At 47.1% G+C, this 144,179-nt stretch overlaps 1 protein-coding gene across 4 annotated transcripts in view; it reads left to right on the plus strand.

The window, feature by feature from the left end:
• The first annotated feature begins 135,148 nt into the window (after positions 1 to 135,148).
• The window catches only part of LOC123180146 (protein Rf1, mitochondrial), a 9,612-nt gene continuing 581 nt past the window's right edge, over positions 135,149 to 144,179 (plus strand). Inside the window, exons 1-7 of one of the 4 annotated variants that reach the window (XM_044592117.1) lie at positions 135,149 to 135,661; positions 136,078 to 136,177; positions 136,255 to 136,299; positions 136,799 to 136,915; positions 137,065 to 137,180; positions 137,259 to 137,489; positions 137,605 to 144,179. The exon at positions 137,605 to 144,179 is cut by the window's right edge and continues 581 nt beyond it. In XM_044592117.1, coding sequence (XP_044448052.1) covers positions 141,760 to 144,179 — 2,420 coding nt within the window. In that variant the 5' untranslated portion in view covers positions 135,149 to 135,661; positions 136,078 to 136,177; positions 136,255 to 136,299; ... (2 more) ...; positions 137,259 to 137,489; positions 137,605 to 141,759. Of the gene's footprint in view, positions 135,662 to 136,077; positions 136,178 to 136,254; positions 136,916 to 137,064; positions 137,181 to 137,258; positions 137,490 to 137,604 lie in introns of all 4 variants that reach the window. The other 3 variants (XM_044592118.1, XM_044592115.1, XM_044592116.1) reach the window with 3 other exon arrangements.

Genomic DNA, 144,179 nt, shown 5'->3' on the forward strand with positions numbered 1-144,179 from the left:
TCTCGCCGAGGCTTGTTATCTTCCCCTCTTCTGATTAAGAGTGTTGTTCTTGTCTTCACAAAGATCTGCATACCACTATGGAGGTGCCTCCCGAGTCCTGGCCTAACGTGGCTGATGGTGTTGGAAACCGTGGGCTCATGGGTGGCTCGCTCCACTGGTGTTGGACGTGCTGCCCCGGCAAGGGTCTTGCCGGGGGAGCCCGCTTTATCCCTCTGCTTCTCGTGGTACCGATCTTGGTGTCGTCTCGCTTGTCTTGTGCCTTGGTTCCACCTCGGTTCACCTCCCCTGCCTTGCCAAGTGCAGCCGCGTCGTGTGGCTCTGACTGCCCGTGCACAAGTAAAGGGGTCAAAAGGAGAGCCCCTACTTTTGTACACCGACAGGAGCCCCCGGGCCTGGGCCACACATAAGTGCAACACATTGTTGGGCCAGGCCCAAAATGGTGCGCGGGCAGGCGGGGTGGTTTTTACCGTGGTAACTTTCCGTCCGCTGCGCTTCCCCATGACCCGCGTTGAACGCGCGTCGCGGAGGAGCGTGCGTGACATGGGGGGCATGCGTGGGACGGTTCCCTCACGCATGCGTCGTATCGCAGTTAATGGGAAAGGAGGTGGCCCGCGCCTTCCCCGTAAAAAGGAATAACCGCGGGCGCGCTGCTCACTTTATCCCCCTCCCTGCGTCTTCTCCAATCTTGGAACCGCCGCCCCCCTCTCTTCCTCCTTCTCGTGTCCCCCCTCATCGTCCACCGTCGCTGCGCTTCCGCCATCTTCTTCCCTCTTGCTTCTCGCAGCCGCCATGGTGCCCAAATCCACCAGAGGCAAGGTAGTGGCCAAAGATGCCGGGGCGGCGGAGCAGCCGGAGAGCGAGCTGGTTGCGCGACGGGCGCAGTTCGCCTACTTACCTTCGACGGTCGGCGTGCCCGAGCTCCGGGAGTTCTTCAAAGCCCTGAGGGGGGTGAAGATGGGGGGAGAAACGACGGGGCATCCAGCCACGCGCGTTGTCCCTGCCAGCGCCGGGGCCGCCCCAAATCGGTACCCCTTCTTCGTCGACTACTTCTCCTGCGGGCTTTGTCCCCCCTTCTCTGATTTCTTCAAGGACATCATGGACACCTACGGCTTCCGCCTTCTGGATTTCACTCCGAATGCCGTGGCATGCATGGCTCTCTTCGTACACCTCTGCGAGGGCTTCGCCGGGGTGCACCCCAACATAGCGCTCTTTCGCCATTACTTCTCCCCTTGGATCCAAGAGGGGGGCGCCATCTCTAGTTGCGTCGCCTGGATTTCGAGGGCCAAGGGGGCGTACCCGGAGGGCGCCACGAAGGAGAGGTCGGAAGAGTGGCGGGGCCGGTGGTGTTGGATTGAGGAGGAGAACCCGCCAGCATTCTGCGAGGTTCGCCGGGAGCCGTCGGTCCGAGGAAACGACTGGGGCGACGTCGACGCCGACGACGCGAAGCTCACGATTGCCATCACCAGGATCCTTCGGCTCACCCAGGTCGGGCTCACCCTCGAAATGATTGGGGCGGACTTCATCCGCCGCCTAATCGCTCCTCTGCACAATAAGGGGAGGCCGGCCTGGCTTTTCACGAATGCCTCTGATATCATGAGGCTTCGCCCCGGCCTCGACCACAACCTGATGGTGCTGAGGCACGCCCATCTCTGCCAACGGATCTTCCAGCTCGAGGTCAATGACGACGGCGAGGTCGAACGGTCCGGCAAGGCTGTGAGGGACGCTGCGATGGCCGGCAAGGTTGCCAAAGAGCCCATTTTCAAGTTGCTAGCGGGAGTGGTCCCGCTGTGCAACAATTCTCGTCAGTCCGAGATCATTGCCATGATGCCGGACTTCAACGCGCACTGCCTTGACCCGAGCTGGGTCGAGCCGGACGAGCTCCAAGTGCAGTAATTCTTCGACACCTTGCACGAGGGGTACGTCACCGCCGAGCCGCGACTCATCCAGGACACCTCCCTGGCAGAGCTGGACTACATAGCCGCCAGGGTGGTCGAGGCGAAACTTTCCGAGGAGGAGGCGAAGCTCGCCGAGGAGGCCGCCAGCGCCGGCGGCGTGGAGGACAAGGCCGCGGCGGAAGTCGCTGGGGAGGTCAGCAGCGCCGGCACCGGGCCCCCCTTGTCGAGGACATGGTCGACGAATCGTCGGAGGAGGAGGACGATGGGGAGGAGACCGCGACCACCGACCCTCCAATCGCTGGAAGAGGGCGAGTCCTGCGGCGGGCCACCTCCGGTGAGCCAGTCCGTCCCGACCGCGCCGCGCAGCTGCGGCAGGCCCAGGAGACGTCTGCGAGCCAGACGAGGGCCGCGGCGACGAAGAAGGCGGCGAAGGTCGTGGCGGCGAAGAAAAGGGCATCCGCTTCTTCGTCGTCCAAGCGTGTCCAGACGCCATCGCCTCCCCCTTCGCCGGCAGACGTTGGCGCGGGGATTGCGTTTGACTTTGGACCCCTCAGCCCAGAGAGGAAGTGGAAAGCAGCCGAGGAGGAGGAGGAGGAAGAGTAAGCTCTGCTTTTCCCCTCCCTCTTTTTGAATGGTGCTGCTTATTCTGAATCATCTTCATCCCGCAGCGACGTGGAGACGCTGGCCCAAAGGGCGAAGAGGGCCAGGATTTCGACGAGCAGCCAGCCCCCGGCAGGCACCAGCATGACAACAGCCCCCGGTGGTGGTGTTGAGCAGCCCGGACAGCAGCCCCCGGCCCAGCCCCCAGCGTGAGTCCATCACTCGTCCTTTGTCGACGTGCGCTAGGGTTACGATACTTTGGTACTGACTATGCCGTGGGTGTAGGAGGGGAGCAGCAGCAAGGGGAGCCACAGCGGGCTTCTCCCAACGCGCCGCCCCCATCGACTACGCCGCCCCGAGGGGCGTCCACCGCGAGGGCACCAAGCACCGAGCCCATGCACACGGAGGAGGAGGAGGAGAACGCAGGTGCCGGTGGCTTCGCCTCGACGCGGAACCTTGGCGGAGAGTGGACTTCTGCTTCCTGGCTTGGCACGGGTAAGCCACCCGCCTTTCATTTCTGCTTGCGTTCTTTCTTTCTTCTCTTTTTCTTTACTGGCTTTTGATCTTGGCTCCGCCCTGTCCCCTTCTTGGCATTTAGACTTCTCCTCGGTGGACCCAAAGGACGTCGAAACCGTCATCAAGGACGTCGCCGAGGATGCCGCAGCGCAGGCCGAGAAGATCGCCACCGAGGAGAGCGCCAAGGGCGCTGCCGAGGACGCCGCCAAGGGGCCCACCGAGGAGCCCGGCAAGGGACCTGCCGGGGAGGCCGGCAAGGCCGCTGCCGAGGAGAGTGCCAAGGGCGCTACTGAGGACACCTCCAAGGGGCCCGCCGAGGAGCCCGGCAAGGGACCTGCCGGGGAGGCCGGGGAGGCCGCTGCCGACAAGGAGGTGGTTGATGACCAGGCCTCCTCCTCCGCTGCCTCCGGTTCCGGCAGGTATCTAAGGGTCGGCGACGACCTTTTCGTCCATCTCCCAGGCACGTCGGGCACCAGGGCTCCCTTTGAGGGGGAGGTGTTCGACGACGAGGTGCTTGCCGCTGCCGGGCTCGAGGTCGTCGACGAGCCGAGCGTTCGTGGCGATGGCTCCCAGGAGGAGCGGCTGCTCCAGGCCATGGGCGCCAACGTTCGGAAGCTCCAGCCGCTCCACCGCGCTCGTTTGGACAAGGCCAAGTCCAAGACGGCGGTGGTGGAGAAGGCGGAGGTGGACTTCGAGGGGCGCGTCGCCGAGGCGCAGGGCTGGTTCCGCCAGGCTCAAGACGTGTTGAAGGCCTCCCAGGGCGAGTTGGCCAAGCATGATGTGGAGCTCACCATGAAGCTGGCTGACGTCGAGAAGGCCCAAGAGGCGGCGAAGAACTTGGCCGCCGCCGCCGAAGCCGCCCGTACCCAGCACGAGGCCGCACTGAACTCCCAGGAGGAGGACCTTGCCGCGCGCAAGGAGAAGCTTGCCGCCACGCTCCACGGCAAGGATGAAGAGGTGCACAAGCTCGTCGTGCAGCGGACCCAAGAGATGGAGCAGAGGCACAGGGAGGCACTCAATGCCCAGGCTCTGGTTCACGTCGGCAAGGTGAAGGAGCTGGAGACGGAGCGGGACGAGCTGAAGGAACAAACCCTGAAGCTGTCCAAGGAGAAGGACACGCTCAATGGCGCTCTGGCGGAGGCGCATGGCACGGCCGTCAGCAAGGCCGGAGAACTCTTCGAAGCCAACAACTCCATCGGAGACCTCAAGCTGAGGCTGGAGGATCTCGAGAAGATTCTGTCGGATGCCAAAGCCCGGGAGGGGATCTTGACCAGGGACCTGGAGATCGAGAAGCAGCTGCGGAGGAACGAGGCCGCCAACCTTAACGACCACGTGGGGGGCAAGAAGCGTTGACTCGGACGCCTCGCCGACGTTGCGAATTCGGCTGCCGTGCAGCTGGCCACCATGGGGATGTCGGACGTGAGGTACGCCCTAGAGACGAGCCTGAGCCCCAACGCCAACCTGACCCTATTCTTTGGGAGGGTCGTCGGCGCCCTGGAGCGGCTTCACTCCAACTGGGCGGCCTCCCTGGCCAAGGAGTCCCGGATGCTCTGCCGGGGCGCCATGACCAAGGTGCTTGCCAAGATAGCGCACTGGCATCCTGACCTCGACTTCGAAGCTGCGCTGAAGAGCTTGCCGGAGGACGCTGACATCGCAGTGCTCAAGGAGCGTATCAAGCCCATCATCAGCCGCATCGACAAAATCAAGAGGTTGGAAGGCCAGCGCCGGGACTAGGCACCCCGTTTCTTATCGCCGCTGCAGGTTCATGACCAAGACAATTGCTATCTTTAGTTAGGACCGCGGCGGCAATTTCTGTAATATAACTCTGCAGTACTTCTCACATTATGCATGTTATTTTCCTGTTTAATTTCCCTTTGTATGTCCACCCTACGCTAACTGGGTAGGCTTGCCGGCGCGTAAACCCAGGGCGGCGCCTTGGGGACGGATCCCCAATGGCCTACCGGGTGCGCTTGCTGCCGGGCGAACCACCTTACCGCCCTTAACGCGGCCGCTCGAACTGTCGAGCTTGACTCGAGTCAGAGTCGAGAGCGTTGCTAGTTGCGGAAGGCTACCCCGCCGCTCTCGACGCGGCCGCTTGAGCTGTTGAGCGGACTCGAAACAGAACAAGGGCGTTGCCAATTGCGGGAGGGCCCCTCTGCGTACAGGTTTTCCATACATAAGCAGAATCTCTCAGGATGATAACCTTATATTAAGAAGAAGAGTTCAAAGTTTGGCATGACTTAGCTTTCTCATCGCTGCCCTGGCATCCTTCACGCTCACAGGTGGTGCCACTCTCTCGGCCGCCTTCTCCGCGGGAGCCGTGGCAATGAAGAACTGCTAGGCCAACTGCTAGACCAGATTCTCACAATTGCGCCCCCTACCTGGCGCGCCAAAGATGTCGGTGGGAAACGACACCTATGGGACCACGAGGATCCCTTCTACGGTTGCGGGGCGCTGGGTAGTGAGGACAGCAGGATCAGCAGTCAGTACAAGCACGTGGATCATTTACCCAGGTTCGGGCCGCAGAGATGCGTAATACCCTAGTCCTACTTGGATGTATATATCTGTGTTCTTGAGGAGCTCGAACTAGCTACAGGGGGCGTAACTTGTCCAAGATTCCGAATCCTTCTCCTGGATGCCCTGGGTCTCCTTTTATAGGCTAAGGGATCACCACAGTGGCACCAGGAGGTGGCATCGGGGTACTGTGGCTAAGCTTATCGCTAGCCATTACGGGACAAGACGCATTAAATGCGCCCCTGACGTGTCCCCTCCACTTTACCGCCGCTTTGCCTCGTCTTGACACGCGCCTGGGCCAGCGAGGCGGTGGCGCCATGTAGGCAGGCAAGCAGCTGAGGTGGCGCGGTGGTGGAGCCTTCACGAAGACCTGCATGCCACCACGTAGGCATGTGCTGAGTTGGCAGAGGAGCCTTGCGTCGACACGCAGGTGCCTGCCTAGCTGGTGGGCTGGCAGCTGCATGGGATTGGTCGCGGAATGCTTGGCGGGTGCGGGCCTAGCTGCGGCCTCGTGGACGCCCTCGGCAAGGGCCTTGCTGGGGCCCCGGCAAGGGTCTTGCCGTGGCGTTGCGGTCGTCCCCGCCAAGGATCTCGCCGGGGGTCATGTGGGCTTCCTCGGCAAGGATCTCGCCGAGGCTCGTTGTCTTCCACTCTTATGATTAAGACTGTTGTTCTTGTCTTCACAAAGATCTGCATACCACCATGGAGGTGCCTCCCGAGTCCTGGCCCAACGTGGCTGATAGTGTTGGAAACCGTGGGCTCAAGGGTGGCTCGCTCCACTGGTTTTGGACGTGCTGCCCCGGAAAGGGTCTTGCCGGGGGAGCCCGCTTTGTCCCTATGCTTGTCGTGGTCTCGATCTTGGTGTCGTCTCGCTTGTCTTGTGCCTTGGTTCCACCTCGGTTCACCTCCCCTGCCTTGCAATGTGCGGCCGCGGCGCGTGGCTTCGACTGCCCGTGCACAAGTAAAGGGGTCAAAAGGAGAGCCCCTACTTTTGTACACCGACACTTTGCGCCCACCATGGAACGATGTCTGTATGAAATTTTATTGCCACGCAAGGCTCGTCTCTTTTGCTCTACATGATCAGTTCCATTGTGTACAATAACTAGCATGCATAGGAATAAAACATAGTGAGATTATGTAAGGAGTGCATGCACAAATCCAGAGTGATGGTAGCAAACTGTGGATAGATCCAAAACCAATGATAGTAGGCAGATAATAGCTTTAGTTAAAAAATATAGATAATGGCTCCTTTAATGTTTGTTTGCACCCAACATGAAACTCATAGTAGACACCCGAGATTAACCCGATAGTAGACAGATAGTACTGATTGCTGCCCCAATATGTACCCCACAACCATTTAAAAACTCAAGTTTCAGCATTAGTTTGGACCTGACTCGGAGTGTAATAGGTGAACACGAGGATAATGTAGCATGTCATCATATTAAGCGACGCATAACGTAAGCAGACACGGAAGAGTGCGACCTCTCTTGCGGACCCGTGTAGTCCTCAAGGTCATCTGCTCAGTTGATGATGGTAATGCAGTTGTCGTGGCTGCCGGCGGCGGGGAAGAAGATCTGAGGCGGCGAAAGACAGTCTGCAGAGCGGATCCCTGCTGTGGTGAACCCTTCCGTCGTTGGAGCAGCTGAGCTGGGGTGGAACACAGCGCCGCAGGAGCAGGACAAACCACACAAGGTTTTCTTTGACACATATCTGTAATAGAAGTAATTGAGTAAGGGCTTGTTTGAATTTGAGGATTCTAACAATGCAGGGATAGGAAATAGACAGGAATAGGATAGGAATGCACGTGCAAAACAGAGAATTTAAAAATACAGGATTTCTGCCAATCTGGGTGTTTGATTCACAACAATTGGAAGATCACAGGATGCAAAAAAGCATGGTGAGATTAAGTCAAACCACAAGAAAATGTACGGTTATAATGCTATTATGCTACTATCTCTTAGTCTTGTGCTTGATGAATAGGAATATGAAAAGGAGGACAAGTGGAAATTAGAATTCCTACGGGTTTTCTTTCAAGGAGACACTAAAGGAACAAATCCTACAGTTTTCCTTTGCTCCATTCCTTTGCACCAAATTCATGAAAAGTAGTACCATAGGAAACTTTCCAATTCCTATGTTTTTCATTCACTTTTCCTTTCAAGCACTGGTGATGCTAGTAGGCAGGCCACTGCCATACTAGCTCAACTCCCAGGCCCATCGACAAATGCACAACTCAAACGCGTAGAGATAAATAATGATGGCGTTCAAGAGAGTCCATCACGAATAGCTAAGTTGCCTGGTACCTCACTGCTTGTCATATAGTAGGATAAAATAATCGTATTTCCCGTTACTACGAGTGCTCAGTTGACAATATATATAACATGTAGAGTAAAAAAGAGATGCAACAAGTGTACAACCTCTTTGGCAAAGCCATGTCGATCTCAGTGTGATTGGGTTGGCCGGTGAGGATGCTCCGGCTGACTTGGCTGTCGGAGGAGGGGAAGAAGATCGTAAGCGTCTGGAGATGGAGCCCGAGGTACTGCTCCACTGTGATGGAGGGTTTCGTCATTGGAGCAGCTCCGGTGAGTTGTACGACGCCGAGGCTGAAGCAGGACAAGAGAGACAATGTTAACCTGAGTGGAATTCTAATAGCATCTCCAATACATGACGTAAAATACATAACCACAAAGTGCTAGATGTAAAATACATCAGCCGCTCATCTCTGAACTTAACTGTCGAAACTGAATTTAACTGTCGAAACTGAACTTAACTGTCGAAACTGAACTTAACACTACTAGGAAAAGGGCTATAGATGGAATGGCCACTAATGGCGCACTGTACATGTGGTGCGCCATTACTAAATACTAATGGCGCACCATGTGTCGGTGCGCCATTAGTAATTTTTTTTTTAATTTTTTCAAAACTACTAGTGGCGCACCGTGGGATGGTGCGCCATTAGTAGTTCAACTAGTAATGGCGCACCACCCCACGGTGCGCCATTAGTAATTATGTTTCAAATTTTTTTCCATTTTTTTATTTTTATTTTTTAAACTACTAATGGCGCACCTGTGAGTGGTGCGCCATTAGTAGTTCAACTACTAATGGCGCACCACTCCCACGGTGCGCCATTACTAGTTGAAGTACTAATGGCGCACCACTCACAGGTGCGCCATTAGTAATTTTGTTACAAATTTTGTTTGTTTCAATTTTTTTTTTGAAAAACTACTAATGGTGCACGGTTGGGGAGGTGCGCCATTACTAGGTGAACTACTAATGGCACACCACCACCACGGTGCGCCATTAGTAACTTGGCCCATTCCACCGAATGCACCCCCCGGACCGCCTTTCCAGTTTAAAAAAATAAAAGAAAATGATGGAAATGTCAAAAAAATAAAATAAAATAAGTTTCCCATGTGATATGTGGTCTAGTTGTTGGGAAAATTAACAAATATGAATTTCGACTTTATTTGCAAAATCTCTCTGGAATTTCTTAAAATGGGCATAACTTTTGCATACGAACTCGGATGAAAAAGTTTTTTATATGAAAAATCATCTACTCGAAAAGTTACATCCAAATTTAACCGGGGGAACCCCGTTAAACATTTTAAAAATCCTCAAAAACCTAACAGAAAAAAAGATACGGGGCTTTTAAGATCTGGAGAGGCAAAAAAATTCAAAAAAAATCAAACTTACTAATGGCGCACCTGCCCATGGTGCGCCATTACTATCTTCCCGCCTTCAAAATTCAAAATAAATTAAAAAAATAAAAAAAAAGTTACTAATGGCGCACCTGCCCATGGTGCGCCATTAGTATCTTCCCGCCTTCAAAATTCAAAATAAATCAAAAAAATAAAAAAAAGTTACTAATGGCGCACCTGCCCATGGTGCGCCATTAGTATCTTCCCGCCTTCAAAATTCAAAATAAATCAAAAGAATAAAAAAAATAGTAATGGCGCACCTGCCCACGGTGCGCCATTACTATGCCGTATATATGGCTGGGCGTGTCCTCTCCTCCTTACCTCTTCATTCTTCTCCTCCACTCCACCTCTCCTCCACTTCATCTCCTTCTCCCTCCTCTCCGGTGAGCTCCTCCTCCCTCCTCTCCGGTGAGCTCCTCCTCCCTCCTCTCCGGTGAGCTCCTCCTCCCTCCTCTCCGGTGAGCTCCTCCTCCCTCCTCTCCGGTGAGCTCCTCCTCCCTCCTCTCCAGTGAGCTCCTACTCCCTCCTCTCCGGTGAGCTCCTCCTCCCTCCTCTTCGGTGAGCTCCTCCTCCCTCCTCTTCGGTGAGCTCCCCTCATGGTTCCTCCTTCCTCCTCTCCGATGCTCTGGTGAACTCCTCTCCGGCGACCTCCTCCTCCTCTCCGGCAATGTAGGCGAGCACCTCTCCGGCGACCTCCTCCACCTCCTCTCCGGCGAACTCCTCTCCGGCAAAATAACACGACAAAAGAACGTACAAGATCCAAAAACAGGAACAAAATTTGAAATAATATCGTGGAAAAAAATGAGCCAAAAAAACGAGCAAAAAATGGGCAAAAAAATCGCGATCCAGATCCAAATTCAAAAATAGCAAAGGATACTAATGGCGCATCACTAAACAGTGCGCCATTACTATGCCGAAGTTACTAATGGCGCATCCTGTTGTTGTGCGCCATTAGTATGCCAAAGCACCTGGGTATAGATGGCCCCCTGGGAGGCATACTAATGGCGCACTGTTGTATATACTAATGGCGCATCTGGGGTGCGCCATTAGTATACCAGATACTAATGGCGCACCAGTGGTGCGCCATTAGTAAAATATACTAATGGCGTGGCACTAATGGCGCACCACTAATGCGCCATTAATGGCCAAATTAGGTGCGCCATTAGTAGGCCTTTTCCTAGTAGTGTAACTGTCGAAACTGAATTTTGCTGTCGAAACTGAACGCACTAGCAAGGTGAGGCTACACGTCGGTCGACTGACTTTTTCATCTCTGCTCAGTCGATTTTGCAGCCGTTGGATACGAAATCAAGGGCCTGTGGTTCATCTTCAACCTCCACCCCCTGAGCCGCCAGCCACCACCGGCCAAACAGCAGCCCCCCGCCGCCCGCGGCCGGCGGTGCGCCGCCCCGCCCGCCCCGAAAACACTCCCCACCGCCGGTCCGCCGCCGCCCCGGCCATCCCTCTAGCCCCCCCCCCCCCCGCGCCGAGCTTTTTCTCCGGTGATCCCCACGCCACCGCCCCGCCAACACCCCGCCACCGCCGGCGACCATCGCCCCCACCCTGAACCCTAAGATAGATAGTGGGGTACCTCTCCGGCGAGCCCCCTCCCCGTTGTGGCTGGTTCTTCCTTCACCCCGGCGAGCCCCCCACCCCCTGAAAATCGACTGACCCAAAAGTCGATTCAGTCGACTGAAGTGTAGCTAAATCGGAGCAGCATCGCAAGCAAGAGCAAGAGCGAGAGCAGCAGCGCGAGCAAGAGCAATAGCAAGAGTAGACCAGGCAGGGGACCAAGAGCAAGAGCAGAGCAACAGCGTGAGTGAGAGCTAAAGCAGCAGTAGCTCCTACTGATGTGGACGTCGCCGCCGAGGGAGCGACGCCGTGGAGGAAGTAGCCGGCGACGCCGCCGTGGATGGAGCCGCGCTGTGTCGGCTCGGGACCGAGCGCCGGCAGCACCGTGAGATCGAATCAAGAAGAAAATGCGGCAATTAGTGTACAACCTCTTTGGTGGCGCCGATTAGGCCGCAGCTTCATCCGAGGAAATGATGATGATGATGATGCTCTTCCGGTGGTGCAGGTGAAGACGGCGGTGTGGGAATGGAGGTGGCGCGAAAGATGAGGGGAACATCGGGGCAGCTCCTTGGAGGTGGAGGACGGGGTGGCTGAACCGGCGGGATGACGAGATCGACGACGGATCCTCATCCGGTACAGTGGATGAGGGACGTCGAGGTGTTGCTGTGAACGACGTCGTCGGGGAAGAGGCTCCGGCTGGGTGGCGGACGGAGCAGGGTGTGGGGTTTCGTCGCGGGTTTTCGCGGCCTCGCTGTATGAATGGGTGGGCGGATGGGATGGCAGTGGGGAACCATGGCTTAGGGACGCACTTGTCCGAAATGTGGGGTAAGTTATGAAAGTACCCCCACCGATTTGAGGCGGTTCTTTCGGTTCAGGGGTACCACGGGCATTTCGCGTGTCGGGATTTCACAGGAGGTGGGGGTTTTCGCGCGCATTGTAATTTCGGAATAGCAAGGCGCGGGTTGAGATGGAGGGAGTTGTCGGAGCACAACGAGACAAAGATATATCTTAAATATTTCAGGCTAACAAGGCGTGGGTTGAAGAGGCGGGAGTTTCGCAGCACGATAGACAGAGTTGCTAGCTTGAATTTTCGGCATAACAAGGCACGTCTTGAAATTTAGGGAGAACAAGCTTAACGTGTACCCAAAAAAAGACAATTTGCACCTCAACATGCACAACACACACACAAACACCATTTAGACTACAGTAAGGTACACGTGCATTGCACGCATGAGATTTGGCAACCAAATTATAAATAAATACCACATTATAGCATGTAAGCTTTGAGTCATATATGCATGATGTAGATGTTCATTTAATTCTTATAGTTCATTTCATTCAAAATCATCTAGGTTTTATAAGAAAGCTAATCTATTATAAGATTCATGGAATTGTGCATTGTAAGACATAAAGTAAAAACAAATAATGGAAAATCATGTAGAAAAACATTTGGGCAATTCTGATACGGAAGATTCTAGAACAAAGAAGAAGTGCTTGTGTTTTGATGTTTGTGCATTATGCTTAAGTTCAACCATGGAGTCTTCTAGATTATACATGTGGCAAAATCTGGTGGAATCTAGATGATATCCAACGGCCAGTAGTGCTCAATTTTGCCATCTTTGGACCATCGGATTCGCCTCATCCAACGACCATCTTTCAAAGTTAAAGTTACCCGCACACAATATAAAAAATATATAAAATATAATATATATAGGGGTATAGATATAGATATGTGATGCGAAAGCCACCCATCATCTCCAATTAGAATAGTGTGTCCATGCACGGATGCGACGTGGCCAAATGATGTCTGCCATCGGTATCTCAAATTCAAATCAGTCTGACCTTGTTCAATGTGTATACATTGCAACATGCTCGTTTCCAAACCACACCGCGCAGATCTCCGTTATATTCATGCATGCATGGGTTTCAAACATCAGGATCTCTTATTCACATATTTGAATTCAAATTTACATTGATTATGACCTCACCTAGTCTCTTACACCCACACAGTCGTCTTCTCTTTATAATTGTACCACTAACTTTCTCTCATGCATGCATGCACACACACTACCAGTCGGCAATATCCATCGCACACATGCAATCTTTTTCTTCAGGTTGGTCTCCCATGAAGGCACACACCCACACACATCCCCCTCTCCATCATATCGGGCATTCTTTATCTCTCACGCGTGCATGCGCAACGATCGATGTTCCTCTATGTATGTGTGTATATAGCTAGGTCTTTCATAGTTTTCCACACAAACCGATCAATCGATATATCCAGTGAGGTCTCACCCTCTTTCCAACGTCCAAATCGATCAATCTACACCTCCAAATCGATCAATCTATACCTCTCTATATATGATTAACATATATAGCTAATACACCCACATTAATTATATATCCAATGTCCCCCTCTCATCATCCATGCCTTCAGCTTCATCTCTCAGATGCGCGCACAATGGCGAAGACAGGGGGCAGTAAGGGCCCTGCCCCCCTAACATCTATATATATCGAGGCTAATATGAATGTGATCATTACACAATTGCTGCTAAAACTGGTTTAAGTTCATGAATTGACCCTCCTCGTAAAGGATTAGCAATGCTTGGCCCCCTAGCTCATTTATTTTTCATGGCTCCGCCACTGCGCGCAACAACACACATTCCCGCCCCCTCTCTCTAAATATCGATCTCGCACTTGTGCATTCCTTCATAGTCTCCCTCCACTCGGCCCCTCGCACCATCTTCTAGCCCCCCACCGGATTTTGCCACATGTACAATCTACCAGACTCCATGGTTGAAATTAAGCATAATGCACAAACCTCAAAACAACAGTGGTTCTCTTTTGTTCTAGAATCTTCCGTATCATAACTGCCCAAACTTTTTTTCTAGTTGAATTGCCATTATTTGTTTATACTTCATGCTTTACAATGCACAATTCCATGAATCATAAAATAGATTAAGGGCTTCTTTGATTCAAAGGACTCTCAAAGGAATTTTGGAGGATTCTAATCCTTAGGAATTTTTCCTATCTTGGTTGTTTGATTCATAGGATTGTAAACCATAGGAATTTTTCCATATGATTCATTTGCACTAGATTTCATAGGAAACATCCCATCCAGTCAAACCTCTTTGAAAGAATTCTGCATTTTTTCTATGCACAATCAAACACTCGTACAATCCTATAGGATTCAAGACGACATTCCACTATAATCCCATGTTTTCCTATTCCCGCCTTTTGGAAATCCTACGAATCCAAGAAGCCCTAGCTTTTTTATAAAAACTAATTGATTTTGAATGAGATGAACTATAAGAATTAAACGAAGGTCTACATCAGGCATATATGACTCAGAGCTTACATGCTATAGTGTGGTATTTATTCATAATTTGGTTCAAAATCTGATGCGTGCAATGCACGTGTACCTTACTAGTACTTCGAGTATGTGCAAAACACGTAAATTAGAATTCCAATGGCACGCTACATTCATGAAGCCACATGGAACATGTGGAGGTGTTGTCGCGACCTCCTTGTGTGGATTGATCACAATGACGTGCTGCTGGTTCCAGAAGAATGTACTCGTCCTCCCTGAGCCATACTGTCGGTACATGCGCGAAGCGAAGATGTGCACGCACGCCACGCACGCACTCATTCCCTCGCACGCACACACGGGTACACGGGCGGACGCAATTTTGTACCAAGATCCACCCCATGTGATAATTTGATGCGTGTAAAGTCGTTCACTTCATTGATTGTCAATTAATACAGCGCATGCAAATTGAGTGGACGTGAGGGCGGAAGAAATACATTACTACTCCACTGCGCGCATGCGAGTAGTTAAATCATGGGTTTCCAGTAGTACTTCCATTGGTCTCCTTCGTATTTTGTGCCAATTTTTGACAGTAACATAATATTTACGCATTTGAGCAGTGTAGTCTACTTGAAATTTATGTTCCACTAAACTCATCGGGCGCCGTTTCGGGCCTCGAAACCAAAACCATCAATTAATCTTTACCTTGTTCCCATCCCATTCGAAAGCCTGCTCACACCTACTAGTACGTACCAAACCTGAACGTGTTCCCACTATGCACGTATTAGTACTAGTGCTAGTACTTAGGTTATAAAAAGGGGAACTACCTAACCGAAAATTACTCTACCTTTCCTCCTCATAAGTGCTTCTTCTTCGTCCGTCCTTGCCATGGCCGGTGAGCAGAGCTCTAGGTCGAGAACTACTCGTAACAAGGGAGCGGCAACCAAGGCTACGGAAAAAAATAGAGGGCTCGACGCCACGCAGAGACCTCGAAAGATCTCTCATGGGCAGGCAATGGCTCCCAGGAGCGCCCTAGCCGCGGAGGCGAACATGCCGAGCCGGCGGCGCTGGAGTCGTTATCCCTCGACGGCATGCCCGATCAGCTCAATAAGCACCTCAATAAGCAGAAGGAGTTCATCCAAGGCTTGGTGGAGCTGCTGAAGGAGAGCCTCGACGACATGCCCGCTGAGCTCAATAAGCAGGGGGAGTTGACCGCCGGCTTGGTGATGCTACTGAAGAAGAGCATTGCCTCGGAGAAGAAGGCGACCGGTGAAATCCTGCGACTTCGGGAGGACAAGGCGAAGCTCTGCCACGAGATCGACCTGTTGAAGGAGAAGAACACCGGCTGGAAGAAGCTGCATGAGAATAGTAGTTCCTCGATGAAGATGCTGCAGGCCCTCGTCATGGAACAGAAGGAGGAGTTGGCGAAGCTCCGCATCGAGCACCCGGCTGCTGTCAAGGTACGTAATGCGGCCGTGGAACAGATGATGAAGGCTCACGTCGAGAAATCCCGCGTCATGGACAGAGTGAAGAAGATGGCGGAGGAGACGCACAAGGAGATGGAGGTCGTGGAGGCGATGAAGAAGCAGTTACGACTCCACGGCGAATTAGATCATTTGGGGTGATAATCTTCCTTCTTCTTTTGCTCCTGTGTTTCATCTTTTGCTTCGGGTGTTTCGCCGCACGTGTCACGTTCTCTGTGAGGCATGAATAGAACAATGTTTTTTGAGGGAATGAATAGAAAAATGCTAACAATGAGATGACTAGCAAATTAGATCATTTTTTATCGCCATATGGCACTGGGCTGCCGTGTTTCGTGCTCCTCCGTCGAAGTACTACTCCAGTGGAAAACTTGAGTATACCGCACGGTTCTTTGTTCCTCCTCAGGTCGTCGCCGCATTTATACGAGCAGTCAAATCACAAGGCCCTGCCTTCCAGCAGTAATGAGCCGTCCAATCACAAAGGCCCTCGCCTCTCATGAAACCGACAATGCTAGACTGCCCCGCCCACTAGCCTTTTAGAAAAATGTATACTTTTGTACAGTAGTAGTATCGATGGATTGCGCCATGGAGCAAAACTTGAAATTAAAAAAAGGTGGTACATATAGAGAGTGTTCGTCGCCAAATTATGCATATAGTACTATTAAAAAGGCTAGTCACAATAATGGTGTCCATCACAACCCACCCCTCAAATAAAACTAAGCATCCTGGAATTCTTTGACAAAACTAAGCACCCTGAAATTATTTGACAACTAAACTGCTGGCTATATGATATTGGCCATATATATTGTATGTATATAATGTGAAGAAACGAGTGGTAGTACTATACCAACTAAAAGATGAAATGTAAGAAATACTAGTATGTACGTACTGAAGAGTTAAAGTAACGAGAAGAAACATAACATAGTTCCGCTGGGGGCTCAGCACAACACACCCCTCAAATTAAATTAAGCACACTTGAAATTAAACTTTGCAACTATTCCGGTAGACACTGCATTAGAACCACCATGAGCAATGACACTGCCACCTTACTCGGAGTCCTCGTCCACGTCCTCGACTTCGTCCTTGTCCCTGTTCCTCTTAGCCGATACTTCTTTGCTTGAACCGCACACTTGGTTCTTGCTCTTCATCGAACCCTTGTAGATATTGAAACAAAGGTAGCCATCCATTGCAGCGTAGTGGATGTGGTCTATATCTAGTACATTCCGCTGCCATCATAACGATGAAACGTGTATGGATGTTTCTCCAGTTTACCGTACGAAGGATGAACCATGGCTCCTGCCAGGGTCAGCATTGAAGGCCAACGAGAGGACACCAGCCAATTCTTCTGGAGGTTGAAGGGGTTGCCTACAACGAGGCCTATCCGATCCAGGACTTCTTTGTCGTTCCTAAAGTCTACAATAACGAATTTGACTAGGTTGCTCTCGAGGAAGTTCTTAAAATCCAGGCATTCAACGTCGGCATGGCATATGTGGTAGACCAAGCATAAGTCATGCACGCAAACCTGGATCACGGCGGGCTTCTTCCTCTCTTCGTCCTTTAGATCCTTCTCTCGTCCCAGGACTGTGGTGTACTCAATTGTGACGCCCGGATAAGTAGACTACAGTAATTACCTGCTAATGATGCCACGTCACCTCAGTTACTATTGCTAAGCTCGTGTTAGTTCAAAACCGATTCGAAATACAAATTCAAAAACAAGTCAAACAATTAAAGTTTTCAAAAGTCAAAACTAAAATGTTCTTATTGTGACAAATAATTCATAAGATATATTGGTGGAGAAAGCTAGTCTTTATAAAATGTTTAAATGCACTAAACTAATTAAATCAGTAGCTAAAATAATTATGTAAACGTCTCTTAAATGGTTAAATTATTGAAAACTACTTTTTATAACTACAAGAATACTTGTGGCAGTGGTATAAATACTATTACTAGTTTAGGTGCTAACTATATGTTTTACATAACTAAAACAATTTGAAAGATTAAACAAACAGAAAAGAAAAATATGAAAAAGTAAAAGAAAACAAAATAAACAAAAGACCCCCCTCCCCTGGGCCGTTCGGCCCAACCGGGCCACGAGGTCGGCCCACCCCGCCTATAACCCCCCACTACCAGAAACCCTAACCCCCCACTCCTCTCGATCCCCACTCCTCTCACCCCCTCCCACGATTTGGATCGGGCCGCCGCCCTGGTTTCGCAGGGCGCCGTGCTCGAGCCCCCCTGCCCGACGACCCTGCTACGATGGACGAGCCGCCCCGCCAGCGATGACCCCCTTCGCACCCGTGCCACGGCCTCCTCGCCTCGATGCCGCGATGCCGACGTCATCACCGGTGCTGCCTCGCCGGACTACCTCATCCCCGCCGCCCCGTCCTCATCCCCTCCCAGACGGCCTCCCCGCGCCTCGCCGAACCCTCTTCTCACGACGCACGTGAGATCCCTCTCTGTCCCTCCTTCCCACCTGCTCTGCCTGCGTTGCACGCCCCTGAGATGCGCTCGCAGCACTCCACCAACTCCCGGCCACGCGCCGCACGCGCCTGGTCGCGCTCCGTCGCCCCCGCGCAGGTCCTGGACGCCCCGTCCCCTAACCGTGTCCCTCGCCGCGCGCGTGCACACCACCGCGCCCATCCGTGCCTCGTCGGCCCCGCCCGCTACTCACAGCCGCTCTGCTGCTGCTGGCGCTGCCCTCGCCGCGTGCGCCTAGACGCTTTCGTCGTGGCCTGCAATAACGGCCGCCGACCGCGCCTCCCCACTCCGGCCACTGCCTCACCGCGGCTCCGCCGCCCCAACCCCGCAGCTGCTTCGCTCCACCGTGCCCGCGGCCACCTCCGGCATCCGCTGCTTGCGCCGCGCCGGCGCCCGCTCGGCCCTCGCCCAGGTCGAGCGCCCGCAGCGCCCCTGCGCCCGTAGGCTGCTGGCCCGCGAGCACGTTAGGCCCTCTGGGCAGCTGACTAATGGGACCCGCCCCAGAAAACGAGCACAAAAAAAATAAAAATAATAATAATAATAAGAAGAAGAAGAATTAAAATTAATTAATTAGTTAATTAACTTAATTAATCTGCTTAATTAACCTAACTTTACTTAACCTACTAATTAACTATTTAAACTATAGTCAGGTAAATCAGAGAATGACAGGGGGCCCCACCCCTGTTGACCAGTCAAACTTTGACTGGTCAACTGGGTCCCCTTGGCCCACATGTCAGCCCCTGTGGTACACTTATGTGTACCCAGAGCTGGGTGCACCTAGCAATTCACATTTATTTCAAATTAAATTAAATTCAAAAAATGAATAAAGCTTTGAAAATTAATATAAAATAATCCGTAACTCGGATGAAAATACTTTGTACATGAAAGTTGCTCAGAACGACAAGACGAATCCGAATACGCAACCTGTTCGCCAGCCACGCGTCCCTAGCATAGCGAACCTGCAACATTTCACCTCCGGTTCATCTATCCGAAAACGCGAAACATCGGGGATATTTTCCCGGATGTTTCCCCCCTTCGTTGGTATCACCTACTACCGCGTTAGGGCACACCTAGCACCGTGTATTGTCATGTTACGCTTTGTGTTGCTTTGATTGCTCTGTTATTTATTGTGTTCCCCCTCCGTTACTTCTTTCCGGTAGACCCCGAGACTACCGGCGACCCCCAGTTCGACTACGGAGTTGACGACCCCTACTTGCCAGAGCAACCAGGCAAGCCCCCCCCTTGATCACCAGATATCGCCTATTCTTCTCTATACTGCTTGCATTAGAGTAGTGTAGCATGTTACTGCTTTCGGTTAATCCTATACTGATGCATAGCCTGTCATTGTTGCTACAGTTGTTACCCTTACCTGCTATCCTACTGCTTAGTATAGGATGCTAGTGTTCCATCAGTGGCCCTACACTCTTGTCCGTTTTCCATGCTATACTACTGGGCGGTGATCGCTTCGGGAGGTGATCACGTGTATATACTATATACTTTATATACATGACACATGTGGTGACTAAAGTCGGGTCGGCTCGTTGAGTACCCGCAAGTGATTCTAGTGAGGGGGCTAAAAGGACAGGTGGCTCCATCCCGGTAGAGGTGGGCCTGGGTTCCTGACGACCCCCGACTGTTACTTTGTGGTGGAGCGACAGGGCAGGTTGAGCACACCTAGGAGAGAGGTGGGCCTGGCCCTGGTCGGCGTCCGCGGTTACTTCGACATAACACGCTTAACGAGTTCTTGGTATTTGATCTGAGTCTGGCCATTTGGTCTATACGCACTAACCAGCTACGCGGGAACAGTTATCGGCACTCGACGTCGTGGTATCAGCCGAAGCCTTCTTGACGTCAGCGACTGAGTGGCGCGTGCCGGATTGGATTGGAACGCCACTAGGCTAGGTCTGCTTCCGGCCGCGTACGCAATGTGCAGGTGTGCAATGGGCGATGGGCCCAGACCCCTGCGCGCAGAGGATTTAGACCGGCGTGCTGACCTCTCTGTTGTGCCTAGGTGGGGTTGCAACGTGTTGATCTGACGAGGCCGGGCATGACCCAGAAAAGTGTGTCCGGCCAAATGGGATCGAGCGTGTTGGGTTATGTGGTGCACCCCTGCAGGGAAGTTTATCTATTCGAATAGCCGTTTCCCTCGGTAAAAGGACGACCGGGAGTTGTACCTCGACCTTATGACAACTAGAACTGGATACTTAATAAAACACACCCTTCCAAGTGCCAGATACAACCCGGTGATCGCTCTCTAACAGGGCGACGAGGAGGGGATCGCCGGGTAGGATTATGCTATACGATGCTACTTGGTGAACTTACCATCTACTCTCTTCTACATGCTGCAAGATGGAGGTGGCCAGAAGCGTAGTCTTCGACAGGATTAGCTATCCCCCTCTTATTCTGGCATTCTGCAGTTCAGTCCACCGATATGGCCTTTTACACATATACCCATGCATATGTGGTGTAGCTCCTTGCTTGCGAGTACTTTGGATGAGTACTCACGATTGCTTTTCTCCCTCTTTTCCCCTTTCTATACCTGGTTGTCGCAACCAGATGCTGGAGTCCATGAGCTAGAGATCACGAGGATGATTCTACATGGAGTTCAGCTTCGAGGAGTAGTTAGGAGGTCCCAGGCAGGAGGCCTTGCCTTTTCGATCGTTGCTACTTTTGTGCTAGCCTTCTTAAGGAAAACTTGTTTAACTTATGTCTGTACTCAGATATTGTTGCTTCCGCTGACTCGTCTATGATCGAGCAATTGTATTCGAGCCCTCGAGGCCCCTGGCTTGTATTATGATGCTTGTATGACTTATTTATGTTGTAGAGTTGTGTTGTGATATCTTCCCGTGAGTCCCTGATCTTGATCGTACACATTTGCGTGCATGATTAGTGTACGGTCAAATCGGGGGCGTCACATCAACATCTAGCCCAACGACCCACTCATCATCTGAGTTTTCGAACATGCGTCTGAAGCGAGAAAGGCATCCTTTCACCATCGTGGAAGAACGTGTGTAGATGACGTCGAACTCATCACCGGTGATGGTTCTAACCTTGTACTCACCGCCGATCATGGAGATTTGGGACGCCATGGATTTGGGAGGAGGGCTAGGATTAGTGGAACTGCCGTAATGTGAAAGGACGGGACGACTAGGAGCGAACCACCGTAGTATTAAAGGACATGCGGGGACGAGTAGGAGCGAACTGCCAGTGTGCGAACGGCAGGGTAGTGGCTTTCCATTCTCCCATGATACGGGCTTCCGAGAGCCCTTGGATCTGAGATCGAACGGTTGCATGGCGTGATTCTAGACCTATGGGTGAATATCCTATCCTGGAGGGTTATTCTGCAAATTTTCAGCAACTTAGCATGCGACCGTTTGATCTCAAATCCAAGGGCTACCAGCAGCCCGTATCATGGTCGCGCCTACCACGACCGTCGCGTCGCTCGCGCGGTCGCGCCCTTGGAGATTTAACACGATGCGTTAGGCTATCTGATGTTGGCATGTCATACATAGTCATCACTTAGTCACTCATACTACAACAAGGTTAGCTATAAGGTTGGCTATAAGTGTATTTTTTTACTTCTCTCTATCTCTTTCTTTATACTCCCTCCGTCCCACAATATAAGAACGTTTTTTACACTAGTGTAGTGCCAAAAACGTTCTTATATTATGGGACACAGGGAGTAGTATTTATTGCATTTGCCAAGGAGTGACCTCTTCCAATGAAATGGTGTGCTTATTAGTTTTTTGTTGCTAAGTTTGCTTCATTTAATTAGCTATAGACTCAAAATTGTCTTTTCACCTAGGTACACGCGCTTAGCACCGTTTCTTCCTTGGGTCACCAAACTAGTCTCTCTCTTCTTGATTAACTTGCCACATCAGACTTTATGCCTATGTGGCAAGCTTAGCACCTGTAGGAGCAAGTAAGGCTGCTTGTAATGGGATTATCATTGGTAGTATCATGCATGCCAACTATGCAATCTTGATGAGGTGACGTCGAATTAAATGAAGAAAAGAGAGAGTTGAGTATCATAATATGATACTATATCATATTAAATGATGTGCTACTATGTGTCATGCATGACAATAAATAAACTATCCTATGATACCAACACATGATACTATGCATTACGGATGTAGTATCATACAAAAGTATCATATGCATGATACTAGTATATGATACTCTCCATTACGACCAACCTAAGTACAATAGTGCACTTTACATGGCATATTTGCATATGTGGAGGAAAGAGAGGCAAGGAAAAAGTGGAGAAGTGGGCTCTCATGCAAGAGCCAGCCTCTACTATATGGTGGAGCATTGGGAGAGGCACCTGTATGGAGGTGGTCAGGAATCGGGAGACTGACGCCGGTCGTAGCGCCGCAGTTAATATGATAATGGCAAGTCAAATCACGTGGTCCCACCTGTCCAGCAGTAACTCGCTGTCAAATCACACAGCCCTACGTTTGCAGCAGCCTACTCCCTCATCTTCTCGCGTCTCTGTCGAACCGACTAGGTGGAACTTCCCCGCCTACCGCGCAGGAAAAGCCCCGCCCTCGACTTTTAAATAGTACAGTAAACTAATTTTGTATCCATGGATTGCGCCATGGAGCAAAGCCTCTAGAAAACGGCGGTACACATGTACGGAGTATACAGCACGCCCGTCGCGTTCGCGTTGCACCCCAGACGGTCGGTCGGTCTGGCACGCTGCTCTCCAATGGAACGCGCGTCATATTGCGTTTCCACACACATGTGGGACCGCAATTGAGAAACGACCATAGGCACACTCCCTGGCCCCGCAAGTCGGGTGACTTAATAGAAGAGGGAGATGAGCGATAGTACTAGAGAAGTGTTGTACTACGTTGGTGCCTGGACGATCCCTGCAAGACACGGAAGGTCAGTTCGTCCATGCATGTGACCAGACTCCAGCAGACACGCCTGGATTGGCTATCGTCTACATATCGTGCAGGCTGTGTTGTACATGGCTGTAGTTGTGGTGAGAAATCTAAAAAAAGGTTTCTTGTCATCTCGCAAAATTAGGTGTCATGTGCTTCAGATCACTGTGAGGGTTAACCAGCGACAACTGAGTTGGGCTAGTCATTGGGGGCACGTGCACGAAGACTACTCGGCTGCCATCTAGGTCAAGCTGGCTATGTTAATTAGGACATCTATCGACGGACCCCTTTTCTACGAGTTTATCTTTAATTTCAGCTTTGTTCCTCGTCTAGTTTGTCCGTCGGGATTCATGTTGTCTCCTTTGGGCAGTGAGGTTATGATTTCTTGTCATGTGGCATTTTTTCGTGTTATATGTTATAATCCGGCGCTTCAGATCAAAATGACGACAACTGCGCCTCCGGGCCACGTGCATGAAGACTTCTCGACAGTCATTGACGAGGTCAAGCCGACTCCGGTAGACAAAAGAAAACTAGTACTACTCCACTATATAGGCAGGAGCCTCCGCGCTTGCTTGCTAGTGTTGCTCTCTTCACACTGTCTCGTCCTCTCCAGATCTAAACACGACAGCGGTGGCCACACACTCTCTCTCTCTGCTCACCGCTGGTCACAGATCCAGCCGGATCCTCTCCGCAAGGGAAGGTGAGAAGGTGCAACATTCACACGGTCTTCCTTGGCGATGGCTCTTACCCACTGCTGGCGCGTCCCGATCAGCCTACCTTGCCGTTCTCTCCCAAGCACCGCTCGCGAGGGAGGGCCTCCGACCCCTTCTTCCTCGCTGCCGTAGTGTGGGCAGATCCGGCCTCCCGCCACCCACCTAGCGACATCCCAGAGACCATCAGGTATAACTTCCTTCGAAACCGGCCTTGCTCTACTTCCCGAGCTCCTGACGTCGCTGCATTTGTATCTTTTACTATTTCTCAGGCCCCCTCATAGATAGGATCGATCGGCTGTTCGAAAACCACCTAAATTTTTTATGTTTAAGAGGTAAAACTAGTTTATGCACTCGAATCTAGTACTACTTGGTTCAAACAAGGAAGAAAGGGGGTGGGGGTGGGGGAGGATTTGTTACCTGAATCTAGGACTTGGTCGAAAGAGGAAATAATGGGGGCGAAAAGTAGCAGAGACTGGCTATCCAACTGGTCTCTAGGTCTAATAGGGAAATAAAGGGAAACGCAGTACAAACTCAATATAAACCCGATCTATTGGTTGAAAAAGGACAGAAAGTGGGGACTGGGGGACAAGTCAACAGAGTAAGTCCAGCACTAGATTTTCTAGCCTCACACAGTATAAGGTGGCTATACCGAACAAAAATGGGACCAACCCAGATATCTTGTTCTGATGTTTGTTGCCCTGAGCCACTCTTATGTAATGCCACTGGTAAAATGTAGCAGTCGCACTGTTAAAAGTAAGGACACGTTTAACCAATGTTGTTGTCAATTTAATGCCTCCAGTAATATGAATCAATGGCACTTTTTTACATGTCCTACTAAATTTCCCATTAAGATAAGTTGGTTCTTTTTGTTAGAAATGCAGCTATCCTGGTCCGCCTACTCTCTCGTGCCCAAAGTAATGTCGTATTTAATGGTTGTCATAGTTAATCCTAATGCCCACACTAATATCTAGCAATGCCACTCCTTTAGAAATTGCTACTGTCCTTGTAGGATTTCCATTCAGATAAGGAACATGCTTCTTTTCATTTGATGCATGTTTCATCACTTGTTAGTCACCCTCCTTTCCACCTTTTTGTGCAAACAGAGATATACATTTCACGCTCGATCTTAGTTGAACTGCACAAATGATATCCAAATTAGAGTTGAGCATTCCAGGAGCTTCACAACCAACCTTGACGTTGCTCACTTTTATTGCAACTAATGAAGAAGAAGCTCTGTGGGTTTGTTTTCTGATGGAAATGGAACCGGGGCTGGAGCCCTTTTCTTAAAAAAATTGAAGAAGAAGCTGCTAGCTCATGGGACATTGCTTCATTTTAGGTGAACTGCACCAAAAGGTCCCATGAATTGAATCATCCATGTTGGTGACTGAAAGAGCCAGCTTCAGCATCCCAGTCTAAGCACCCCCGGCCTCCATCCTTGCGACGCACGGTACACCTTGTTTGCCACCTGCTCGACCCTAGTGTCACTGATAAAATGAAGTAATAATACAGTTAAAATAGAGCGAGTGTCCTCTCTATCATTTCATTTCCAATGTACATAAAGAAAGTGCTTCTCTTTGTTAATGTATGTTTCATCAACTAGTCCCATTGTTAATGTTTAAGCGTTTCTGCAAACTGGGGTGCTTAATTTTAGTTGATTTGTACAAAAATAGAGATTTGAATGTCTCAAGGCGCCTCCTTGTACTACCGCTGTACACTGATGTTCATCACTGGCAGAAGGTGTAACTGGGGGACTTGGGACGATGTCCAGTATGAGGCATACCGTCTGAGGCGTCGCAGGGCCCATCTCGCCCTCGTAGCATGGCATACTATGATACTATCGCAATATTTTATTCTATTTATTTTGTGTGTTTCATCAACTAGTGCCACTATAATGTAATCACTCTTTTTCATTATCTGTGCAAATAGGGTTATTCAGCTGCATTTTGGTGGAATTGCACAAATGTACGTATGGAACCGGCATATATGCAGAGTGCGAGGTGTGCCTAGTAAAAATTACCGACACCAACCATGTTGCATGCACGCATTGGCATCCACCACCACCAGTGGGATGTGTGGCGCTCTCTGTGGACGGATCTTTCTCGGCAGCAAATCCTCTAACCAAATACTAGTAGCTTATATTGGCAGTTTTCTAGGGAGTACTCTTTTCTGAAAGAAGCACCAACCTATTTTTTATTTGTACACTGTGTCACAACTTTGACCCAAAGGTCCAGAGCTATTTTAGGGTGATTGGCGTAGTACTCAGAGATTGATTGTAAGCATGATTTTCATTAGCTGTCACATTGATTGTAAGCATGAGCAGGTGGAAGATTAGGTTAGTGCGAAGCTTACCTTAAACCCTACCGCCGCCGTTGAAACGAGGCGAGCATCGAGGGAACCGTGGAGAACGGCGGGGAAGCGACGTCGCGCCAACCGGCCTCCTCTTGCGGTGGGAGAACGAATACTCCTGTGGCTCTGGCTGGCTCTGCACCCTAACGAACGGCACACCATACTCGATAGATTCGTTATCCTCTGGGTACTCGACCTTCAACCTGTACGCCCACCACCTCCGCCTGACTGTCGCCTCGGGCGAATCTGTCTGCTCCATCGCCCAGAGGAGATACTCGATGAACTCAAAGGACTGCGGTGTGACTGCCGTCGAGGAGTACATGTACATCGCCGCCCTCATCGCCGATGTCTCGCTCTTTCGCATACATTGCCACATGGCCCCCACCGTCCTCGAAACTCCCACTCATTGTCAAACCAAGTAAGGATCTCCTTCAACCTGGCTAACTTTGCCTGGTCGCCCCGGCGATCTGCTTGATTCGCTGCTGCATCCTCTCCATAGATGTCCTTCTGAGTGGTCCGCTGCTAGCTTTGGAAGATGGGAGGAGAGACGGTGGTCTTGCAATAGAGAAGAGGGAGAGGCGAGACGGTGGTTTTGGAATGGAGATGATGGAGAGGAGAGGAGGTGGTTTTGCAATGGAGAAGAGGGAGGGGAGCGTGCGGCAGCGATTTAGGATTGGAGAAATCAACACTACCGACTCATCAAATATCAGACCAGACGAAGTGCTAGATCCGCAGATTAGCACGTTCACGCTGCTGTTGGGCCTCCGTATCCCGGTTAAACTATGGACGCATAAAGATCATATGTCATCCCAATGCACCAGGTGATATCCGTCTAATCTATTTTTATAAACATATTTATTCGTTCAAGAACAATACTCTGGCATGTATATTTTAACGTGCAGGGCAAGGATTCACAATACTATTTTAAATGTGACATCATATCACGGGTATGGAGCACCCGACAGCGCCATCTTGCGACCAACATCCGTTCGCACGGCTCATGACCCAGTGACTGATTCGCTACATTTCTGCTGTGAACCGCCACACTTCTGTCATAAGCCGTCTCTATTTCAGCATCCGGGTCTCACCTCGGGGCGTCTGCGGTGTCATTTTGAGCCGTTTTCATCGCTATAAACCGCCGCTTCTGCCGAGGCCTTGAGAAATTGGTTAAATCGCCTTTGAAATTACCGAGGTGATCCATGATGCTGTGTTTGAATCATCTGTCGTCAAAGTACATCAGGGCAATTACTTATGACAAAAAGTGATATTATACCGCGGAGATGGAAGCACGCCAACATCTCTTGGCACAGGTGGTCGTCGTTACCCAACGGACTCCGGCACCGGCTTACAACGCCATGGCCGTCTCTCGCGACCGCGCCGGCTTACAACGCCGTGGCCGTCTCTCGCGACCGCGCCGGCTTACAATGCCGTGGCCGTCTCTCACGACCACGCCGGCTTACAACAAGGAGGACAACTTGCCCGTCCGCATCAGCTTACAACGCCATGGCCGGTTCATCTGTCTGCGCCCCCTCGGATGCTACAGTCGTTTTTACCGTCTGTCTCTCGTGGCCGGGTCTATATCAACATACCGGGACACACCTGTCTGCGTAAGCTGATTATTGAATATGAGCAAGTCACTGCTTGGGAAGCCCGGTTTTCTTCCAACAACTTGGAGGAAAATTATCATGTGTTATCAGCCGCCGTATGCACCGGACGGCTCAATAGGCAGGCGCACAAACTGCCGCCACTACAGTTTGGTTAACTTCAAAACATCCAGTTGGAAGGAACCATTGGCCGAGTTGCTGCCCTGGCTCATACATGATCATTTATAACCCGCCGCAGTCACCTCAACTTTCTGTGGATTCACATCGCGCTATCAACACCAATGATATACACCTTATGCTATGGTCAATATAGAGAATCTCAAAGCCAACTCCTCGAGTCGTCTTGAGACTCGGGGGCTACAATGATATGACTCGGCAGCATTGGTCGGTTTCAATGCATTCAAAAACTCCGGGTCATTGGAGGGAAAAATAACCCGGTCCCGGAGGCTACCGCCATATTGGTAAAAAGTTTAAAGGCCGTCAGAAAATTTCCGGCTTAAAAAGAAGGATTCCGGTTTAGATCCGGCTCAAGAGACTTGACATCTCCCACAAAGCACTGAAGCTCTTAAAATATCTGGTTTAAAATCCGGTTCAAGGGAAATTGTAACACCCCAAAAAATTTGACCTTGTTTTATTGATTAAAATTTTGCCAGGAAATTTAATTTTTATTTTATGGATTTATCTTTTGATTTCCGAACCTCTCTTTTCTTTGATCTTGTGGAGTTTTTACCCCAAGTGAAAACTTTCCAAAAAACATATTGTTGGACTTGTATATCTTCCCAAGACCATTTCCTTTTATCGGTGGAATTATTTCTACAATTATTTTTCCTGAGCTTTATTTCTTTAAAAATGATTTGTCATAAGTTTTAGAGTTCCATTTGCACTACAACCCTTTCAAATACTTCTTTAAAAATTCCACCAAAATTTGGGGATGTCATGTGATGTTTCCACATCACTTTTATGCAAAAATATCTTTTGGTCAATGGAGATTTTGAGCTCTACACCAAATTTTCAAATCTGGTCCAGTTGATAATTTTGCACTACAACCTATTTAAATATTCCTTTAAAAATTCTTCCAAGTGTTTGGAGATGTCAGTAGATGCATATAATTCAACTTTATGCAACAAACCATTGATGTTCTTTGAAAAATTTGAGCAAAACATCCTCTTTTACTCTCTGGTCCAGTGAGGTGTTTTATACGACAACCATATTTTAACTTGCCCTAATACCCATGATTCTTTTTCCTGCTTATAAACCACCCTACAAAACCCTTAAGTCCAGGAGAGTGGACCCACTGGAGTATTTTTGGTTCATGCAATTACAGCCTTTAGTTTCTGCCCAGATTTGGTTTTCACAAAAACTTGCACTAACAAGTTTTTGTTTTTGACAAACTAACCTTGCCACCCTCTTTATCATCCAAAGAGACTATGATCTGGAGTTTTTGGCCACCCCAAGAGTTGCCTAGATGCCCATGGCATTCTGTCGAGCACCTTGTGTTCATGGACAGCTTTGGCATAGTTTTATGTTTGCACTGTGATCTTGCCCCTCTGGACAAAACCAGCATGTCCACTAGTCTCCTAGCCACCACTAACCTAGACCTGTTAACTACCAGCGTCATTCAAGCCCTCTAGCATGCGTTGGCATTTCGTCAAGCACCTGGCGTGCGTGCTCTAGGCGCGGCCAGAGCGCGTGTTTTGCACATGCGTGCACCCGAGCTACCGCGTCTTGCCCCTGGGCTTTGCTCGCCCGCAGAGCCACATCCGTCCTCATCCACTCGCCAGAACCCTCCAAGCCACCCCTGGCGCCCTACAACGCCGCCGTCAGAGCTCCCTTGGCGGCACGCCGGCGGCCGCAGCAGGCCCCGGCCGTGGCAACACCGCCAAGCCACACGCGCGCGCCAGCTGCCCCTGGAACAACTCGAGCTCATCCGCAAGCTCGTCGGCAAGCGCTCGTCGCCGCCACGTCGCCCTGCAGCTACAGAACGGCGGTCGCCGGCGTTCTTATCCGCAGCCGCGGGAACTGACCTCGACCGCCTATAAAGGAGCCCCCGAGCTCGTCCAGACCCTCAGGCGACCTCAGGTCATCTCCCCAGTGCTCCCATAGCCAACAATCGACGGAGGGAGGCCTTCTTCCTTGTCTCCGGCCAGTTCGGCCGCCGCCTCGCTCCGGTGCCGAACGTCGCGAGCAGGGCCTCCCCAGCTCATCCAGTGCCACCGTCCGACTCCCCTCAACCGTGCGGAGCCGCCCCACCTCTCTAGCCCGATCGGGAGCCACCATAGCTCGAGACCCCGATCCACCCGAAACCACCGTCCGACGCGGAGCTCGCCGCCGGCGACCCCCTCCATCCCCGCCCGCCTTTCGACCACGGGGAGGACCGCCCTGGACCAGCGGATCCATCCCCGCCCTCAGAATCCCGCGGGGAGCCGCCGTTTTTCGACGGCGATCGCCGAAGCCCCGCCACCGCTCGGCCAGAGGAGAAGGAGGCGCGGGCGACTGGTCAAACCTGACCACTGGGCCCAAGGGACCCACTGTCAGTGACCCATGAGTCGACCCATGCTGGCTTAGTGGAAACGTATTCCACCGAATACGCCTTCGCTAGGGGAAAGCGTAAGCCCCCAAACCGTTTATTTTTATTTTTATTAAAAGCAGAACTTTGACTGGTTGTAACTTTTTAAATATAAGTCCAATTGATTTGATTCTTTTTCTGTTGTTTCTCAAATTTTGTCTAGTTTGTTTTCATATTTATTTGAAAATTTTCCAAACAACTTTTTTGTACTGTTTTAAAACTATGTGTTAATTTAAATTTCCTCAAAATAGGATTTTGGAGAGAGAAGAAAACTTGCAAAAAGTTTTTGGGATGCACCCTGACTCTCCCCAACTTGAAGGCAAGCATTCTGAACCATGGCATAATATTTTTGTGTGTTGTTTCATACGGTTACAACACCACCTTGACATGGAGCATTCGTTATTTTATGTGACGATACGATCATACGCATGAGTGCATAATGAAGATTCTTCGCTGTTAGAAATGGATATGCTTGTGATAGTAATCATCTTCGTATGACTTTCATGCCTACCGGAAGGAAGCCGGGAAAGTCTCTGTCTTGGGTAGACACGAGCTTGTCTCTAGTTCCTCGTCAGGACGGTTGTGTCCGGTATGGCATGATGAGGTATGATGAGTGGTGATTCTGTCTGTTGGTTGAAATATATTTTTTATGCTAATCATGCAGGAAATACTTAAACCTCCTGAGTCGACCATAGATCGAGTCTTGTTCCAGTAACCCCCATACTTGTTTCGTACTACCACTTGTCCCTGCCATAGGTAGGGTACGGTTCAGTAAGTTGTCAACCCCTTACCTAGCACACACCGTACAGAGAGGCTATGGTGGAAGATACCGGAGGCATCCGGTAGGCATGCCACCTGGTCCGGGGGCATGGGTGTTTCGGTTGTAGCCGAAGGGGTAGCTCCCCTAGTTTGCGCGCGGTATAAATTTTGTGATCCCATGCTATGTCGAGGTTGTAGCCGAAGGGGTAGCTCCCCTAGTTTGCGCGCGGTATAAATTTTGTGATCCCATGCTATGTCGAGGTTGTAGCCTCCCCACTTAGAGTTTTGCTTAATGGGTGTCGTGGGTGATTCCAGACACCGGTAAGTTAGGCTGGTGTGTGTGGTTAGGTGTGTTTTCAGTTAAAAGACAGTAGACGGAATTAGTCCTGATGGACTAAAGAAATCCATTACCCGTGGGTAAAGAGTACACCCTCTACAGAGATTATACATCTATTCGAACAGCCGTGTCCATGGTTAAGGACTACAGTTTGGGATGGGTCAAGTGTCGGTCTTAGTGTCGATCTTCGGAGGAAAAATTGCTAAACCAGAACATGGATCATGACTTGTGACTCATGATGATTATGATCACTATTATTATGGACTAACCATTTACATTATTTAAATTATGGAGTATCCCTGGGACAGTTCTACCTCCTGGATATTCACTGTGATTATTCTTATTTATAAGCCCTTTATGTGGTCGCTCAGACGCCCGACTGTGGCATGCTTGTTATTTAAATTATTTATAAGCCCTTTATGTGGTGTCGCTCAGACGCCCGACTGTGGCATGCTTGTTATTTAAATTATTTATAAGCCCTTTATGTGGTGTCGCTCAGACGCCCAACTGTGGCATGCTTGTTATTTAAATTATTTATAAGCCCTTTATGTGGCGTCGACGCCCGACTGTGGCATGCTTGTTATTTCTTTTATTTATAAGCCCTTTATGTGGTAACGCTCAGACGCCCGACTGAGGCATAATTTATATTATTATCCTTTCGAGGCGTCGCTTCAGACACCCGATCGGTGCATTCTATTTCTACTCCCGTATTGCATATTCATGTTTTATATGAACAACCTGCATGCATGCATCATGCATATCGCGACTAAGTCCTGACACTAAGGACATCTGCCATGAGAATTCCACGACAAGAGGGCCGGCGCGCTGTGACTGGATCAAAATCAAAATCAATTTATCCTTCAATTAAGAAAGCGATCCCACATTAACTAGTCTCCCTTTTATTCTGGGTCATAATTGACCATGATTTTCGCACATAAAATATATGTTATACGTTGCAAAAATAATATAATTTGAAAGTACATTCAGATACGAACCAAACGATACAATTTTTGGTGATATGCATTCACATTTTGCTTGTCAAATACAGTACATGGTCAAACTTTGACCCAAAATACGCAAAACAACAAAAAAAACTTCCAAGACCAGTGCCGCTCTTCCGCTCTTCTCCTCTTAAACCACCACCGCTCCTCTCCTGTTCCAATCTAAATCCAGCGCCGCTCCTCTCCTCTTCCATTTCAAAACCACCGCCCCTCCTCTCCTGTTCCAGTCCAAAACCAGTGTCGCTCCTCTCCCATTCTAATCCAAAACCAGCGCTGCTCCTCTCCTCTTCCATTCAAAAACCACCGCCGGCGAGTGAAGGTGCTGTGGAGAAGTAGATCGATGGAGGAGTACAACCGATACATGAGGATCGCAGACGGCGACCCTGTGAAGCTAGCTAGGATGTTGGAGATACAGTCTTGGTTTGACAACAAGGACCAACTAGCGGCGACGGCGACATCCATGGCCAAATATCTGCAACAGAGCGAAAAGGCGGCGATACTCCCGGAGGGAGTGGCGCGGGAGTACATAGAGCTGCTCCTCTGGGCCATGGAGCAAACAGATTCACCGAATCCGATCGTGAGGGAGCGGTGGTGGGAGTATCGATCCCAGATGGAGCATCCACCAGAGGTTGAAGGATCGAGCATCTACAGGGTGCCGTTTGTGAGGGTGTCCTGCCAGAGCGAGCCGGTGGAGTCTTCGTCGACCGAACCCAACTGCAAGAGGAGAAAAGCAGTTGGCCTGACGACGCTTCCCCGCCATCCTCTTCCTCACCGTTCACATCGTCTCACGGGGCGGTTATCTGCCGCCGAGGAATAGGAGGGGACTGCCCCCCAGCCCAATAGTCGAGCAGGTTGTGAATTGTCAGGAGGAGCTTAGGGTTGTCAGTATTTGCAGGTTGTGAATTGTGTTTTGTGTTGTGTATTTTGAGAGTACTTTCAGATATGAATGTCTTTTGAATTTCAGATTTGCAGTATTGAGCATATGAAGTATTTTATGAATTCTAGAGATCTATTTTTAGCACTTAAAAAAATGTAGTTTCAGAGGAGTATAAAAGTGCAGACAATGTGATTCTCAGAGAAGAAACTGCAAGTTTCAGTTTCAGATAAGAAACTGCAAGTTCAGTTTCAGATAAGAAACTGCAACCTTCAGAGGCAGAGCATTTATATTAACACGGCCTTTTCAAACAGGGTTAACATCATGTTGGAAGTTTTATTCATGGTCGAAAATGGAACTACCAGCCAGTTAACATCATGCTGATCAACATTCATGCACAGCACATCTTCATATGATGCACAGTCAAAATGCCCACACAATGTCGAGTGTGCGAAACACAGAGAAAACGAGGGACGAAGTTTTGGCAAGTGTTGGACCTGGTGTGCGTAGATGACAATGGGGACCCACATGTCAATAAAGCCAGAGGCAAAAAATTGGAGATATTTTCCCTCCACAGGTGGAATCGAACCCGGGCGGAATAGCTGTCGGGTGGTGTCACTTGGACACTAGGCTAGTTCGGTAGTTTCATTAATATTAAGGCACTTCCTCAGGTGGTCGGATCCCCTCCTGCGCCTTTGTGCGCTCGCCGCGACGCCGCTGTCTGCCATTGTGAACATGCTGAACAAACGAGAGGAATCTGGAGAGGACTGTACGTGGAGAGGCGGACAGTCGGAACCCACCAGGTCTATGGCCGTACGCAAGCAAGTGCCTCATCGAAAAAATACTTCCTCCTAAGGCTATACTAACATTGGGGCCCACGGGTTTGTCAACATAGTTACATTTTTTTAGGTGCTTCAACATAGTTACTATAGGAGATAAATTCACAACAAAGCCGGGCAGCTGGCAGGTATCATTTATTATCACTGGGGCAGCAAGTATCAGCTGGGTTTTGGGCTGCCCGTCTAGGCGTTCATTTTTAACATGTGCAGCCCACGACCTCGGATGGGAGGTCCATAGGCCTATTTGTATTTTGTTGAGGGCCGTCATGTATCGACCGGCCTATGGACCTCCCATCCGAGGTCTTATTTTTCCTGAATATCGGCAGCCCAATTTATGTATTTTTTTGAAGAAAACGCAGAGGTCTGTTCTATTTTTCTATATAAGAATAGGAACGCTAGGTCCAACTTATGTTTCCCTTCTAACTATATTATATATATTTAAATTATTTTATATGTTATTATATATTATTTTTATTGTCATCATATATTTAACAGATACTTACATATGTAAGAAAACAATATCCCACATCTTATTAACTTATAAAAATAATTTCTTAACAATAAAATCTTGGATTGTTTTGGCACGAAAATCCTAGTTATTGTGTACAAAAGCTTGGTAAGATTTAAGGACGAATGTAATAATATCACTTATTATTTAAATATATTTATAACAAAATGCTCAGCGCCTTTTTATTTTTTGGTAAAATTGCTGGCCCAACCCAACATTATAATTAGAATCAGCCCAGCAAAATCATGTATTTCGAGAAAGTGCAAATGGCCTGTAATTTTTTAGGAAATAAAATAAATGGGCCGCATTGACGCTACATTATTTGTTCACCCAGCCCAGCTAATGGCTGTAATTCAAAAAAAAGATCAAATTGACTGTAAATTCCACCCCGCAAAAAAAGACTGTAAATTCTGAAAAAATGGGTTGAATACGTGCCACATTTTTGGAGGCTAAAATGTGGGCCAATAGGTCGAAGCCAACGCAAGTCATTGTCAATTTAGTCAACAAATGATTCTGACATGTTAGCCGTTGGATTTACATCCAACGACCAGCATCCATCTTCAATCTCTCGTCTTCTTCCTCCAGCGCCGTCGGGACCACCTCCCGCCTCCTGCTGCTAGCAGCTCTGCTTAGCACGCTTCGCTATGAAGTGCTACTCCATCGTTGGCCAGGCCATCCCTCCACCCCTCCACACCTCCTGTTCTTCTCCATCGACAACCGAACCACACCGCACTAGAACCAGTTAACCCTCGTACACCTCTCCGTCTGCGAATCTACTCCCGCGTCTTCCCATCTCCGGCTCATTGATGTCCGGGGCCTCGCCGTCGTCCACCACCTTGGATGCGCTCGGTGCGGCATGGTCAACGTGGTCAACGAGCGACACCATCGGAAGTAGACTATGCGTGGAGAGGCTGACAGCTGGGTCCACGGCCGCACACAAGGAAATGCCTCCTTATTACGCGCAAAATAATGATTCCTCCACCTGACATCTAGGACCCACCGGAAGGGCCTCTGTATTTCACGAAAAAAACGTGCCCCCCACTAACAGGTCGGACCCACCATCTATCTTCGCACGCAAGGAAGTGCCTCCTCATTACGCACAAAAAAATGAATACTCCCCCTGCCAACTGGAACCCAGCATAGTGGAAAGCTGACTTGTGGGCCTACCAAGTTGATGGGGACGGAGGGCTTTGTCAACTTAGTCAATATGAACGATTCTAGCTCCTGCTACCATACGATGTTCATCCAACGGCCGTAGTGCTTCTTCAACCTCTGGTGTTCTTGCTCCAGCTGCCCAAACCAGCGCCGGTCGTGTCGCGTGCTCCTGCCTCCCGTGGCCGGCTGTGATGCCGCGGAGGCCTCACCGCCCCCTACTACTCCCACCGCTGGCCAGGCCATCCCTCTAGTCACCCACACCCCCTGTTATTCTGCGGCGACGGCAGCCTTACACCGCAGCCGAACCAGTGAACCCTCGTACTCCTCTTCGCGTGGGCATCCACTGCCACGTCTTCCCCGGCTCCGCGTCGTCGCCTTCCTAGGCCTCGCCGTCGTCCACCGCCGTGGTGCTCTCGGCGCGGCGTGGTCAATGTGGTCAACGACCGACTTCCATCGGAAGACTACTGTACGTGGAGAGGCTAACAGCTGGGTCCACGGCAGCCGCAAGGAAGTGCCTCCTTATTACGCGCAAAATAATTATTCATCCACCTGACAGCAGGGACCCACCGGACGGGCCACTGTATTTTCCGAAAAAAACGTTTCCCCCTGACTGCTGGGACCCACCAGCTACACCTTCGCACGCAAGGAAGTGCGTCCGAGCAAAAAAAAAACGATTCGCCCCCTGACTACTGGGACCCACCAGCTACATCTTCCCACGCAAGGAAGTGCCTGACAGTCGGGACACACCTGGTCAAAGCGTACGTAGCGTTGTCATCCTGGTCGCGAACGTGTATGTACATACTGGTCGATGTAGAGGCGCACACGTGTCGTAGTAGAGGCGCGCACGTGTCGTAGTAGAGGCGCGCACGTAGCATGTACATGTACGTACAACGGCCAGGGTGCAAGAAAGAAAATACGGCCACGTACGTACATATGGGCGGGGTCTCGAACGCCTACTCACGCATACGTACGACCAGGGCTCGTGTACATGGCTGGGTCGGAACGAAGAAACTGCGTCATCGTGGTGTTCATGGGGAGGCAACAGAATGCGTCGTGTTCATGGGGAGGCAACGGAACGCGTGGCAGCCAACTGGCTTGGACGGAACAGGCGATGGAAACAAGGCCTGGCGTACCGCAAAACGGAGGAAACGGCCTTGTGTTCGACCGGCCACGTTTAAAACGGGATCCTGTTCATCGAGAGGGGTCTGGCGTACCGCAAAACGGAGGAAACGGACCTCCTACGGTCGAAACGGGGGTCCTGTTGATCGGGAGGTGTGTGGCGTACCGCAAAACAGACAAAACGGACTTGTGTTGGAGCGCTACGGTCGAAACGGGGGTCCTATTCATCGGGAGGGGTGTGACGTACCGCAAAACGATACTCCACGAGATACTGTTCATCTCCACCGTCGACCTCCTCCAGCCTCCACGGGCTACTGTTCATCCACCGTCGACCTCCTCCAGCCTCCACCTGCAACTGTTCATCCACGGGCTCTTGTTCATCCAGCCTCCACCGCGCGCTACTCCACCGGCTACTGTTCAACCACCCCTCTCCACGTGCTCCTGTTCAAACAACCCTCCATGGGATACTGTTCATCCACCCCTCCACCGTCTACTGTTCATCCAGCCCTCCACGGGGTCGTCCTGTTCATCCAGCCCTCCACGGGGTCCTGTTCATCCAGCCCCAACCAGCTCGATCGATCAGGGTCCTGTTCATCCAGAGGCAACGCCACGGGGTCCTGTTCATCCACCCCCACCACTCACTGTTCATCCAAACCCCCCGCAACGCTCACTGTTCATCCAGAGGCAGCATCGATCGGCTTCAGTTAGCAGCAGTAGCGAAGGAATCGCTTGATCGGGTTCAGTTAACAGCCATCGATCGATCGCTCGGGTTCAGTAACGCGTAGGCTGCAGTGCAGTCGCTCGGGTTCAGTTAGAGCCCAACGCCTTGCTTGGGTTCAGTTAGAACCAACGCCTCGCACACACGCGCGTATGTCTACGAGAGAAACGCGCATCGCTCGGCCCCCGACCACCCACCGTAACCGGGAACTCCCCGAAATTTTCCTCGCCCTCACTTCTACCACAGTTTTTTATGTCATGGACGGCCCAAAGAATGTCATGCAGCTGCGTCTCCGGCCCGCCTAGGACTAAAAGCCCATTTTCTTTCATGATTTTTTGTCATAGAAGTAGGAGCCCACCACATCTATGATGATACCGGGTTTTGTTACAATTATCGTCATAGAAGTGTCATAAGTATGACAGAAAAAAATTCGTTCGGCCCAAAATGTCACGGATGTGTCTTTTTTTTGTAGTGATGGCACTCATAAGTTATATTGTTTGAATTAAATTTTATACTTCTATATACGGTATATGTGCTAGATACTTGAAGCACTGACACGGAGCGAGTAATTGTAAGGGCATATTTCACCCTAAGTGGTTTTGGTGATTGATGGCAATGCTTTTGCGGACTAATCGTGTGCATTGAGCATTTCAGATATTTCATGTGTTGGCACAAGACGATTCGATGCCCCTCGGAGCCTAGTGAAGACGGCGTTTCTCTACGTTTCCTTTTGGTGGAATTGAGTCATAGGAAAGACGTACTATTAAGAGGGGGTCCGCTTCGGAAAGGTTAGGGTGGAATCATCACGTACACGTCTGTTCCTTTGGACCACCTTTCCCTTGCCTCTTTGGAGCACCGATCTGTTATCCGTTTCTTTGCAAAATAAACGACTCCAAGTGGTAGTGTGCTGTGGCATGCGGTAGTACTGCAGAGGCTCATGGTAGTACCATCCGAGAGTGCGGTAGTACCGAACCACCTTGCGGTAGTACCGCTCCTAGGACGTGGTAGTACCACGACTTCTGGTCCAGCACTGCTACTCGCGCAGAAGTAGTGGCCGATGTAATTTTTTACATCCGCGCCCTATGCGGTAGTACCGCTCCCTGGATGTGGTAGTACCGTGTTGGGTTTTTGCACCGATCTAAACTCAGCGGAAGTAGTCACGGATGTAATTTTATTCATCCGTGCCTTCCCATCCCAGTCAAACCCTGCCTTGTGGTAGTACCGCAAGGGCGCACGGTAGTACCGCTCCGGTGGTTCTACCGCTCGTAGCGTCAATGCAAAAGGGCTTTTCTTGTATCTGCCGTGGGTGCGGTAGTACCGCACCTCCAAGCGGTAGTACCGCAACGGCTTGCGGTAGTACCGCTTGTCTGGTGCAGTAGTACCGCATGTCGCGGGCTGGTTAAGTGGATAATGGTTGGATTGGTCCCTTCACTATAAAAGGGGAGTCTTCTTCTCCGAGTTGACCACCTCTTCCATCCCTAAGCTCCATTGATACTCTAGGCTCCATTTTCGCCCGATCTCTCTCCCTAGCCAATCAAACTTGTTGATTCTTTAGGGATTGGTTGAGAAGGTCTCGATCTTCACTTCCACCAAGAGAAATTTGATTCCCCCACTAATCCCTTACGGATCTTGTTACTCTTGGGTGTTTGAGCACCCTAGACGGTTGAGGTCACCGTGAAGCCATAGTCCATTGTGGTCAAGCTTCGTAGTGTCGTTGGGAGCCTCCAATTAAGTTGTGGAGATTACCCTAACCTTGTTTGCAAAGGTTCGGTCGCTGCCTCCAAGGGCACCAATAGTGGAATCACGGCATCTCGCATTGTGGGAGGGAGTGAGGAGAATACGGTGTCCTTAGTGGCTTCTTGGGGAGCATTGTGCCTCCACGCCGCTCCAACGGAGACGTAGTTCCCCTCAAAGGGAAGGAACTTCGGTAACACATCCTCGTCTCCATCGGTTCCACTTTTGGTTATCTCTCAACTTTACTTGTGCAAGCTATATTGTGTTATATCCTTTGCTTGCTTGTGTGCTTGTTGTTGTTGCATCATATAGGTTGCTCACATAGTTGCATATCTAGACAACCTACTTTGATGCAAAGTTTAACTTGGTAAAGAAAAGCTAAAAATTGTTAGTTGCCTATTCACCCGCCCCTCTAGTCAACTATATAGATCCTTTCAATTGGTATCAGAGCGACCCACTAAGACCGCGACATGCCTAAAAGTTGATGTGGGGTGGCTTTAGCATCACTGTTTAGCCCATGTCGAGATCTTAGCAAAGTCTTCTCAAGAGGGACCATGTCTATGGACTAAGAAATGTTAGTTTTTCCAAAGATCGTGCTTGCAGTGCTTGTATCGAAGGAAAGTTACATGAGAAGGCTCACCCTCCCACGACTATCATCTACTCGAAGAGACCCTTGGAGCTCCTTCACATGGATCTCTTTGGGCCTCCATCCTTTGATAGTCTTGGGGGTAGAAAGTATTGCTTGGTGATTGTCGATGATTATTCAAGATACACTTGGGTATATTTCTTCAAGAGGAAGAGTGAAACTCAACAAACCATCATCGACTTTGCAAATGAAGCTCAACGTCACCACAATGCAAAGATCTTGACAATAAGAAGTGACACCGGCACCGAGTTCAAGAAATACACCTTGGTGAGTTCCTTAGTGATCAGGGGATCAAGCATCAATATTCGACACCTTACACCCCTCAACAAAATGGTGTAGCGGACAGGAAGAACCGGACGTTGATGGACGCGGCAAGGACCATGATGGCGGAGTTCAAGCCTCCCCACAACTTTTGGCTCGAAGCCATCAACACCGCTTGCCATGCATCCAATCGGTTCTATCTCCGCAAGGGCTTGAACAAGACTCCATATGAGATACTTACCAGTAACAAGCCCAACCTCAAGTACTTCCGGGTGTTCGGTTGTAAGTGTTTCATCCTCAACAAAGGTGTTCATTTGTCTAAATTTTAGGCTAGAGCTCATGAGGGCATATTTGTTGGTTATGCTACAAACTCTCATGCTTACCGTGTCCTCAACAAGTCCACAGGACTCATTGAGGAGACGTGCAACATGGAGTTTGACGAGAATAACGGCTCCCAAGTGGAGCAAAGTGGTACTTGTGATGTAGGTGATGAAATTCCTCCCCAAGCCATAAGAAGAATGTGTGTTGGTCATATCCTACCCATTGAGGAACCCCTTGTGGACGAAGGAGAAGGACAATGCTCCACTCAAGTGGAGCCATCACCAAACCAAGACCCACACGCTTCCGAAGAACAAAGTGAAGGCCCTTAACCAAGTGAACAAGATCAAGGGCAAGATCAACCTCAAGATGGTGGTGAGCCACCAAGTGATGCCCAAGGTCAAGTTCTCCCTTTCGAGCAAGTTCAAGATCAAGAGCAAGCTCAATATCAAGCTCAAGACGATGCTCAAGATGATCAAGTTTCCACTCCTCATCTCACTCCAGAGGAGGAATTGGAGTGTCGTGCCGCTAAGATTGTTGGGGAATGTAGCAGAAATTCAAAATTTTCTATGCATCACCAAGATCAATCTATGGAGTAACTAGCAACGAGAGAGAGGGGAGTGCATCTTGAAGATCGCGATGCGGAAGCGTTGAAAGAACGCGGTCGATGGAGTCGTACACGAAGCGATTTAGATCGCGGCCGAATCCGATCTAAGCACCGAACAACGGTCCATCCGCGTTCAACACACGTACAGCCCGGGGACGTCTCCTCCTTCTTGATCCAGCAAGGGGAGAGGAGAAGTTGAGGGAGAGCTCCGACAGCACGACGGCGTGGTGGTGGAGCTTGTGGTATTCCTGCAGGGCTTCGCCAAGCACTACGGAGGAGGAGGAAGAGTTGGAAGAGGGAGGGGCTGCGCCAGGGAAGGGGTAATGTAGCCCTCCCACCCCCTTCTATTTATAGGGTGAAGGGGAGAGGGGGTGGCCCCTCTAGATCCCATCTAGAGGGGGGCGGCGGCCAGGAGGGGAGGCTTTCCCCCCAAGGAAGGTGGAGGTGCCCCCCTCCCCTAGGGTTTCCAACCCTAGGCGCCTTGGGCCCTTGGGGAGGGGCGCACTAGCCCACTAGGGGATGGTTCCCTCCCATATTCAGCCCATCAAGTCCCCCGGGGCAGGTGGTCCCACCCGGTAGACCTCCGGACACCTTTCGGTGGTCCTGGTACAATACCGATAACCCACGAAACCATTCCGGCGACTGGAACTGGACTTCGCATATATAAATCTTCACCTCCGGACCATTCTTGAACTCCTCGTGATGTTCGGGATCTCATCCGTGACTCCGAACAACCTTTGGTAACCACATACAATTTCCCATAACAACTCTAGCGTCACCGAACCTTAAGTGTGTAGACCCTACGGGTTCGGGAACCATGCAGACATGACCGAGACGTTCCCCGGCCAATAACCAACAGCGGGATCTGGATACCCATGTTGGCTCCCACATGTTCCACGATGATCTCATCAGATGAACCATGATGTCGGGGATTCAATCAATGCCGTATACAACTCCCTTTGTCCACCGGTATGTTACTTGCCCGAGATTCGATCGTCGGTATCCCAATACCTTGTTCAATCTCTTTACCGGCAAGTCACTTTACTTGTACCGTAATGCATGATCCCATGACCAAACACTTGGTCACATTGAGCTCATTATGATGATGCATTACCGAGTGGGCCCAGAGATACCTCTCCGTCATACGGAGTGACAAATCCCAGTCTCGATTCGTGCCAACCCAACAGACACTTTCGGAGGTACCTGTAGTGCACCTTTATAGCCACCCAGTTACGTTGTGACGTTTGGTACACCCAAAGCATTCCTACGGTATCCGGGAGTTGCACAATCTCATGGTCTAAGGAAATGATACTTGACATTTAGAAAAGTTCTAGCAAATGAACTACACGATCTTGTGCTATGCTTAGGATTGGGTCTTGTCCATCACATCATTCTCCTAATGATGTGATCCCGTTATCAATGACATCCAATGTCCATGGTCAGGAAACCATAACCATCTATTGATCAACGAGCTAGTCAACTAGAGGCTCACTAGGGACATGTTGTGGTCTATGTATTCACACATGTATTACGGTTTCCAGTTAATACAATTATAGCATGAACAATAGACAATTATCATGAACAAGAAAATACAATAATATCCATTTTATTATTGCCTCTAGGGCATATTTCCAACAGTCTCCCACTTGCACTAGAGTCAATAATCTAGTTCACATCACTATGTGATTGTAATGAATCGAACACCTATTGGGTTTGATCATATCTCGCTTGTGATAGAGGTTATTAGTCAACGGGTTTAAATCTTTCAGATCCATGTGTGCTTTACAAATCTCTATGTCATCTCCTAGATGCAGCTACCACGTGCTATTTGGAACTATTCCAAATAACTGCTCTACTATACGAATCTGGTCTACTACTCAGAGTCATCCAGATTAGTGTCAAAGTTTACATCGGCGTAACCCTTTACGACGAACTCTTTTACCACCTCCATCGAGAAAATTCCTTAGTCCACAAGTTACTAAGGATAACCTTGACCGCTGTCCTGTGATCCATTCCTGGATAACACTTGTACCCCTTGACTGAGTCATGGCAAGGCACATTTCAGGTGCGGTACACAGCATAGCATACTGTAGAGCCTACGTTTAAAGCATAGGGGAAGACCTTCGTCCTTTCTCTCTCTTCTGTCGTGGTCAGGTCCTGAGTCTTACTCAATACTCACACCTTATAACACAGCCAAGAACTCCTTCTTTGCCGATCTAATTTGAACTCCTTCAAAATCTTGTCACGGTATGTGTTCATTTGAAAGTACTATTAAGCATTTTTGATCTATCCTTATAGATCTTGATGCTCAATGTTCAAGTAGCTTAATCCAGGTTTTCCATTGAAAAAACACTTTTCAAATAACCCTATATGCTTTCCTGAAATTCTACATCATTTCTGATCAACAATATGTTAACAACATATACTCATCAGAAATTCTATAGTGCTCCCACTCACTTCTTTGGAAATACAAGTTTCTCATAGACTTTGTATAAACCCAAAATATTTGATCATCTCATCAAAGCGTATATTCCAACTCCAAGATGCTTACTCTAGTCCTTAGAAGGATCGCTGGAGCATTGCATACTTGTTAGCATCTTTCAGGATTGACAAAACCTTCTGGTTGTATCACATACAACCTTTCCTCAAGAAAATCTTCGAAGAAACAATGTTTTGACATCCTATCTGCAAGATTTCATAAATAATGCAGTAACTGCTAATATAGTTCCAACAGACTCTTAGCATCGGTGAGAAAGTATCATCGTAGTCAACTCCTTGAACTTGTCGGAAAACATCTTAACGACAAGTCGAGCTTTCTTAATGGTGAAATTTACCATCATTGTCCGTATTCCTTTTAAAATCCATCTATACCCAACAGCCTTACGACCATCAAGTAGTTCGTCCAAAGTCTATACTTTGTTTTCATACATGTATCCTCTCTCATTTTATGGCCTCGAGCCATTCGTCGGAATCCAGGCCCACCATCGCTTCTCCATAGCTCATAGGTTCATTGTTGTCTAGAAACATGACTTCCAAGACAGGATTACCGTACCACTCTGAAGTAGTACGCATGTCGACCTGCGAGGTTTGGTAGTGACTTGATCCGAAGTTTCATGATCACTATCATTAGCTTCCACTTCAATTGGTATAGGCGCCACAGGAACAACTTCCTGTGCCCTGCTACACACTAGTTGAAGTGATGGTTCAATAACCTCATCAAGTCTCCACCATCCTCCCATTCAATTCTTTCGAGAGAAACTTTTCCTCGAGAAAGGACCCGATTCTAGAAACAAACCCTTTTGCTTCCGGATCTGAGACAGGAGGTATACCGAACTGTTTTTGGGTGCCCAATGAAGATGCATTTATCCGTTTTGGGTTCGAGCTTATCAGCCTGAAACTTTTTCACATAAGCGTCGCAACCCCAAACTTTTAAGAAATGACAGCTTAGGTTTCTCTAAACCATAGTTCATATGGTGTCGTCTCAACAGAATTGCGTGGTGCCCTATTTAAAGTGGATGCGGTTGTCTCTAATGCCAAACCCATAAACGATAGTGTTAATTCGATAAGAGACATCATGGTATGCACCATATCCAATAGGGTGCATTTATGATGTTTGGACACACCATCACACTATGGTGTTCCAGGCGGTATTAGTCGTGAATTAATTTCCACAATGTCTTAATTGTGTACCAAACTCGTAACTCAGATATTTATCTCTATGATCATATCATAGACACTTTATCCTCTTGTCATGATGATCTTCAACTTCCGAAATTACTTGAACCTTTCAATATTTCAGACTTGTGTTTCATCAAGTAAATATACTTAGAATCTACTGAAAGCATCTGTGAAGTAAGAGCATAACGATATTCACTGCGTGCCTCAGTACTCATTGGATTGCACACATCAAATGTATTACTTCCAACAAGTTGCTCTTTTGTTCCATCTCACTGAAAACGAGGCCTTTCAGTCATCTTGCCCATGTGGTATGATTTGCATGTCTCAAGTGATTCAAAATCAAGTGAGTCCAACCGATCCATCTGCATGGAGTTTCCTCATGCATATATACCAATAGATATGGTTCGCATGTGTCACGACCGGATTTTCGGGAGGTTAATTCTCCAGAAAATGGCCGTTGTGCTCACCAGCCCCAGGATTACTGTTAGCTGATGAGGCACCAACTTGATACAAGAAAATCCAAGCAAGTACAAAAATATGTAGTACAAGACCATTGTGGCCTAGGAGTACAACATTTGGTTTTCTAGTGGTTGATGGCGGAAGCGGTTTGTGGTTCATCTGCGTCTATGGGACTCCATTTCCCACAAGAACAGCTGACCAGGATAACTCCTATCTTCACGAGGCTGCTGACAACACTGCGTAGGTTCCGGGGTCGTCGTCGTAACACTCTTCTCCGTGCAAGAAAATCTGGCCAAGACAATAGCCAGGGACAAGCCAGTGAGTACGTTTGAATGTACTCGCAAACATCAAGAACACGGGTATAATACACCAAACATGCTCCGGATTATTTTATGATCACAACGTCTGTCACGAAATATACGAAAAACCATGATGCACACATGTGGGTAAAAATAACCAAAATAAAAATACTGGGTGCCAAACGAGGGTCTGAATGACTCCTCGAGAGGAAACTGCAAGAATAATAATGCCGCAGTCGGGCGTCGGGGCGACACCACATAAAGGGCTTATAACAGAAAATAAAAGACAGTGTGTGCCACAGTCGGGCGTCTAGGCGACACCACATAAAGGTCTTATATATAAAAGAAACAACAAGCATGCCACAGTCGGGCGTCTAAGCGACACCACATAAAGGGCTTATATATAAAAGAAACAACAAGCATGCCACAGTCGGGCGTCTAAGCGACACCACATAAAGGGCTTATATATAAATGAAGTAACAAGCATGCCGCAGTCGGGCGTCTAAGCGACGCCACATAAAGGGCTTTATAACAGATAATCACAGTGAATATCCAGGAGGTAGAACCATCCCAAGGATACTCAACAATACGGATAAAGTAAATGGTTAGTCCACAATAATAATGATCATAATCCACATATGACACAGTTCATAATCAAGGTTCTGGTTTAACAGTCTTTCCTCCGAAGACCGACACTAAGACCGACACTTGACCTATCCCAGACTGTAGTCCTTAACCATGGACACGGCTATTCGAATAGATGTATAATCTCTGCAGAGGGTGTACTCTTTACCCACGGGTAACGGATTTCTTTAGTCCATCGGGACTAATTCCGTCTACGGTCTTTTGATTGAGAACACGCCTGACCTGCACACACCAGCTTAACTTACCGGTGTCTGGAATCACCCACAACACCTGTCAAGCCAAACTCTAAGTGGGGAGGCTACAACCTCGACGTAGCATGGGATCACAAAATTTATACCGCGCACAAACTAGGGGAGCTACCCCTTCGGCTACAACCGAAACACCCATGCCCCCAGACCGGATGACTGGCTTTAATCCATGGCCATGGGACCCTCATCCTGGCCTCTCTGTACGGTGTGTGCTAGACAGGGGTTGACAACTTACTGAACCGTACCCTACCTAAGGCAGGGACGAGTGGTAGTACCAGGCAAGTATGGGGGTTACTGGACAAGACTCGATCTAAGGCCGACTCAGGAGGTTCAAGTGTTCCCTGTGTGATTTGCACAACAAAAGTATTTCCATTAACAGGTAGACTTATCACTCGTCAAGCCTCACCATGCCATACCGGACATACTCGTCCCGATGAGGTACTAGGGACAAGCCCGTGTCTACCCAAGACCACGACTTTCCCGGCTTCATTCCGGTATGCAAGGGAAGCTTACAAGGATGAGTACCATCACCAACATATCCATTTATGACAGCAAAGAAAATCTCCAATGATGCACTCATGCGTATGATCTTACCGTCACATAAAATACCATACACTCCATGTCAAGGTGGTGTTGAAAACGTATCAAAACACCACACAAAATATTATGCCAAAGTTCAGAAATGCTTGCCTTCAAGTGTATGCATGTGGGGGTGCACTTTTGAAGGTTGCCTTTATCTTCAAAATCCTATTTTGAAAAAAATATTCAAACAACACACATTTCAAAAACAGTACAAAAAGTTGTCTCAAATATTTTTGAAATAAATCTTAAAATAAACTAGAGGAAATTTGAGAGAGGTAGGAAAAAGAATCAACTCATTTGGAGTTCTATTTTAAAAGTTATAGCCAGTCAAAGATTAGTCAAACTTCTGTTTTAATAAAATCAGAAAAAGGAAAACGCTTCGGGGGAGAATACGTTTTCAAAGCAGAGAAGACGTCCTCCGGTCTTTGCGCTTTCACTTAAACAGAGAGAGCGACCGCGCGGGTCACTGACAGTGGGTCCAGAGGGCCCACTGGTCAGGTTTGACTGGTCTCCCCCTCCCCCCTTTCTCTGTGCCCGAACGGTGGCGGGGCTCCGGCGATCGCCGGCGGCGAACGGCGGCTCCCCACGGGGTCCCGAGGGCGGGGATGGATCCGCATGACCGAGGCGGTCCTCCCGGTGGGCGTTAGGCAGGTGGGGACGGAGGAGGTCACCGACGGCGAGCTCCGCGGCGGAGGGGGCTACGGTGGTGAAGTGACATTTGGGTTCCGGTGGTCCTTGGTCGAGCCTGAGGTGCTGGGAAGCTCTGCAAGACCATGGGGAGGCGTCTGGTGATGCTGGATGGACGGGAGAGGGTCTAGCTGCGATGTAATGCACTGGATTGCGGCGGCGACCGAACTTGCCGGAGGCGGGGAAGAAAGCTCCTTCCCGTTGATTGCTGGCTGCGGGAAGGCTATGGGGGTGGCCTGGGGTTGCTTGACTGTTCGGTGGAGCACGGGGTCCCTTTATATAGGCGCTCAAGGCCGGCTCCCACGGTGGCCGAGGATAAGATCGCCGGCGACCACTTTTCTGTAGTTGCAGGGCATCGTGGCGGCGACGAAAGCGTGCCGACGAGCAAGTGGATGAGCACGGGCTGTTCCCGGGGGCAGCTGGCGCGCGCGGGTGGCTTGGGCGGCGCCGTCCACGGCAGTGCCCGCTGCCGATGCCGGCGTGCCGCCAAGGCGGCGCTGTAGGGCGCCAGGGAGAGCTTGGAGGGTACTGGAGAGAGGGCGAGTGCTTGGCGTGGTTCAGTAGGCGAGCAGGGGTCAGAGACGGGACGCGACGAGGGTGGCAGTGCGGCGCGGCGACTCAGTGCGCGCGCGTGCAAAACATGCGCTCTGGGGGCGCCCAGAGCACGCATGCCAGGTGCTCGGCGAAATGCCAGCACGCTCTAGAGAGCTTGGGTGAGGCTGGTAGCTAACAGGCCAGAGTTAGGGACAACTAGGAGGCTAGTGGACATGCTGGATGGGTCAGGGGTTCAAGTCCACAATGCAAGCTAGGAGACATGCCAAAACTGTTCCTGCATACAGGGTGTTCGACAGAATGCCATGGTCAGCTAGGCAACTCTTGGGGTGGCCAAACTCTCCAGATCCTAGTCTCTTTAGGAGCTCAAGAAGGTGGTAAGGTTAGTTTGGCAAAAAACAGAAAGTTGATAGTGCAAGAATTTGAGAAAACCAGTTTTGGGCAGAAACTAAAGGCTGACATTGCATGCACCAAAAATATGCCAATGGGTCCAATCTCCTGGACTTAAGGGTTTGGTAGGGAGGACTATAGGTAGGAAAAAGCTCAAAGGTACTAGAGCAAAATAGAATGGGGTTGCAGTACAAATCATCAAATTGGACCAGCATAGAAATGAAGATGATTCACTCAAATTTTTCAAAGAACAACACTGGGTTTTTGCATGAGGCTGAGTTATGAGCATCAACTGACATCCCCAAACACTTGGAAGAATTTTTAGAAGAATATTTAAATAGGTTGTAGTGCAAAATACCTACTGGACCAGATTTGAAAAATTGATGTGGAGCTCAAAATCTCCAATGACCAAAAGATGTTTTTGCATAAAAGTGATGTGGAAACTTCACATGACATCCCCAAATTTTGGTGAAAATATTAGAAGCATTTATCAAATGGTTGCAGTGCAAAAAGGGGCTCCAAATTAATGAAGGTTCATTTTAAAAGAATAAGGTTCATGGAAAAATAATTATGCAAATAAATCCACTGATAAAGAATTGATTTTATAAAGAGGGCACACAAGTCCAATAATACTTTTGGGAAAGTTTCCACTAGAGGTAAAAACTCACAATATTAAAGAGAAGAGGGTTTTGAAATCAAGGAGAAATCCAGAAAAATAAAAATTTTATTTCCTGGCAAAATTTTAATTAATAAAACAAGGTCAAAATTTTGGGGTGTTATAGCATGTCTCAATCTTTTCAAAAACGAGTGAGTCCAAAGATCCATCAACATGGAGCTTCTTCCTGCGTTTTATACTAATATGACTCAAATGGCAGTTCCACAAGTATGTGGTACTATAATTACTATCTTATATCTTCTGGCATGAACATGTGTATCACTACGATCAAGATTCAATAAACTATTCATTTTAGGTGCAAGACCATTGAAGATATTATTCAAATAAACATAGTAACCATTATTCTCCTTAAATGAATAACCGTATTGCGATAAACATAATCCAATCATGTCTATGCTCAACACAAACACCAAATAACAATTATTTAGGTTTAACACCAATCTCGATGGTAGAGGGAGCATGCGATGGTTGATCACATCAACCTTGGAAACACTTCCAACACATATCGTCATCTCACCTTTAGCTAGTCTCCGTTTATTCCATAGCTTTTATTTCGAGTTACTAACACTTAGCAACCGAACCGGTATCTAATACCCTGGTGCTACTAGGAGTACTAGTAAAGTACACATTAATATAATGTATATCCAATATACTTCTGTCGACCTTGCCAGCCTTCTCATCTACGAAGTATCTAGGGTAGTTCTGCTTCAGTGACCGTTCCCCTCATTTCAGAAGCACTTAGTCTCGGGTTTGGGTTCAACCTTGGGTTTCTTCACTAGAGCAGCAACTGATTTGCCGTTTCATGAAGTATCCCTTCTTGCCCTTGCCCTTCTTGAAACTAGTGGTTTTACTAACCATCAACAATTGATGCTCCTACTTGATTTCTACTTTTGCGGTGTCAAACATCGCGAATAGCTCAAGGATCATCATATCTATCCCTGATATGTTATAGTTCATCACGAAGCTCTAGTAGCTTGGTGGCAGTGACTTTGGAGAACCATCACTATCTCATCTGGAAGACAACTCCTACTCGATTCAAGCGATTGTAGTACTCAGACAATCTGAGCACATGCTCAACAATTGAGCTTTTCTCCCTTAGTTTCCAGGCTTAAGAGACTTGTTGGAGGTCTCACACCTCTTGACGTGGGCACGAGCCTGAAACCCCAATTTCAGTCCTTGGAACATCTCATATGTTCTGCAGCGTTTCAAAAACGTCTTTGGTGCCTCAATTCTATACCGTTTAACATTACGCACTGAACTATCATGTAGTCATCAAAACGTGTATGTCAGATGTTCGCAACATCCACAAACGACGCTCGAGGTTCAGCACACCGAGCGGTGCATTAAGGACATAAGCCTTCTGTGCAGCAATGAGGACAATCCTCAGTTTATGGACCTAGGCCGCATAATTGCTATTGTCAACTTTCAACTAAATTTTCTCTAGGAACATATCCAAAACAGTAGAACTAAAGCGTAAGCTACGACATAATTTGTAAAGACCTTTTGACTATGTTCATGATAATTAAGTTCATCTAATCAAATTATTTAATGAACTCCCACTCAGATAGACATCCCTCTAGTCATCTATGTGATACATGATCCGAGTCAACTAGGCCGTGTCCGATCATCACGTGAGACGGACTAGTCATCATCGGTGAACATCTTCATGTTGATCGCATCTGCTATACGACTCATGTTCGACCTTTCGGTCTCTTGTGTTCCGAGGCCATGTCTGTACATGCTAGGCTCGTCAAGTCAACCTAAGTGTTTCGCATGTGTAAATCTGGCTTACACCCATTGTATGCGAACGTTAGAATCTATCACACCCGATCATCACCTGGTGCTTCGAAACAACGATCCTTCGCAACGGTGCACAGTTAGGGGGAACACATTCTTGAAATTTTAGAGAGGGATCATCTTATTTATGCTACCGTCGTTCTAAGCAAATAAGATGTAAACATGACAGACATCACATGCAAATCATAAAGTGACATGATATGGCCAATATCATCTTGCGCCTTTTTATCTCCATCTTCGAGGTGTGGCATGATCACCTTTGTCACCGGCATGACACCATGATCTCCATCATCATGATCTCCATCATCGTGTCTTCATGAAGTTGTCTCGCCAACTATTACTTCTACTACTATGGCTAACGGTTAGCAATAAAGTAAAGTAATTACATGGCGTTTTCATTGACACGCAGGTCATACAATAAATTAAGACAACTCCTATGGCTCCTACCGGTTGTCATACTCATCGACATGCAAGTCGTGATTCCTATTACAAGAACATGATCAATCTCATACATCACATATATCATTCATCACATATATCATTCATCACATCCTTTTGGCCATATCACATCACATAGCATACCCTGCAAAAACAAGTTAGGCGTCCTCTAATTGTTGTTGCATGTTTTACGTGGCTGCTATGGGTTTCTAGCAAGAATGTTTCTTGCCTACGCAAAAGCCACAACGGTGATATGCCAATTGCTATTTACCCTTCATAAGGACCCTTTTCATTGAATCCGATCCGACTAAAGTGGGAGAGACAGACACCCGCTAGCCACCTTATGCATCAAGTGCATGTCAGTCGGTGGAACCTGTCTCACGTAAGAGTACGTGTAAGGTCGGTCCAGGCCGCTTCATCCCACAATGCCGCCGAATCAAGATAAGACTAGTAACGGTAAGCAAATTGAACAAATCATCGCCCACAACTACTTTGTGTTCTACTCGTGCATAGAATCTACGCATAGACCTAGCTCATGATGCCACTGTTGGGGAACGTAGCAGAAATTCAAAATTTCTCACGCATCACCAAGATCAATCTATGGAGTAACTAGCAACGAGAGAGAGGGGAGTGCATCTTGAAGATCGCGATGCGGAAGCATTGCAAGAACGCGGTCGGTGGAGTCGTACACAAAGCGATTCAGATCGCGGTCGAATCCGACCTAAGCACCGAACAACGGTGCCTCCGCGTTCAACACATGTACAGCCCGGGGACGTCTCCTCCTTCTTGATCCAGCAAGGGGAGAGGAGAAGTTGAGGGAGAGCTCCGGCAGCACGACGGCGTGGTGGTGGAGCTTGTGGTATTCCTGCAGGGCTTCGCCAAGCACTACGGAGGAGGAGGAAGAGTTGGAGGAGGGAGGGGCTGCGCCAGGGAAGGGGTAATGCAGCCCTCCCAACCCCTTCTATTTATAGGGTGAAGGGGAGAGGGGGCCGGCCCCTCTAGATCCCATCTAGAGGGGGGGCGGCAGCCAGGAGGGGAGGCTTGCCCCCCAAGCAAGGTGGAGGTGCCCCCCTCCCCTGGGGTTTCCAACCCTAGGCGCCTTGGGCCCTTGGGAAGGGGCGCACCAGCCCATAAAGTCCCCCGGGGCAGGTGGTCCCACCCAGTGGACCTCCGGACACCTTTCAGTGGTCCCGGTACAATACCGACAACCCCCGAAACCATTCTGGCGACTGAAACTGGACTTCCCATATATAAATCTTCACCTCCGGACCATTCCGGAACTCCTCGTGACGTCCGGGATCTCATCCGGGACTCCGAACAACCTTCGGTAACCACATACAATTTCCCATACCAACTCTAGTGTCACCGAACCTTAAGTGTGTAGACCCTACGGGTTCGGGAACCATGCAGACATGACCGAGACGTTCTCCGGCCAATAACCAACAGCGGGATCTGGATATCCATGTTGGCTCCGACATGTTCCACGATGATCTCATCGGATGAACCACGATGTCGGGGATTCAATCAATCCCGTATACAACTCCCTTTGTCCACCGGTATGTTACTTGCCCGAGATTCGATCGTCGGTATCCCAATACCTCGTTCAATCTCGTTACCGGCAAATCACTTTACTCGTTCCATAATGCATGATCCCGTGACTAACTACTTTGTCACATTGACCTCATTATGATGATGCATTACCAAGTGGGCCCAGAGATACCTCTTCGTCATACGGAGTGACAAATCCCAGTCTTGATTCGTGCCAACCCAACAGACACTTTCGGAGATACCTGTAGTGCACCTTTATAGCCACCCAGTTACGTTGTGACGTTTGGTACACCCAAAGCATTCCTACGGTATCCGGGAGTTACACAATCTCATGGTCTAAGGAAATGATACTTGACATTTAGAAAAGCTCTAGCAAACGAACTACACGATCTTGTGCTATGCTTAGGATTGGGTCTTGTCCATCACATCATTCTCCTAATGATGTGATCCCGTTATCAATGACATCCAATGTCCATGGTCAGGAAACCATAACCATCTATTGATCAACGAGCTAGCCAACTAGAGGTTCACTAGGGACATGTTGTGGTCTATGTATTCACACATGTATTATGGTTTCCAGTTAATACAATTATAGCATGAACAATAGACAATTATCATGAACAAGGAAATACAATAATAACCATTTCATTATTGCCTCTAGGGCATATTTCCAACAAAGATTGCATCCAAGCTCTCAACCAAAGATCATCTCATGATGAATGTGCTTGGAAGCCTGAGAAAGGGGGTAAGCCCTCATAGACAATTAGCAAACTATTGTGAACATCACGCGTTTGTTTCTTGTGTCGAACCCCAAAAGGTCTATGAGGCGCTCGAGCATCCGGATTGGGTCAATGCCATGCATGAAGAACTCAACAACTTCGAGCACAACAAGGTGTGGAGATTGGTGCCAGGGCCAACGGGGAACCATAATGTCATTGGAACCAAGTGGATATTTAAGAACAAGCAAGATGCTCACTGGATTATTGTTCGTAACAAGGCTCTTTGGTAGCACAAGGCTACTCCCAAGTCGAGGGTATCGACTACGGTGAAACCTTTGCTCCCGCTGCTCGCCTTGAATCTATTTGTTTGTTGATTGCTTATGCTTCTCACCATAACTTCAAGTTGCAACAAATGGATGTGAATAGTGCTTTTCTTAATGGTCCTATTAATGAGTTGGTGTATGTCAAACAACCCCCAGGGTTCGAGGATCCCTATTTCCCCGATCATGTGTACCAACTCGACAAGGCACTCTATGGCCTAAAACAAGCCCCACGTGCGTGGTATGAGCATCTTACCGAGTTGTTGCAAGATCGTGGGTTTGAAATTGGGAAAATTGACCCCACTCTTTTTACTAAGAAGGTCAAAGGGAAGTTGCTTGTATGCCAACTATATGTTGATGATATTATCTTTGGTTCCCCTAACAAAGCTTTCAATGTGGAATTTGCTGCCCTCATGACCTCAAAGTTCAAGATGTCCATGATGGGAGAGTTGAAGTTCTTTCTCGGGTTCGAAATCAAGCAAGGAAGATAAGGCACCTTCATCAACCAAGCCAAATACACTCAAGACAAGCTCAAGAGATTCAAGCTAAGTGATGTCAAGCCGACCTCCACTCCAATGCTCGTCAAATGCCAACTTGACATAGATCCCAATGGAAAAGCGGTGGATCAAAAGGTATATCGCTCCATGATTGGCTCCTTTCTTGACCTTTGTGCATCTAGACCAGATATCATGTTGAGTCTGGGAATTTGTGCACGGTTTCAAGCCGCACCTAGGGAAAGCCACTATGTGGTGGTCAAGCGAATCTTTCGATATTTGGCTCATACCCCAAACTTCGGCTTATGGTACCCAAGAGGAGCCAACTTCAACCTTTTGGGCTATTCAGACTCACATTGGGCGGAGACAGAGTGGGTAGGAAGTCCACCTCCGGAGGGTGCCAATTTCTTGGTTGCTCTTTGGTGAGTTGGTCTTCTAAGAAGCAAAGTTGTGTGTCTCTCTCGTCCACCCAAGCGGAGTATGTGGCTGCCGGTAGTTGTTGTGCTAACTTCTATGGATGAGGCAAACTTTGAAGGATTACGGTGTCATTTGTGACGAAGTGCCTCTTTGGTGTGATAATGAAAGTGCCATCAAGATCTCTCTCAACCCGGTGCAACACTTGAAGACGAAGCATATTGAGATCCGGTATCACTTCATCCGGGATCACATTAGGCGAGGGGAGATCTAGCTCAAGCATGTCAACACTCATGATAACCTTGCAGATATTTTCACGAAGCCCTTGGATGAAGCAAGATTTTGCGAGTTAAGGCATGAGCTAAATATCATTGGTTCGAGCAATGTAGCTTGAACCCTTGCACACCCCACCATACTCAACTTGATATCTTGTTTAGGTGTAGGCATGGACATAGGGGGAGTGTTGTTCTCTCAATGAACTCTCCCTCCCCCATTATGCATAAATTGATCAACTCTTTCACATTAGCCATTGTTGATGGTACTTGTGCTTCAAGGATGAGTTTTGGTCATGGGCCCAAGGATAATTCTTCGCAGTGCCATACCAATTGACTCAAACATAGGTGGCTTCGGCCACCGCCCTCTCCTCTAGAGAGGTGTTGGTTGTGCTTGTTCCTTGTTGCCTTTTGGCTTCTTGTTGTGTTGTGTTTGCGTTGCCCCGTGTGTGTGTGTGTGAGAGGTTGCGTGTCCGGTCGCTTGAAGGTTTTTGTGCAAAGACCGTGTTTCTCTGTTTTGTTGAAACGAGCACCTTCTTGGGTCTACAGTACTACCGTGGCAAGCCACGGTACTACCACAGGAGAAGAGCACGGTACTACCGCTTCCATCACAGTAGTAATTTTTTACTGCCGCTGGAAGAGCGGTACTACCGCCCTGTGTGCGGTACTTCCGCCCGGGCGGTACTACCGCGATGACCCAGGGTACTACCGCGCCGTCGCGAGCGGGTGGGGGTCAAGTACGGGCAGGGGGAGTTTGAACTCCCCCATACCCATTCAACCCTGTTTCCCCACCCCGTCTCTCTCTCCTGCCCAAGAACGGCGCCGGAGGACCTCGCCGGATCTCCGTCTCCGGCTGCTCTCCTTGCATTACGACCGGTGGGATCGATCCCCACCTCGCCCTCTTGCCATGGAACAAGGTTTCTCCCCGAATCCCTTTCTCTTTGCCTCGTAGTTTTGATTCTAGGTTTTTGGGGAGATGCATGTTGTTCTTGAGATTTTAGGCCAAATCTTTGCAAGAGAAGGATGTAGGAGAGTAGTAGTGCAGTAGATATGCTATTTGGAATGTTGCCACACAGTATTTTTATCAACCGTAGTACCGATCCAATGTTGCGGATGTGCCTAGATCCTCTTTGTGCCGGATTGGATTCCAAGCGGTACTACTGCACCTCCCGTGCGGTACTACCGCTTTGGCCGCATCTGCCTCGCGCGGTACTACCGCTCCTCGTGGATGGTACTACCGCTTGGTAAGCCGAAGTAAAATTTTACTTCCGCTCCAAGCGCGGTACTACCATGCCATCCCGGCGCGGTACTACCGCGGCTAGAGCAGAAGTAAATTTTATTTCCGCTTAGTGGTGAGGTACTCTAGTTCACTTTGAAGTTACCTTGTTGCAACTTCCCAATCTTATGTCTATGTGTTTCATTTTTTGGCTGTGGTCTTTGCATTAATCCTTCTCGTTTCTTTCGTATGTTCTTGTGTTATGTGTCATAGGTGGTGGCTCCAATGTCCGTCGCTCAAACCCAAGCCGCGACACGAGCTCCAAGCGTCTGCGCAATCAAGAAGCACCGGAGGGATCCAATAACCAACACCGCAATGTCAAGAAGACCGCCAACAGGTACAAGGAGCCAGTTCTTGGCATGGATGAGATGCCTCTGTCTGAGTTCATCATTCGAAGGAGAATCAACCCCTATGTGAACCCTCGTGAGAATGTCAGAGGGAATGAGTTGTTCTGGACCAAGCAGCAGAATCTCATATACATTGATGTGATCAAGTCCAAGCACAACCTCTATGTCCCCATGCAGTGGATTGACATGTCCCATCTAAATAAGAACCAAGACTTCTTTGGTGAGGCACTTGACTTGGTGGAGCAGTTTGAAATTGAAGACTTCATCATGTTCCATATGGTCTTTGACCCGGAGCTCGAGGCACAGTTCTTTGCCTCCATCCACTTCTACACAGATGGGGAGCGATCTTTGTCTTGGATGACCAATGGGAAGAAGATGCCTGCCACGTGGAAGGAATTCATGATGCTGCTGAATGTCCGTGATGATGGGCCTGATGTGCCCGTTGGCGCCCGCCCTCACGGCAACACTGAGTCATCCAACAAGGACAACCTTATGCCATTTATGGTGGAGAAGAAGCTTCCCAATGGCACTCAGACTTGGGTGCTCAACCCCTTCCTTGATGTCATGCACCGAATCTTTCGCAACACTCTCTTTCCTCACGTTAGTGATAAAGATAAGGTGCATGCTTACGTTGTGGATATGATGCTTCTGTGTGAGGAGGCGCGTCAACATGCTGCCCAGCCCCTAGACATTTCTCATATCATGTGGAATGAGCTCAGGTTTGCGGTCTTCAATCGCAAAGTTCCCATCTGTGGTCCTTACCTGCACCATCTGATCTCGAAGACTTGGGACAAGATGTTTCCAGAGGAAGACTTCTCTGCACCAAAATGGATTCGCCACGAGCCTATCAAGCTGCGTCTAAAGAAAAAGTGGGCCAATACCACTACTAGGGCTGAGGCTGCTAGGATGAATGTGGATGAGGACGAGGTTGAGGAAGAGGAGGAAGCTGAGGATAGTTCTGCTGGGTATGCTCCTCCATCTACTGAGCCCTCTTGGGCTAAGAAGCTGAAGGCCAAGATGAAGACCTTGTTCTGTATGCAAGCCAAGGGGCAGTACATGACCCACATTGCTTCCAAGAAGAGCCGCCAGCGCGACAAGAGGATCTTGAGGACCTTTGGCGAGATTGTGGAGAGCGGGTCAGAGGTAAACATCACTCTGGAGGCTGACTGGATCGCCAAGCAGGGCTATCAGTGGACTGAGTCAGAGGAGGAGACCATCCCAGTTGCCGAGTCCGATGAGGAGCGTGCTGAGTGATCATTGCAGAGGGTGCTACCACCTATGTCCTAGGTGTCCTCTCTGCCCTTTTGGTGTCTCGATTCCAAAGGGGGAGAGAGCGTAGGATTTGCTTTCGTTCGTGTCTTTTCTTTCGTTTCGTTTGTGTTGCTTTGATTTGGTTTGTGATTGTGATACCTGCTACCTTATCATATGGTGTAAGACATATGCACTCTAGCTTATCTTATTGTCTTTCATGCTTAGTAGTTCGTGAGACCTATGCTATCTTGAGCCGTTTACTTTATGCTCATTATCATTGCCTTGCCTCCATGCTTAGTGTTAACTATACTGTCGCAAGGTATGCCTCGTCTATACAATATAGGGGGAGCGTTGATCCTAGTATGTGTGTCTTGCAGTCCAAAGCATTTACTTAGAGGGCACACATCTAGGGGGAGCCTGTCTAAATTTTGTAGAAGTTGGGATCGCTTATATTCATTTGTGTACTCTTATGAGCAAATCCCGTATTGTCATCAATCCACCAAAAAGGGGGAGATTGTAAGGGCATATTTCACCCTAAGTGGTTTTGGTGATTGATGACACTGCTTTTGCGGACTAATCATGTGCATTGAGCATTTAAGATATCTCATGTGTTGGCACAAGACGATTCGATGCCCCTGAGAGCCTAGTGAAGATGGCGTTTCTCTACGTTTCCTTTTGGTGGATTTGAGTCGTAGGAAAGCCGTACTATCAAGAAGGGGTCCACTTTGAAAAGGTTAGGGTGGAATCATCACGTACACGTCTATTCCTTTGCACCACCATTCCGTTGCCTCTTTGGAGCACCGATCTGCACTACAAAAAAAGACACATCCGTGACATTTTGGGCCAAACGAAAAAAATTCTGTCATACTTATGACACTTCTATGACGATAATTGTGTCAAAACCCGGTATCATCATAGATGTGGTGGGATCCTACTTCTGTGAAAAAAAAATCATGACAGAAAATGGGATTTTCGTCCTGGGCGGGCCGGAGATGCAGCTGCATGACATTCTTTGGGCCGTCCATGACGGAAAAAACCGTGGTAGAAGCGAGGGCGAGGAAAACTTCGGGGAGATCCCGGTTACGGTGGGTGGTCGGGGCCGAGCATTGCGCCTTTCTCTCATTCACGTACGCGCGTGTGTGCGAGTCATTGGGCTCTAAATAAACCCGAGTGAGGAACTGGGGTCTTACTAAACCCGAGCGCTTGCACTAGCTATGTTACTATACCCGAGTGATTCCTTCGCTACTGCTGCTAACTGAAGTTGATCGAACCCTGCTGCCTCCTTCCTTGATGAACAGTCAGTGTTGTTGGGGGGGGGGGGTTGGATGAACAGTTCCCGGTCTGGGTGGATGAACAGGACCCCATGGTGTTGCCTCTGGATGAACAGGACCCCGATCGAGCCGGTTGGGGGTGGACGAATAGGATCCCGCGGAGGGCTGGATAAACAAGATGACCCCGTGGAGGGGTGGTTGAACAGTAGCCGGTGGAGGGCTAGACGAACAGTAGCCGTGGTTGAACATTAGCCCGTGGAGAGGGCTGGTTGAACAGTAGCCGGTGGAGTAGCGCGCGGTGGAGGCTGGATCAACAGGAGCCCGTGGATGAACAGTCGCAGGTGGAGGCTGGAGGGGGTCGATGGTGGATGAACAGTAGCCAGTGGAGGCTAGAGGAGGTCGATGGTGGAGATGAACAGTATCCCGTGGAGTCCCGTTTTGCGGTACGCCACACCCCTCCCGATGAACAGGACCCCCATTTTGACCGTAGCGCTCCAACACAAGTCCGTTTCCTCCGTTTTGCGGTATGCCACACCCCTCCCGATCAACAGGACCCTGTTTCGACCGTAGGAGGTCCAACAGAAGTCTGTTTCCTCCGCTTTGCGGTACGCCAGACCCCTCCCGATGAACAGTATCCCGTTTCGACCGTGGCCATCGAACACAAGGCCGTTTCCTCTATTCTGCGGTACACTAGGCCTCATTTCCATCGGCTGTTCCGTCCAAGCCGGTCGGCTCCCACATGTTTCGTTGCCTCCCGATGAACACCACGCATTTTGTTGCCTCCCCATGAACATGATGACGACGCAGTTTCTCCATTCCGACCCAGCCATGTACACGAGCCCTGGCCGTACGTATGCGCGAGTAGGCGTTCGAGACACCGCCCGTATGTACGTACGTGGCCGTATTTACTTTCTTGCACCCTGGCCGTTGTACGTACGTGTACATGCTACGTGCGTGCCTCTACTATGGCACGTGCGCGTCTACATCGACCAGTATGTACGTACACCTTCGCGACCAGAATGACAACGCTATGTACGCTTCGACTAGGTGGGTCCCGACTGTCAGACACTTCCTTGCGTGCGGAGATGTAGCTGGTGGGTCCCAGCAGTCAGGGGGGCGAATCATTTTTTTGCCCGTAATATGGACGCACTTCCTTGCGTACGAAGATGTATCTGGTGGGTCCCAGCAGTCAGGGGGGAAACGTTTTTTTCGCGAAATACGATGGCCCATCCGGTGGGTCCCTGCTGTCAGGTGGAGGAATAATTATTTTGTGTGTAATAAGGAGGCACTTCCTTGCGGCCGTCGTCGACCCAACTGTCAGCCTCTCCATGTACCGTACTCTTCCGATGCAAGTCGTTACTTGACCATGTTGACCACGCCGTGACGAGAGCACCAAGGCGGTGGACGACGGCGAGGCCTAGGAAGGGGACGACGCGGAGCCAGGGAAGACGCGGCAGTGGAAGCCCGCGCGGAGAGGAGTACGAGGGTTCACTGGTTCGGCTGCGGTGTGAGGTTGTCGTCGCCGCAGGGCCTGGCCAGCAGTGGGAATAGTAGGGGCGGTGAGGCCTCCGCGGAAGCACAGCCGGCCACGGGAGGCAGGAGCATGCGGCACAACCGGCGCTGCTTTGGGCTGCTGGAGCAAGAAGACCAGAGGTTGAAGAAGCACTACGACAGTTGGATGGACATCGTACGGTCACTGGAGCTAGAATCGTTTATATTGACTAAGTTGACAAAGCCCTCCGTCCCCGTCAACTTATTAGGCCCACAAGTCAGCCTCCCACCAAGGTGGGTCCCAGCTAGCAGGGGGGTATTCATTTTTTGTGCGTAATAAGGATGCACTTCCTTGCGTGCGAAGATATAGCTGGTGGGTCCGAGATGATAGCGGGGGGAACATTTTTTCGCAAAATACAGAGGCCCTTCCGATGGGTCCCAGCTGTCAGGTGGAGGAATCATTATTTTGCGCGTAATAAGGAGGCATTTCCTTGTGTGGGCCCCTACTGTCAGCCTCTTCCGATGGCTGTTGTTTGTTGACCATGTTGACCTCGCCGCGCCGAGAGCACAAACATGGTGGACGAGGGAGAGGCCCAGGAAGGGAACCACCCGGAGCCGGCGAAGCCACCGCAGTGGATGCCCACGCTGAGGGGAGTACGAGCGCTGACTGGTTGGCTGTGGGGTGAGGTTGACGTCGTCAGAAAATAACAGGATGTGTGTGTGAGTAGAGGGATGGCCTGGCGGCAGCACAGCCAGCCACGGGAGGAGGGAGCCGGCAGTCCCGTCGGCGCTGGTTTGGGCGGCTGGAGTAGGAAGATCAGAGATTGAAGAAGCACGGTGGCCGTTGAATGGACATCCAACAGTCACTGCTCTGTGTTGACTAAGTGGACAAAGCCTTGTGTACGCATCAAAAAAAATTTTAGGACAGCGTCATCGTCAACCTAGTAGGCCCAGAAGTCAGCCTCCAAATCTGTGGAAAACAGCATACAGCCCATTAGCCATTATTTTCAATATTTTACAGCCCATTTGCTAATTCTTAAGGATATTTGAAGCTCATATTCTATTTATTAGCATTACAGACCATATATTCTGGGCACTGCTAAAAAATTCAAAGAAATTTTGCATATTTCAGTGGGGTCCGAACTCTTTTAATAACGAAATTTTGAGTCACGTTAAAAAATAATTTTTTAAAAAATTATATGAAAATAAAATTCAAAAAACAATTCTCCGCAAAAAAATGAATGAAATTTAGAATCTTAACTAGCAAGATGCTCGTTCGTTGCACGGAACATGAAGATGCATTTGTATGAGTAGTTTATCTTGTGGGAGAAAAGATTATATTTTAATGTAATTGCTAGTTGGCTTTGGTTTTTATGAGAGTAGAGAGTAGAGAAATCCTGAAAAATGATATTTTAATGCAATTGCCGGTTGGCTTTGGTTTAAAAATTTACAGCCCATTTCTTACAACTTATAGCCCATTTTCTAGGGAAGCCCATTTCTGACTACTTACATCCCTCCTCGTCTTGAAAGTTTGCAGCCCAGCAGGGCTGAGAAAAGCAAGTAGGCCTCAATTTTGGTATTCTCCAAAAAAAAAAGAACTGGGCTAGCCATTTTCAGAAAGAAAAAATATATCAACTGGGCTCGTCGTGTGCTTAAATAAAAGCGTAAGCGTGGGCTAGACGGGCCATAGCCCCCGCATAGCGTGCAGTTGAGCTCGGTCTCTGAAACTAAAAAAACAACTGGGCGAGCTGCTGGGTCCCTGGTGTTATCCGCTCGTTGTGTAATTTTCTCGTTTATTGACTACATTGACAATGGCGTGGGACCTAGTTGTCAAACAATTAGGAGGAAGTATTTTTTTGGCTTGTAATAATGAGGCACCTGCTTGCGAAGTGCAATGAGCCTGGTGGATCCCTACTGTCAGCCTCTACACATACAGTCATCTCCTGATTCCTCTTGGTTGTTGACCATGTTGACAACGCTAGACGGTGGCGGGCACAGCGAGCGAACCAAGGCGGAGGACGACGGCGAGGCCTCGGACGGGAACGAACAGCAACCGTGGAAGATGCGGCAGTGTAGTGGCAGGTGGAGGGGAGTACGAGGGCAACAACATGCAACTCAAGCTTACAAATGGTACAAAAAGCCCAAGGATTAATTGTTCATCAAATTTTTAGACAAAACCCAGATTGAACATGGCAGTAACATCTAACCCAACCACTCTTTTTTGCAGTCACCAACAAATGGATCGGTCTGATCCATAAAATCAACAGCCTGTGCAAAAAAATTATTTCAGGATGACTACAACTTGTTGTAAATAGAAGCCAAGCACGTTTAGAAGCCCATTTGTCCACCTGAAACTTCTTTAATTGCTATTCAATGTGTCCATCTGTGAGAAATCTCTTCCAGTAAAACTTAAGCCTCATGGACAATAGTAACCTTGCATTCAACAGGAAGAATGTGACAAAGCTTTTGTTTGCGTGGTTGGATGCATATCCTTCCATCATTATTGTCCTCAAACGAAAGTCATGAGAACCGAGAAAATCCTGGTGCTTATTACGCCACCGATTGGTTATATGTTTTGCTCCATGTGGTTGTGCCTAAGTAGACATGAAGATTGAAAATAGTTAAGGTCTGAAAAAAGAGTATCCCAAAAGAACGACAGCTGAACAGTTAATTCTAGTACAATATATATATATATGGGATTTCAATGTGCATGAAATCATAACCTCTATATATAAATTCTCCAAAGATCGAAAGCATCGCAGCAAGCCAATAATTATGTTTAGATCAAAACTAAACATTCTGATATATAAGATCTTGACAGAATCCAGTAGCATTGATAGCCTATCAATGGACGAACTCTTCCTTGAGCATATAACATAATATTAGTACCCAAAGTGTACTCCAAGATGATATAAAACTTATGCGCACAAATGAAAGATGCAAGCTTATGATTACAAATGTGTACATGATAATATACGGTACCTGAAAAGTGAGGAGCCAAACACCAAATCCTTGTGATCATTAAACGGGTCACGAATTACACTCAAGGTCTCCAGTTTGGGTGCAAAGACGACATCTATTTGTGAAGGTTTATAACAATTATCAAGGAGCAACCTTTGAAGTGAAGGGGCATCTTCGATGATGAGCTGCTGTCCTTCAAAACAAATTCCAATGCTTTTAAGGTGAGGCGACTTTATTTGGAGACAACTGATACAGATTTCTATTCCCAAAACAATCAGCAAGCGTTCCAGGGCAGGGCAACTAGAGTGGATGATGCTGTGCAGTGAGGCCTCCGACAGATAAACCACCACAAGTGAAAGTTTTTTTAGCAGTGGGAGTCGAAGCATTTTTACCAGATCGTCTGGTAGATAGCACCGGGCGAAGGTGGCGGTGTGGAGAGAGGAGGAAAACCACAAGATGGACAACGGTGGTGTGGGCACGAATTCTTGGTGTGTTCGTGGTATGAAAGTTTCATGCTAATGGTACAACTCAAACTGCTGGAGTTTTCCGAATTCAGGGGATGTCAGCCAAGCGTCCACCATGCCGGGTATGGACAGCAGGTAGCGTGTCGGGATGTAGAGGCATTGAACGGGGCCCTGCTGGTGAGAGGAGACGATGGCTCTGAGGAGATCAAATTCAGGAAGGACGGATATCTGACGACAATCGAGATTGAGGGGCGCGGTGCGCCATAGAGGGCGCCACCGAGTTAAGAGGACTTGTGTGCGGCAACAATCCTTGGTGGGGAGAAGTGAGATGATCTCCGGAAGGATGACGTCCGGGAGATCGTTGATGCGGTCCACCGGAGATTCTACCAGTTCCTCAGATCCGGGTGGGGGGGGCTCGCCGCTTCTCCCCACGCTACCAGGTGTGGGATCTACAACCGGCGGCGGCACTGGCGGGAGCCTCATCTTCTTGGCGCTGGGGCCAGCCGACTCTATTTTCCTTGTGGGCGTCGCGCCGAGCTCATGGGTTTGAGCAGAGTAGCCAGAGACGAGCCTACTGGCAGTGCGAGTGGGGAAGAAGGAGGGCTGGGGATTTCTGCAGGAGTGGAAGAAGAGGAGCAGGCGTTTTCTGTACGAGTGAGGAAGAAGGTGAGCGAGGGTTTTCTGGACGAGTGAGGAAGATTGGGGAGTGGGGGAATTGGGGGGAGACGGAAGCGGGAGAGCGAGTTGTACGTGTTTATAAGGCCCGCTGCACTAACTACTCGCTTTTTCCCAAGAATCGCTCTCTTCTTTTGTGTTGCTGCATTGGAGCTGGCGCATGGACTTGGCTGACTGGCCATGCATGCAGGATGCATGTGCCCGCCGGCCACTTAAAAGGATCGAGAAGAGGTGTCTAGAGGGGGGGTGAATAGACCCTCAACACACAAAGTTGGCAGTTTTTAAGTTTTTCAAGTTGGGGTGGTAGATTAGCACAATTTCAAGCATACACAATACAATTCAAGCAAGCATGCAAAGAGTATATGAGCAGCGGAAAGTAAAGCATGCAACTTGCAAGGAAGTAAAGGGATGGGATTGGAGTGTGCAAACGCAATTGGAGACACAGAGATTTTTGGCGTGGTTCCGATAGGTGGTGCTATCATACATCCACGTTGATGGAGACTTCAACCCACGAAGGGTAACGGCTGCGCGGGTCCACGGAGGGCTCCACCCATGAAGGGTCCACGAAGAAGCAACCTTGTCTATCCCACCATGGCCATTGCTACCTCTTGAGCACTGCGTTGGTTTTCCCTTGAAGAGGAAAGGGTGATGCAACAAAGTAGCGTAAGTATTTCCCTTAGTTTTTGAGAACCAAGGTATCAATCCAGTAGGAGGCTCCACGCAAGTCCCTCGTACCTACACAAACAAACAAGAACCTCGCAACCAACGTGATAAAGGGGTTGTCAATCCCTTCACTAACTTGCAAAAGTGAGATCTGATAGAGATAATAAGATAAGATAAATATTTTTGGTATTTTTATGATATGGATTGGAAGGTAAAGATTGCAAATAAAGATAGATTGGAAACTTATATAATGGAAGATAGAACCGGGGGCCATAGGTTTCACTAGTGGCTTCTCTCAAGATAGCATAAGTATTATGGTGGGAGAACAAATTATTGTCGAGCAATTGATAGAAAAGTGCATAGTTATGAGAATATCTAGGCATGATCATGTATATAGGCATCACATCCGTGACAAGTAGATCGAAACGATTCTGCATCTACTACCATTACTCCACATATCGACCGCTATCCAGCATCAATCTAGAGTATTAAGTTCATAAGAATAGAGTAACGCATTAGGCAAGATGACATGATGTAGAGGGATAAACTCAAGCAATATGATATAAACCCCATCTTTTTATCCTCGATGGCAAGAATACAATACGTGCCTTGCTTCCCCTACTGTCACTGGGAAAGGACACCGCAAGATTGAACCCAAAGCTAAGCACTTCTCCCATTGCAAGAAAGATCAATCTAGTAGGCCAAACCAAACTGGTAATTCGAAGAGACTTGCAAAGATAACCAATCATACATAAAAGAATTCAGAGGAGATTCAAATATTTCTCATAGATAAACTTGATCATAAACCCACAATTCATCGGATCTCGACAAACAGACTGCAAAAAGAGTTACATCGAATAGATCTCCAAGAAGATTGTATTGAGATTCAAAGAGAGAGAAGAAGCCATCTAGCTAATAACTATGAACCCGAAGGTCTGTGGTAAACTACTCACAACTCATCGGAGAGGCTATGGTGTTGATGTAGAAGCCCTCTGTGATTGTTCCCCATCCGGCGGAGCGCCGGAAAAGGCCCCAAGATGGGATCTCATGGGTACAGAAGGTTGCGGCGGTGGAAATAGAGTTTCGTGGTGCTCCTGGATGTTTTCGGGGTACGAAGATATATATAGGCGAAGGAGGTAGGTCAGGGGAGCCACGAGGGGCCCACAAGGGTGGGGGGCTCGCCCACCCCCCCCTAGGGCGCGCCTGGCAACCTCGTGGCCGCCTCGGCTGCTTCTTGACGTCCACTCCAAGTCTCCTGGATTGCGTTTGTTCCAAAAAGATCGCTCCCGAAGGTTCATTCCGTTTGGACTCCGTTTGATATTCCTTTTCTTTGAAACACTGAAATAGGCAAAAAAAACAGCAATTCGGGCTGGGCCTCCGGTTAGTAGGTTAGTCCCAAAAATGATATAAAAGAGTATAGTAAAGCCCATAAACATCCAAAATAGGTAATATAATAGCATGGAACAATCAAAAATTATAGATACGTTGGAGACGTATCAGCCATCAGCCACGAAGGACTTGCCTCACTAGGGTAGATCTTCAGGAAGTAGGCGATCTCCTTGCCCGTACAAACTCCTTGGTTCAACTCCACAATCTTGACGGAGGCTCCCAAGTGACACCTAACCAATCTAGGAGACACCACTCTCCAAAAGGTAATAGATGGTGTGTTGATGATGAACTCCTTGCTCTTGTGCTTCAAATGATAGTCTCGCCAACACTCAACTCTCTCTCATAGGATTGGATTTGGTGGAAAGATGATTTGAGTGGAAAGTAACTTGGGGAAGGCTAGAGATCAAGATTCATATGATAGGATTGGAATATCTTGGCCTCAACACATGAGTAGGTGGTTCTTTCTCAGAAAATGAATGCTGGAAGTGTAGGCATGTTCTGATGGCTTTCCTCATGAATGAAGAGAGGGTATATACAGCCTCCACACAAAATCTAACCGTTACACACAATTTACCAAACTCGGTGGGATTGAATCAGAAAACTCGGTCAGACCAATTTAGTTCATAATGTGACCATTAGACATTTAGGTGGGACCGACATGATCAACTCGGTGGGACCGATGTGCAAGGGTTAGGGTAAAACCTCATCTCGGTTTGACCGATTACACAAACTCGGTGGGACCGATTCTAGTAATAAGCAAAACAGAGAGTTGGTCAGGCAAACCCAGTGGGACCAATTGCATATTCTCGGTGAGACCGAAATTATTGCAATGGGCAACAGAGAGATTGCAAGCCCATCTCGGTGAGACCGAGATCCGATCGGTGAGACCGAATCGATTAGGGTTTCTGGCGGTGGCTATGTCAAATGAACTCGGTGGCGCTGGATAGATCAAATCGGTGGGGCCGAGTTTGACTTTTGGTTTGGGACATATGTGGATATGAGAAAATGGTTGAGGGCTTTGGAGCATATCACTAAGCACTTTGAGCAAGCAAGCCATTAAGCAACACCTCATCCCCTTTTTATAGTATTGGCTTTCCTATGGACTCAATGTGATCTTGGATCACTAAAATAGAAAATGTATAGTCCTGAGCTTTGAGCTTGAGCCAGTCCTTTGTCCTTAGCATCTTGAAGGGGTTCCACATCCTCTTGTCCATGCCACTCCACTGTTGGACTTATCTGAAATATAATAGATAAAAATATTAGTCCAACAAGAGATATGTTGTCATTAATTACCAAAATCACCGAGGGAGCACTTGTGCTTTCACCACTTCATGCGCTTGGTTTGTTACTAGGCCTATTTAATAGGGTGGTTATGGAGTAAATTAAGGAGATTTATTTTCTCTGTGTGCATCTTCTTGGTCTTAGTAATTGGCTCATGGGCCTAATAAACCCGAACGGAGGGAGTATAAGTGTAAGCGAGGAGGAAGGAGGGTTTTTCTGGGATCGCCTCCTCTTCAAGAAATATGGGCTTCTCCTCGCAAAAAACAAAAACAAATGGGCTTTAAGATGCATAGGCTTTTGTATCGGCCCAGTCGGCTGCCCGTTTTCATACTGGAGGGCCTTGTGCTAGAGGCAGTCCGAGACACTCTCCAGTTTATTGCCCATTATATAGAAAAAAGAGACGCCTCCAGCTTATGGCTACTCATTGGTAACCTTTTTCAACTTGGCATCCACCAAATTAGAGGATGCGGTACTGGATGCAGATACTCGCATTAAGCTAAGCTTCAGAAGATACGGTATGCATACTAACATTCAGAAGAACAAAAGTTCAACATGTTTATGCATCTCAATGATTCACCATACTATAACCAATATAAAGTTGTGAGAAGGTGTGGAAATAAACAAAACCGGTCGATGCTTCTCTGAGAAAAGGGCCTCCCTGCGCACACATTAATTTCCTAGGCATGCTTGTTTCTTCTCAATGTTGCGAGCACTTTGAGCATGTTGGCAACTCCACAGCTAGCTAGATGCCTCATCTTGCAATTGATGCTGACACATTTGCAGCAAACACATGAGGCAATAGAGATGACTCAACATGAGTCCATATTGTGCAGTTCCCCTGAAATCATCTTCATTGTCCTGAATCTGAGAAGATAGGAAAACAATAGCTATACTTAAACGGTGTTGCAAAACAGTAGCACATACCAATAGCTCGGCATGACAAAACACGATCATCTGGACGAAGGGGATACTGACCTACCTGAGGAAGATTATATGTAATTTCATAAGTCCTTGGTTGATTTCCACCTTCAGCTGCACTGCTTGTTTGCTCCTCCACTCATGACAAGGTCATTCCGCACTGCAATCAGCAAGTCAACGTACGAATAAGCTTATTTCATCTTGCGGTGGTCATTGTACCTAGTTACGAATGTAGGAATACCTGGAGCACCATGAGGTTAGCTGACAGCAGGTAGATGCAGTCATATAAATTTTGTGCAGTGCTACCAAAATTGAGGTTTGTATCCCTTCCCGTTATGAGGATTCTTCTTGAAGTTGGTAGAATGTGACGGCTTGTTCTTTGCATCAAACTTGCCTTTCCCCTGAGATTTGTTCTTGTTGTTTTGGGGCTGGTTGGGCTGGAAGTTCTTCTCGTGTACCATGTGGGCACTAGAAGCTCCCTCAGCGACCCGAGCATGTGTGTCTTTTGCTCTCGCCTTCTCTTCAAAATCAAAAGTGCTAATGAGATCCAAAACAGAAAACTCATGTCTCTTGTTTTTCAGAGAAGTAGCAAAATCGTTCCACGAAGGTGGAAGCTTGGCAATGATGGTCCCAGCAACAAATTTTTCCGGCAACACACACTTAAAGTACTGAAGTTCCTTAGAGAGTGACTGTATCTCATGAGTCTACTGAACAACAGAGCGCTCATCAGTCATCTTGTAGTCACAGAATTGCTCCATGACGTACAACTCGTTGCCAGCGCCCGAGGCCCCAAACGTGGCCTCGAGCGCAGCCCACATGTCTTTGCTGCTGTCAAACGACATATATGAATCCATAATGGAATCATCAAGAACACTCAGCAGGGTGGCTTTGAAGAGGGTATCCATGTTCTCAAAAGCTTCATGCTATGTAGGATTAAGATCGCCCTCAGGCTTACCCTTAGTGGCGTCATAGCAGTACATGATCTGAAACCAATATACTACTCTTGTGCGCCATCTTTTATATTGCACCCCCTTAAAAGTAGGCGGCTTCAAAAGTGCAGCAAAACCACTCGGAGTAAATTGCCTATAATCAGGTTTTTGGATTGGATTGTTGAATATATGAGCAATTTACTATGAGATTTAATCCGAATCAGCAGTAAATAGATCATGACGACAATTGCAAAGATCAAAGTAATGATGCGGACTAAACCAAGAGGACAGAATCACATACTGTACAGCGGGAGCAGAACCGCTGTGGTTGATGTTGTCACTCATGTCGTTGATGAAGAGGTTACCGAGGTCGGGGAAGAAGGCTGTCGTTGAGGAAGTCATCGCTGGCAGCAGTCACAGGAGTGTGCTCCCCAAAAACCTGATCGCCCCTCTCCCGTAGAGGATCACGAAAGGCGGGGTTCGGAGGACTGTTGTCCCTTCTCGCGGTGCACGCCGGAAGGAGGGCTGGAGAAGAATTGCGTGGCAGTGCTAAGATCTGGAACGGTGCGAAACCATATGATACAGCGGCGGCTAGGGTAGAGCATGTCAGGTCGGTCGTGCGAGTAAGACCAAGTATAATAGTAGGCCTTTGGCCCCCAAACCCCATGTCCAAGTCAATAATATCCCCACCAAGTTTTGTCTCAAAAAAACTGAGTAATTAAGACGTCCGTTAATTATTAATTAATGACTTAAAATAAATTTTCCGACCAACAAAAATATAGACCACGTGGATAACTTTTGTCCTTAGACAGGCTCATTCCCGAAGAGCGCTCGTGTAGGTTTGCTATTATCATGCTCATGCAAATGCTAGAATAGATCACATTATAAAGTGGTGCAACTCACACCCATCTAACAGTATGGGACTAAACTTTAGTCCCACTCACACCACACTTAGAGCATGGTTAATAGTATAGCCAACATCCGGCTAAAAGAAGTTGACGCATCATCTAGAACCAACTTAATAGCCTACTAGTACAATAGTTAGTCCCTTTTGTATAATACTATATCATTAATAATGGCCCCACCTTTTGTCTCACAAAGTATGTTGGGGCTCCTGCTACAACCGGCTACAAGTTTACAACCGCTTCTCTTCTCTCTCCTCTTCTCTCTCCTTCAACTAAGAACAAATACTATATTTAAATCCTTATAGCCTGCTTATGTCATCTAATTGTAGTACTTGCTCTAAAGTTACTCTCCATTGTGTAGAATGAAATGCCGGGCATGCAGTGGGCGGTGCCCTCAGTCGGCGCGCCGCTTCAACGGCGGAAGCAGTGAGAGGTCGCGTCGCCCTGACTTGCCATCAATGTGGAGCGGCGGGCTCAGCTGGCGCCGGGCGGGAAGCGCGCGCGGGAGGGGGGAGGGGTTTTTGTTGGGCCAAGAAGGTGAGAAGCCAACTTGGGATCGGTCCGGACGGGGAAATATCATGTGCTCCCATACTCACTAGTAGTTTCGTGCATATGACACTAGTCTATGTTATTACTCCCTCCTTTCCGGTTTATAGAGATGTTTAGAGTAACATAGTAATATGTTACAGTATAAGTTACTCCCCACTATGACCAGCCTTGGCCTCTCCCAGTGCTCCACCATGTATAGCTGCTAAGCCTGCCACGTAGGCATAAAATATGATGTGGCAAGTTAATTAAGAAGAGATAGACTAGTTTGGTGACCGCAGGAAGAAACGGTGGAAAGACAGTTTTGAGTCTATAGCTAATTAAATGAAGCGAGCTTAGCAACAACAAACTAAGCAACTATGCATTGGAGACTTGAGTTGCTAAGCCATTTAATGCACTTAGCACCTCATCTAAGCACATCTAAGCACTTAGCACTTAGCACCCCCTTGACCGTGGACCTTGGCGGTGTACGTCACCTTGTGTCCAGATCTGAGATGCCACGTGTACCAGATGAATGACTCCAAGCTCGACCACCGTGATGCAAGAGGTGCGAGCCGAGGAACACTGTTGGAGACACCCCCTCAGACTAGCCACAATGGGTAGTAACATAGACTAGTAACATGCTCATGTTACTAGTCTATGTTACTACGTCTATAGTAACATATCTGTGGTAACATGCAACACTTCATTTATTAGGCTATAGACACATATTGCCTTGATATGTGTGATGTTACTACTTTCCTCTCTTTCTTCATTTATTGCTGGCCACATCATCTACTTTATCTAGACATGTGTGATGTTACTACCTATGTTACTCCCACTATGGGTAGTCTCATAATTTTCCTCATCATTATCTGAGTCCTAGAAGATCTCACCCACATCATCATTAGGCATGCAGCCGCCTTGATAGACAACATGCGCAAAAGGAGTAGAGGCGACTGGGGACGCACCACGTCGTGGGCACTTCGTACGTGCTCGTGTGCGTGCAGCGTGCGTGTTTTTCCATCGGTGCTAGCTCTAAGGCCGAGGCTGCGGTCGTCTTCGTCTCCGACTAGTCGTTGAGCAATGACGGCAAAGAGGTGCTGCAAGAGATGCGTAGGCGCCGTTGTGTGCAAGCTTTGCCGTAGCACGACGAACCGGACGTCGTCGCAGATAGCGCACGCCTCCATGCAGCCAAGTGTGTGCGCATGCATGTGTTATTCACGTGCATTCTGCGGCCGAGTGTGTGTGCATGACGTGTTGTGTACGTGCGTTGTGTGCTCCATGTTCTGCGCGTATGTGCATGAGTTGGATCGGATGGAGTTAGTGCATTGGCGTGTGTACATGCGTGGCTACATGCGTCCTGTACATGTGTGGCTTGTTGCGTGGTTATCAATATAAACTATAAGACATCTTCAACTTAGCATCCTGATGTATCGTCTCTAGTGGTTAGCGAAGAGTTCATGTTCTTTTATTTATTTATAGGTGGGCAGGCGGCAAAAACCGGGGGAAAACGCGCAAGGTTCCTTGCAGACGCTCCACCGCGAGGTTCCTTGCTCCTTCTCAGTCGTCGGGAATCTATGTTCTTCAACTCTTTTTTTACATGAGCTTTGTTCATCCTTTTGCCAACACGCGAGACATCTAGCATCAAGGTGCATGTGTCATGCAAGAAAATGGAGGTAATCAGATAAGCAGTGCGTAAGTGAGTCGTGCACTTCGATGGCACCTACTACGCAATATTTTTTCTCCTCGATGGCACGTGAATAGTGCACGTACTCAACGACGGAGCACGGGATGGTAGCCATGACATGGTCAGCCCTTTTTTGGAGAGAGTACGTACCACTAAATAACTTTGATGTGTCCCGTCAACTCGCAGAATGACGAGAAGCTTGCTTACTGTGCCTTCTCCCTCGCCAACGCATGTACGGTGGCTCACAACACGAGGAGAAACTTTTTCTTACAAGCGGTGGACATGCAGCAGTTCATTTGGTGTCAGATTGCCAGAAGTACTACTGTAGAACCATCGACTTCCGGAAGAGGCGAAGAGCCAAACGCAAGGTCACCTACTAACCTTAGGCTAGGCGTAGTGGGAGTAACATAAGTAGGGGTACCTCCTTTTTTATTCTAGAAACAACCACACGCGAATATTGGACAGTAGCAGCACAGCAACTGAATCAAAAATCGAAACCATCCAATGAACTACTACTACTGGTGAGCGTTTGCTAGTACGTATCATGTACTCCATCTGTCCATGTATATAGGGCTTAATGTGTTGATTCAGTTGTTGTGCTGCTACCGTCCAATATTCGTGTGTGGTTGTTTCTAGAGTAAAAAAAAGGAGGTACTAGTACTTACTGTGGGAAAGGTGAAGTGATGGTTGATTCGCCCGAGCAACTTACTACTCTGGGAATATGGGAGTACTAGCGGATTCAAGGAATAGAGAAATGATGGTTGCTTCGTCCGAGCAACTTACTGTGGCGAAGGTGGGGATCTGTGATTTGACTGCTCACTAGTCATTACTACTGCAGCGCAATGACCGGGGTGAATCTTTCCCTGCAGTTTTGCACTCAATATTGCTGCATGGCAGGTGGAGCCGGATGAATGATGTCTCACATGTCGGTGAAACGAAGTTGAATTGTTTCTAGCATTGCTACCAATCCTTCAAGATTTTTTTATATGTACTCATAATTTTAATGAAATTGTACTGTGATGCTATGAAGGTTACAACTTTGGTTCCCGCGGGAAAAAAAGGTTTTAACTTAGGATTCATTTGCCTCAAGATTATCTCGTTACAACATTCCATCAAATACAAATGAAACTACCATGGCTGCTAATGCATCTCAATGGTTCGCAAATCAGCGCCAATATTCACATCACAACTGAAGAAAAAGTTGTGAGAAGGTGTACAAATAAAGAAATATATAATTGATCGATGTTGTTCGTAGGCATGGATCCATTTCCTTGGCACAGTGTTCATTGCTTGGCAGCTAGTTTCACCCAGCTCTATAGCCAAAAAAAGAGGTGTATGGAGGACACCACAATCCGATCATTTTGTGTAGCTCCACTAAAATCAAGCGGACCATCCCTGTTTGCAAAAATATCCAGTCAGTGTGATTACAATAATAGTGGAACTAGATGATGAAACATAACACACACAAATAGAAGCGGATCACCTCTACGATCTCTCTTTAGGACTAACTACTTGTTGGAGAAGATTAGGCACGGAGTTGGATGAGGAGGATAGCAAAACTAATCTCCCTTTCGGCAGTCCCGCAGAAATGTAAAAATATTGCCCGTGTGACATTTTGGCGGAACTGCACAAAACACTCTTAAGAAAAAAGTGATTTGTGCAGTTCACCAAAAGGTCGCAATAGCAACGAAGTGAAAATGGATGGCCCTGTTTGCAAAAGGAGGTAGAAAGGAAACAATTACTGCCCAATAACATGAGTTGAAGACACATACACCGACAAAAAAGAAGCATATTCCATGTAATAAGGGAAAGATAGCACATGGTGGTTTATAAAAAATGGTTTGAGGACGAGATTGCAAGATGGAAAGTACGCCAGCCAAGATACGTTTTAAGCAAACAACTAAAGAAGATCCACATGCAGCAACGTGGGAAGATGGGCAGTGGAGCAAGGCCGGAGGAACCTGTACCTGAGGGTTGTTGGGATGTTACTAGGAGGGCACCGGCGGCCGGGATCTGCCCATACTGCGGCAGCGAGCAAGTGGCGAAGGCCCTACCACACCGGAGCTTGGTCAGAGAGAATGGCGGGTACCGCAGATCGGGATGTGTTGCCTCAACGCCGTCGAATGGAGAGACGATGCACATCCTCCCTTTCCGCCGGCGGATAGGATGCGGCCAGATCACTGACCAACGCTGAAAGAGAGAGGCCATCGTTGCCTTGTGCGAGATGGTGTGACGAGAGACAAACCCATTTTTCCATTTTCCCCACGGCAATCATTTTATATTCTATACGTGCCATTGAGGAATATATAACTTTATTTAATACTAACGCGTCAAGTCGAACTTTGTTCCGTCTAGGCATGGTACCCGACCCTCCTTCGAGTAAACAACCGCTACACGCGTCAAATTATCACGTGGGCTGCCTTTTCGTACAGAAATGAACTCCACCGTGTACCCCACGCGGGTGTGGCCGGGAACGAGACGTGAGTACGTGCGTCCTGCGTGCACCTCTTCTTTAGGTGCAGGTACGTATGTGGGTGGGTGTGAGAGAGATGGTTTGTGCGAAACAGAGGCAATGTGTTGATGATATCTCAAACAAAAAATGTAACATATGCAATGTGTGTGAAACGGAGTCATGGACGTGAGATATCGATAGAATTGAAAACAGGGATGAAGTGTGTGGCTGCGCGATCGATAAAGAGTGCCATCGAATTTGTGTTTGCCCACGTCAAAGATACAGGGCGGCTGGCCTACTGGAATTTGAGAGGGTAGAGGTGCAGTTTTTCTCTGTGGCATGGTTACCTACCTACAACGTTCGACTATCGGTGTGCATGTGGGGGGGGAGGGGGCAGAGACCGATCGACTAGTATATGTGTGGGGAAGGAGAGAGACCTAGCTATGTATTGAGGGAGATCGATCGGCATCCTTGGATATGTGTAGCAGAGGAATAAGGTTGGGAGAAAGACAAAGGTAGAGTGTCGGAGGGTTGGTGGTGGAGTGGCGTCTCACAAATGGTGGGAGAGGCCTGCTAGACAAACGGAGGGTACGAGTGCAATATCAATAAGAGAGGGCGGGGGATGTCTGTCTGTCTATGCACGTGCGTGTGAGAGACGGATCGGGAGGTATGCAAGGATGATGAGGGGAGACGATATGGTTGTGGTAAGCATACGTAACTACATAGGAAGATCAACCGTCGTGTGTCCGAGAAAGGGAGAGACATAGCTAGCGAGGTGAGTGTATCGGTGCATGGGGAAAACGAATTATAGTCGACCTGGCTATATGTAGGGAGATCGGTACGTATACATGCATGCATGTGTTAGAAGCAAATAAGGTCCGGAGAGACAGACATGGGGAGACGGGTGCGGCTAGGAGGTGGTGCGAGAGGCCTACCATGTCGAGGGGGAGGAGTGTGCGAGTATGAGATCAATGAAAAGAGGGGCGGGAGTGTGCACCTGCGTGGAACCATATTGGACATAGGGGGGCATGGATGGTGAGAAGAGAAGAGGGGAAGTATATATGTGTTTGTGGTAGGCACACTTGGCTAGAGAGGTATATCGACCGGTGTGTGCCGGAAAGAAGGAGCCGGGGGGCTACACACACCACGGGTGAACGACCTAAAGAGAAATAACGAATGTGCGCGATGGAGGGGACACTAAGGGAGGGTGAGAGGGGGGCGGGCGTGTGCATGCACGATAGAAAGTTAGCGCTAGCTAGCTACAAATAGAAGAGGATCGTGAAGGTGTAAAAGACGAACAAAGATCATAATTCATTATAAAAAAGTGGATACGGATACTTGAAGAAGACATTGATTATAATTTGGGCTAATGTGTGGCTTTTGCAGCTCAGGGCTAAATACTTGTCATAATGTAGGGGGCGGGGCACTATACTTTTTGTGATAAACACGGTGTACGTATGGAACATGGTTTAGATTATGAATATATAGTTAGTACATCAAATGTACTATTATTTGGAATCAACATCAAGTGTATTCAAAAAATAGAATTCGAGTACATATAGTACGCATAGTTCATATCTATCTCTATAGTAATCATGTGGTGTGTTATTAAGGTAATGCACGAATGATGGTTGAAGTTGGCAACACTCATGATTGTAGATTCTTATTGAAATAGAGAAACGAATTCAAATTCAGTTCGAATTGCAGCGGTAGTATAGACATTTGGAATGCACTAAAATGTTGGTATGAGTAGGTTACATGCATTATACAGCCAGCAAAAAATTTAATTGGACATAACATGGATTCATACTCCCTCCTTCCATCTATATAGGGCGTAATGCATTTTTTAAGACCGCCTTTGACTATTGACAAGATTAATAGTACATGACATGCACAATGTGAAAATTATATCATTGAAAGCTCCTTTCACACATGAATTTAACGGTGTGCTTTGTGTAAGTTGCATGTCATATATTATTGCTCTAATATTTGGTCAAAGTTAGCATCAAAAAACGCATTAGGCCCTATATAGATGGAAGGAGGGAGTAGCTTTGAATAGCATTTGTATAGTAAAACAGGACAAGACTCTCTCTTTGTGTGGTGTGAATAGTTTTTTTTTCATTTTTTTGGTTGAGGGGAGTGCGAATTGATTTGGTACGTACAAGTACAATATCACACATTAGGGTTGTCCCTAAAATTCAACCCGCGCCTTGTTATATCCGAAAATTCAGATATCGTGCTCCCAAAACTAGCGCCTTCACAACCCGCGCCTTGCTATCCTGAAATTACAACGCGCGTGAAAACTCCCTCCAGCTACCAAATCCCGACATGCAAAATCCCCCTTCTAACCCTGAGTCGAAAGGGCCGCTAGTTCAAATCGGTGGGGGTACTTTTGTAACACACCCTACATTTTGGACAAGCGCGTCCCTAAGTCATGGTTCACCCCTTCCCATCGCCTCCTTTTCTCCATTCGAAATCCCAGGCCGCCATAACCTCTCTGCTCCAGCCGCGAAACCCCACCCTCCTCCGCCCGCCACCTCACCGCTGCCTAGCCGGAGCCTCTTCCCCGACGACATCATCCACCGCAACAGCTCGACGTCCCTCGTCCACCTCCCCGGATGAGGATCCATCATCCATCTCGTCATCCCGCCGGCTCAGCCGCCTCGTCCTCCACCTCCAAGGAGCTGCAACGATGATCGCCTCGTCTATCGCGGCTGCTCCATCCCCACGACGCCGCCTTAACCTGCTCCACCGGAACCGCAGCATCCTCAATGACTCCTCGGACGAAGTCGAGGCCTACTCGGCATCACCAAAGAGGTTGTACACTCATCGCATCGCACCTTCTCCTTAACTCGACCTCTCGGCGCCGACGGTGCTCCATTCCGCACCCCCATGGAGCGGCTACCTTGAAGCCGGCGCCGCGGGTGATATCTCCACGGCGGCTCTCCCCTAGTGCGAGGCCCCTTCGGTGGCGGCGTCCATACCAGTCGGATCTGCTGCTACTGCTCCGGCTCTCGCTCGCTCGCTCGCGCTGTTGCTGCTGCTCCGGCTCTCGCTCGCTTGCGCTGCTACCGCTGCTCCGGCACTCGCTCACTCGCTCGCGCAGCTGCTGCTGCTCCGGCTCTCGTTCGCTCGCGCTGCTGCTGCTCTCCCCTCGCTCGTGCTGCTGCTCTTCTCTGATTTATCTACACTTCAGTCGACTGAATCGACTTTTGGGTCAGTCGATTTTCAGGGGTGGGGGGCTCACCGGAGTTAAGGAAGAACCACCCACAATGGGGAGGGAGGTTCGCCGGAGAGGTACCCACTATCTATCTTAGGGTTTAGGGTGGGGGCGGGGGGCCTAGAGGGCTGGCCGGGGTGGCGGGGTGGTGGCAGACCGGCGGTGGGGAGTTGTTTCGGGGCGGCGAGGCGGCGTTGGGGCCAGCGGTTCGTCCGGTGGTGGCTGGCGGCTCAGGGGGGTGCAGGTTGAAGATGAACTGCAGGCCCTCCCGAAACTACATGTCAAGTGCCTCTCTGCTACCATTGCGTTCAGTTTTGATAGTAACATTTAGATTCCACAGTAAATTTCAGTTTCGATAGTTAAGTTCAGAGTCAACAGTTTTTACCTCATCTGTTGTAGTCAGGAGGTTTTTGGTGATGTAAATTTTACATCTATTTTACATCATCTATTGGAGATGCTATTAGAATCCCACTTGAGATTAATGATGTATGTCTTGTGCTGCTTCAGCCTCGACGTCTTACGGCTCACCGGAGCTGCTCCAACGACAGAACGATCCATCACAACAGAGCAGTGCCCTGGACGCCGTCTACAGATTCCTCAGATCTTCCTCCACACCTCCAACAGCCACCTCTGCCTCAACTTCTTCAGCGACCAACCCAATGATGTTGAGGTCGACACGGCTACGGCAAAGAGGTTGTACACTTGTTGCATCACTTATTACTCTACATTCATGTCGATCCATTAGAGCTATTTTGGTTCAATGGAAAAACATAGCAATCGGGAAAATTTTCCTATGGCGCTCTACTATTCAATTATTCATGCATTTTGTTGAAAGGAATGGAGCAAAACATTTACCTGGACCTACTTTTCAAAATCCTATGCATGAAAACAAGACCAAGTGCATTAGTGGCAGAATAACATTCTAACTGTACACGCTTTCATATGGTTTCACTTTATTTTGGCCATGTTTCTTTGCATTCCTCTGCTTTTCCAATTCCTGTGAACCAAACACCCAAGTTGACAGAAATCCTGTGTTTACAAATGCTCTGTTTACCATGTGCATTCCTATCCCATTCCGGTGTTTTTCCTATCCCTGCGTTTTTAGAATCATGCAAGCCAAATGAGCCCTTACAGAATTACTTCAGTTACAGGTAGGTGTCGAAGGGAACTTTGTGTGGTTTGTCCTGCTCCTACCGCGATATCGTCCACCTCACCTGAGGTGCTCCATAGATAGAAGCATCCACCAAACCAGACATCACGACTCCTGACCGTCTTTCGCCGCCTCAGATCTCCTTCCCTGCCGCCGGCACCCACCACAACGGCATCACCATCATCGACTCAGCAGATGAACCTGAGGAGTACACGGGTCCACAAGAGAGGTCGCACTCTTTTGTTTCTGCTTATGTTATGCATTGCTTAAAATTACCTACTACTTTATCATCCTGTTCACCTCTTAGACTCCAAGTCAGGTCCAAATTAATGTTCAAACTTGAGGTCTAAATTAGTTGTGGGGCACATATCATGGCAGCAATGAATAGTATCTCTGTCTAATATCTGGTTCACCTAGGGTATGCCTATGTTGTTCATCTTGGGTGGGAAACAAATAGTAAAGCAATCATCATCTGTCTTTTTATTAAATTAAAGCAATCATCATCCTGCTATCATTATTTTTGGATCCATCCACTGGTTGTTACCATCACTCTAAATTTCTGCATGCTCTCCTTACATAATCTCACCATATTTTTTTCGTATGCATGCCAGATATTGTACACAGTCATGCTGAACATGTAGAGAAAAGAGAAGAGTTTTGCGCGGCAATACAATGTCATGCAGACATCGCTCCATGGTGGGTTCAATGGCAAACCCTCCCCCCTCTCCAGATTGTAATCCAGAGGAAGATATCTGTTCTGAGGCGGATTCAGACGCAGCTGACCACTCCTATTTACCCCCCAAGGTGTTTGCTCTACCTTGGCATGATGATGTTAGTCATATCATGCATATGTTGCCTTGTAGTGCCTACTTTTGACATCATATATGTCATCTGCTTAGTTTAGACATGTTCTGTAATGCCACCTGTTTAGTTTCTATATCATATATGGGAATTATGCAGTCTCATGTCTTTTAGCCAGCCATAATATATGTGAAATGTGCAATGCCATCCTGTTTAACCAGGCATCATATATTTGAATGATATCTTGCCCATCCTTTTCTTCATTACATTTCCATTTGTCGACAATGTTTGTACATTAAACTACTCTTCCAATGAATCAGCCATTTGGGTAGGAGATGGAAAAATCTGGAGTGAAACAAGGCCTTCAGAGCAAACAGTGGTACCTGTCGAAGCAAATCTCTTGTTGGGTCCCGATAGCTCCTCAGAGATGGATTCAGAGGCAGATTACCATTCCTATTCCCCCACCGAGGTGTATGCTCTAACTTGGCACAGTTATACTGCTCATATCATGCATATGGTGTATTGCATTGCATACTTTAGACATCATGTACACAATATTCAACACCATGTTCTTAGTTCAAACATCATATCGAATGCCCTCTGTTTAGCATATAAATCACATATGTGAATTAAATCATGCGATCCTGATTACTTAGATAACATGTAGGTGAATTATGTCATGCGATCTTGTTTAGTTATTCATCATATCTTTGAATTATGTTATGCTATGCTATCCAGTTTAGATAGACATCATATATGTGAAATTATGTGATGCTATCCATTTTAGTTAAACAATATACATGTCAACTATTTCATGCCCTCTTTTTTCCACACTATCTATTGCATCTGTCTCTCAACTATGTTTCCTGTTTATCAGCCATTTGAATTGGAGCGGGTGATGTCAGTATCTAGCGGAGTAAAAACACGGTCTTCAAATAAAACAGTGCTACCTCTTGGTGGATATAGCACCCCGGTTGTACATGCACGAGAACCAGCCCTACCACACAAAACCCAAACTCTTGCAGATTGTACCCCTACTGCAATGGACAGAGAACTAGCTTCACCAAATCTAACCCCAACCCCAGTAGATAGTAACCCAGTTCCTGTTTCACAGCACCATCTCCACCCTAGAGCTCCCAAACAAGAGCAGTTAGTAAGGCAGCTTCAGTACCCAAAGGGCCAGTACTACCACGGCGAACCCCAACTCCACTAGTTAGTATGCCTATTCCTGTGGAGGAAGCACAACCAGCTAGTCGTAGTTTAGCATCTATCGCATTTTATGTTGTTAAATCCTATGTGCGTATCTTCCCATCTTGGAAATATTATACTGAAGATGAAGGAAAATGCCAGTTGCAGGTGTTTGTCTAGGAGTTATGTGTAAGTAATGTTATTCATGGCAATTACTTTGCTTTGTCCCATACATCCTACCTCCATGATGGTTATAATACAGCAAATTTTCCCATTTTTCTCTATAGAGAAGGACCGATTTGGAAACTTAGGATGAGGTAACCTGTGCTAATACCTCTGCTGTCTTCAAGAATGCTTGGTGGCAGTATCGGAATTACCTAAAGAAAATGTACCTCACCGACAAAGAAACTCATCAAATTCCCTTACGTTCTCCTAAGACACATTTACTGGACGATGACTAGGAACGCCTTGTTCTGTATTGGTCCCAAACCAAGAATGTGGTAAGGTCTATGAGCTCATTTTCTATTTTTAAGTACTATATTCTTGCATCTTACTGTACTCTATTCATGTAGAACAAGTGCCTAAACCTGAAGAACAACTATTCTAATTTAAGATTCCATTGCTATCATAGTTCAAAAGAGCGCTAGGCGTTAATTGTGCATTTTGCCACCGCCTTGCGCTTTACTGACCAAAGCGCATGCTTATGCGCAGTTATGCACATATTAAGCGTAGTTATGCGCAATACGTTTTGCCAACGCCTAGAGCCTAGGCGCGCCTGTTTTAACTATGATTGCTATCGTGCATACTGCTTTGCTCTTGTATCACTGTATTTACTCATACAAATTTATTTTTAAATTGAAGGATCCAATCGAAACTCCAATGGCACAGCAGGTATGTGCCCGCATGTTTCTTTAATAGGTTTGCTCTTATCAATAGCTCTGTCGATTTCAATTTCAATTGTGTATACAGTTGACTTCTCATATCATGCACATTACTAGCATCACAACAGATCCAATAGTGTTGTTGTACATGTAGACTCGTGGTACCCATTTGAAATCTTGTTGTGCCGTGTAGTTTCCCACGCTTTGTATTCTTTCACTGCTGCTTTGTCTTGAACTGGTATGATTTGAACCGTGTCTCTATTTTGATTTAGCAAGACAATGCAGTGACCATAGGACATAGATATATGTTTGTTTGATGCTTTTATTATGTACTAGTACTTGGCAATAGAAGACTTGGTAGTTTAATCCTGTCCACCTTACTAATGAACTGGTTCACCGAAATGAGTTTCATATACTAGTACATGCTAAACATGTTATGTGTCTGCTTGTTTCTTCTTTTAGAATGCTGACAGAATATTGGGGAAGAGTGCCTTATTAAGCAATGGTAAAGGAAGTAATGCAGATAAGGTTCAGGATAGCGAGACATCCTTGTTGGTCTCCAACAAAGCTGATAAAACAACTAATGAAGACTATCTTGAAGACAATGAGACAACCCCAAAGTCCTGTCTTGGTTTAGTGTTCGACTTACTGGCCACTACCGCTTGCACAAGCTATTCAAACTCACTGTCTAAATCAGTTCGGTTTCTTGAGTCTCAACTACAAGCTGAAAGACATCGATCAGCTGTGCTGCGACAAGAAGCGGAAGGACTGCGGAAGTCCCTGGAGCATTCAGATGCATACTTTCTGGTGCAACAGCAAGCGTTGGAGGATTTTAGCGCCAAACAGGACAAAGCTAATAAGCTTGCTAAGCTTATTGCCAGCATGGTGGATACCCAGGATAGCGTTTCTTGAGCTCTTCTGAAGTTGTTTCAGTTATGCTCTTGTTTTGCTGCCACGTTTATCTGCACTGGTGGCCAATTTTGACAGCCAGTGTATGTAATATGCTGCTTTGTTCCCTATATTTGCACTAGTGGCGAACTTTGATGGCCAGTGGATGTAATATGTGTAATAGCGGTAATAGGCTAGCATTAGTTGCTTGATTATTTATTTCCTTATTTTCTTGTAGTCACTACAGTTCTTTTTCCGTGTTTTTCTAGTGGCCACAATAACCTATTTTTGGTAACTAGGCCACAATAATCATGGCAACACACGGACTGTTGTAACCATGGGCCTCCTGCAGGCCGTATGATCCATGGGCCTTCTACGGGCCGTAGGATCCATTGGTCTTCTATACGGTCCGTAGGATCCATGGGCCTTCTACAGGCCGTCGGATCCATGGGCCTTCTATGGGCCGTATGATCCATGGGCCTTCTACGGGTCGTAGGATCCATTGGTCTTCTACGGGCCGTAGGATCCATGGGCCTTCTACGGGGCGTATAATCATTTCGCCAATCATGGGTCGTATTATTCATGGACCATAACGGGCCATTAATAGGCCGTATTTGATAACTGTATGAAAACAGCCCAGCAGGTTTTTTACATGAAAATGGCCCAATGTATTAACGGGCCACAAACAGGCCGACTGTAACCACGGGTTGAATTTGACCCACAAGCAGAAAATGACAGTAACGGGCCGTATGTAACCGAATGCTGGAAATGGGCCCAAGAATAAATGGGCCCTGAGAAGGACGAAAGATAACATGGGCTGGAAACGGCCCAATGGAACAATGGGCCGTTAATGGGTATAAAGTGATACATTGTTCATTCCGGGCCAGTTTCACCACGGGCCGTTAATGGGCAAAGAGTTACAAAGGGCCTCATATGGGCTGAAAGACGTCATGGGCCATACATGGGCCAGAAGTTAAAATGGGCTGGAATCATATTGGACGGCCCAGATGATGCTACTAGGCCTAATTCGGATAAGTCATAACGGGCCCTGGGTTAGCGGGCTGTAAATGGGCTATATGCGAACATGCCATTAACAGGCTTTCCGTGGGCCGGCCCACCACCTTTTGACCAAGTCAAATGGGCCAGCCTTTTCACAGGAATGGGCCTCTGTTGGTCCGTGCCACACGTCGACGTATCATAGGCGCCTTCGGTCCAATGAGTGGATGACATCTGTCCTAACGGTGAGTGGGCACGTGTTTCCTCCAGCCAATGATGATTTTACACGTGGAAAATCCCCATTGGTCCGGGCTGTTAACGGGTTATCGGATCCAAAACCGAACCCAATAGCTTAACGGCGTTCCATTATGGTGGATGCCACGTGTCGGTCACCCTTGACGAAAGGACTTCTGTGACGCGCGATCTATCATCATGGAAGTGGACACTTCCGTGATGATAATTTTGGTAATGTCATGGAACACTTCTACGACAGCACAAGTATGACTATCTTGATTCTATCATAAAATCGTCATGGATGTACATGCATGACAAAAAACACGACCTACTGTGACAAACACGTATCATCACGGAAGTGTATTTTTCTGTAGTGCTGTTATCCGTGTCTTTGCAAAATAAACGATTCCAAGTGGTAGTGTGTTGTGGCATGTGGTAGTACTGCTCAAGGGAGCAGTAGTACCGCAGAGGCTCATGGTAGTACCGTCCGAGGATGCGGTAGTACCGCACCACCTTGCAGTAGTACCGCTCCTAGAACGCGGTAGTACCAATCCTAGGACGCGGTAGTACCGCGACTTCTGGTCCAGCACTGCTACTCGCGCGGAAGTAGGGGCGGCCCTATGCGGTAGTACCGCTCCCTGGATGCGGTAGTACCGCGTCGGGTTTTTGCACCGATCAAAACTCAGCGGAAGTAGTCACGGATGTAATTTTATTCATTCGTGCCTTCCCAGCCCAGTCGAACCCTGCCTTGCGGTAGTACCACAAGGGCGCACGGTAGTACCGCGCCAGCAATTCTACCGCTCGTAGCATCAACGCAAAAGGGCTTCTTCTTGTATCTGCCGTGGGTGCAGTAGTACCACACCTCCTAGTGGTAGTACCGCAACGCCTTGCGGTAGTACCACTTGTCTGGTGCGATAGTACCGCATGTCGCGGGCTGGTTAAGTGGATAACGGTTGGATTGGTCCCTTCACTATAAAAGGGGAGTCTTCTTCTCCGAGTTGACCACCTCTTCCATCCCTAAGCTCCATTGATGCTCTAAGCTCCATTTTCGCCCGATCTCTCTCCCTAGCCAATCAAACTTGTTGATTCCCTAGGTATTGGTTGAGAAGGCCTCGATCTTCACTTCCACCAAGAGAAATTTGATTCCCCTCACTAATCCCTTGCGGATCTTGTTACTCTTGGGTGTTTGAGCACCCTAGATGGTTGAGGTCACCGCGGAGCCATAGTCCATTGTGGTGAAGCTTCGTGGTGTCGTTGGGAGCCTCTAATTAAGTTGTGGAGATTGCCCCAACCTTGTTTGTAAAGGTTCGGTCGCCGCCTCCAAGGGCACCAATAGTGGAATCACGAGATCTCGCATTGTGTAGGGAGTGAGGAGAATACGGTGGCCTTAGTGGCTTCTTGGGGAGCATTGTGCCTCCACACCTCTCCAACGGAGATGTACTTCCCTCAAAGGGAAGGAACTTCGGTAACACATCCTCGTCTCCATCTGTTCCACTTTTGGTTATCTCTCACCTTTACTTGTGCAAGCTATATTGTGTTATATCCTTTGCTTGCTTGTGTGCTTGTTGTTGTTGTATCATATAGGTTGCTCACATAGTTGCATATCTAGACAACCTACTTTAATGCAAAGTTTAACTTGGTAAAGGAAAGCTAAAAATTGTTAGTTGCCTATTCACCCCCCCCCCCTCTAGTCAACTATATCGATCCTTTCAATTGGTATCAGAGCGACCCACTAAGACCGCGACATGCCTAATGGCTAAAGTTGATGTGGGGTGGCTTTGGCATCGCCGTTTAGCCCATGTCAATATGAGATCTTTGCAAAGTCTTCTCAAGGGGGACCATGTCCGTGGACTAACAAATGTTAGTTTTGCCAAAGATCGTGCTTGCAGTGCTTGTATCGAAGGAAAGTTACATGAGAAGGCTCACCCTCCCACGACTATCATCTACTCGAAGAGACCCTTGGAGCTCTTTCACATGGATCTCTTTGGGCCTCCATCCTTTGATAGTCTTGGGGGTAGAAAGTATTGCTTCATGATTGTCGATGATTATTCAAGATACACTTGGGTATATTTCTTCAAGAGGAAGAGTGAAACTTAACAAACCGTCATCGACTTTGCAAATGAAGCTCAACGTCAACACAATGCAAAGATCTTGACAATAAGAAGTGATAACAACACCGAGTTCAAGAACTACACCTTGGATGAGTTCCTTAGTGATGAGGGGATCAAGAATCAATATTCGGCACCTTACACCCCTCAACAAAATGGTGTAGCGGAGAGGAAGAACCGGACGTTGATGGACGCGGCAAGGACCATGATGGCGTGGTTCAAGTCTCCCTACAACTTTTGGGCCGAAGCCATCAACGCCGCTTGCCATGCATCCAATCGGTTCTATCTCCACAAGGGCTTCAACAAGACTCCATATGAGATACTTACCGGTAACAAGCCCAACCTCAAGTACTTCCGGGTGTTCGATTGTAAGTGTTTCATCCTCAAGAAAGGTGTTTGTTTGTCTAAATTGGAGGCTAGAGCTCATGAGGGCATATTTGTTGGTTATGCTACAAACTCTCATGCTTACCGTGTCCTCAGCAAGTCCACGAGACTCATTGAGGAGACGTGTAATGTGGAGTTTGACGAGAATAATGGCTCCCAAGTGGAGCAAAGTGGTACTTGTGATGTAGGTGATGAAATTACTCCCCAAGCCATAAGAAGAATGGGTGTTGGTCATATCCTACCCATTGAGGAACCCCTTGTGGCCGAAGGAGAAGGACAATGCTCCACTCAAGTGGAGCCATCACCAACCCAAGACCCACACGCTTCCGAAGAACAAAGTGAAGGCCCTCAACCAAGTGAACAAGGTCAAGGGCAAGATCAACCTCAAGACGGTGGTGAGCAACCAAGTGATGCCCAAGGTCAAGTTCTCCCTTCCGAGCAAGTTCAAGATCAAGAGCAAGCTCAAGATCAAGAACAAGCTCAAGACGACGCTCAAGATGATCAAGTTTCCACTCCTCATCTTACTCCTGAGGAGGAATTGGAGCGTCGTGCCGCTAAGATTGCATACAAGCTCTCAACCAAAGATCATCACATGATGAATGTGCTTGGAAGCCTGAGAAAGGGGGTAAGCACTCGTAGACAATTAGCAAACTATTGTGAACATCACGCGTTTGTTTCTTGTGTCGAACCCCGAAAGGTCTATGGGCCGCTCGAGGATCCGGATTGGCTCAATGCCATGCATGAAGAACTCAACAACTTCGAGCACAACAAGGTGTGGAGATTGGTGCCAAGGCCAACGGGGAACCATAATGTCATTGGAACCAAGTGGATATTCAAGAACAAGCAAGATTCTCACGGGATTATTGTTCACAACAAGGCTCATTTGGTAGCACAAGGCTACTCCCAAGTCGAGGGTATCGACTACGGTGAAACCTTTGCTCCCGTTGCTCGCCTTGAATCTATTCGTTTGTTGATTGCCTATGCTTCTCACCATAACTTCAAGTTGCAACAAATGGATGTGAAGAGTGCATTTCTTAATGGTCCTATTAATGAGTTGGTGTATGTCAAACAACTCCCGGGGTTTGAGGATCCCTATTTCCCTGATCATGTGCACCAACTCGACAAGGCACTCTATGGCCTTAAACAAGCCCCATGTGCGTGGTATGAGAATCTTACCGAGTTGTTGCAAGATCGTGGGTTTGAAATTGGGAAAATCGACCCCACTCTTTTTACTAACAAGGTCAAAGGGGAGTGGTTTGTATGCCAACTATATGTTGATGATATTATCTTTGGTTCCCCTAACAAAGCTTTCAATGAGGAATTTGCCGCTCTCATGACCTCAAAGTTCAAGATGTCCATGATGGGAGAGTTGAAGTTCTTTCTCGGGTTCGAAATCAAGCAAGGAAGAGAAGGCACCTTCATCAACCAAGCCAAATACACTCAAGACATGCTCAAGAGATTCAAGCTAAGTGATGTCAAGCCGGCCTCCACTCCAATGCCCGTCAAATGCCAACTTGACATAGATCCCAATGGTAAAGTGGTGGATCAAAAGGTATATCGCTCCATGATTGGCTCCTTGCTTTACCTTTGTGCATCTAGACCGGATATCATGTTGAGTGTGGGAATTTGTGCACGGTTTCAAGCCACACCTAAGGAAAGCCACTATGTGGCGGTCAAGCGAATCTTTCGATATTTGGCTCATACCCCGAACTTTGGCTTATGGTACCCAAGAGGAGCCAACTTCAACCTTTTGGGCTATTCAGACTCAGATTGGGCGGGAGACAGATTGGAAAGGAAGTCCACCTCCGGAGGGTGCCAATTTCTTGGTTGCTCTTTGGTGAGTTGGTCTTCTAAGAAGCAAAGTCGTGTGTCTCTCTCGTCCACCGAAGCGGAGTATGTGGCTGCCGGTAATTGTTGTGCTCAACTTCTATGGATGAGGCAAACTTTGAAGGATTACGGTGTCATTTGTGACGAAGTGCCTCTTTGGTGTGATAATGAAAGTGCCATCAAGATCTCTCTCAACCCGGTGCAACACTTCAAGATGAAGCATATTGAGATTCGGTATCACTTCATCCGGGATCACATTAGGCGAGGGGAGATCTAGCTCAAGTATGTCAACACTCATGATAACCTTGCAGATATTTTCACGAAGCCCTTGGATGAAGCAAGATTTCACGAGTTAAGGCATGAGCTAAATAATTGATTCGAGCAATGTAGCTTGAACCCTTGCACACCACACCATACTCAACTTGATGTCTTGTTTAGGTGTAGGCATGGACATAGGGGGAGTGTTGTTCTCTCAATGAACTCTCCCTCCCCCATTATGCATAAATTGATCAACTCTTTCACATTAGCCATTCTTGATGGTACTTGTGCTTCAAAGACGAGTTTTGGTCATGGGCCCAAGGATAATTCTTCGCGGTGCCATACCAATTGACTCAAACATAGGTGGCTTCGGCCACTGCCCTCTCCTGCTATGTTTGTGTTTGCGTTGCGTCGTGTGTGTGAGGTTGCGTGTCCGGTATCCTGAAGGTTTTTGTGCAAGGACCATGTTTCTCTGTTTTGTCGAAACGAGCACCTTCTTGGGTCTACGGTACTACCGTGGCAAGCCACGGTACTACCGCAGGAGAAGAGCACGGTACTACCGCTTCCATCGCAGCAGTAATTTTTTACTGCCGCTGGAAGAGCGGTACTACCGCCCTGTGTGCTATACTTCCACCCGGGCGGTACTACCGTGATGAATCGCGGTACTACCATGCCGTCGCGAGTGGGTGGGGGTCAAGTATGGGCAGGGGGAGTTTCAACTCCCCAATACCCATTCAACGCTGTTTCCCCACCCTGTCTCTCTCTCTCCTGCCCAAGAACGGCGTCGGAGGACCTCGCTGAATCTCCTTCTCCGGCCGCTCTCCTCGCATTCGGACCAGTGGGATCGATCCACACCTCGCCCTCTTGCCATGGAACAAGGTTTCTCCCCGAATCCCTTTCTCTTTGCCTCGTAGTTTTGCTTCTAGGTTTTCGGGGAGATGCATGTTGTTCTTGAGATTTTAGGCCAAATCTTTGTAAGAGAAGGATGTAGGAGAGTAGTAGTGCAGTAGATATGCTATTTGGAATGTTGCCACACAGTATTTTTATCAACTGTAGTACTGATCCAATGTTGTGAACGTGCCTAGATCCGCTTTGTGCCGGATTGGATTCCGAGCGGTACTACCGCACCTCCCGTGCAGTACTACTGCTCTGGCCGCATCTGCCTCGCACGGTACTACCGCTCCTCATGGCCGGTACTACCGCTTGGTGCGCGGAAGTAAAATTTTACTTCCGCTCCGAGCGCGGTACTACCATGCCATCCTAGCGCGGTACTACCGCGGCTGGAGTAGAAGTAAATTTTTACTTCCACTTAGTGGTGAGGTACTCTAGTTGACTTCAAAGCTACCTTGTTGCAACTTCCCAATCTTATGTCTACGTGTTTCGTTTGTTTTGGCTATGGTCTTTGCATTAATCCTTCTCGTTTCTCTCGTGTGTTTTTGTGTTGTGTGTCATAGGTGGTGGCTCCAATGTCCGTCGCTCGAACCCAAGCCGCGACACAAGCTCCAAGCGTCTACGCAATCAAGAAGCACTGGAGGGCTCCAATACCCAACACCGCAATGTCAAGAAGACCGCCAACAGGTACAAGGAGCCAGTTCTTGGCATGGATGAGATGCCTCTGTCTGAGTTCATCATTCGAAGGAGAATCAACCCCTATGTGAACCCTCGTGATAATGTCAGAGGGAATGAGTTGTTCTGGACCAAGCAGCAGAATCTCATATACATTGATGTGATCAAGTCCAAGCACAACCTCTATGTCCCCATGCAGTGGATTGACATGTCCCATCTGAGGAAGAACCATGACTACTTTGGTGAGGCACTGGACTTGGTGGAGCAGTTTGGCATTAAAGACTTCATCACGTTCCATATGGTTTTTGACCCGGAGCTCATGGCGCAGTTATTTGCCTCCGTCCACTTCCACACAGATGGGGAGCGATCTTTGTCTTGGATGACCAATGGGAAGAAGCTGTCTTCCACCTGGAAGGAATTCATGACGCTGCTGAATGTCCGTGATGATGGGCCTGATGTGCCTGTTGGCGCCCGCCCTCACGGTAACACCGAGTCAGCCAACAAGGACAAGCTTATCCCATTTATGGTGGAGAAGAAGCTTCCCACTGGCACTCAGACTTGGGTGCTCAACCCCTTCCTTGATGTCATGCACCGAATCTTCCGCAACACTCTCTTTCCTCACGTCGGTGACAAAGATAAGGTGCATGCTTACCTTGTGGATATGAAAGTTCAACTATCCTTGGGTGGTTTTGGTAATGATTTACAACATATAGCTCATTGAACTAATGCCATTTCAAGATAAATATTTCAGGAAAGTTCAATGATTGGCATGGCATGGATAAGGAATTTGGACCCCTCAAAACGCTAAGGACAAAAGATTGGCTCAAGCTCTAAAAATTCAAGACTCTGCATTTTCTATTTTAGTGATCCAAGATCACATTGAGTCTATACGAAAGCCAATACTATTAAAAGGGGACGAGGTGTTTCTTAATGGCTTGCTTTCTCAAAATGCTTAGTGATGTGCTCCAAAGCCCTCAACCACTTTCTCATATCCACATATGTCCAAAACCAAAAGTCTAACTCAGCCCCACCGATTTGATCCATCCAGCGCCACCGAGTTCATTTGACATAGCCACTGCCAGAAACCCTAGTCACTTCGGTCTCACCGACAGGGATCTCGCTCTCACCGAGATGGGGTCGCAAACTCTTTGTTTCCCTTCGTAACGTTTCGGTCTAACATAGATGAGCGATCGGTCCCACCGAGTCTGCAATTAAAACTCTCTGTTTCCCTTTCGTAACGCTTCGGTCCCACCGAGACGAGCGAATCGGTCCCACCGAGTTTGCCTGACCAACTCTCTGTTAGCTTATTACAAAAGTCGATCCAACCGAGTTTGTGTAATCGGTCCAACTGAGATTACGTTGCCCTAACCCTAATGATATAGGTTCCACCAAGTTGACATGTCGGTCCCACCAAAATTGCCTAACGGTCACATATGTACTGAATCAGTCCGACCGAGTTTTCTGATTCGGTCCCACCCAGTTTGGTATATTGTGTGTAACGGTTAGATTTTGTGTGGAGGCTATATATACCCCTCCACCCTCTCCTCATTCGTGAGGGAAGCCATCAGAACGTGCCTACACTTCCACTACTCATTTTTTGAGAGAGAGCCACCTACTCATGTGTTGAGACCAAGATATTCCAATCCAACCATATGAATCTTGATCTCTAGCCTTCCCCAAGCTGCTTTCCACTCAAATCATCTTTCCACCAAATCCAATCCTATGAGAGTGAGTTGATTGTTGGGGAGACTATCATTTGAAGCACAAGAGCAAGGGGTTCATCATCAACACACCATCTATTACCTTTTGGAGAGTGGTGTCTCCTAGATTGGTTAGGTGTCTGATACGTCTCCAACGTATCTATAATTTTTGATTGTTCCATGCTATTATATTACCCGTTTTGGATGTTTATGGGCTTTACTTTACACTTTTATATCATTTTTGGGACTAACCTACTAAACGGAGGCCCAGCCCGTATTGCTGTTTTTTTGCCTATTTCAGTGTTTCAAAGAAAACGAATATCAAACGGAGTCCAAACGGAATGAAACCTTCGGGAGCGTGATTTTTGGAACAAACGTGATCCAGAGGACTTGGAGTGCAAGTCAAGAAACGATCAAGGCGGCCACGAGGGTGGAGGGCGCCCCCCCCCTTACTAGGCGCGCCCCCTGTCTCGTGGGCCCCTCGGGCGTCCACCGACCTACTTCTTCCTCCTATATATACCCACGTACCCCGAGAACATCAGAAGCGCCCACGAAAAACTATTTCCACCGCCGTAACCTTCTGTATCCGCGAGATCCCATCTTGGAGCCTTCGTCGGCGCTCCGCCAGAGGGGGAATCGATCACGGAGGGCCTCTACATCATCTCCAAGGCCCTTCCGATGAGTTGTGAGTAGTTTACCACAGACCTTCGGGTCCATAGTTATTAGCTAGATGGCTTCTTCTCTCTCTTTGAATCTCAATACAAAGTTCTCCTCGATCTTCTTGGAGATCTATTCGATGTAACTCTTTTTGCGGTGTGTTTGTCGAGATCCGATGAATTGTGCGTTTATGATCAAGTTTATCTATGAGAAATATTTGAATCTTTTCTGAATTCTTTTATGTGTGATTAAGTTATCTTTGCAAGTCTCTTCGAATTATCAGTTTGGTTTGGCCTACTAGATTGATCTTTCTTGCAATGGGAGAAGTGCTTAGCTTTGGGTTCAATCTTGCGGTGTCCTTTCCCAGTGACAGCAGGGGCAGCAAGGCACGTATTGTATTGTAGCCATCGAGGATAAAAAGATGGGGTTTATATCATATTGCATGAGTTTATCCCTCTACATCATGTCATCTTTCTTAATGCGTTACTCTGTTCTTTATGAACTTAATACTCTAGATGCATGTTGGATAGCGGTCGATGTGTGGAGTAATAGTAGTAGATGCAGGCAGAAGTCGGTCTACTTGTCACGGACGTGATGCCTATATACATGATCATGCCTAGATAATCTCATAATTATTCGCTTTTCTATCAATTGCTCAACAGTAATTTGTTCAACCACCGTAATACTTATGCTATCTTGAGAGAAGCCACTAGTGAAACCTATGGCCCCCGGGTCTATCTTTTATCATATAAGTTTGCCGTCTACTTTTATTTACATCTTTACTTTTCCAATCTATATCATAAAAATAACAAAAATACTTATCTTGTCATGTTATCTCTATCAGATCTCACTTTCGCAAGTGGCCGTGAAGGGATTGACAACCCCTTTATTGCGTTGGTTGCGAGTTCTTGTTTGTTTGTGTAGGTGCGTGGGACTTTTGAGGAGCTTCCTACTGGATTGATACCTTGGTTATCAAAAACTAAGGGAAATACTTACGCTACTGTGCTGCATCACCCTTTCCTCTTCAAGGAAAACCAACGCAAGCTCAAGACGTAGCAGTGTCACTTGGGAGCCTCCGGCAAGATTGTGGAGTTGAACCAAGGAGTTTGTAATAAGGGCAAGGAGATCGCCTACTTCGTGAAGATCTACCCTAGTTAGGCAAGTCCTTCGTGGGCGATGGCCATGGAGGAATAGACAAGCAGGTTGCTTCTTCTTGGACCCTTCGTGGTGGAGCCCTCCGTGGACTCGCGCAGCCGTTACCCTTCGTGGGCTGAAGTCTCCATCAATGTGGATGTACGCTAGCACCACCTATCGGAACCACGGCAAAAACATACGTGTCTCCTATTGCGTTTGCACTCTCCAAACCCATCCCTTTTCATTCTTGCAAGTTGCATGCTTTACTTTCCGCTGCTTATATACTCTTTGCATGCTTGCATGAATTGTGTTAAGATTGCTTGACTTGTGCTAAGTTGTTAAAATCTGCCAAGAACTAAAATTGGGAAAAGGTTCAGTTTTTTTTGGTCAAGTAGTCTAATCACCCCCCTCTAAACATACTTTCGATCCTACAATTGGTATCAGAGCTTTGGTCTCCATTTGCCTTTATTTCCGTAGCTTTTGGTGATCATAGCCTTGGTTTCACAACCTAGGAGAGTATGGCGTCTAGCGAGGGAAATTACCACCGTAGAGCTCCTTACTTTGATGGTACTAATTTTGCTAGTTGGAAGCATAAGATGAAAATGCATATTCTTGGACATAACCCCGTCGTTTGGGCTATTGTGTGTATTGGCTTGCAAGGTGAATTCTTTGATGGGAGAGAACCGAACCGTGAAGCTACCGCGGAAGAGTTGAAGATGCTGCAATACAACGCTCAAGCTTGTGATATCATCTGTAACATCCCAAATTTTCTATTTGGTATGTTATACATAGATCATCATTGCATTATCATGTTTTATTGCATTTTGACAAATCCTCGATAAATCCTAAGCAACTCAAGGACACTCGGAGAGAGTTGGGGATTTTCTTAAATTTTCATATTTGATTTTTATCAAAAAAATAAAACGAGGATTTTGGTTTTAATTATTTTCTTTCCGGAAAAATATTTCATTCTAAAAATAAACGAGAGGAGAAAACATGACTTCTCCAAAACAATTGAAATACTGGAGGAAAAAGGTTAAAATCATTTATTGGATTCATTTGGATTTTATTTGCAATTTTTATTGCATTAAAATTATTGCATGTTTTCAAAATATTTATTTTGTGTTAAAAAAATGTTCACCCTATTCTAGATTTTCTAACTAGACAGGGAAAATTTATATTATATTTTTCTGATTTTTATTTATTTTTCTATGTATTATTTTCCGCGGAACTTATTAAAAAAAACTGCGCGCGCCCGACCGGGCCGTAGCCCAGCCAGGCCGCCGGCCCACCCCGCGCCCCTCTCCTCCTCGCGCACGGCGCCGGAGCCGCCGCCGAGTCCGGCTCCCGCACGGCACCCGCCGGCCGCCCCCTCCCCCAAGTCACCTCCACCCCCCCTATTTATACCGCCGCCCCCCCCCCCCTCTCCCTCACCTCAAGCCGCCGCCGCCGCACTCACCTCGCCCGCCGCCGCCCGCACGGGATCCGCGCCGCCGCAGCCTTGCGCCGCCGCCGCCGCTCGCCGGAGCCGCCGCCGGAGCCCCACCCCTCGCCCCCGAGCCGCCCGAGCCCCGCAGCCCCGTCGCCGGAGCCTCGCCGGAGCCCGTCCCCGAGGTAGCGGCACCTCGCCGTTGCCGGTTTTTTTTTAAAAAACCGTTCGTTTAAAAAAAACCCTAGATCGGTTTTTTTTGGTTTTATTATTTTGCGAGCGTTCACCGAACCGTTCGTTTTAGCGGACGCGTTCGTCGGTTTTTCTCTGTTAACGAACGTCCGTTCTTTAACCGTTCGTCCGTTTTTCTTTTTCGTCGGATTTTTCTCGTTATTTTCTCAGATTCGATTTCTGATCGAATCTTCGATTCTGTTTAACTTCTCGCTCGTTTATCGGAATCAGGCGATTCAAGTGCCTAGAGTTTCGTCACGAAATTCTCTTTCTGTTTAACCTACTCAAACAAGTTTTTGCTAGAGTAAAATTTGACCTAGATCCAGATTAGCAAACGAAGTTTCTTTCTTTCGCCGTTTGATTTTCGTTGCTTCTTTCGAGTTGATTCTTTTTGCAAACCGGAGTTCTTAAGTTGAACTTTCTGGTTGGATCTTTCATTCGAGTTTTACCTGTGCATTAGATGAGTACTGATTGTATGCTTGTTTGTTTGCGATAGAGTACCCGGAGTGTGCCGCTTGTTACTTCGACTCGCTAGGTTTTGCGGATCATCAGCAAGGCAAGTAACACTTTGATCATACCTTCCATACCCAGTTTTATTGCATTAGATCTACTCCTCAAACATTGCATGATTAGGATCTAATTAATTTGTGGGTACTGGGAAGTAGTTGAGGTAGTACCTATTACCTGTTTTATTATCAAACCTTGGGAGTTACTTCTACGTTGCTATTATATTGCCATGCTATGCTCGTAGACGTGGATTGGGTTTGAGAGATATTCACGACAGATGTGAGATTGTTAATAATGGTTCAACTTAAGGTGGCAACTAAAACTCACATCTAGGTGGATTGAGGCACCTGGAGAACCCAGTGTTGTCTGATTTTATAAGGTCCGCCACCCAGGCTCAAAGGGATCATAAGATTATTCATGCTAGAAACTTCCGTGTGCAGCCACAAGCTATTATGGGCTCTAGCATAGTTGAGTAGGTTACAAGATCTCTTGAAGAGGTGGGCTAGCAGATGTAGGGGAAAGTAGGTGTACCGGTCCTTCCAGAGTAAAGAGTAATTGTTTCTGAAAGGCTGTGTCTCGGTCATCCGTTTCTCAAACATCATGTAGTGCGAGAATCAAGCGGAGGCGATCGAGTCTTGTGGGGAAAAGTGCGCAAACCTCTGCAGAGTGTACAAACTAATCATGGTTAGCCGTTTCCCCGGTTATGGACAACTTGAGTATCTAGTATCTGGATTATCATTTGAATCTCATCACCATGTTACTTATAATTAACTTTGTTGGGTTAATGATGACACTTAATTGGGATTGAGTTGGAGGTACCTTCTCAATGTTTCAACCACCATGATAGTTAAATAAAATTTATTCCTTTGCAGTAGGATAAAATTGGATTTTCGCAAAACTGTAACCATAGAGCTTTCCACCAGCCATATATGCATGTAGTATAGCATTATTATTGTTCATTGCTCTCTATGTGTTACATTGCCAGCATATTCTATGTGCTGACCCGTTTTCGGGCTGCAACATTTCATGTTGCAGACTTTTCAGACGACGAGTAAGGTGCCTTAGGTCGTGGTCTTATACTCAGTGATGCCGCTGGAGTTGATGGACTCACTTATCTTCCAAGTCTTCCGCTGTTATCGTTATTAGATGGCCTTAAGCCATGTTTATCATACTTATTCTCTTTGGAGATATTCGATGTAATAAGTGTGTGATTGCTACTCTGTTATAAATCCTCCATTTGTACTGTGCGTGTCAGCATTACTGATCCAGGGATGACACTGGTGCACAGCAGCACAGACCATTTGAGGTCTGGTCGCTACAAAGCTGGTAGATAGAGCTCTCATGATTGAAGGGAAGCAACAGCAGATTGAAAACCGCAAGAGGAAGTATGGACAAGGGAAGTACAATTCTGGAGCCCAGCAGAAGCCACGATTTACCCCGAAGCCGGGAGGACAGTTTCAGCATACCCATGGAGGAGGTAGTTCGCACAACCATAATGGCTCCAAGAATGGTAATGGGAATGGAGGAGGAAACGGACAGAACCGCACCAACCCATCTACCCCAACCAAGAGGGATCTAAGTCACATTACTTGTTTCAAGTGCCAGAAGACTGGACATTATGCTACTGATTGTCCCGAAGCCCAAAATGGAAATGGCAATGGAAGCTTTGGGAAGAAGCCGAACCCATTCAACAAAGGACATGTGAACCACGTGAGCGTGGAGGAGGTTGAAGCTCAGCCTGATGCAGTAATAGGTAAGTTTTTGGTTAAGTCATTTACTGCAACCGTTCTTTTCGATACTGGAGCATCGCATTCATACATATCAAGGGGATTCGTGAATAAGTTTAAGATGTCCACCCAAGTTCTCAAAACCCCTATGTTAGTAACCTCTCCAGGAGCAGAGTATATGGCCACCCAAGGATGTTTTCAGATACCATTGGCCATTGGTAGGCATGTTTTCCCCTCAGACCTCATTGTTTTGGAATCGCAAGGTTTGGATGTGATTCTGGGAATGGATTGGCTATCGTTGTATGGAGGAAACATCGATTGTGCCAGCAAGACGATTTTGCTTACCACCCCGGAAGGAAAAAGGATCAAGTACGTATCCCGGCATATGCCGAAGAGGACTCAAGTGAATTCCTTATCAGGAGTTGTACAGGAGGAAGTACCAGTGGTGAAGGATTATCCGGATGTATTTCCAGAAGAGTTGCCAGGCATGCCACCAGATAGAGACATTGAGTTCTTGATTGAAATTTTGCCAGGCACAGGGCCAATATCTAAGAGACCGTACAGGATGCCCGCAAAGGATTTGGAGGAAATTAAGAAGCAGATCAAGGAGTTACTGGATAAAGGCTATATTCGCCCAAGTTCGTCACCTTGGGGATCCCCAGTACTTCTAGTGGAGAAGAAAGATGGATCGCTGAGGATGGTTGTTGATTACCGAGGATTGAATGAAGTGACCATCAAAAACAAGTACCCACTGCCGATGATCAATGATTTGTTTGACCGTCTACAAGGAGCTAAAGTATTTTCCAAGATCGATCTACGATCAGGATACCATCAGTTAAAGATTTGAGAGCAGGATATACCCAAGACGGCTTTTACCACCAGATATGGATTGTATGAGTATACCGTTGTGTCATTTGGTCTGACTAACGCACCTGCCTATTTCATGAACCTGATGAACAAAGTGTTTATGGAGTTTTTGGATAAGTTCGTCGTGGTGTTTATTGATGACATTTTAATCTTTTCCAAGGATGAAGAAGAGCATGAGGAGCATTTACGATTGGTACTTGAGAAGCTCAGAGAACATCAACTATATGCCAAGTTCAGCAAGTGTGAGTTTTGGCTGAAGGAAGTTGGATTCCTTGGACATGTTATTTCTGGAGAAGGAATAGCAGTAGACCCTGCCAAGGTCGACACAGTGACAAGTTGGGAAGCACCCACGACAGTTGGAGAAATCCGGAGTTTTCTTGGACTTGCAGGATACTACCGGAGATTCATCGAGAATTTCTCGAAAATTGCTAAGCCCATGACTGAGCTATTGAAGAAGGACACCAAATTCAATTGGACTGAGGAATGTGAAACTAGTTTCCAAGAGCTGAAGAAACGATTGGTTACATCACCAGTGTTGATTCTACCCGATCAACGCAAGGACTATGAAGTATATTGCGACGCTTCTCGTCGAGGACTTGGAGTAGTACTTATGCAGGAAGGAAGATTTGTGTCATATGCTTCACGACAACTTAAACCCCATGAGAAGAATTATGCTACGCACGATTTGGAATTAGCAGCCATGGTGCATGCGTTGAAGACATGGAGACATTTTCTCATCGGAAACCGTTGTGAGGTGTACACGGATCACAAGAGTTTGAAGTACATTTTCACGCAGAAGGAGTTAAATCTCAGACAGAGGAGATGGTTGGAGCTCATTAAAGATTATGATATGAGATTGCATTATCACCCTGGAAAGGCTAACGTAGTAGCAGACGCGTTGAGCCGCAAGAGTCATGTCAACACCCTCATGACAGGAGAGTTACCTCAGGAGTTAGCCGAGGACCTTCGCGAGCTATGTTTGGAGATAGTCCCTTGAGGCTATTTAGCGACATTGGAGATTCAGTCTACCTTGATGGAAAGGATCAGAGAAGCTCGGAAGACAGACAAGGAGATTGAAGAGATAAAGGAGAAGATGAGCAAAGGAAAAGCCAAGGGATTTCATGAGGATGAGCACGATACCTTATGGTTCGAGGACCGCGTATATGTGCCAAATGATCCGGAGATCAGGAAGTTGATTTTGCAAGAAGCCCATGATTCACCGTACTCGATTCACCCAAGGAATACCAAGATGTATTTGGATTTGAAGAATACTTTCTGGTGTACCGGAATGAAGAAGGATATTGCGGAGTATGTAGCAGTTTGTGATGTATGTCAGAGAGTGAAGGCAGAGCATCAGAAGCCAGCATGATTGCAGCAGCCATTGCCGATACCCGAATGGAAGTGGGATAAAATAGGCATGGATTTTATCACAGGATTACCCAGGACACGTTCAGGCTATGACTCGATATGGGTTGTAGTCGACCGTTTGACGAAAGTGGCTCATTTTATTCCAATGAAGACCACTTACACCAGTGCTAAGTTGGCAAAGATATACATGACCAGGATCGTATGTTTGCATGGAGTTCCGAGGACCATTGTATCAGACAGAGGAACCCAATTTACCTCGAACTTCTGGAAGCAGTTACATGAAACATTGGGAACCAGGCTGGAATTTAGTACAGCTTTCCACCCACAGACAGATGGACAGACCGAGAGAGTCAACCAGATTTTGGAGGACATGTTGAGAGCATGTGCACTAGATTACGGATCCAGCTGGGACGATAATTTGCCATATGTGGAGTTTTCATATAACAACAGTTATCAAACCAGTTTGAAGATGGCCCCTTTCGAAGCTTTGTACGGAAGGAGGTGTAGAACACCGTTGTTATGGGACGAAGTCGGAGACAGAGTGTATCTTCGAGTATCACCCCTTCGAGGAATGAAGCGCTTTGGAGTTAAGGGAAAGTTAGCGCCCCGTTTTATCGGACCATACAGAGTGTTGGAACGTATGGGAGAAGTTGCCTACAAGCTGGAATTGCCAGAAGGATTGTCTGGAGTACATGATGTATTTCACGTTTCGCAGTTGAAGAAGTGCCACGCAGAGATGGCTGAGATACCACTGAGAGATACTGTGCCACTCGAAGTGATTCAGTTGGAAAGTGATTTGACTTATGAGGAGAAGCCAGTTAAGATTCTCGAGTATGCCAGCCAAGTTACCCGCAGCAAGGTTATCAAGTTTTGCAAAGTTCAGTGGAGTCACCACACGGAGGATGAAGCCACCTGGGAGCGAGAGGAAGATCTACGGAAAGACCACTCCCACCTGTTTTCTAGCCAACCCGAATCTCGAGGGCGAGATTCATCTTAAGGGGGGTAGGTTTGTAACATCCCAAATTTTCAATTTGATATGTTATACATAGATCATCATTGCATTATCATGTTTTATTGCATTTTGACAAATCCTCGATAAATCCTAAGCAACTCAAGGACCCTCGGAGAGAGTTGGGGATTTTCTTAAATTTTCATATTTGATTTTTATCAAAAAAATAAGACGAGGATTTTGGTTTTAATTATTTTCTCTCCAGAAAAATATTTCATTCTAAAAATGAACGAGAGGAGAAAACATGACTTCTCCAAAACAATTGAAATACTGGAGGAAAAAGGTTAAAATCATTTATTGGATTCATTTGGCTTTTATTTGCAATTTTTATTGCATTAAAATTATTGCATGTTTTCAAAATATTTATTTTGTGTTAAAAAAATGTTCACCCTATTCTAGATTTTCTAACTAGACGGGGAAAATTTATTTTATATTTTTCTGATTTTTATTTATTTTTCTACGTATTATTTTCCGCAGAACTTATTTAAAAAAAACTGCGCGCGCCCGACCGGGCCGCAGCCCAGCCAGGCCGCCGGCCCACCCCGCGCCCCTCTCCTCCTCGCGCACGGCGCCGGAGCCGCCGCCGAGTCCGGCTCCCGCACGGCACCCGCCGGCCGCCCCCTCCCCCAAGTCACCTCCACCCCCCCCCTATTTATACCGCCGCCGCCCCCCCCCCTCCCTCACCTCAAGCCGCCGCCGCCGCACTCGCCTCGCCCGCCGCCGCCCGCACGGGATCCGCGCCGCCGCCGCCTTGCACCGCCGCCGCCGCTCGCCGGAGCCGCCGGCGGAGCCCCGCCCCTCGCCCCCGAGCCGCCCGAGCCCCGCAGCCCCGCAGCCCCGTCGCCGGAGCCTCGCCGGAGCCCGTCCCCGAGGTAGCCGCACCTCGCCGTTGCCGGTTTTTTTTAAAAAAACCGTTCGTTTAAAAAAAACCCTAGATCGGTTTTTTTCAGTTTTATTATTTTGCGAGCGTTAACCGAACCGTTCGTTTTAGCGAACACGTTCATCGGTTTTTCTCTGTTAACGAACGTCCGTTCTTTAACCGTTCGTCCGTTTTTCTTTTTCGTCGGATTTTTCTCGTTATTTTCTCAGATTCGATTTCTGATCGAATCTTCGATTCTGTTTAACTTCTCGCTCGTTTATCGGAATCAGGCGACTCAAGCGCCTAGAGTTTCGTCACGAAATTCTCTTTCCGTTTAACCTACTCAAACAAGTTTTTGCTACAGTAAAATTTGACCTAGATCCAGATTAGCAAACGAAGTTTCTTTCTTTCGCCGTTTGATTTTCGTTGCTTCTTTCGAGTTGATTCTTTTTGCAAACCGGAGTTCTTAAGTTGAACTTCCCGGTTGGATCTTTCATTCGAGTTTTACCTGTGCATTAGATGAGTACTGATTGTATGCTTGTTTGTTTGCGATAGAGTACCCGGAGTGTGCCGCTTGTTACTTCGACTCGCTAGGTTTTGCGGATCATCAGCAAGGCAAGTAACACTTTGATCATACCTTCCATACCCAGTTTTGTTGCATTAGATCTACTCCTCAAACATTGCATGATTAGGATCTAATTAATTTGTGGGTACTGGGAAGTAGTTGAGGTAGTACCTATTACCTGTTTTATTATCAAACCTTGGGAGTTACTTCTACGTTGCTATTATATTGCCATGCTATGCTCGTAGACGTGGATTGGGTTTGAGAGATATTCACGACAGATGTGAGATTGTTAATAATGGTTCAACTTAAGGTGGCAACTAAAACTCACATCTGGGTGGATTGAGGCACTTGGAGAACCCAGTGTTGTCTGATTTTATAAGGTCCGCCACCCAGGCTCAAAGGGATCATAAGATTATTCATGCTAGAAACTTCCGTGTGCAGCCACAAGCTATTATGGGCTCTAGCATAGTTGAGTAGGTTACAAGATCTCTTGAAGAGGTGGGCTAGCAGATGTAGGGGAAAGTAGGTGTACCGGTCCATCCAGAGTAAATAGTGATTGTTTCTGAAAGGCTGTGTCTCGGTCATCCGTTTCTCAAACATCATGTAGTGCGAGAATCAAGCGGAGGCGATCGAGTCTTGTGGGGAAAAGTGCGCAAACCTCTGCAAAGTGTACAAACTAATCATGGTTAGCCGTTTCCCCGGTTATGGACAACTTGAGTATCTAGTATCTGGATTATCATTTGAATCTCATCACCATGTTACTTATAATTAACTTTGTTGGGTTAATGATGACACTTAATTGGGATTGAGTTGGAGGTACCTTCTCAATGTTTCAACCACCATGATAGTTAAATAAAATTTATTCCTTTGCAGTAGGATAAAATTGGCTTTTCGCAAAACTGTAACCATAGAGCTTTCCACCAGCCATATATGCATGCAGTATAGCATTATTATTGTTCATTGCTCTCTATGTGTTACATTGCCAGCATATTCTATGTGCTGACCCGTTTTCGGGCTGCAACGTTTCATGTTGCAGACTTTTCAGACGACGAGTAAGGTGCCTTAGGTCGTGGTCTTATACTCAGTGATGCCGCTGGAGTTGATGGACTCACTTATCTTCCAAGTCTTCCGCTGTTATCGTTATTAGATGGCCTTAAGCCATGTTTATCATACTTATTCTCTTTTGAGATATTCGATGTAATAAGTGTGTGATTGCTACTCTATTATAAATCGTCCATTTGTACTGTGCGTGTCAGCATTACTGATCCAGGGATGACACTGGTGCACAGCAGCACAGACCATTTGAGGTCTGGTCGCTACATCATCTTCAACGGATTGTGCCTCGAAGAATTCAACAAAATCAGCCGCCTTGAGAATGCAAAGGAAATTTGGGATACTTTGGTTGATATGCATGAAGGTACCGACTCGGTCAAGGAATCCAAATTGGATGTGCTTCAAAGTGAACTTGACAAGTTCAAAATGAAGGATGGTGAAGGTGTCGCTGAAATGTACTCTAGGCTTGCTCTCATCACAAATGAGATTGCCAGCTTAGGAAGTGAAAAGATGACCGACAAATTCATCATCAAGAAGATCCTAAGAGCCTTGGATGGAAAATATGATACCGTGTGCACATTGATCCAAATGATGCCCAATTACAAAGATCTCAAGCCAACGGAAGTCATTGGAAGAATTGTTGCTCATGAGATGTCACTCAAGGATAAGGAAGAGCTTCACAACAAGTCAAGTGGTGCTTACAAAGCCTCATGTGATGCTCCTACATCATCAAGTGAGAAACAAACCTTCAATGAGGAAATGAGCTTAATGGTGAAAAACTTCAACAAGTTCTACAAGAGTAGAAGCAAGGAAAGAAGCTCCAAGTCAAGGTCCTACAATGACAAAAGATCTTCGAGTCGTGAACGTAATTGCTACAATTGTGGAAGACCCGGACACTACTCCAATGAGTGTACGGCTCCTTACAAAAGGAGAGAATATTCACCTAAAATAAGAAGTAGAAGAGAAGAATCACCACCAAGAGAGAGGAGGAGTAGAGATGATCATTATGAACGAAGAACCTCCCGGAGAAGCAAGGATTCGGAAAGGAAGGACAAATCATCAAAGATCTACACAAAGTGAAGACATCAAGCTCATGTTGGTGAATGGGTATCCGGCTCTGACTCCGACCATCACTCCGAGAGAAGCTATCACTCTGACTCCGAATATACTCAAGATGAAGGTGTTGCCGGTCTAGCAGTTGTGTCAACTAACTCCTACGACATATTTGACTCACCAAATGAAGGAATTGGAAGATGCTTCATGGCCAAAGGCCCAAAGGTATCACACCCCGAGTATATTGATTTCAATAGTGATGAAGATGACTTGTTTGGTGATGATGATTTACTTGTTGACAACTCTAGTGATGAATACTATGATGAAACGTCAATTAATCATGCTAATCAAGACAAAACGAATGACAGTGATAAGGAGAAGATTGAGCATCTAACTAAAGAACAAAACACTCTTAAGTTAGCTCATGAAACTACCTTGGAAGATCATCGAGAACTTTTAAAGACTCCTGAGAAGTTACGCTTTGAAAAGCTCAACCTTGAGCAAGAGCATGAGTTTTTAAAGGAAATCAATGATGATCTTCGCAAGAAAAGTTCTTGTTACATTGCCAAGCGTTTACTCTTATCTACTTACATGCCTCAAGTAAAATCTAGCAACAAGAGTAAGAAGGATTCTTCTTCCAGTGGTAACAATAATCATGCTAAATCCAATGTTGTTGCTTCTAGTAGTTCTCTTGATTCCACTAATGATTCTCTTAGCCAAGTTACACTTGAGCAAGAAAATAGCTTATTGAAGGGAATTATAGAGAAGGGTGTCTACAAGAGCCTTGCCAGAAGGAAGCAATTTGAGGAAATTGTACGCAAGCAAGGAAGGCACCGGAAGAATCAAGGTGTTTGTTTTGAACGAAAGTTCAATGTCAATGGAGTTGAGTGGGAAGAAAATCAGTACCCCAAGACGAATTTTGTTCCCCAACAAGAGAAGTATGATCCTACTTCTTTCTAAGGGACACAAGCTCAAGATGATCTTCCACCACAAGACCACAAGCAAAAAGCAAGGACAAGCTTCAAGAGGAGATTGATGCATTTGAAGAAGCTCCCAAGGCCTTGGTCAAGTGGGTTCCCAAGACTACATCAAGTTCTACTTCATCAAGTTCCACTACAACCCCAAGGATTCCCATCAAGATGATGTGGATCCCAAAGAAGAAGGACTAGAGAGTTCTTGAGGGTGACTCCGCCAATATTCTTCACTCATATCATTTTGGCAAGGACAAGTGCAATCTACTTCCACATCTTGCACTAGTTCAAGGAGTCACAAACCCTCTTGTTGGTAAGACAAGGGACAAGGTAACCTAATGCTTTCATAGACATCATCTTGTGTGTGCATCACTCTATGTCTATGGATATCCTTGTTTGTTCCTTGTGGGACTAACCCGTGTAGGTATTGAAAGTGCAACTCACTCCAATGGATTGCTCCAAATGATCTACAACAACATTGAGCATCCACATCTTCAACACCTACATGAAGTCATCATCGACAAAACCCAAGGTTAGTTCATCCCTCTAAAGGGGGGATCTCACATCTAGGGGGAGCTTTACTCTAAAGAATTGAGCTAAAGCAATTCTAATGGTGTGAACACAACAATGCTTTATGTAAAAGTGGTAACCCCACTTGTGCTTAAACGATGAGTATGACCTATGATCAAATGTTCTCATTTGACTCCTAAGTCAATATACTCATATATAGATGACCTAGTCATCGCCAATTGTTTGATAGATGCTAGAATTGGTTGTGCATGCTTTGTCACATGTTTCATTTGCAATTTTATTGTGTGAGCATGTCGTTTGCATATTTTACTCATTCGAGGACATCCACTTGTTGTTTTGTTTGTTTGGTTTCTTTTTCTCTTTTGCCAAGTGGAAGGACAAGAATGCCTAAGAACCTTCTCTAGCTATCTATACTTTTCTCGTCTCAAAATCTATTCATGCTACATCACAAAGTTTGATCAAGTCAGATTCGAACCAGTCTGTGTGAGGAGCACTTGGAGTCCCCGATTCGACATAGACTTAAACTTCCAAAACCTCTTTGTGCATTTCGATCTGACCGAGACATCCATTTCGGTCACACCGACTTCACTAAGTTAATCTAGGTTTTCATCTCGGTGCAACCGATTTGAACACTTCAGTCACACCGAGTTGCATCAACTGCTTGCGATTCTGCAATCTCGGTGCCACCGAGTTGTTCCACTCGGTCACACCGACAGGGTCGGGATATAAATACCCACGGGTGAGATTTTGAAAATTACTTCAAATCCTCTCAGCCCGCGCGTGTCCTGCTCTGCCTCCTCGGGTCTCCGGATCATCTTCTCGTCGCCAACGACCTCCCGCCGTTGGATTCTGCCGCCGTTGATGGATTCTACTCCGCCGTCGCCGCCGTAGCGAACACACGCTGTTCTAGGGTATGTGTTCGACCCCCTATGCTGTCATTTTACTCCGATTCCTAGCACAAGGACAATGCCATGTTTCTTGCCACGAATGAGATTAATCTATCCAGCTGAATCTTCCTTAGGTACAGATTGATTCGAAAATTTTCGGGTTAGCTCTCCGTAGAACTCATCTCGGACCGACCGAGTCGTAGAAATCAGTCTCACCAATTCGGCTTTGGCCATTGCACATGCGCTTTTCGGTCTGACCGAAAATTGCAAATCGGTGTGACCGAGTTCGAGATTCTGTGAAAACCGAGCAATCTCGGTGCCACTGAACTGTGACTCGGCCCAACCGAGTTCACTAGTTTAGGTTCCAAGTGTTGCTTCGGTATCACCGAGTTTGTCAATTCGGTAGCTCCGAGATCACTTCTGCAGATAACTAAAACTAAGTTTTTGACTCAATTTGTTTTGCAAAACCTCTGTGCTTTGTGATGCTCATCTACTCTACCTCATCTACAACCTATTCACAGGGTTTGCTGACAGTTTGCCTGCAAGATGTCTGACCAAAGTGACAGCCAGAACAGATCTGAACAGCAAGAGCAGTTGAGTGAGGGCACTAGTCCCTCCAGCAGCTATGATGAGGGCAGCAGGAGCACACCTAGGAACTTGCCCAAGGCAGCTACTAGAGCAAGGAAGAAGAGAACTTCAGGTTCAGAGGATGAAGACTATGTTGCAGCTAAGGATGAGGCCACTTCCAAGAAGAAAGTGGTGAAGAAGGTGTAACGCCTCGGACACACCCGTCGGTGGTCGTTACTCCTGGCGGGATCTAGACTGGCCTCACAGATCAATACTAGTATTTTCTGCGCACTTTGTCCTCACTCGTGCGCACCCGGGAGCAACTTCCCGGTCGGTCACCCATCCTGAAACTACTCCAAGCTCACGCTTAACTTTGAAGTTCTGTCCGAATGGGCTTCCGGAAAAGAAGGAATTCCTTATTGATATGAGTAGTCTATCATCCCTATTAAGCCAAGCTATCACAGAAGGAGTTTGGCACTGCTGCATCTACTAAGCCAGGCATGAACAGAAAGGCACCAGCAAGGAGAGTGCCTACATCAAAGCCAAGGAAAGTTGCCACAGGAGAAACTATGAAGTTCACAATTGAATTTGAAGAAGAGGCAGCTGGTGAGGACAAGAAGAAGAAGAGGGCAAGAACCACAACAGCTAAAGTACTTGGAAAGTCTACCCTGGTGAGATATGATGATGAAGAGGAAGAGGATGCTGCTACAGCACCTAAGGCACAAAAGCTAATGGGAGATGCTATTAAGTCAGGGGCTGCTGCTAAGCCCAAATCTGCTCCCAAAGCTGCTACTCCAGCCACCAAGACTGCACAGAAGAGGAGTACAAGAAACATTTCTGCTGAGGAGAAGAACAAGGCCCCAATGCCCGAAGTTGAAGAAGAAGAAGAAGAAGAAGCTGAAGCCCAAGTGCTAAGGAAGCTCAAACCCAATATTCTAGACCATAATGATACACATCCTGTTGTAGAGGACATGAGGATCAGGAAGGATGCAGGTCTGAGACAGTGGAGGAAGAATGACCCATATGCTGTAAGGAGGAGAACTGCTGTGGATTACAGGTTCCACATAAAGGAACAACAAGATTTCTATGAGACTATTCTGCTTGATAAGAAGCCAATAGTATGTGACATGAGATGGGTTGATTGGACTTACATCAGAGAAAATGAAGATCACTTCCCAGGTGTCTATGACAGCTTCAAGTCTTGTGAAGTGGACAAGTTTGTTGGCCAGAAGCTCACTAAGTGGAATGATGAGCTGATCATGCAATTTTACTCCACTGCTCACTTTTATCCAGATGGCAGAATTGTATGGATGTCAGAGGGTACTAGGTACCGGTCCACAGTTGATGGATGGGCCAGATTGATCGATGCCCCAGAAGCTCATGAAGATGACTTGGATGTGTATGCCAAGAAGAAGAAAGACCATAACTCAATGGCAAGCATGTACAAGGAGATTCCTGATGCAGACCTGGAGACTCACAAGTTTGGCTCAGTGAAGCACTTACTGTCAGGCCTGCCTACTATCAATACCATCCTGAGACATACTCTTTTGCCCAAGTCTGGAGATCACAGAATGATAAGAGGACACTCCATCAACTTGCTGCATATATTTGATGTTCCTCAAAAGTTCAAAGTAATGAGTCTGATTGTGGAAACAATCAAGAGGACAGTTGCAGATCAGAAGAGGTCTTGTGGGTATGCTCCACAAATTCAGGTGCTCATCAACTCCAAGATGGGCATAGGCACTTATTTGTTGGACAAGGAGCATTTACCACTCAGGCCAGATTTTGAGGATAACACTGTTGTTATGGATGAGAAAGATCCTTCCTCAGTGCAAGCACATGAGAAGAGAGAGAAGGCAAGGGCAGAGAAAGCTGCAAAGATGCCAAGTGCTGAAGAGGCATCTTAGGTGTTCTTCAAGAGTAAGCGAGATCAGCTTGGATATCTGATCCAATCCACCTTGAGGATTGAGAAGGGCTTGGCCACCCTGACTCAAAATCAGGAGAGTTTGGAGAGGATCATTGAACAGAAATTATATGATCTTGATGTCAAAGTAACTAAGATTCAGTCAGTAGTTGAGCAACTTCAGGAGGAAGTGGAGGAGAAGGAAGGCAAATCTACCACATATGCTTTCACTAGAGTGCCCAGAAGTCAGAGGTCTGCTGCAGTGCCTGTTACAGATACTAGAGCCACTACTTCTGCACCAGCAGCCACAGCTTCAGTGCCACCAGCTCCAGCAGCCACTCCACCAGCTCCAGCTACATCTACAGAAGCTTTCGTCCTTGGAGTCATCTCTACACCACCTCATGAAGACCAAGCCTGAGAGAGACGCATAGCACTATGCATATTTTTTACTTTTTGGTAACTTGTTGCCAAAGGGGGAGAAATATGTATAGATCATAGTCTTCAAGAGAGAGAGAGAGTGTTGCTTTTGTATCTCTTTGCATTTTACTTGCTTGAACTTTATTGTGCGTTTTCTTGATACACTATGTCTTTTGTGAGATACTTGGATGATCATGTGTTTGATCATATGCTACCTTAATGTGTGCTTGAATGATATTATCTCTTATATCCATTTATGATCATCACTTTGCTTGGTGATGAGTGCATTGTTGGGTAACGTAGTAATTTCAAAAAAATTCCTACGCACACGCAAGATCATGGTGATGCATAGCAACGAGAGGGAAGAGTGTTGTCCACGTACCCTCGTAGACTGACAGCGGAAGCGTTATCACAACGCGGTTGATGTAGTCGTACGTCTTCACGATCCGACCGATCAAGTACCGAACGCACGGCACCTCCGAGTTCTACACACGTTCAGCTCGATGACGTCCCTCGAACTCCGATCCAGCCGAGTGTTGAGGGAGAGTTTCGTCAGCACGACGGCGTGGTGATGATGATGATGTTCCACCGACGCAGGGCTTCGCCTAAGCTCCGCAACGGTATTATCGAGGTGTAATATGGTGGAGGGGGGCACCGCACATGGCTAAAATATCGTATATCAATTGTGTGTCCTTGGGGTGCCCCCCTGCCCCCGTATATAAAGGAGCAAGAAGGAGAGGGCCGGCCAAGGGGAGGTGGCGCGCCCAAGGGGGGAGTCATACTCCCACCGGGAGTAGGACTCCTCCTTTCCTTGTGGGAGTAGGAGAAGGGAAGGGGAAGGAGAAAGAAGAAAGGGGGCGCCCCCCTCCCTAGTCCAATTCGGACTAGAGGGTGGAGGGGGCGCGCGGCTCATGCTGGCCGCCCCTCTCTCCTTTCCCCTAAGGCCCATAAGGCCCAATACTCTCCCGGGGGTTTCCGGTAACACCCCCCCCCCGGCACTCCGGTTTTCTCCGAAATCACCCGGAACACTTCCGGTGTCCGAATATAGTCGTCCAATATATCAATCTTTATGTCTCGACCATTTCGAGACTCCTCGTCATGTCCGTGATCACAACCGGGACTCTGAAAAAACTTCGGTACATCAAACTTATAAACTCATAATAAAACTGTCATCGTAACGTTAAGCGTGCGGACCCTACGGGTTCGAGAACTATGTAGACATGACCTAGAACCATTCTCGGTCAATAACCAATAGCGGGACCTGGATGCTCATATTGGTTCCTACATATTCTATGAAGATCTTTATCGGTCAAACCGCATAACAACATACGTTGTTCCCTTTGTCATTGGTATGTTACTTGCCGAGATTTGATCATCGTATCCAATACTAGTTCAATCTCGTTACCGGCAAGTCTCTTTACTCGTTCCGTAATACATCATCCCGCAACTAACTCATTAGTCACAATGCTTGCAAGGCTTATAGTGATGTGCATTACCGAGTGGGCCCAGAGATACCTCTCCGACAATCGGAGTGACAAATCCTAATCTCGAAATACGCCAACCCAACAAGTACCTTTGGAGACACCTGTAGAGCACCTTTATAATCACCCATTTACGTTGTGACGTTTGGTAGCACACAAAGTGTTCCTCCGGTAAACGGGAGTTGCATAATCTCATAGTCATAGGAACATGTATAAGTCATGAAGAAAGCAATAGCAACATACTAAACGATCGGGTGCTAAGCTAACGGAATGGGTCAAGTCAATCACGTCATTCTCCTAATGAGGTGATCCCGTTAATCAAATGACAACTCATGTCTATGGCTAGGAAACATAACCATCTTTGATTAACGAGCTAGTCAAGTAGAGGCATACTAGTGACACTCTGTTTGTCTATGTATTCACACATGTATCATGTTTCCGATTAATACAATTCTAGCATGAATAATAAACATTTATCATGATATGAGGAAATAAATAATAACTTTATTATTGCCTCTAGGGCATATTTCCTTCAGTCTCCCACTTGCACTAGAGTCAATAATCTATATTACATAGTAATGATTCTAACACCCATGGAGTCTTGGTGCTGATCATGTTTTGCTTGTGAGAGAGGCTTAGTCAACGGGTCTGCAACATTCAGATCCGTATGTATCTTGCAATCTCTATGTCTCCCACTTGGACTTGGTCCCGAATGGAAATTGAAGCGTCTTTTGATGTGCTTGGTCCTCTTGTGAAATCTGGATTCCTTTGCCAAGGCAATTGCACCAGTATTGTCATAGAAGATCTTCATTGGTCCCGATGCACTAGGTATGACACCTAGATCGGAAATGAACTCCTTCATCTAGACTCCTTCATTGCTGCTTCCGAAGCATCTATGTACTCCACTTCACATGTAGATCCTGCTACGACGCTTTGTTTAGAACTGCACCAACTTACAACTCCACCGTTTAATAAAAACACGTATCCGGTTTGCGATTTAGAATCGTCCGGATCAGTGTCAAAGCTTGCATCGACGTAACCGTTTACGACTAGCTCTTTGTCACCTCCATATACGAGAAACATATCCTTAGTCCTTTCAGGTATTTCAGGATGTTCTTGACCGCTGTCCAGTGATCCACTCCTGGATTACTTTGGTACCTTCCTGCCAAGCTTATTGCTAAGCATACGTCAGGTCTGGTACACAGCATTGCATACATGATAGAGCCTATGGCTGAAGCATAGGGAACATTTTTCATTTTCTCTCTATCTTCTGTTGTGGTCGGCATTGAGTTGACTCAACTTCACACCTTGTAGCACAGGCAAGAATCCTTTCTTTGCCTGATCCATTTTGAACTTTTTCAAAATTTTGTCAAGGTATGTGCTTTGTGAAAGTCCAATTAAGCGTCTCGATCTATCTCTATAGATCTGATGCCCAATATGTAAGCAGCTTCACCAAGGTCTTTCATTGAAAAACTTTTATTCAAGTATCCTTTATGCTATCCAGAAATTCTATATCATTTCCAATTAATAATATGTCATCTACATATAAATTAGAAATGCTACAGAGCTCCCACTCACTTTCTTGTAAATACAGGCTTCTCCAAAAGTCTGTATAAAACCATATGCTTTGATCACACTATCAAAGCGTTTATTCCAACTCCGAGATGCTTGCACCAGTCCATAAATGGAACGCTGGAGCTTGCACACTTTGTCAGCACCTTTTGGATCAACAAAACCTTCGGCTGCATCATATACAACCCTTCTTCTAGAAATCCATTCAAGAATGCAGTCTTGACATCCATTTACCAAATTTCATAATCATGAAATGCAGAATAGCTAACATGATTCGGACGGACTTAAGCATCGCTACGGGTGAGAAAGTCTCATCGTAGTCAACCCCTTGAACTTGTCGAAAACCTTTTGCAACAAGTCGAGCTTTATAGACAGTTATATTACCATCAGCGTCAGTCTTCTTCTTAAAGATCCATTTATTCTCAATGGCTTGCCCGATCATCGGGCAAGTCAACCAAAGTCCATACTTTGTTTTCATACATGGATCTCATCTCAGATTTCATGGCCTCAAGCCATTTTGCGGAATCTGGGCTCATCATCGCTTCCTCATAGTTCGTAGGTTCGTCATGGTCAAGTAACATGACCTCCAGAACAGGATTACCGTACCACTCTGGTGCGGATCTTACTCTGGTTTACCTACGAGGTTTGGTAGTAACTTGATCTGAAGTTACATGATCATCATCATTAACTTCCTCACTAATTGGTGTAGGAGTCACAGGAACAGATTTCTGTGATGAACTACTTTCCAATAAGGGAGCAGGTACAGTTACCTCATCAAGTTCTACTTTCCTCCCACTCACTTGTTTCGAGAGAAACTCCTTCTCTAGAAAGGATCCATTCTTAGCAACGAATGTCTTGCCTTCGGATCTGTGATAGAAGGTGTACCCAACTGTCTCCTTTGGGTATCCTATGAAGACACATTTCTCCGATTTGGGTTTGAGCTTATCAGGATGAAACTTTTTCACATAAGCATCGCAACCCCAAATTTTAAGAAACGACAACTTTGGTTTCTTGCCAAACCACAGTTCATAAGATGTCGTCTCAACGGATTTAGATGGTACCCTATTTAACGTGAATGCAGCTGTCTCTAATGCATAACCCCAAAACGATAGTGGTAGATCGGTAAGAGACATCATATATCGCACCATATCTAATAAAGTACGGTTACGATGTTCGGACACACCATTACACCGTGGTGTTCCAGGTGGCGTGAGTAGTGAAACTATTTCACATTGTTTTAACTGAAGGCCAAACTCGTAACTCAAATACTCTTCTCCACGATCAGATCGTAGAAACTTTATTTTCTTGTTACGATGATTTTCCGCTTCACTCTGAAATTATATGAACTTTTCAAATGTTTCAGACTTCTGTTTCATTAAGTAGATATACCCATATCTGCTCAAATCATCTGTGAAGGTCAGAAAATAATGATATCCGCCATGAGCCTCAATATTCATTGGACCACATACATCTGTATGTATGATTTCCAACAAATCTGTTGCTCTCTCCATAGTTCCGGAGAACGGCGTTTTAGTCATCTTGCCCATGAGGCACGGTTCGCAAGCATCAAGTGATTCATAATCAAGTGATTCCAAAATCCCATCAGTATGGAGTTTCTTCATGCGCTTTACACCAATATGACCTAAACGGCAGTGCCACAAATAAGTTGCACTATCATTATTAACTTTGCATCTTTTGGCTTCATTATTATGAATATGTGTATCACTACGATCGAGATCCAACAAACCATTTTCGTTGGTGTGTATGACCATAGAAGGTTTTTATTCATGTAAACAGAACAACAATTGTTCTCTAACTTAAATGAATAACCGTATTGCAATAAACATGATCAAATCATATTCATGCTCAACGCAAACACCAAATAACACTTATTTAGTTTCAACACTAATCCTGAAAGTATAGGGAGTGTGCGATGATGATCATATCAATCTTGGAACTACTTCCAACACACATCGTCACCTCGCCTTTTACTAGTCTCTGTTTATTCTGCAACTCCCGTTTTTGAGTTACTACTCTTTAGCAACTGAACCAGTATCAAATACTGAGGGGTTGCTATAAACACTAGTAAGTACACATCAATAACATGTATATCCAATATACCTTTGTTCACTTTGCCATCCTTCTTATCCAGCAAATATTTGGGGCAGTTCCGCCTCCAGTGACCAGTCCCTTTGCAGTAGAAGCACTTAGTCTCAGGCTTAGATACAGACTTGGGCTTCTTCACTTGAGTAGAAACTTGCTTGCCGTTCTTTTTGAAGTTCCCCTTCTTCCCTTTGCCCTTTTCTTGAAACTAGTGGTCTTGTCAACCATCAACACTTGATGTTTTTCTTGATTTCTACCTTCGTCGATTTCAGCATCACGAAGAGCTCGGGAATTACTTTCGTCATCCCTTGCATACTATAGTTTATCACGAAGTTCTACTAACTTGGTGATGGTGACTAGAGACTTCTGTCAATCACTATTTTATCTGGAAGATAAACTCCCACTTGATTCAAGCGATTGTAGTACCCAGACAATCTGAGCACATGCTCACTAGTTGAGCGATTCTCCTCCATCTTTTAGCTATAGAACTTGTTGGAGATTTCATATCTCTCAACTCGGGTATTTGCTTGAAATATTAACTTCAACTCCTGGAACATCTCATATGGTCCATGACGTTCAAAACGTCTTTGAAGTCCCGATTCTAAGCCGTTAAGCATGGTGCACTAAACTATCAAGTAGTCATCATATTGAGCTAGCCAAACGTTCATAACGTCTGCATCTGCTCCTGCAATAGGTCTGTCACCTAGCGGTGCATCAAGGACATAATTCTTCTGTGCAGCAATGAGGATAATCCTCAGATCACGGATCCAATCCGCATCTTTGCTACTAACATCTTTCAACATAATTTTTCTCTAGGAACATATCAAAAATAAACACAGGGAAGCAACAACGCGAGCTATTGATCTACAACATAATTTGCAAAATACTATCAGGACTAAGTTCATGATAAATTTAAGTTCAATTAATCATATTACTTAAGAACTCCCACTTAGATAGACATCCCTCTAATCCTCTAAGTGATCACGTGATCCATATCAACTAAACCATGTCCGATCATCACGTGAGATGGAGTAGTTTCAATGGTGAACATCACCATGTTGATCATATCTACTATATGATTCACGCTCGACCTTTCGGTTTCCGTGTTCCGAGGCCATATCTGCATATGCTAGGCTCGTCAAGTTTAACCTGAGTATTCCGCGTGTGCAACTGTTTTGCACCCGTTGTATTTGAACGTAGAGCCTATCACACCCGATCATCACGTGGTGTCTCAGCACGAAGAACTTTCGCAACGGTGCATACTCAGGGAGAACACTTTATCTTGAAATTTTAGTGAGAGATCATCTTATAATGCTACCGTCAATCAAAGCAAGATAAGATGCATAAAGGATTAACATCACATGCAATCAATATAAGTGATATGATATGGCCATCATCATCTTGTGCTTGTGATCTCCATCTTCGAAGCACCGTGCTCGTGATCTCCATCTCCGAAGCACCGTCATGATCACCATCGTCACCGGCGCGACACCTTGATCTCCATCGTAGTATCGTTGTCGTCTCGCCAACTTAATGCTTTTACGACTATCGCTACCGCTTAGTGATAAAGTAAAACTATTACATGGCGATTGCATTTCATACAATAAAGCGACAACCATATGGCTCCTGCCAGTTGCCGATAACTCGGTTACAAAACATGATCATCTCATACAACAAATTATATCACATCATGTCTTGACCATATCACATCACAACATGCCCTGCAAAAACAAGTTAGACGTCCTCTACTTTGTTGTTGCAAGTTTTACGTGGCTGCTACGGGCTTAGCAAGAACCGTTCTTACCTACGCATCAAAACCACAACGATAGTTTGTCAAGTTGGTGTTGTTTTAACCTTCGCAAGGACCGGGCGTAGCCACACTCGGTTCAACTAAAGTGAGAGAGACAGACACCCGCCGGTCACCTTTAAGCAACGAGTGCTCGCAACGGTGAAACCAGTCTCGCGTAAGCGTACGCGTAATGTCGGTCCGGGCCGCTTCATCTCACAATACCGCTGAACCAAAGTATGACATGCTGGTAAGCAGTATGACTTATATCGCCCACAACTCACTTGTGTTCTACTCGTGCATAGCATCAACGCATAAAACCAGGCTCGGATGCCACTGTTGGGGAACGTAGTAATTTCAAAAAAATTCCTACGCACACGCAAGATCATGGTGATGCATAGCAACGAGAGGGGAGAGTGTTGTCCACGTACCCTCGTAGACCGACAGCGGAAGCGTTATTACAACGCGGTTGATGTAGTCGTACGTCTTCACGATCCGACCGATCAAGTACCGAACGCACGGCACCTCCGAGTTCTACACACGTTCAGCTCGATGACGTCCCTCGAACTCCGATCCAGCCGAGTGTTGAGGGAGAGTTTCGTCAGCACGACGGCGTGGTGACGATGATGATGTTCCACCGACGCAGGGCTTCGCCTAAGCTCCGCAACGGTATTATCGAGGTGTAATATGGTGGAGGGGGGCACCGCACACGGCTAAAATATCGTATATCAATTGTGTGTCCTTGGGGTGCCCCCCTGCCCCCGTATATAAAGGAGCAAGGAGGAGAGGGCCGGCCATGGGGAGGTGGCACGCCCAAGGGGGGAGTCCTACTCCCACCGGGAGTAGGACTCCTCCTTTCCTTGTGGGAGTAGGAGAAGGGAAGGGGGAAGGAGAAAGAAGGAAGGGGGCGCGCGCCCTCCCTAGTCCAATTCGGACTAGCCCATGGGGAGGGGTGCGGCCACCCTTTGGGGTCTTTCTCTCCTTTCCCGTATGGCCCATTAAGGCCCAATACGAATTCCCGTAACTCTCCGGTACTCCGAAAAATACCCGAATCACTCGGAACCTTTCCGAAGTCCGAATATAGTCGTCCAATATATCGATCTTTACGTCTCGGCCATTTCGAGACTCCTCGTCATGTCCCCGATCTCATCCGGGACTCCGAACTCCTTCGGTACATCAACATACATAAACTCATAATAAAACTGTCATCGTAACGTTAAGCGTGCGGACCCTACGGGTTCGAGAACTATGTAGACATGACCGAGACACCTCTCCGGTCAATAACCAATAGCGGAACCTGGATGCTCATATTGGTTCCCACATATTCTACGAAGATCTTTATCGGTCAGACCGCATAACAACATACGTTGTTCCCTTTGTCATCGGTATGTTACTTGCCCGAGATTCGATCGTCGGTATCTCGATACCTAGTTCAATCTCGTTACCGGCAAGTCTCTTTACTCGTTCGTAATACATCATCCCGCAACTAACTCATTAGTCACAATGCTTGCAAGGCTTATAGTGATGTGCATTACCGAGTGGGCCCAGAGATACCTCTCCGACAATCGGAGTGACAAATCCTAATCTCGAAATACGCCAACCCAACAAGTACCTTTGGAGCCACCTGTAGAGCACCTTTATAATCACCCATTTACGTTGTGACGTTTGGTAGCACACAAAGTGTTCCTCCGGTAAACGGGAGTTGCATAATCTCATAGTCATAGGAACATGTATAAGTCATGAAGAAAGCAATAGCAACATACTAAACGAGCGGGTGCTAAGCTAACGGAATGGGTCAAGTCAATCACGTCATTCTCCTAATGAGGTGATCCCGTTAATCAAATGACAACTCATGTCTATGGCTAGGAAACATAACCATCTTTGATTAACGAGCTAGTCAAGTAGAGGCATACTGGTGACACTCTTTTTGTCTATGTATTCACACATGTATTATGTTTCCGGTTAATACAATTTCAGCATGAATAATAAACATTTATCATGATATAAGGAAATAAGTAATACTTTATTATTTCCTCTAGGGCATATTTCCTTCATGCATATTTTCAATTGTTATCATTTTGAGCGCTCCACCAAGATGTATGTGACATGGAAGAGTAACCCATGATCCTAACACATTGTGCATTTGAAGTCCAAAGCAAATTTTAAATAATGCACAAATTTAGGGGGAGCTCTTACTTATCACATACTTCTCAAAGCGAAAATGTATTTCAATCTTATTATCATTTGTGGAAGCTTTGATCTATATGTTGTCATCAATTACCAAAAAGGGGGAGATTGAAAGTGCAACTATCCCTGGGTAGTTTTGGTAATGATTTACAACATATAGCTCATTGAACTAATGCCATTTCAAGATAAATATTTCAGGAAAGTTCAATGATTGGCATGGCATGGATAACGAATGTGGACCCCTCAAAATGCTAAGGACAAACAATTGGCTCAAGCTCTAAAAGACCAAGACTCTACATTTTCTATTTCAGTGATCCAAGATCACATTGAGTCTATAGGAAAGCCAAGACTATTAAAAGGGGATGAGGTGTTGCTTAATGGCTTGCTTGCTCAAAATGCTTAGTGATATGCTCCAAAGCCCTCAACCACTTTCTCATATCCACATATGTCCAAAACCAAAAGTCAAACTCGGCCCCACCGATTTGATCCATCCGGCACCACCGAGTTCATTTGACATAGCCACTGCCAGAAACCCTAGTCACTTCGATCTCACCGATAGGGATCTCGGTCTCACCGAGATGGGGTTGCAAACTCTCTGTGTCCCTTCGTAACGTTTCGGTCTAACCGAGATGAGCGATCAGTCCCATCGAGTCTGCAATGCAAACTCTCTGTTTCCCTTTCGTAACGCTTCGGTCCCACCGAGACGAGCGAATCGGTCCCACCGAGTTTGCCTGACCAACCCTCTGTTAGCTTATTACCAAAGTCGGTCCAACCGAGTTTGTGTAATCGGTCCAACCGAGATTACGTTATGCCCTAACCCTAATGATATCGGTTCCACCGAGTTGACATGTCGGTCCCACCGAAATTGCCTAACGGTCACATTATGTACTGAATTGGTCCGGCCGAGTTTTCTGATTCGTTCCCACCGAGTTTGGTATATTGTGTGTAACGGTTAGATTTTGTGTGGAGGCTATATATACCCCTCCACCCTCTCCTCATTCGTGAGGGAAGCCATCAGAACGTGCCTACACTTCCACTACTCATTTTTAGAGAGAGAGCCACCTACTCATGTGTTGAGACCAAGATAGTCCAATCCAACCATATTAATCTTGATCTCTAGCCTTCCCCATGTTGCTTTCCACTCAAATCATCTTTCCACCAAATCCAATCCTATGAGAGTGAGTTGAGTGTTGGGGAGACTATCATTTGAAGCACAAGAGCAAGGAGTTCATCATCAACACACCATATATTACCTTTTGGAGAGTGGTGTCTCCTAGATTGGTTAGGTGTCACTTGGGAGCCTCCGACAAGATTGTGGAGTTGAACCAAGGAGTTTGTAGGGGCAAGGAGATCGCCTACTTCCTAAAGATCTACCCTAGTTAGGCAAGTCCTTCGTGGGTGATAGCCATGGTGGAATAGACAAGGTTGCTTCTTCGTGGACCCTTTGTGGGTGGAGCCCTCCGTGAACTCGCGCAGCCATTACCCTTCGTGGGTTGAAGTCTCCATCAATGTGGATGTATGATAGCACCACCTATCGGAACCACGACAAAAAACATCTGTGTCTCCTATTGCATCTGCACTCTCCAAACCCATCCCTTTTCATTCTTGCAAGTTGCATGCTTTACTTTCCGCTGCTTATATACTCTTTGCATGCTTGCATGAATTGTGTTAAGATTTCTTGACTTGTGCTAAGTTGTTAAAATCTGCCAAGAACTAAAATTGGGAAAAGGTTAAGTTTTTATTTGGTCAAGTAGTCTAATCACCCCCCTCTAGACATACTTTCGATCCTACAGGATATGATGCTTCTGTGTGAGGAGGTGCGTCAACATGCTGCCCAGCCCCTGGACATTTCTCATATCATGTGTAATGAGCTCAGGTTTGCGGTCTTCAATCGCAAAGTTCCCATCTATGGTCCTTACCTGCACCATCTGATCTCGAAGACTTGGGACAAGATGTTTCCAGAGGAAGACTTCTCTGCACCAAACTGGATTCACCACGAGCCTATCAAGCTGCGTCTGAAGAACAAGTGGGCCAATACCACTACCAGGGCTGAGGCTGAGGCTGCTAGGATGAATGTGGATGAGGACGAGGTTGAGGAAGAGGACGAGGTTGAGGATAGTTCTGTTGGGTATGCTCCTCCATTTACTGAGCCCTCTTGGGCTAAGAAGCTGAAGGCCAAGATGAAGACTCTGTTCTGTATGCAAGCCAAGGGATAGTACATGACCCACGTTGCTTCCAAGGAGAGGCGCCAGCGCGATAAGAGGATCTTGAGGACCTTTGGCGAGATTGTGGAGAGCGGATCAGAGGTAAACATCACTCTGGAGGCTGACTGGATCGCCAAGCAGGGCTATCAGTGGACCGAGTCAGAGGAGGAGACCATCCCAGCTGCCGAGTCCGATGAGGAATGTGCTGAGTGATCATTGCAGAGGGTGCTACCACCAATATCGTAGGTGTCCTCTCTCTGCCCTTTTGGTGTCTCGATGCCAAAGGGGGAGAGAGCATAGGATTTGCTTTCGTTCGTGTTTTTGCTTTCGTTTTGTTGGAACTTCGTTTGTGTTGCTTTGGTTTGGTTTGTGCTTGTGAGACCTGTTGTCGGTGTCAAAACTGGCGGATCTCGGGTAGGGGGTCCCGAACTATGCGTCTAAGGCTAATGGTAATAGGAGGCGGGGGACACAATGTTTACCCAGGTTTGGGCCCTCTCGATGGAGGTAATACCCTACTTCCTGCTTGATTGATCTTGATGATATGAGTATTACAAGAGTTGATCTACCACGAGATCATAGAGGCTAAACCCTAGAAGCTAGCCTATGATTATGATTGTTGTTCCTCGGACTAAACCCTCCGGTTTATATAGACACCGGAGGGGGCTAGGGTTACATAGAGTCGGTACAGAGAAGGAGATCTACATATCCAAATTGCCAAGCTTGCCTTCCACGCAAAGGAGAGTCCCACCCGGACACGGGACGAAGTCTTCAATCTTGTATCTTCATAGTCCAACAGTCCGGCAAAAGTACATAGTCCGGCTGTCCGAGGACCCCTTAATCCAGGACTCCCTCAGCAGCCCCTGAACCAGGCTTCAATGACGATGAGTCCGGCGCGCAGATTGTCTTCGGCATTGCAAGGCGGGTTCCTTCTCCGAATACACCACCGAAGATCTTTAACACGAGGACCGTGTCCGGCTCTACAAAACAAATTCCACATACGACCGTAGAGAGTACAATATTCCACAAATCTAATCTCCTGACAACTTTTGATAGTGTGACATCACGCCACGGCCCGGTCATTATACGAACCGTTTTTTCAGCCTGCTACTGCACATATTGCGAGGCGGCTTTATTGGCATGCCTGGTCGAAGCAGAGATCGTGTCCCCTTATCACGGGATTCTCATCAATACGGGTGTGGGTAACCCAACCGCGCCATCAACGCGGCATTTGGAGAATAAGCGAGTTTATCGGGCAAGTGGGGAGGCGCAGGATCCCTGCGGCCTTTATAAGGAGATATGGGCTCCCCCTTTTTTCACCCACGCCTTCCTCTGTCTCTGCTTATCCATTCTCTCTCTCGCTCGAGATCCAGCGCCCAAGCGTTCGTCTTCTCCGCCCACAAAGGCCCTCCGAAAATGTCCGGATCCGGAGCAGGAGGCAAGTGGATGGCCTCTACCGCCCGGGAGAAGGATATCAAAAAGCTCCGGGAGGCCGGGTATCTGGCCAAGGAAATCGGCCATCGTCTCCCGACGGCGGGACAGATCGTTCCGACCCTGGAACCCCACGAGAGGGTTGTATTCCTCCCTCACTTTGTCCGCGGGCTAGGGTTTGCCCTCCACCCATTCATTCTCGGCATCATGTATTACTATGGGATCGATTTTCATGATCTATCCCCCAATTCCTTCCTCAACATCTCGACATTCATCGTCGTGGGCGAGGCCTTTCTCCGCATCTCACCACACTTCGGCTTATGGCTAAAGATTTTTAATGTGAAGCCCAAGGTAGTGAGCGGCGAGCACATCGAGTGCGGAGGTGCCATGGTGAGCAAGATGCCCAATGTCACATGGCCATCAGGTACTTTTAATGATTCCGTCAAAGAGTGGCAGCAGCAGTGGTTCTATGACACTGAGCCGCGCGACCCAAAATGGGCCGCAGCTCCCGAATTCCGATCCGGAGCTCCCCTGCAACTTACGTCCTGGCCCGAGAAAGGCCTGAACTGGTCTTCGTCCGACGAACTGTCGAAGCTCCAGACGCGCGTCAAGGATATGGAAGACAAGAATATCAAACTTGTCGATGTAGTCCAGGTGATGTTAGTTCGCCGGATTCTTCCTTGCCAACACAGGTCTTGCAGTTTATGGGAATTCGACCCGGCCAAGCACCAGACCCTGCGAGAGCTCTTCGGCTCCTCGCACAAGGACATCTGGAAGGTGCTTTTCAAGTCCGGAAAATCGTGGCCGGACTCCGTCGAGGACCGCTGGTACCAACTGTCCCGCCCTGCAAGTCCGGTAAGTCATTGTATGTTGGCAATTCATACGTTTTATTCGCATAACCCGAGGGAAATGCTTGATGTGTTTTCCACCACTCTCCTAGGGCTGGATGAAGAAGGCGGGGCAGATCTACTATCCGGCCCCCCTACCAGAAGAACCGCCCGGCCCACTTCTGACGAAGATGCTGGTCCCGGCGCCTTACAAGGCGCCGAAGAAGAAGGACGAGAAGGAGGCCAAAAAGACCAGGGGCAGCCCTCGTCGCCGTGGTACTTCGGACACAATATCTGAAGACTCCGATGCCCGCTCTTCCCCCGAAGAGGTCAAGGAAGAGGAGGAAGACCAATCCCCGGTGAGGGGAAGAAAGAAAAGGACGGCCTCCACATCTTTGGAGGCCGAGTCGCCTAAGAAGGGAAAACCCCCCTTCCGGAGGAGTCCACCGCCGCTGCCGACAGCAGCACGGAGTGGGATCCCAGGGCCCAGCCCCTGGTGAACTCGTGAGTATATAAAATCCGAACACGTTTGCGCATCCGAACTCACTATGGCATGATGTTTTGACCATCGATCCATACTTTTTTGGCAGTCCGGCGAGGTCCCACACCGAACCATCCTCATCGGAGGGTTCACTGGGTTCGGATGCTATGGACAGCGGGACACCCCTGAAGGCCCTTTCCCCAAAACATATGAACGACACCGAGGCGACGTCCCAGAGGGAACCAGGTCAAGGAGGGGGGAGAAGACCATAAAGGCGGTGCCAGGGGGTCAAGCTTCAAGGGCCGGACACACGGGAGAAAAGGCTCCCATGGATGTCGACGGCGGGGGCTATCTTGAATTTGGCCCCCAGCCGGACACAATTCCGGAGACCAATACGGCTCCAGAATCAGGCAGGCGGCCTCCCTCGGCTGGAAGAGGTGGGCCTATTCCACCGGAAACCTCTGTCCAACCAGAGGTGTCGGATGCTTTATCGGCGGCGCTGAAAAGCGCCTCCATCGTCGATGAACACCGTGCCCTTATGGGTATGGTTGAGAAGATTCAGTCCGCTGAGAGTGGACTGCATGAAGCCTGCATCAGCCTTATAACGGGCTTTGAGGTATGTTTTGTGAGGTTTTGAAGAATGTCATAGTGTAGGTAGTAGCCCCTGATACACTATTCGGTGAAAGAAAGAACCGAACAGAGGATCAAATATATGTTCGTAGGAGACTCACTTTATGGCATCTCTCTTTTGTTCAAAAGCAAGCGTCTATAGCAACTGCCGCCTCTCAAACTGCGGAAGTCTCCGGACTGAGACAGAGTCTGGAGCGGGCCGAAGGAGAACTCGGCCGAGTGAAGAAGCAGTTGGAGGATAACCAAGGTATACAGAAACCTTGTTCGCATTCAGCGTGAATGATTGAGTTAGTATGATGAAAATATTTTTATGATGTGCTCTAGGGGCGACGGCCGAAATTGAGGCTCTTAAGAAGGCTGTGGCCGAAGCCGAGAAGAAGGCAGCCACAGAGCAGGCTCTTCGCGAAAAGCACGAGGCCAGGGTTATTGAAGCTGAGCAAGAGCTTCAAGAGGCCGTGAAGAAATGCGAGACCTTGGAGCAGAGTTTATCAAGGAAAGAATCCGAACTCTCCCAAGCTCGCCAAGCCGCAAGTGATGCCCGGGGGGAAGCCCAGGGCGCCTTGAAGGAAATCCAGGAGGCGAGGAAGATTGCGGCTGGTAAGGCTTTCTCTATGCAAAGCGTGTATTTGAAAGGAGAAAATCACGTTTACTAATTTGAATTCGGATTTCTCCAGGGGTATTTGCGGAGCTGCCACGCAGCATATCTGATGACGCCCAATTCTACCGAGCCAAAGAAAGGAGCACTGCGGAGAAGCTCTTCTGGTCGCAGTATCTAGCGCCGAATTATCCTGTGCCATTTGCCGATCAGCTGAAACAGCTGATCGAACTGCATAAGGCAGCCGAACTAGCCATGAAGGATTTAATTATCCAGCTATGACCCGCCAAGCCGATTCCAAGCAGCTACTTCGGGCTCGTGAAGCGGCTTGTGAGTGCCTGCCCTCGACTTGATGTCATCAAGCGGTCAGTTTGTATTGAGGGTGCGAGAATGGCCTTCGCCCGCGCAAAGGTGCACTGGGGGAAGATGGATGCTGAAAAGCTGATGACCGAGGGACCACCGGAGGGGAATGAGCACCGCAAGCCCGAATTATATTATGATAGTGTCCTGAAAGGATCCCGCCTTGTGGCGGAGCAATGCACCAAGGACATTATATTTCCATGAATACAGTCATGTTGTCCTTTGTAATGTTGAACAAGGTCATTTCTATTATTTATTGCCTGTTATTTGAAATTATTTCCTCCTGCGCGGCCGTTTTATATATTAATCCTGAGAGTTGGCCAGTCGTCGGCTTCTGCCCCCACGTAGGAAGTACGGGGGTGTTCGGGATAAACTTGAGCACTCTTTATCCCAGTTTTGGGTCCTTGAAGGAGGTGTTCAGCACAACGAACCAGGCAATCGGACTATAAGGCTTTATCACTCTCACTTAGCCATAGGAGTTTGACAAAAAGGAAGGTAGGCGCAGCCCCTGGTGTTCGGAAGACCGCACGAGGGGCTCTATGAGCACCTGATCGGAAGAAAAACCGATCCATCGCACGCTGCATTAGTTATCGCATAATGCGGAAGAAATCCTTAAAGATTTTATAACCTCTCGAACAGCTGACCAGCTCTCGCCGTATCATGACAGTCAGTTTTCGGCTTTCTCTACTGAGGCGCTCATCCGGAAGAACCGGGACACACCCTGTGCCGCCCTAGCCGATATAGCGGAACGTAAGGCAGCAAAACATAGGAGCTGGGCAAACCCAACTATTGACCCAAGACATGATTCGGAGTTGATGCATATAATGCTATAAGTTCGGGGTGCCGAACGACCGTGAAGGTGTTCGGACTTTATTGACGTATTATGGGTACAATGACGCCCCTGGCATATTAAGGCGTATCGTGATATGCGGATGCCATTTGACAAAGAGTGTCAATAAGAAACAACAGCAGATAAGCTTCATATAAAGCCACATGTTGGAAAATAACATGTTGATGCGTATGAGTACAGATAATGTGATAAAAATAAATATCACTTCGGAACCTACTAAGACTACGCGGGAGGAGGCTGTGTGAGGATCCGTAGTGTGGTCGGATGGTCATCAAGGGGCATCTCTAAGGATTCCCTTATGCATTCGAGCTGTTTCCATGTCGCCAGTCCTGGCCTACGCAAAAGTGGACCTGCAAAGAAAGTGCAAAAAAGATATTTATGTGCCATGTAGCGATTAAGCCGCATTGTGTGTCCTATCCTAGTTGTGCCTCCGTTTACTGCCGGAGTGTTTTAATTGAGCTCCGGACAAGCCGGGCTATCCTGCCGCGGAGTAGTTCGGACTCCCTTGACGGTGTCCGGGAGCTTGGCCGTCGACTCGAGGTTCGATTGAGAGATGCCTTTCTTTGCTTCTACTGCCAAGGCGGCGGTACATTCTTCGGCATAGAGGTGGAGTTCGGCCTTGCCATTAACTGTTATGACGCCACACGGACCGGGCATCTTGAGCTTATGGTAGGCATAGTGTGGCACCGCGTTGAATCGAGCAAACGCGGTTCGTCCGAGCAGTGCATGATAATTACTGCGAAAAGGGATGATGTCGAAGGTTCACTCTTCGGTACGGTAATTGTCCGGTGATCCGAAGACTACCTTTAGAGTGATGGAGCCTGTACAATGGGCCTCCACACCTGGTATAACACCTTTAAAGGTGTTTTTAGTGGGATTGATCATTGAATGATCAATACCTATCTTGCGCACTGTGTCCTGATACAGCAGGTTTAGACTGCTGCCTCTCTCCATAAGGACTCGCGTGAGGTGAAATCCGTCAATTATTGGGTCAAGGACTAGTGCGGCTGAATTGCCCTGATTGGTATTGGCCGGACGATCTGTACGGTCGAAAGTGATCGTCCATAGTGTATATTGTGGGGCGACTGACTTCGTCAAGTCGACATCCGTAAGAGTGCACATCCGTTCCAGCTTGGGAATGTGGGTGGCGTTTATCATATTCACCGTTTTGATTTGCGGGGGGAATTTCCTTTGCCCTCCTGTGTTCAGTGATCGGGGCTCCTCGTCGTCGTCATCGCTTTGAGACCCCTTCTCCTTGTTGTCGGCACCTGACCTGACGGCTTGTTTGAAGACCCAGCATTCTCTGTTGGTATGATTGGCTGGTGTTCCTGGGGTGCCATGAATTTTGCATGGACGATCGAGTATGCGGTCCAGACTGGACGGGCCCGAATTGTTCTTTTGGGATGGCTTTTTCCGCTGACCGGACTTAGAGCCACTGAATCAGGCATTGACTGTTGTGTCTTCGGCGTTATCACCATTTTTGCGACGCTTGTGTTTGTTGCGTCGGGGCTTGCCGCTGCTATCTCTGGCCTCTGGTGTGCCAGGATTGCTTGCTGTGTTGTTGCTACGAGCCAACCAGCCATCCTCACCCGCACAAAAGCGGGTCATGAGTGTCGTGAGGGATGCCATGGACTTTGGCTTTTCTTGGCCGAGATGTCGGGCAAGCCACTCGTCGCAGATATTATGCTTAAAGGCCGCTAGGGCTTCGGCATCTGGACAGTTAACAATTTGGTTCTTTTAGTTAGGAACCGAGTCCAGAATTTCCTGGCTGACTCTTCAGGTTGTTGGGTTATGTGACTTAAGTCATCAGCATCCGGTGGTCGCACATAAGTGCCCTGGAAGTTATCCAGGAATGCGTCTGCCAGGTTCTCCCAACTTCCAATGGAATTTGCCGGCAAACTATTCAGCCAATGCCGAGCCGGTCCCTTGAGTTTTAGTGGGAGGTACTTGATGGCGTGTAGATCATCCCTGCGGGCCATGTGAATGTGGAGAAAGAAATCTTCTATCCATACCGCGGGGTACGTAGTCCCATCGTAGGGCTCGATATTTACGGGCTTAAACCCTTCTGGGAATTCATGATCCATTACTTCGTCAGTGAAGCATAGGGGGTGTGCGGCGCCTCTATGCCGGGCTACATCACGACGCAATTCAAATGAGTCTGGTCTATTGTATTCGGCCCGGCCGGATTTGCTTTTAGTGTATCCGGCGTGACGGTCATCGTCACGCGTTGGGGCGCGCCCCCGTGATCCGTAGATCGATCTTGACTCTCCTGCTTTGTTTTCCAATTTGTCTCACAGGTCATGTGTGGAGCCCCGGGCCTTCGTGTTTTTGCTTGTTTGGCGGCGGGGTGCGGGCTGGACTTCGGGCCGATACTCCGCTTTGTCTCGGCCACGAGGTGGCCGATCAGCGGCATCATGCGCTGGTAGTGTAGGTTTTAACGCCTCCTCCTCGAGTTGAGGTAGCAACCTGCGCTTTGGGTAACTTTTTGTTGGGTGTTCGAGTCTGTATTCCTCGGCCGCCAGGACCTCAGTCCATCTATCAGTTAGCAGATCTTGATCAGCTTGAAGCTGCTGCTGCTTTTTGTTCAGGCTTTTTGCAGTGGCTATAAGCCGGCGCTTGAAGCGCTCCTGCTCGACAGGGTTCTCAGGCACGATGAATTCTTCGTCGCCGAGGCTCACCTCGTCTTCGGAGAGGGGCATGTAATTGTCATCCTCCGAGTCTCCATCCATTGCCGGTTTCTCAGGGCTAGCTTGCCCGTCCTCCCGCCCGGCTTGCTCGAAGCTTGGCTGGGCGGGGTTGTTTTCGTCTTCGGCACCATCCGGAGTGCTATTGTCTCTTGTGCCGGTATCGCTATTTTTGCTATGGCGGGGCTTAGAGCGGCGCCTATGACACCGGTGCTTAGATTGCTTCTCAAGGGGATTATCCTCCGTTGCCTCATCGCCATCGCCTTCTTTGGGCGTGTCCACCATATATATATATATATATATATATCATATGATGAGGTGGTTGTCCAGTGCCCTATGGGCGGTGATTCCTGTTCTTCTCCTGCATCGTCGTCCATACCGTCGATGTCTTTGGAGTCGAAGTCAAGCATGTCGGTTAAGTCATCGACAGTGGCTATTAAGTGGGTGGTGGGTGGGGAACGAATTTCTTCGTCGTCCGCTTCCCACTCGAGCCGGACATAGTTCGGCCGTGAGTCTCCTGACAGGGAGAGAGATTTCAATGAATTTAGCACGTCGCCCAAGGGCGAGTGCTGAAAGATATCCGTGGAGGTAAACTCCATGATCGGTGCCCAATCAGATTCTATAGGCACGGATGCACGCGGTTCGGAGCCTATGGCCGGAGACGAGTCCGAGGGTCCGATGACACAGACCTCATTGGAGGCGAAGTCTGTGTTCAGCTCTATCGCCGCTGAGTGTGCGGCCTCCGTCGTGGGGTCCATCCACCCGTCCTCGGATGGCACGATGCGCTCCGGATTAAGAGCCGGGGCAACCATAGGTGTGATCTCCCGAACGCCGTCCGATGGCAGATCTAAGTCATGCTCCTCGTGACTGTTCGGCACACCTGTCATGGGCTCGAATCCGTCGAAGATCAAATCTCCGCGGATGTCGGCGGTGTAGTTCGGGCTTCCAAACCTGACCTGATGTCCAGGGGCGTAGCTATCGATCTGCTCCAGATGGCCAAGCGAGTTGGCCCGCAGTGCGAAGCCGCCGAATACAAAGATCTGTCCGGGGGAAAAACCTCACCCTGGATCGCCTTATTGCAGATGATTGAAGGAGCCATCAAGCCTTATAGCGACGACACAGTGGAACTCTCAATGAAAGCACCAATGTCGGTGTCAAAACCGGCGGATCTCGGGTAGGGGGTCCCGAACTGTGCGTCTAAGGCTAATGGTAACAGGAGGCGGGGGACACAATGTTTACCCAGGTTCGGGCCCTCTCGATGGAGGTAATACCCTACTTCCTGCTTGATTGATCTTGATGATATGAGTATTACAAGAGTTGATCTACCACGAGATCGTAGAGGCTAAACCCTAGAAGCTAGCCTATGATTATGATTGTTGTTCCTACGGACTAAACCCTCCGGTTTATATAGACACCGGAGGGGGCTAGGGTTACACAGAGTCGGTTACAGAGAAGGAGATCTACATATCCGAATTGCCAAGCTTGCCTTCCACGCAAAGGAGAGTCCCACCCGGGCACGGGACGAAGTCTTCAATCTTGTATCTTCATAGTCCAACAGTCCGACAAAAGTACATAGTCCGGCTGTCCGAGGACCCCTTAATCCAGGACTCCCTCACCTGCTACCCTATCATATGGTGTAAGACATATGCACTCTAGCTTATCTTATTGGCTTTCATGCTTAGTAGTTCGTGAGCCCTAAGCTATCTTGTGCCCTTTACTTTATGCTCATTATCATTGCCTTGCCTCCATGCTTAGTGTTAACTATACTGTCGCAAGGTATGCCTCGTCTATACAATATAGGGGGCGTTGATCCTAGTATGTGTGTCATGCAGTCCAAAGCATTTACTTAGAGGGCACACATCTAGGGGAGCCTGTCTATATTTTGTAGAAGTTGGGATCGCTTATATTCATTTGTGTACTCTTATGAGCAAATCCCGTATTGTCATCAATCCACCAAAAAGGGGGAGATTGTAAGGGCATATTTCACCCTAGGTGGTTTTGGTGATTGAGACAATGCTTTTGCGGACTAATCGTGTGCATTGAGCATTTCAGATATCTCATGTGTTGCCACAAGACGATTCGATGCCCCTCGGAGCCTAGTGAAGACGGCGTTTCTCTACGTTTCCTTTTGGTGGATTTGAGTCATAGGAAAGCCGTACTATTAAGAGGGGTCCGCTTTGGAAAGGTTAGGGTGAAATCATCACGTACGCGTCTGTTCCTTTGCACCACCTTTCCCTTTCCTCTTTGGAGCACCGATCTGTTATCCGTGTCTTTGCAAAATAAACGAATCCAAGTGGTAGTGTGTTGTGGCATGCGGTAGTACTGCTCAAGGGAGCAGTAGTACCGCAGAGGCTCACGGTAGTACTGTCCGAGGATGCGGTAGTACCGCACCACCTTGCGGTAGTACCGCTCCTAGGACGCGGTAGTACCGCGACTTCTGGTCTAGCACTGCTACTCGCGCGGAAGTAGGGGCGGATGTAATTTTTTACATCCGCGCCCTATGCGGTAGTATCGCTCCCTGGATGCGGTAGTACCGTGTCGGGTTTTTGCACCGATCTAAACTCAGCGGAAGTAGTCACGGATGTAATTTTAGTCATCCGTGCCTTCCCAGCCCAGTCGAACCCTGCCTTGCGGTAGTACCGCAAGGGCGCACGGTAGTACCGCTCCGACGGTTCTACCGCTCATAGCATCAACGCAAAAGGGCTTCTTCTTGTATCTGTCGTGGGTGCGGTAGTACCACACCTCCTAGCGGTAGTACCGCAACGGCTTGCGGCAGTACCGCTTGTCTGGTGCGGTAGTACCGCATGTCGCGGGCTGGTTAAGTGGATAATGGTTGGATTGGTCCCTTCACTATAAAAGGGGAGTCTTCTTCTCCGAGTTGACCACCTCTTCCATCCCTAAGCTCCATTGATGCTCTAAGCTCCATTTTCGCCTGTTCTCTCCCTAGCCAATCAAACTTGTTGATTCTCTAGGGATTGGTTAGAAGGCCTCGATCTTCACTTCCACCAAGAGATTTGATTCCCCCCAATAATCCCTTGTGGATCTGGTTACTCTTGGGTGTTTGAGCACCCTAGACGGTTGAGGTCACCGCGGAGCCGTAGTCCATTGCGGTGAAGCTTCGTGGTGTCGTTGGAAGCCTCCAATTAAGTTGTGGCGATTGCCCCAACCTTGTTTGTAAAGGTTCGGTCGCCGCCTCCAAGGGCACCAATAGTGGAATCACAGCATCTCGCATTGTGTGAGGGCGTGAGGAGAATACGGTGGCCTTAGTGGCTTCTTGGGGAGAATTGTGCCTCCACACCGCTCCAACAGAGACGTACTTCCCCTCAAAGGGAAGGAACTTCGGTAACACATCCTCATCTCCATCTGTTCCACTTTTGGTTATCTCTCACCTTTACTTGTGCAAGCTATATTGTGTTATATCCTTTGCTTGCTTGTGTGCTTGTTGTTGTTGCATCATATAGGTTGCTCACATAGTTGCATATCTAAACAACCTACTTTGATGCAAAGTTTAATTTGGTAAAGAAAAGCTAAAAATTGTTAGTTGCCTATTCACCCCCCCCCCCCCCCCCTAGTCAACTATATCGATCCTTTCAGTAAGTTTACTAAGTATGCAGACATGCCACATCAGTGCATATGCATATCTAACTTTTCTAAGCATACAACCATGGAACATAAGGGCATCCAACAGCAACTTGCAAATTTTCTCCCGCATCCGTCCGCGGACTGGTCCCAGGAGGCCGCCATCCAACGCTGCCCACATACATTTCAACCCGCATTTTAGCTAACCCGACGAAATTCATGCAAACCGACTGGTATTCATCAAAGTTCGGATAGAAAATAGCACAAATCATCCATACATAGCATGAAAATTAAGTCTAGTACAACAATGTCTCAAATTCGACTAGATTTCAGATGTCCAACAACTTTTTCATCAACAGATCATGTTCCACACATACTCCCCCTTCAGCTTCATCGAAATGTGTGGTCACGTAAATGGCCGTCCCCCTGTCCTGTGATATACCACGACAGCGCATGCAAGCTACATAGAATGTGTAGACCAACACTGAGTGAATGAATCAATCAACCAGTTGAGCAAGAGGAAGTAAAACTTACGATCTCGTCCTCTGCCGCGTGCAATGGCCACTTTGCCTCGAGCTGACAAACCACGTCGCAATACTTGGTGCCGCTGGTCTGGATAGTGTAGCAGCGATATGATAACGACATCATGTTGCGTTGTTGAATTATGTACATGTTGTAGGGCGCAATGTGCTTTCATGCATGAAACTTTTCATGCACTTGCTGCCAGAAGGTCTCCCCTCCGCTCCTGCCTACGAAATCCGCGGATACGGCCAACCACGCATCACACAATAACTCATCCTTCACGGTTGAGTACCTCACCATCCTTCGTACTCCCTCCGGTCCTTTCTACTCTGCATATAAGAATTGTCTAAAGTCAAACTTCGTAAAGTTTGACCATATTTATATGAAAAAATATTAACATCTACTCCCTCCGTTCCAAAAGAGATGACTCAACTTTGTACTAACTCAACTTTGCACTAACTAAGTTAGTACAAAGTTGAGTCATCTATTTTGGAACGGAGGGAGTACAATGCTAAATTTATATAATACGAGAACTAAAGTCATGACGCATATAATGTTGTTAATTTCACATTTTGTACGTTGATAATTTTTTCTATAAACTTGGTCAAAGTTTACGAGGTTTGACTTCAGACAAATCTTATATGTGAACTAAAAAGGACAGGAGGGAGTACTCTAAAAAGCGACATAATATTTGAAAATACGCTCAATGACATTTGACCGAACACTTGTCAGGCGTGGTGTCCGCCATGGAGGTCGCCGACAGTAGACAAAGTGTACTTGGATACAAACGGCTTCAGGATGGACAACCCCGTCGTAAAACGGATACTTGTTCGGAAGTGTAGCAAATCTATACCTACCTATACTAATTAGAGACTCCCTAAAAATTTCCACGTTAATTAGAAATTAGGAGCCGTTTATCTGGTGGGACCAAATTATAACGGTGTAGATTAACCCATATATATTTGGTTTCATGTACTCACAACCGTATAGATTAACCCATCTATTATATCCCATATCTTAAAAAAAACAGCCTTTATCTCCTCTCACGTATACACAACCTCCTCTCTTTATCTCTCACGTCTCTATTCTAAAAAAAGGTCTCACGTCTCTCCATCTTATCCTCCCCAAAACGCCTGGCCATCCTCTCCTCTCACGTAAGCATGGCCTTGCCATCTTCCCCTCTCCCAATCTCTCACGTTTCATCTCCTTCCACTCCATCAATACAAAATATCAGTGTTAAAATCGATGCAGGTCTATTCATGGTACCCCGACGATGGATGAAGAGACCTCTGCCACCCCGTCTCTCATCCTGGGCTGGCGTGGAACCAGGGAAAGATTTGGTCATACCCTCCTCTGCTTGAATCCAGGTTCAACCGGCATGCCTCCCCAATGACGACTAGCGCAGGATCCTTTTTTACTAACAACATATGCTTCTCCGCCCGTAGCTTGATCTATGCTCGTAGGTAACGCCGACACCTCCAACCTCCTGGTATCCTCCTTATGTACAACCCTGTCTCCATGCAGCAGCAGCCTCCTCCTCTTTCCACACGCGTCCCCTTCATCCTGCCTTCAACTTTGATCCAATTGCCACCTCTGGACTCTCCTCCCTCGATCTCTGTAATTCATGGTTGCTTTGCTACCTCAATTTCACCACCACCCAAGGGAGTCAATCTGAACGGTACTTTTCCCAATCTCAGTTCCTAGGGTTCACTTTTTACATCATGCGTTCGTCGGCATCAAAGATGGAGTCATGACAGTCGGCGGTGTTCGTAGCCATTGATATATATATATATATATATATATATATATATATATATATATATATATATATATATATATATATATAGTGTTACTATTCATCATCCAGGATGCAGAATAAGTTATTCTTCACCCAAGATAATCTTACGGTCGCTTCCTAAATAAATTACGTTTAGATATAAATAGTTACATGCATATTGATTCAATATGTAAAATTTGGTATAAAAAAACAAAAATATAGGTTATAAGTGTATATATATATATATATATATATATATATATGTTGTGTTCCCAATCTCAGTTTCTAGGGTTCGCAGTTTACATCATGTATTGCAGGCTTTTGTGGGCGTCAAAGATGGATTCACAGCAGCCTACATCGTTAATCGTCATTGCTGTATATGCAGTGTTCAGAACGACGTACATCAACTTTCCAACAGTATGAAGTCAACACGTGATCAAACAGATATTAGATTAGAAGTTGATTTTTTTTTGATTTGGTTTATACTTATGTAGGCATATATTGATACATAAAAGGGATCGTTGAGCATGATCGATGAGGTATGTGATGATATGCATGTGGTATGTACAACTAAAACATTTGTATGCATGTATAACTATGTATTTTTTAATTTGTAGCTCTTGATAGCCGTCCATCTCTCCATATGTGTTTCTTTGCCCTAAGAAGTCTGATGGTTCTTCTCCTACTATTCATTAAAAAAAATCTATGTTTCAGTTCTCTGTACAGAAACTCAGAAATGAGTGAAACCAATGACTTCCCCAGCATAATTTTATCCTAATTGTATACTATAGTAGTATAGTTCGAGCAGGAATTGCGTGTATATGTGACAAGCTTACAATGCAACAAGGTAATATAGAGCCTCTTGGTAGGAGTAGCCATCCTTCTCTCCATATGTGATTCTTTGCCCTAAAAAGTCTGATGGTTCTTCTCCTACTTTTCATTAAAAAAATGTATGTTTCAGTTCTTTGTACAGAAACTCAGAAATGGGTGAAAGCAATAAATTCTCCAGCATGATTTTATCCTAATTGTTTACTATAGTTCCAGTAGGAATTGCGTGTATATATGACAAGTTTACAATGCAACAAGATAATATAGAGACTTATAGAAGCGTTTCTATCTCATGATTTGGCTGTCATACCTACAGGAATAATTCAGGTTAGTGATCTTTGGATACTGATTATATGTTAACAATTTCATGTCAGGAATTAATCATTTGTGTTTCATGCCTTCATGTATAGCGTTTAGCGTATCTATTTGTTCGCCAAATTTTAGACAACCAGGTCAAATCATGATGTTCGATGCAGGTTTATTCATGGTACCCCGATGATGGATGAAGAGACCTCTGCCACCCCGTCTCTCATCCTGGGCTGGCGTGGAACCAGGGAAAGATTTGGTCATACCCTCTTCTGCTTCAATCCAGGTTCAACCGGCATGCCTCCCCAATGACGAGTAGCGCAGGATCCTTTTTTACTAACAACATATGCTTCTCCGCCTGTAGCTTGATCTATGCTCGTAGGTAACGCCGACACCTCCAACCTCCTGGTATACAACCCTGTCTCCGTGCAGCAGCAGCAGCCTCCTCCTCTTTCCACGCACGTCCCCTTCATCCTGCCTTCAACTTTGATCCAATTGCCATTGCCACCTCTGGACTCTCCTCCCTCGATCCCTGTAATTCATGGTTGCTTTGCTGCCTCAATTTCACCACCACTCAAGGGAGTCAATCTGAGCGGTACTTTTCCCAATCTCAGTTCCTAGGGTATATATATATATATATATATATATATATATATGTTGTGTTCCCAATCTCAGTTTCTAGGGTTCGCGGTTTACATCATGTATTGCAGGCTTTGGTGGGCGTCAAAGATGGATTCACAGCAGCCTACAACGTTAATCGTCATTGATGTATATGCAGTATTTAGAACGACGTACATCAACTTTCCAACAGCATGCAGTCAACACGTGATCAAACAGATATTAGATTAGAAGTTGAATTTTTTTTATTTGGTTCATGCTTATATAGGCATATATTGATACATATAAGGGATTATTGAGCATGATCGATGAGGTATGTGATAATATGCAGGTGGTATGTACAACTAAAACATCTGTATGCATGTACAACTATGTATTTTTTAATTTGTAGCTCTTGATAGCCGTCCATCTCTCCATATGTGTTTCTTTGCCCTAAGAAGTCTGATGGTTCTTCTCCTACTATTCATTAAAAAAAATCTATGTTTCAGTTCTCTGTACAGAAACTCAGAAATGAGTGAAACCAATGAATTCCCCAGCATGATTTTATCCTAATTGTTTACTATAGTTCAAGCAGGAATTGCGTGTATATGTGACAAGCTTACAATGCAACAAGGTAATATAGAGCCTCTTGGTAGCCATCCATCTCTCCATGTGTGATTCTTTGCCCTAAGAAGTCTGATGGTTCTTCTCCTACTTTTCATTAAAAAAATGTATGTTTCAGTTCTTTGTACAGAAACTCGGAAATGGGTGAAACCAATAAATTCCCCAGCATGATTTTATCCTAATTGTTTACTATAGTTCCAGCAGGAATTGCGTGTATATATGACAAGTTTACAATGCAACAAGATAATATAGAGACTTATAGAAGCGTTTATATCTCATGATTTGGCTGTCATACCTACAGGAATAATTCAGGTTAGTGATCTTTGGATACTGATTATATGTTCACAATTTCATGTCAGGAATTAATCATTTGTGTTTCATGCTTTCATGTATAGCGTATCTATTTGTTTGCCTAATTTTAGACAACCAGGTCTAATCATGATGTTTGCATGTTTTTTCTGTTGTTCTTTTTCGTAACGCTCCAAATGGGTTAATCTTAAAAAGAACCATAGGTTTGGGAATTTACGGAGGGAAGGTGACTTCATGTATATTACGAAAGCAAGACTGGATATGATTAGATCTTTTTGTCTAGATGATATGATTCGCTCCGTGTTTCTTCTGGCACATTGGTAGAAAAATACCATATTTTTCGTTATTACACCGTGTATTGCGTCACTTAATAGAGTTTTCTGTTTAACATGATCTACATCGTTTTAGTTCATCCTCAGCTGAAGCTAGCTAGCTAGCCCAAGAAGGGATCCATCAGTCAGGTTACCTCCTGTATGTTGTATTTTCTTGGGCAAAAAGCACCAGTGAGTAAGGAGCCGAGGACATAGTATAATACATGTAGTCCACAATAAGTAAAGAATGAAATCCGTGTGGATTTTTCGCAAAAAAATATATATATATCCGTGTGTACGGCCGGAGAGAACACGGACAGTTCAGCAGACTGAAACTCGACCGGTTCCAATATTGTGACTGCGACAATGTGGTGGAGACAAATTACCAGACTATATATGACCACATGCTAACAACGATTATTTATCCTTCCAAGCCTGCAGTCTGACCAAGGTGTTAAGAGTAAAGACCCATCTCCAACTAATGTCTTTATATGACATGGATGTGACATTTCTAAACAAGGCATACTCGAATTGTTGTATATTATTTTATACATAAATCCTTCCGATTTTAACCTCTTGGACAGAGGACTCATGAGTTTGCTAAGTTTCTCTTATTTCCTACCGAAAGAAACAAATAGCATTGCTGACTGGAATGATCCCCTAGGACACATATCTTGAAATACTTATTTGATGCATTCTAACAATGTTTTCTTTCTTTCAGGGATGAACCTGTTGCTACTGTATAAAAATAATCATCAGACCAGTCTTTTGAGCAGTGAAGTTTGAATAACGGGGGACATGATTTAGTACAAGTTTCACATTATTTTATTTTAATCATTGTTAATTTCATTCACGGACGAAATAATTACAAATTTATATGTACATGGCATCAGTAAAATCTGGTGTCGCTTACAAAAATGGATAACCATGGACACGATTCTTTACAACCTTTCCTTTTTATTGCAGCTTTGCTTTTCACCAATGACCTATTGAGACGATATTTAAGGTGATTTTTGTGCTTCTTAATTTTTATTTTAAAACTACATGTGTATTTTCATCATTGTGTTGCAGGCAAATAAAGAAAATTTCAGGATTATTTCTCAAGATCGACGATACACAAACAAGGCATATGTAGCAGTTGTTACACATATAGCTTCCACGTACATAAATTGCCAAATATCTGACATGCCCCAGGAGAAAAATATTTCAGTTATCTTTGGTTTTTAGTTACACAACGCCGGTGAGTATGATTTTGCTCCCCAATACATAATATTAGGACATTTTTTCTGTAATAAAATGATCAAGATTTGAATATGTATTTCCTAATACCTCAGATGACATTTAATATATGGTAGAACAAGAGTAAATAATTCACAAAATAATTGAGATTAATGCTTCGTCTACTATTTAAATTTCGATGTGTACAGGTTAGCTGTTTCATGAATTTACTACAGCATCTTTCAGCATATTTTTGGTTATTGGTCCATGTTTTTTTTTCCCATACTTAGGCCTTTTTGTTTGAACTATGTGCAAATTCTAAGTTAGTTCCGCCATGGGGATTGAACATCTTACATCCTTACATCATCTTCAAATTTTACTTTTTTGAGGTTATTATCAGATTTTATGACAAGGAATAAGATCTAAGCCGTTTTTAGTTTCTTTATAACAACATTTACAGAACGGGCCGAGTAAAGTTCAATCAGGTAAGCCAAGGCTACTATCCTCCATTCGGTTTCACTAACATTTAATCAGTGTTTGCATATTTTCTTTCAATTTTTTACACTTCTTGAGTGTACTAGATTCGAACTACTATAGTGGCCATTTAATGGATATGGTACCAATATCACCTAATCCTATTTGTATATAGATACATGTGTTCTTTCACGCCCTTTCTTAAATTTGTTCTTTGTACTAATTTAGCATACTGCAGCTGCTTAATACTCTCTCTGTTTCTAAATATAAGTCTTTCTAGAGATTTCAATAAAAGACTAGATGCGGAGCAAAATGAGTGAATCTACATTCTAAACTACGTCTATATACATCCGTATGTAGTCCATAGTGAGATCTCTAAAAAGACAAGGGTACATGATATTTAAGAACGGAGGGAGTACATGATATCATGAAAGATCTCGGCGTGACAAGGGTACGGACATATGAAGCATTCTTGTAGAGTGTAGCTATCTTTTGTTTTGACATAGAATTATATCAACCCACTTCTATGTAACTTACGCATGATATCAGAAGTATCCATTCAACATTAGTCTTACTTATTAATTATGTCTATAATCTATTATATTTTGTAATGCTACCGATCCAAAATCTTGGGGTTTTGTTTTTCAAAATTGATGGATGTTATTTTTAATACATTATTCATGTATGTCGTTTCTAGACCACATTTGAAGTGTGTGCTGCATGTTGCCAAGATTTTCACGGATTGCTCCCTATATATTTTTGCCTTCGTCTATCTCATCCTCATGATCCTTTAGTCAATTAATGAAATGTTTGTGTGCTTTCAACCATCATCTCAATGGCTTAAGACATACTATTATTTTTAGCTATGCAATTATTTTTAGTTATTCTCTTAGATGATAATAAGAGAAAGAAAATTTAAGTTCATATGCAAAGTTATGTTTGCTACATGTTTGTTCTGTGAATATTAGCATTTTCATAATTGTAACGGCCCCGTGCATGACAACTAGTACTCCTAATCAAGCATGATTACGCATAAGCTTGAGAGGGAAGTGGGGCATAGAAGTTGTGCCACTGGTAGATGGGACCCACCCAAGAATCCACCTAATCAAGTCCAGAGGAAGCTGTCGACTGCGTACGACTACGAACACGAAGGCCTTGGCACCCGCAGCCGCCGCTCCACTCCCAGTCTGTCCCGGAGCAACGCCGATGCCTCGCACCCGCATCCTCATCCGCATCGGCCGTCGCCGCCGCCGCCGCTCCTCCTCCTCCTCCTGCTAGCCGACGTCGGGCCTCCGTCTCCGCCTCCGCCGCTCGTCATCTTCTACCTCTCCGATGCCCCGCTCCCGCCTCCGTCGCTACGCCTCCACCATGCCGATGTCCAGCCTCCGTCCCCTCCACCGCAGCTCCTCCTCCACCACGTCGCCTGCACGCGCCTGGTCCCCCCATGCCGCCTTCGCCGCGGCCACGGAGCGTGTCCGCGCCGGGACGGTCAGGCCGGAAGACGCACACACCCTGTTCGACGAATTGCTTCGGCAGGCCACACCGGTCCCCCAGCGATCCCTGAACGGCTTCCTTGCCGCCCTCGCCCGTGCGCCCGCCTCCGGCGCCTGCATCAGAGATGGCCCCGCCCTTGCAGTGGCTCTCTTCAACCGTGTGTGCAGAGACGAAGCCGGCCCGCAGGTGGCGGCGCTCACAGGCTGCACCTACAGCATCCTCATGGACTGCTGCTGCCGCGCCCGTCGCCCGGACCTAGGGCTTGCCTTATTTGGCCGCTTCCTCAGGGAAGGCCTGAAGACAGACCAGATCGTCGCCAACACCTTCCTCAAGTGCCTCTGCTACGCGAAACGGACGGATGAGGCAGTGGACGTGCTGCTTCATAGGATGTCCGAGCTCGGGTGTGTGCCTGATGCCTTCTCATACAACACTGTCCTGAAGAGCTTATGCGACAATGGCATGAGTCAGCGGGCGCTCGACCTGCTCCAGAGGATGGCGAAAGAAGGAGGTGTCTGCTCTCTCAATCTGGTGGCATATAACACGGTCATCCATGGCTTCTTTAAGGAAGGTGAAACAGGCAAGGCATGCAGTCTGTTCCATGAAATGATGCAGCAAGGTGTTGTGCCCAATGTGTGGACGTATACCTCGATTATTGATGCATTGTGCAAGGCCAGAGCAATGGACAAGGCAGAGCTAGTCCTTCGTCAGATGGTTGCTAAAGGTGCTCAACCTGATATAGTGACATATACTTGCATGATCAATGGATATGCCACATCTGGGCGGTTGAAAGAGGCTGCTAAAATGTTCAGAGAAATGAAAAGCCGGGGTCTTACACCAAATATTGTTACCTGCGGCTCGTTAATGACTTACCTTTGCAAGCATGGAAGAAGCAAAGAAGCTAGAGAAATATTTGATTCCATGACTGCCAAAGGCCACAGAGCTAATGTCGTCTCGTACTGTATTTTGCTTCATGGGTATGCCAATGAAGGATGCTTTGCTGATATGATTGATCTCTTTAATTCAATGAAAAGCAACGGTATTGCAGCCGACTGCCGTGTTTTCAACATATTAATTAATGGATATGCTAAACGTGGAAAGATGGATGAAGCTATGCTCATATTTACGGAAATGTGGGAAAAAGGAGTGAGTCCCGATGTGGTTACCTATTCCACTGTAATAGCTGCACTTTCCAGGATGGGTAGATTGACCGATGCCATGGACAAATTTAATCAGATGATTTCCATGGGGGTTCAACCGAACACAGCTGTTTATCACTCCCTAATTCAGGGCTCTTGTATGCATGGTGATTTGATTAAAGCCAAGGAGCTGGTTTCTGAAATGATGAACAAAGGTATTCCTCGTCCTAGCATTGCGTTCTTCGGTTCAATAATAAACAGGTTATGCAAAGATGGAAGGGTTATGGATGCACATGATATCTTTGACTTGGTTATAGACATAGGCGAGAGGCCTAGTGTCATTACATTTAATTCACTGATTGACGGATATTGCTTAGTCGGGAAGATGGATAAAGCATTTAAAATACTCGATGCCATGGAAGTAGTTGGTGTTGAGTCTGATGTTATTACATATAGTACACTTCTTGATGGCTATTTTAAAAATGGAAGGATCAATGATGGTTTGACTCTGTTTAGAGAAATGCCGCATAAGGGAATTAAACCTGACACTGTGACATATGGCATCATGTTGGATGGGTTGTTTCGTGCTGGCAGAACTGTTGCTGTAAGGACAGTGTTCCATGAGATGATCGAAAGTGGAATAACAGTGGACATCCCCACATACAATATAGTTCTTGGAGGACTTTGTAGAAATAACTGCACAGATGAAGCAATCGCCCTGTTCCAGAAATTAGGTGCAATGAGTGTGAAGTCCAATATTGCAATACTCAATACCATGATCGATGGAATGTACAAGGTTCGGAGAAGAGAAGAAGCCAATGATTTATTTGCTACAATATCAGCCAGTGGATTGGTGCCCAATGAATCTACTTATGCAGTAATGATAATAAATCTTCTAAAAGATGGAGCAGTGGAAGAAGCAGACAATATGTTTTCATCAATGGAGAAAACTGGTATAGTCCCCAGCTCCCGTCTGTTAAATCACATCATCAGAATGTTGTTGGAAATAGGTGAGATTGCCAAGGCCGGAAATTACTTGTCTAAAGTTGATGGGAAGAGCATCTCACTTGAAGCGTCAACAACTTCATTGATGTTGTCTTTCTTTTCGAAGAAAGGCAAATA

This window comes from Triticum aestivum, chromosome 1D, assembly GCF_018294505.1.
Source record: "Triticum aestivum cultivar Chinese Spring chromosome 1D, IWGSC CS RefSeq v2.1, whole genome shotgun sequence".
NCBI lineage: Eukaryota > Viridiplantae > Streptophyta > Magnoliopsida > Poales > Poaceae > Triticum > Triticum aestivum.